Genomic DNA, 143,703 nt, shown 5'->3' with positions numbered 1-143,703 from the left:
TAAAATGACAATATACGATTACAAAGCATTAAACCTTTACCCATAAAATTGTACAACCTCATTGTACAACCACTTGAGAAATGATCCCATATGGAATTTTATAATTGCTTCCCTATTTCCGTTAACTTCCTATAGAGATTCATATATCTTATCATAGTTTTGGCAGTAAATTGAAGTCGTAGTAGTAACTTCTCATTTACCTGGAAACTTTTACTTTTATTAGGGGTCCCGGTGTTTGCCTGTGATGGTGTGAGTTCTCTGGGCTAAGGTGCAGCCCTTGAATGCAACCCGCTTCCACAGAGACAGTGGGTATGTTGATCAACAATGTGATGATATTGTGAGCCAGTGACCGTAATCATGTCGAGAATGTTTGCATGTCAAGAATGATTATATGTCAAGAATGTTGGTATGTCTGTTGGCTGTTTAAAAAAAAAAAAACGACAGTAGGTATGTTGAAAGTAAAAGCTCAGAGTATTGTGCTTCTTTCCCCATAAAAAAGAAAGGATTTTTAAATTTGTACACTTAATTCATCCACATACCTGATTAGTCTGAGGGCTTTCCTGGGTAAAATTTGATTGAAGCTTCTGAACCCCAGATTTTCACTGTAAGAATGTAAATTCTTCTGAGCCATGAGAGTCACATACTGTCAATGTTCTCAAAATAGGCAATTCTGACAAAGGTACTCTTCTATTTCACTGCGGCATGGATTTCTCAAAACTAGTGCCAGGACATTGGGAAAAATGTCCTGTTTATTTGCATTTTGCTCATTTGCTTCTTTTACAATGGTGTGGGTACTTTGAGCCTCCTTATTGGGTGTTTGACACGTTTCATTGCAAAGTAAAAGATGAATCAAATACAGGCAGACCTCGTGTTATGGCGTTTCGCTTCACTGCCCTTCGCAGACGCTGCGATTTTTACAAATTGAAGGTTTGTGGCAACTGTGTGCCCAGCAAGTTTATTGGGGTCATTTTTCCAACAGCGTGTGCCCACTTCGAGCCTCTGTGCTACATTTTGGTAATTCTTGCAAAAGTTCAAACTTTGTCGTTAGTATTATAACTGTTACAGTGACCTGTGATCGGTGATGTTACTGTTGTAATTGTTTGGGGCACTGTATTAGTTAGGGTTCTCTAGAGAAACAGAATCAACAGGGAACACTTGCAAATATAAAATTCTCTGCATCCTCACAAACACTTGTTATTTTCCTTTTTTTTTTTTAAATAATAGCCATCCTACTGGGTGTGAAGTGATATCTCATAGTGGTTTTGATTTGCATTTCCCTAAAGACTACTGATATTGACCATCTTTTCATAAGCTTATTGGCTATTTGTATATTGTCTTTGGAGAAATGTCTAGTTAATACTTTCCCACTTTTCAAATTGAGTTGTCCTTTTGTTCTTGAGTTGCAGGCGTTCTTTATTCTGAATATGAAATTTTTATCATATTTATGATTCCCAAATATTCTCTCCCATTCCATAGGTTGTCTTTTCACTTTTGTGATATTGTCTTTTGATGCACAAAAGCTTTTTTTTTATTTTGATGAAGTCCAATTTATCATCTTTTTCTTTTACACAAGGTTCTGAAGATTTCCCCCTGCTTTCTTCTAAGAATCTTATAATTTATTTATTTTGAGTCCATTTTTGTATGTGGTATGAGATAGGGGTCCAACTTCATTCTTTTGCATGTAGATGTCCAATTTTCCCAGCACCATTTGATAAAGAGACTATTTTCCCATTGATTGGACTTGTCCTCCCTGTAGAAAATCAATTGGCCACAGATGTGAAGATTTACCTCTGGACTCTCAATTCTAGTAGCTATAGGTCTGTCTTTATACCAGTACCACACTGTTTTGATTTCTGTAGCTTTGTATTAATTTTGAAATTGAGACGTGTGAGTCCTTCAACTTGTTATTGCTTTGGCTACTCAGGACCCCTTGTTATTCCATACGAATTTGAAGATTGACTTTTCCATTTCTGCAAAAACAAAAACTCTGGTAATTTTTATCGAGATTGCATTGAATCTGTTTAGATCATTGTGGGTTGTACTGATATATCAATAGTATAAGTCTTCCAATCCATGAACAAGAGATGTCTTTCCAATTATTTAGGTCTTCTTTAATTTCTTTCAATGATAGATTTCCATATCCAATGTACAAGTCTTTCACATTCTTGGCTAAATTTATTCCTAGAGGGTAAAATAAATTGGATAGATGGAAATACTAGTGGTCAATGGGGGGAGGTGGGCAGGATATTAAATGTACGAGTTCTTTCTTTTTTCTTCTTATTTCTTCTTCTGGAGTGATGCAAATGCCCAAAAAATGATTGTGGTGATGAATATACAACTATGTGATGATATTGTGAGCCATTGATTGTATGGACTGTATGTGTGCAAAGATGTGTCAATAAAAACATTAAAAGAAAAAAATTATTCCCAGATATTTTATTTTTGATGCTGTTGTAAATGGAATTTTTTTCTTGATTTCCATTTCAGATTCTTCATTTTTGGTGTATCAAAACACAACTGATTTTTTGTATTGATCTTGTACCCCACAAATTTGCTGAATTCTTTTATTAGCTTTAGTAGTTTTCTTGTGGATATTTGGGATTTACTCTCTTAAGATTCTGTCATCTGCAAAGAAAGATTATTTTACTTCCTTTCCAATTTGGCTGCCTTTTATTTCTTTTTCTTGCCTACTTTCTCTGGTTAGAACTTCCAGGACGATGCTGAATAGCAGTGGTGACAGTAGACACACTGGTTTTCTTCCTCGCCTTCAGGGGATAGCTTTCAGCCTTTCACCACTGGATATGATGTTCACTGTGGGTTTTTCATAGATGTCCTTTACCATGTTGAGGAAGTTCCCTTCTACTCCTAGTTTTCTATGTCTTTTTTATCAAGAAAGTGTGCTAGAATATTCTAAAACTCATTATATAGTGAAGAATACACAACTATGTGATGATATTGTGAGCCATTGATTGTATAATATGGTTGGACTGTACGTGCGTGGATATTTCTCAATAAAATTTTTTTTAAAAAAAGAAAGGGTGTTGGCCATAATGACGTGGAGTCTTGAATAGGCAGTGAGATCTTGTTGGTTTGTACAGGTCAGTGTGATGCCCTGATACATCCCCGAGTAATTTGAGCAGAGTAAAAAAGTACTTGCAAAGTCCCTTGGGGGATCTGGGGATAAAGGAGGGAATATACTTCCCCATCTGGGGAATTCCTGGTATTTCCACAAGCACTGGGGACAATCAATTCAATAGGTTGAGCCCTCAATTTTGGGGCTTGGCCCTAGGAAACTTATTCCTACAAAAGAAAAGCTAAGCCTACTTATAACTATGTCTAAGAGTCATCCCCAGATAACCTCTCTTGTTGCTCAAATGTGACCTCTCTCTCTAAGCCAACTCAGTAGGTGAACTCACTGCCCTCCCCACTACATGGGACATGACTCCCAGGGGTGTAAATCTCCCTGACAATGTGGGACATGACTCCTGGGGATAACCTGGGACCTGGCATCATGAGATTGAGAAAGCCTTCTTGAGCAACAGGGGGAAGGGAGAAATGAGGCAAAATAAGGTTTCAGTGGTTGAGAGATTTAAAACAGAATCAAGAGTTTATCCCGAAGGTTATTCTTATGCATTATATAGATATCTCTTTTTAGTTTATGATGTATTGGATTGGCTGGAGGGAAGTACCTGAAGCAGTTAAACTATGTTCCAGTAGCCTTGACTCGTGAAGACAATTCTATCACTATATAGCTTTTACAATGTGACCAAGAGATTATGAAAACTTTGTGGCTGATGCTCCCTTTATCAAGGATATGCACAGATGAGTTAAAGTAAGGACAAAACTACAAATAAATAATAGAAGGGGATAAGGGATTTTAAAAAATGGGTAGGTTGCAATACTAGTGGTCAATGAGAGGGGTAAGGAGAATGAGATTATGGTTTTTTTTCTTTTCTCTCGTTTCTTTTTCTGGAGTGACGCAAATGTTCTAAAAATGATCATTGTGATGAATACACACCTATGTGATGATATTGGGAGCCATTGATTGTATACTTTGGATGGACTGTATATACATGAAGACATCTGAATAAAAATATTTTTTGTAAAAAAGGGTGATGGAGTTTTTCAAATGCCTTTTCTGCCTCAATTGAGATGATCGATCATGTGGTTTCCCTTTGTTTTATTAATGTAGTGTATTGCATTGATTGATTTTCCCATGTTGAACCATCCTTGTGCTGCTGAGATGAATCCCACTTGGTGGTGGTGTATAATACATTTAAAAAATTATTATTATTATTATTATTATTGTTTTGTTTTTAATTTAATTTTTGTAATACTTTGAATATGCTATTGGACTCGATTTGCTAGTACTTCATTGAAGTTTTTTTTACACCTATAAAGCATATTGGTCTGTAATTTCCTTTGTTTCTGATGTCTTTATCTGGCTTTGATATCTGATTGCTGTTGGCTTCATAGATTGAGTTGGGAAGTATTCTCTTCTTTTAGATTACTTTGGAAGAAGTTTGAGGATTGGTGTTAACTCTTCTTTGAATGTGTTAGTAGAATTCACCCAGTGAAGCCATCTGTACCAGGACTTTTCTTTGTTGGGAGTTTTTCTTTCAACTTATTTTGAAATAATTTCAAACTTACAGGACAGTCGCAAAAATAGTAAAACTCCATACAGAGAACTCCAGCATACCCCCCACCTCCCCAAATACCCAGATCCACCAATTTTAACATTTTACCACCATTGCCATATCATTCTATCTACCTACCTACCTATCATCTCTGTGTCTGTCTATCTGTCTCTCTATCCATTTATCCATCTATATACTTGCTGAACATTTGAGAGGAGGTTGCACATATCTTATACCTTGAGCATATTCTTCTGTATAAATTTCTTATGAACTAGAGTATTCACTTATTTATAAGTGCAGTTACCAAGTTTTAAGAAATTTAACATTAATATGTTTTATAGTCTATATTCCAGTTATTTTCCTATATTCCAATAATATCCTTTTGAGCCTCTTCTCCTTTCTTAAATCCTATCCAATTTCATGTATTGCATTTAATTGTCATTATCTCTTTAGTTTCTTTTTCTTTCTTCTTTTTTTTTAAATTGTGAACACCTAAATATAATATAAATCTTCCCATCCCAACCCCTCCCAAGCATAGCATTCAGTGGAATTAATCACCTTCACAGTCTTGTGGCGCCCTGCCCACCGTCTGTTACTAGAACTTCCCTTCACCTTAACCAGAAACCCTACACTCATTTTGCATTAACTCCCCATTGCCCATACCCCCCACCCCCTGATAAACCTGAACTCTATTTTCTGTCTCTATGAATTTGCATATTTTCTGATATTTTCTTTATGGTTACCACATGGCTTAAATTTAACATCCTAAATCTAGAACAGTCTCTTTTACTCTGATACCAACTTAACTGCAATAAAATAAACTATATTCCTATACCTCTCATCCCCCCCTTTATGTAGTTCTTGTCACAAATTACATATTTATATGTCATGAATCACAAACTACTGATTTATCATTACCTTTTATGCATTTGCCTTTTAGATCCGTAGGAAGTAAAAAGTAGAGTTACAAAAAAAAAATACAATAATACTGGTATTTATATTTACCCAGGTCATTATCTTTACTGGAGATCTTTATTTCTTCATGTGGCACAGTCAATTGTCTAGTGTCTTTTCCTTTCAACCTATAAGACTCTCTACAGGAATTCTTGTAGGACTGATCTGGTGGTGACGGACTCCCTCCGCTTTTGCTTATCTCAGAAGGTCTTAATCCCTTCTTCATTTCTGAAAGACAGTTCTTCTGAATATAGAATTTCTGGTTGGCAATTTCTGCTCTCAGCACTTTAAATGTATCTTCCCACTGCCTTCTTGCCTCCATGGCTTTGGGTGAGAAATCAGCGCTTAAGTTTATTGAGGTGCCTTTGCAAGTGGCACAATGCTTCTCTCTTGCAGCTTTCAGAATTCTCTCTATATTTGGCATTTAAGAGTTTGAGTATAAAATGGCACAGTGTGGGTCTATTTGGATTTATCCCATGCGGAGTTATTTAAGCAGCTTGAATGTATTATTCATGCCTTCCATTAAATTTGGGAATTTTTCAGCCATTATTTCTTTGAATATTCTCTCTGCCCCTTTCTTTCTTTCTTCTTCTGGGCCTCCCACAATGTATATTTTGGTATACTTGAGAATGTCCCACACATTCCTCAGGTTCTGTTCACTTTTCTTCATTCTTTCTTCTTTCTGCAGCTCAGACTGCATGAATTCAATTGTCTTATCATTTGTCTTATCAAATGTTCTGTTTCTTTCTTCTGCCTGCTCCACTCTGCTGTTGAATCCTTTTAGAAAATTTTCAATTTCTGTTATTGTGGCCTTCAGCATTACTTGATACCTTTTTCTTTTTTTTTTTTTTTGTAAACAACAAGCAAACATACAAACATTCTTGACATGGTTACGAGCAATGACTCACAATATTGTCACAGTGTTGATCCCTTTTCTTAATTTCCATTTCTCTATTGATATTCTCTTTGTGTTTATCTATCATTTTCTTGATTTTTAGCTCTTTGTCCATGTTTTCCTTTAGCTGTTTGAGTATGTTTAGGACCATTTTTTGGAAAGTCTTTATCTGTAATGTCCCATCTGAGCCTCCTCATTGATGGTTTCTAATGCTTTAATCTTTTCTTTTGCCTGGGCCATCATTTCCTGTTTCTTTATAGGATTTATAGTCTTTCACTGACACCTAAACATTTTGATATTTAAGTATTATCACTGGAATTTAAACTCTGAGGCATCTGGTTCCTTAACATTTGTGTCCATTTAGTGTCTGACAGTGTTTTTGATTACTGATTCAATCTCTTGCAATTGGTCTGTTGAGATTTTCTGTTTCTTTTTAACTCGGTCATTTGTGTGTTTTTAGGACTTTTTCCATTTCTTTAGATTATCTGATCTGTTGGTGTACAATTGTTAATAGTATTCTCTTATGACTCTTTTTATTTCTGTAAGGTTGGTAACAATGTCCTCATTTTCATCTCTGATTTTTGTTATTTGTGTCTCTTTTTTTTTCTTTGTCAGTCTGGTTCCACTTTCTTCTAGAGTCTCTGGAGACCTGTCCCCAGGGCCATCCTTCCAAGTGCGCATGGAACCTTGTGACTAGTGGGCAGTTATTTGTGGTTCAGGGTGTGGATGGAATATGGATGTGTGGGCTGGGGTTTCTACACACATGTTGGTGGGTTCCCTTGCAGTATGGGACTAAGCCAAGGAAAAGGAGAAAGAGAAGGTGCTTGGCCAGGAGTTTCAGTTTGCTTTTGTAACTTGACCCCATATATGTCAGAGAAGGGAATCATTCAAAACCTTTGAGAACCAAGTTAAGGATTAGGGACATTATTCTGAGAGCAATGGGCAGTCTGTTGAAGGACTTTTTGATAAGGGGCATCACATGAATAAACATGTTTTTAATAAGATCCCTCTGGCAATAGCGTGATGAATGGATTGGGGTGGATGGGCTACAAAGAAAGAATGGGAAATATTTGGCAGGGTGCTGCAGAGTTCAAAACCAAGAGGATTCTGATATGTATTAGGCCATAAAAATGGGGAAAAGTTAAGAGGCAAAATAAACATTGCAATGGACCAATATGCAGGTTAAACTGAGAGGGAGGTCTTGAGGGTCAATTTTAGGCTTTGAGCTCTCGTGACTAGGCCAGGGGGACAGGGAAGAGGACCAGCTTTGGTGGTGGGGCATGGAGGAGAGCATAGACAAGTTGAGTTCATTGCCTTTGAGCAATCCAAATAGAAATGCCAAGTAAGCAATTGGATGACAGCATCTAGGGCTCCCAGGGAACGCTGGATTGAATATACATATGGATTTGTGAATGTATTTTATCTCTCTAAGACAACATTGATTAGAATATGCACCATTATTTTACATACCACCAAGAAAGAGAAAAAAAAAGCACTGCCAACTAAATGATGACATGCCATTAATTGAGCAACAATTCTGATTTCAGATCAATTTAAAAGTGAAAAATAATGCACGTTAGAATTGTTGAAATATGGTAGAGGGTATACATTTGGCTGCTTGAGATAAACCAAAGCAGCAGTGGCACGGTAGGATAGACATTTGTTTCTCCTACATGTAGAAGCCTGAGAAGGGGCCCAAGGGCCCAGGCCACCTCTACATTTTCACCATCCTTAGGGTGTTGCTTCTTTGCGCAGGGACCAAGATGGCTCACCCACTGATGGTGCTCCAGCAGCAAGAGGGGTGAGGGGAAGGGTTTCTGTTGAGGAACCACACAAGGTGGCACAGGTCATTTCCTTCTCCCGAGGACCAGAACTTAGATACATGGTACCCCTAGATGCAAGAGCAGCCAGGAATTAGGGATTTTATTTCAGAAGTCTGATGCCCAGCTAAAAGTGAAGCTCCTGTAGTGGAAAGGGAGGGTAGATAGTGGCAGCATCTGGTGCAGTCACCTGCGCATGGATGGCAATTGACGTGAAGGGCGGGGGTCACACCAGGCAAGGGAAAGAAAGATCAAGTCAAGCACTGAGGTCCTCTAACATTTAGAGGTTTCATAGAGGAGCATGGTAAATAGAAAGAAAAGCCTGAAAGAAGGAAAATCATGAGATATCTGTGCCCTGAAAGCCATGGGCAGCCAGTGTTTCAGGAGGAAGGGAGCTGTCACTTATGTCAAGTAAGATGAGATTTTCTACAAAATTATCTAAAGTCAGGGGAGGCTCAATGAAAGTAGATTACCATATATTGTTAGTTGTCGAATCTGGATGGTGGGGGTTCCTTATCTTATTGTCTCTACTTTTGGATATGTTTGGACACTACCATGTTAAACATAAATCAAGACAAAACAACTTGACTTATCAAATGGAAATCATTTCTGACTTTAACAAGAGCCATTTAAAATCAAAACCCAGATTGGAGAGAAATGGGAAATTTGTGTTGAGGAAAGAGACATGTGGAAGCAGATGTGGAGGAATATATTTTTCACAAATGGCCACAGCAATACTTCTCTCTTCCAGGCCCTGGCTTCTTCCCATCAGGAGTTGATTCCCATACCCTCAGATCTGAGCATCCGTGTGATTGCTCTGACCTCCAGAGAACAGTCAAAGAGAGGCTGCCTGACTTTTGAGGTTGGGTCACAAAAAGGATAAAAGGGACAGTTTTCCTGGTCCTCTCTTAGTACACTCATCCTTGGAATCTACCTACCGTGCTGTGAGTAACCCCAAATCAGTCCATGGAGAGAATGCTAGGAGAGGCCCACACAGAGGGAAACCGAGGCCCCAGCTGACGGCTGTTGTTCATACGAGTGAACAGCTTGCAGGTGACCCCAGCTCCAGACATTGGGGGTCAGAGACAAGCTGTGCCCCAGGGAAACCATTAACATAATAAACACCACTGCGTTGGGGAATGATTGGTGATGCAGCTGTAGTAATTGGAACAGTAGAGGACTCTTTCAAGAAGTCTGTCTCACTGCCCTCACCCTCTCTTCATGTGACATGACTCCCAGGGGTGTGGACCTCCCTGGCAATGTGGGACAGAAATCCTAGAACGAGCTAGGACTCAGCATCAAGGGATTGAGAAAACCTTCTTGACCGATAGGGGGAAGAGAGAAATGAAACAAAATTCAGTGTCAGTGGCTGAGAGATTCCAAACAAAGTCGAGAGGTTATCCTGGAGATTATTCTTATGCATTATATAGATATCCCCTTTTTAGTTTGGTGTAGTAGAGAGGCTGGAGGGAAGTGCCTGAAACTGTAGATCTGTGTTCCAGTAGCCATGTTTCTTGAAGATGATTGTATAATGATATAGCTTTTGCAATGTGACTATGTGATTGTGAAAACCTTGTGTCTGATGCTCCTTTTATCTATAGTATGGACAGATGAGTAAAACAAATATGGATAAAAATTAAAAATAATAGAGAGAACAAATGTGAAAATAAATTGAGTACATTGAAATACTAGTGATCAATGAAAGGAAGTGGTAAGGGGTAATGGAAAAAAAATTGGGGGAACAAAGGTTAAAACGTATTGGGTAGATGGAAATACTAGTGGTCAATGAAAGGGAGGGGTAAGGGGTATGGCATGTATGAGGTTTTTTTTTCTTTTTCTGGAGTGATACAAATGTTCTAAGAAATGATCATGTGATGAATATGCAACTATGTGATAATATTGTGAGCCATTGATTGTTCGCCCAGTATGGAATGTTCATATGTTAAGAATGTTTGTGTTTGTATGTTGTTTTGTCAATAAAAATATTTTAAAAAAATAAAAAGAAGTTTGTTTGTGAAAGAAGGTGGGCTGGTGACCAGAGGATGTGAAGTCAAGCAAAGCTGATTTTTGTTTTGTTTTGCTTGATAAGATGGAAGCTATGTGAATATATTTAAATGGTGAGGGGAAAGAGCCATTTGAGGGGAACAGATGAAAGAAGGATCACGGGTGTGAGGTACCTGAGGACACAGCGAGGAGGCTCACAGGGTTGGCCCAGACATAAGGAGGGGTCACTTCTCTGTCATAACATGGAGGACGAGGCTGTGGGAGAGGCAGCCAGATGCCAACAAGGATAGGCCGTAAGTGGTGGGAAAAGGACGGGGACTTGGAGATCCTGTTTTCTCTCTGTAGGGGGAGGGAAGGTGGAAGTGGTGAAGAGGTTTGAGGAAGAACTAGAAGGTATGAAACATCTTTTCAGAGAGTGGGAGAACGGGTTGTTCCAACCCAGGTCTTGAAGGGCTCAGGTCGGCGCAGCCCCCAAGACCATGGAACTTGCTAGGCAGAGAGTTGGGCATGGGTTTACTGGGATTTAGGAACAGGAGATCTTTCCCGGTGATGACCACCCAGAAAATGGAAGTCAGTGCTCTGCAAAGGGACAGGGAGTACAAGGGTTTAGGGCAAAGACATTCCACAGGGTGTGAGAACAGTTTCAGAAGGGTCTCATGGACACAGAGGTCTGGAGGTTTGTTATCAACAGTGATCAAGGGAGAGGAGTTTGCAATACCATCCATACATTCTTTTCCCCTCTGAGGAGGTCTGATGATCTTTAACTTCTGTCCCAGTCACTGTAGGTGGCTAAGTGCAGTAATTTATTCTGAATGTGGAAAGGAGCCCAGGCCCTGGTTTCCACACTGGGTTGACAGAGGAAAGAAGCAGGGCTTGCTGGTAGATTTGGTTGGGACTGGTGATCAGGAATTTGTAAGAAATCAGGTTACCATGAATGTGCCTTTCCCTACAGGACCTAACTGCCTGGGTATAGGCACAATATGTGGTCAGATTCATCCAGGACTGAGGTTCTGCAGACACACACTAGAAGGATAGAGGGGCATTAGCAAGAGAGTGATTGACGTGACCGATCTTGAAAGTTAAGCTGGAGAAGGAGAGAAACTGGGGAGATTAATGTATGGTGTTTGACTTCGTTTTTCACTTCTAGGACTTTGTTCAAAAAAAAGGGTATTTTGTGCTACTGCACAGCACCACATTTGCAAGACTTGTCATCACAGAATCACATAAAATATTGAAAGACTGGAAACAAGGGACTACTATGTAGCCACCTGAATGACTTGGCATGATGGGGAATGCAGGGCCTGGGCCGCCCTCTTCTCTGACACAATGGGAAATTTCTCGCAAGTGGTGAGAACGAGGTCAAAACAGCAAGAAAAGACACAAGAGATGTAGGTAGACTTTCGATGACCTTTGGTCCCTGGGATCAGTTATGTGTGAAATGAGCTCCTGGATCTCCAGTTATGTGTGACAATTAATCCTCTGTTTTGACTAATCTAGCTTGAATTAGGTTTCTAAAGCTTGCAATTCAAAGAATCCCGATTAAAATAGAAGTCAGTATCAGGAAACGGGCATTGAAAGTAGCAGAATCTTAAAATGTGGAACTAACTGAAGTGAGAGAAGATAGATTACAATTTTGTTATGCAATAGATAAGAAGGTGCTTCTCAAACAAAACGTGGCTAGTTGCATTATGACAATTAGATCATTTGAGCCCTGAAGCAGGATCTTTAAGAAAATTGTTAGGAAATATCAGGATTTTGGAGTGCTGGCTGCTTCAGATGATTTCCCACCTTTCCTTGAGAGATTCTTCTTTCTCCTAGTGGAAATATCAACCCCAATGTCTTAAGGCCATCAAAAGGTGGGCTTATCAGTCACCCCCAAGAAAACCTCTTTCGTTGCTCAGATGTGGCCTCTCTCTCCAGCCAACACAACAAGCAAACTCACTGCCCTCCCTCTCTCTACGTGGGACATGACTCCCAGGGGTGTGGACCTTCCTGGCAATATGGGACAGAAATCCTAGAATGAGCTAAGACTTAGCATCAAGGGATTGAGAAAACCTTCTCGACCAAAAGCAAAGTAAAGTGTCAATGGCTGAGAGATTCCAAACAGAGTCGAGAGGTTATCCTGGAGGTTATTCTTATGTGTTAAATAGACATCACCTTGTTACTCAAGGTGTAATGGAGGGGCTAGAGAGAACTGCCTGAAAATGTAGAGCTGTGTTCCAGTAGCCATGTTTCTTGAAGATGATTGTATAATGATATAGCTTTCGCAGTGTGATTGTGCGATTGTGAAAACCTTGTGTCTGATGCTTCTTTTATCTACCTTATCAATGGATGAGTAAAACATATGGAATAAAAATAAATAATAGGGGGAACAAATGTTAAAATAAATTTAGTAGATTGAAATGCTAGTGATCAATGAAAGGGAGGGGTAAGGGGTATGGTATGTATGAATTTTTTTCTGTTGTTTTTTTTATTTCTTTTTCTGAATTGATGCAAATGTTCTAAGAAATGATCATGATGATGAATATGCAACTATGTGATGATATTATGAATTACTGATTATATATGTAGAATGGAATGATCATATGTTAAGAACGTTTTTGTTTGTTATATCTTAAAAAAAATTAATAAAAAGAAAAAAAAAGGTGGGCTTATCAGACTATATGTTCTGGGAATTTTTCATTCTCTCTAGAAGATTAGGGCTCTTAAAAATCACAATATCATCACTACACCTAAAAATACTAACAACATTTCCTTAAAATCGTCAAATAACCAGTCAAAATTTTTTAAGTTTTGAATCGTCTCATAATTTTTATGACAAAAAAAAATAATGATCCAAGTAAAATTCCTTAACATGCCTTTCAAGCCTCTTTGACTTTGTAGGTCCCCATTCAATCTCTCTTTTTTCCTCTCTTATGCCAATTTATTTTCTAACAGTCTATATTTTGCTGATTGAACTCCTGAGAGGTAGTTTAACATGTTCTTCTGTCCTTTGCATTTCTTGTAAATTGGGAGTTGGACACAGAAGCTTGATAAGAGTCAGGTTTGATTTCCTTCACAAGACTGCATCATAGGGAGACTGTGATGTACCAGCAGGAGAAACATGATGTCTTGTTAGCTTTCTCATGTCGTTAGCTGTCATGGGTGCTCAATGCCTATATCCATTAATTCATCAGGAGCTTTAAAAATGCCCTGCTTCTAATTTTAGTATCTCTTCTTATTTATTAATTAGGATGCCTTTTGATAAAAACTACCCACTGGTACAGGTGGCAAAGGAAAAGCAGATAAATGCTTGATTTCTCCTTCATTATTTACAAGTTTTCAAAATAATATGTTGATCCTTTAGCACCCTTCAACTGTGACAAATTAGTTTCTGTTAGTATCATTATCATCATTATTAATTCCAATCTATTTAGTATATTAACATATTTGATGTGCTTCAATCCATTGCAGTTTTATTAATATTAATATATATTTTTATTTTTTTATTTATGAAAACAAGCAATATACTTAGAACCACCAAAATTGGATATCTTAGTTAGCTTAACCATAGGCAGATTTAAATAAAATATTGTAAAGCCTGTGTTTGCACTGTAAGTTTCATAAACCAATTTAAAATTCAGGCAATAAGGAAAAATCTGCATATTCAAATAGCGCAGTTCTTAACTTCTAAGTATTAAACGCTAACTTAGATACTATTTGATCAGCTGTCAAAACTGTGAATGTTCTCAAAATATCAAGTAGAAAGTTCTTATAAATATCTGCATTGCTATAATAATGACCTATGTTTATTAATATTAATATTTAAAGAGTCTCATCTTGGGTCATTTCTTTCCTGGGTATTTGAGCCTGAAATGAGGCCACACAGGCAAGAACTGTTGTACTTGAGACATCTCTGTCTGGAGGTCCCTGCTCCTGAGCCCACCGGAACTCCCTGGTGTCTGTCCTCTCGTTGGCCTAGGCATCCACTTCCTCCATCTCAGAGCAGTACTCCCCAGAATCCCTCTACCTCTCCAGGAATTCTTCCTCTTCTTTTTTTTTCTCTCTGTTGAAGGTGACTACATTTGGTTTCTATTGCTGATATTCAGCCTAGCAGTTGATAGCAATTGACACTAGAGAATAAAATTCAGGAACTAGACATTTAGGGAAAAGTGGACTATTTGAAATTGGCAATCAAGTAATGACAGGGGAAAAAAGAGTGGATACTCACTCACTCATACTTGGGAATGGGAAACCCGAAGAACATAACGCACAGTGGTTAAAACTAAGTTTTTTTTTAATTCTTTTTTTTATTTATTAATTTAAAAAATTAACAAATAGACAAAAATATTAACATATCATTCCATTCTACATATACAATCTGCAATTCTCAATATCATCACATATTGCATATTCATCATTTCTAGAACATTTGCATCGATTTAGAAAAAGAAATAAAAAGACAACGGAAAAAGAAATAAAACGATAATGGAAAAAAAAAGATTATACATACCATACCCATTACCCCTCGCTTTCATTTATTACTAGCATTTCAAACTAAATTTATTTTAACATTTGTTCCCCCTATTATTTATTTTTATTCCATATGTTCTACTCGTCTGTTGATATGGTAGGTAAAAGGAGCATCAGACACAAGGTTTTCACAATCACACAGTCACATTGTGAAAGCTATATCATTGTTCAATCATCATCAAGAAACATGGCTATTGGAACACAGCTCTACATTTTCAGGCAGTTCCCTCCAGCCTCTCTACTACATCTTGAACAACAAGATGATATCTACTTAACGGGTAAGAATAACCTCCAGGATAACCTCTCGACTCTGTTTGGAATCTCTCAGCCATTGACACTTTGTCTCATTTCGCTCTTCCCCCTTTTGGTCCAGAAGGTTCTCTCAATCCCTTGATGTTAATTCTCAGCTCATTCTAGGGTTTTTCTCAGTCCCTTGATGCTGAGTCTCAGCTCATTTCAGGATCTCTGTCCCACATTGCCAGGAAGGTCCACACCCCTGGGAGTCATGTCCCACACAGAGAGGGGGAGGGTGGTGAGACTGCTCATCGTGTTGACTGGAGAGAGAGGCCACATCTGAGCAACAAAAGAGGCTCTCTTGGGGGTGACTCTTAGGCCTAGATTTTAAGTAGACTTGACCTACCCTTTGTGGGGTTAAGTTTCATATGAACAAACCCCAAGACTGGGGGCTTAAAACTAAGTTTTATCATCTGAGGTCACCTGGGACCAACTAGAGAGAAGCACTGACTGATCTGGAGCAGCTCCTAATCATCGGGGGTTGGTAAACAGCCTTTCGATTGAAATATAATTCACGTATGACACACTTCACCCTTGAAAGTGTACAATCCAGTGTTTTTTCATTTATTCACAAAGGTGTTCAACCATCACCACTGCTGCATACGAGAACATTTTCATCAAATGCAAAAGAAACCCTGTTGCTATTAGCAATCTCTTTCCAATTTCCTCACTGTCCCCCAACCAACCTAGGAGACCACTAATCTACTTTCTGTCTCTATGAGTTTGCCCCTTCTAGGCAATTCACAGAAATGGAAACATACTTTATGTGGTCTTTTGTGATGGGCTTCTTTCACTTTCAGCATAACGTTTTCAGGGTTCACTTATGCTGTAACATGTGTCAATACTCCATTCCTCTCTCTGGCTGAATAATATTCTGTTGTAAGGATATACCCGTTTTGTTTACCCATTCATCAGTTGCTGGGCATTTGGATTGTGCATACTTTGTGGCTATTAGGACGAATGCCGTTGATAGCATTCTTGTGCAAGCTTCTGTATGAACACATCTCTTCAATTCTCTTGGAAATATTCCTACAAACAGAGTTGCTGGGTCATATGCTGACTTTGTGCTTGTTTTTGAGGAACTGCTAAATGTTTTCCACAGTGCCTGCACCATTTCACATTGCTACCAGCAAGGTATGAGGGTTCCAGTTTCTTTACATCCTTGCCCACACGAGTTTTTGCCCATCATCTTGATTACTGCCATTCTAGTGAGTGCAAAGCAGTAACACCCTGTGGTTTTCATTTGCATTTCCCTGATGACTAGTGAGATTAAGCATCTTTACATGTGCTTATTGGCATTTCTTCAAAGAAATTTCTCTTGTTGGGTTGTAAGAGTTCTTTATGTATTCTGGATAGTAGACCCTTATCAGATATAACACTTGTAAATATTTTGTCCCATTCTGTGGTTCATCTCTTATTTTTTAAAAATAGATAGCATCCATTTGAAGCACCTGTTTTTTTAAAAAATTTTTTTATATTGGGAAAAATCTTCATACACATACTTTCTATACATGGTGTACAATCACTGGCTCACAATGTCATCACATAGTTGTGTATTCATCATCATGATCCTTTTCAGAACATTTGCATCACTTTAGAAAAAGAAATAAAAAGAAAAAAGAAAAAACTCATGTGTACCAGACCCATTCCCTCTCCCTCTCATTGACTACTATTATTTCCATCTACCCAATTTATTTTAACCTTTGTTCCCCTATTATTTATTTTTTAATCCATATGTTTTACTTATCTGTCCATACCCTAGATAAAAGAAGCACCAGTCACAAGGTTTTTACAGTCACACAGTCACATTGTAAAAGCTATATCGTTATACAATCTTCAAGAATCAAGGCTATAGAACATTGCTCTTCAGTTTCAGGTACTTCCCTCTAGCCACTCAAATACACCATAAACTGAAAAGGGATGTCTATATAATGCATAAAAATAACCTCCAGGATAACCTCTCGATTCTATTTGAAAGTTCCCAGCCACTGAAACTTTATTTTGTCTCATTTTTCTTTTCCCCCTTTTGGTCAAGAAGGTTTTCTCAATCTCTTGATGCCAGGTCCTGACTCATTCCAGGATTTCTGTCCCAGGTTGCCAGGGAGATTAATACCCCTGGGAGTCATGTCCCAAGTAGCAGGGGAGGGCCATGAGTTCACTTGCTATGTAGGCTTAGAGAGAGAGAGAGAGAGGCCACATCCGAGCAACAAAAAGGTTCTCTGGGGGTGACTGTTCAGCCTAATCTTAAGTAGGCTTAGCCTATCTTTTGCAGGGATAAATTTCATAGGGGCAAAAATAAATTTTATTTCTTTTTATTAATTTATCAATTGAGGGCTTGCCCTATTGATTTGGTTATCTCCACTGCCTGTGAGAATATCAGAAATTCTCCAAATGGGGAAGTTGAATATTTCCTTCTTTCTCCCCAGTACTCCAAGGGGACCTTGTGAATACTTCTTTATTCACTGCCCATATTACTCTGGGATATATTGGGGCATCATACTAAGCTGGTGTTCTAGTTTGCTAGCTGCCAGAATGCATGATACCAGAAATGGAATGGCTTTTAAAGGGGGGAAGTTTATTAAGTTGCAAGTTTACAGTTCTAATGCAATGAAAATGTCCCAATTAAAGCAAGACTATAAAAGTGTCAAAATTAAGACATCAACAAGAGGGTACCTTCACTTGAGAAAGGCCAATGAACTTCAGGGTTTCTCTCCCAACTGGAAAGACACATAGTGGGCAAGGAAATGTCTGCTAGAGGCTTCGCATTTCATGAAGGTCCCCCAGGGGGGCATTTTCCTTCTTCATCTCTAAAGGTCTCTGGTTGCATGGGCTGCTTGCTTCATGGTTCTGTTGTGGCTCTCTCCCAAATGTTTCCTCTTTTAAAGGATTCCAGTAAAGTAATCAAGATCTACCTGGAATGGGTAGAATCTCGTCTCCCTCTAATTAAAGGTTAATACCCATAATTTGGGCGAGTCACATCTCCATGGAGATAATCTAATCAAATTCTCACCATCCCGTACTGAATAGGTATTAAAAGAAATGACAAACTGACAAACTCTCACTCCCTATTCAAGATTCCATTTACTTTATGGTGTTCAACTAAACTGACCAAACAAGTTAATTTAAGAAATGCACTACCCAAAATATAAATTTTGCACCAAATGAACATCTCTCCCTTTGGTCTCACACAGAAGTTTTAAAATATGGACTATATCATCCACCCTGTATTCTGATTTACCTTAGTCTTATCCGAATCAGCTTCATTCATATCTCTACTCAAGCTCAGATCCTTTTCTCAACTTTTTGAACAGTTCTGTATGGGTTATTGCCGACTTTCATAGCTTTCAGAGCTCCAATTCTAAGTCTCAGGTGTCACATAAATACCTGAAGCTTTTGGAAACAACCAGGTTATAAATAAACAGCTCAGCATCTCAGAATTGAGAAATAACAGTTACACCTCCTGAATATATGGGACTGCTGTAAGAGCTCACAGTCTAGGACCCTTTACAATAGGCCTCAATCTGATAATCCATGCTCTTGACTTCAGTCGAGAATTTTTATATACATTTTATACATTTTTATATTATAGTTAGTCCATGAAATATGAGTGAGGCATGAAATTTTTGTATTTTTGTTTCTTCCATTTCATTCAACATACAGTCCTTAAGGTTCATTCCCCTAGCTGCATGTCTCAACTTCACTCCACCCTGGGGCCGCCCGGTAGCATATTGTGCGTATATACTATTATTCCCCCTTCCATTCCTCAGTCGTTGACCCTTAGGCCGCCTCCATCCATTGTGGATTGTGAACGCTGATGTGGTTAAATTCTTTCTGATACTATTATAAACGGAATTGTTTTCTTAATTTTATTTTTATACTCTTCAAGCTACTGTGCAGAAACACATTTGATTTGGTATATTGATCTCGTATCCTGCAATATTGCTGAGCTTTTTTGTAGCTCTAAAAGGTTTTGTGTGCGTGTGTGTATGTGTGTGTGTGGATTTCTTAGAATTTTCGATATTCTATGCAATATAAATTTTGTTACCTACAAAGAGCGATAGTTTTACCTCTTCTTTTTCAATCCGGATACTTTTTGCTGTTTTTTTTTTTTTGTTTGTTTGTTTTTTTCTTTTCTGGTCTAATTGTCCTGGCTAGAACTTCTAGTACAACATTGAATAGAAGTGGCTAGAATAAGCACCCTTATAGAGTTCCTAAGCATTGGGCAGTGGGGGGCGGGGTGGGGGGGGGGGGCGGGGTGGGGGGGCTGCTTATGCCATTAACTATGATGTTAGCTGCAGGTTTTGCTTAGATGATCTTTTTCAAGATCAGGAAGTTCCCTAGTTTTTGAGTGTTTTTTTATCCTCTGAGGGTGTTGGATTTTATCAAATGCTTTTCTGCATCTGTTGAAATGATCATGTGTTTTTTGGTCCTTTTTCTATTAACACGGTTTTATTACATTGATTAATTTTGCATGTTGAACAATCCTTGCATTCTTGGGATAAATATTGCTTCATCATGGTGTGATGACTTGGTCTGGTTTTGGTATCAGGGTAATACACACCACAAAGAACAAGTTGGGAAGTTTCCCCTCTTTTCTATTTTTGGAAGAGTTTGAGAAGAATTTATGTTAATTTAGAGTAATCACTGATCGACAATACAATGAATTACCAAAGGCTTTAACCAATCTCACATTTTCAAAACTTTTGCAAATTTGTCTAACCAAGCCTTTTGTTGCTCCACAAAGACAACCATCAGTTGTAATATATCTTAGTAGATTCCACTTCAGATGTATTGATTTTAGTTTTTTCTCGACTTCTTTGAATGTATTCCCATGTATAGTGTTCCATGCAGACTTTTCATAGAGGCTAATTCTTCAGTCACTTCAAACTTGCGTTAAACTTGTACTAACTCATCAAATAAAAAACAAATAAGTAGTAACATCTGCATTGTTTCTTTCTTTTGGGGGTGAGGGTACCTGAGCAGGGAATCGAACCTGGGTCTCCCGCATGGAAGGCGAGCATCCTACCACTGCACTACCCATGCACCCCTTCTGTGTTGTTTTTTAATTGACTATTGAAGTGGCTCCCAATGTCCTAAACTCTTCAGGCAACTATTCTTAGTGCAACTATTCTTAGTGCAATATTCTCAAACAAGTTTATTTTTTCTGGACACATTCTTCAGCTGTTGCAATCAAATATGATTTAATTAACTTAACATTTGTAAACAGCATTCTTGCTTGACTAACAAATGAGCCACTTGAAGACTTACTTTAGTTGCAGGGTTTTTTTGTTTTTTTTTTTTAATTTTTCTAAAGACATTCCCTCATGATGAGATATCCTGTTTAAAATTTCCTAATTTTTCTGACCATTACTTTCCTGTGAGTGGGAATATTGTGGTGAGGGCTTAGTCTGCTAATGTTGATGTGTGTTGTAATCTTTTAGTACAGCTATAGTGTCATTATAAAATAAGCATGATGCTTTACCATGTAATTTTTTTTACCATGTAATTTGATAAAATAATCCACACTGTATTGTGTCTTACAAGAATGATATTCAAAGTCCACTTTTTTTTTCTTGTTGTGACATAAGGTAATAAAACAGAAGTTGCAGTATAGTGATATGGGTGCCACTCAGAATGCTGTTGGGTTGTAATTGTCTCACTGCAATTTGTGGTGTCCAAACAGCAGATACAAAAGTGAGAGCTCCATACCACATCTGACACAAATACTCAGTTCTACCTACCAATGTAGCAGGTAGAAAGCACCCGTAGGTGAGATGTAAACGAAGAAGATGGCTGTGTCCCAAAAAAAGTTTAGTTATGAACACTGAAAAATTTCACATAATTTTCATGTGTCAGGGAGAATACTGGTTGATTTTTTTTTAACCACTTACACATGTAAAAACTTTGCTCAGCTCATGGGCCATAGAAAAGCAGGTGACAGCCAGATTTGGCTCATGGCTTGTGGTTTGCCTGCTCCAGCTATACATCAGTAAATGTAATTTTTATTTTAAACCCAAATTAATTGATCTGCTTGTACGGATACTATTGGGTCATAGTCTGAAATTTAATACCTTAGAGAAGGGTAAATATTATAAAATCTCTCTCCCACTCCGCCCACCAGGTATCAGTTCCTCTCCCTCTAGTGTTGCCAGCTTCTCATATAATCTTCTAGGGCCAGTCTGTGTACATGTAAGCAATCACATACAGATCTTTTCTTCTTTCCTCTTCATGTCTACATAAAATGCCACATACTCCTGATGAGTCCAGCTTCTGGCAAAAATCCTGGGTGTGATTTTCCGGACCTAATCTCGGACAATTACAAAAGCTTTACCTGACAGTCCTTATCGGGGGAGAGCAGCCCCCCACTCACCCCCTAAACGGACCCAGTATATGGCCCAGGCATTGCGTATGGGAGGAGAGTGGTAGTCCCGGTCTCAGCCCCCTGGCAGGCTATGCATGTATACATATCGTCATTTTTAGCCCAGATGCCTCCTTTTTTTGGTGGGGATGGGGAGACTCAAAACCATGGTCTTCCTCAGGAAATTCTACTGAGACCTCCTTACGAGGGAGGGGAAGGAGAGACCTTGAAGACACTTTGCTCTGCTCTGATTCAGATTTCAGTACTTTTCCGTGTTCAGCCCGTCCTCCTCCTTCCATACCCCTGGTCCATCGAACTGCAGGAGATTTTTGTATGGGGTTTTCTCAGTGATGAGATGACCCCACGTCCACAGTGGTCTGTTGGACTCTTGCCCAGTGTTGCTGTTCCATGGCGGGAATGGAAAAGGGAAACCGGAGCTTTCTCTCTGGGTTAGCCATTTGCTTATATCATTGCAGTAAGTGATTAACAGCTTAACTGCTATTTTCATTTTGGCCTAATTGTCTTAATCAGCTACTTTTGAGACCTGGAAAGTTAGCTCAAGTCTCTCAGCTCACTTCTTGAGGACACCACCTCACACCCACTAGGACAGCTATAACCAAAAAGATGGACAATAACAAGCATAGGCAAGATGTGGAGAAATGGGAACCCTCATACGTTGCAGATGGGAAAGGAAAATGGTACAACTGCTTTGGAAAACTGTTTGGTAGTTCCTCAAAAAGTTAGATACAAAGTTACCAGATGACGCAGAAATTCTACACCTAGCTATATACCCAAGAGAATTGAAAGCTATGTTCACACAGAAACGTATACACAAATGTTCGTAGTAGTATTCATAATAGCCAAAAAGTGCAAACAACCCAAATGCCCATTAAGGGGTAGACAAAATGAGGAATACCCATATTATGGAATATTATTCAGCCATGGAAAGCAATGAAGTACTGACATGTGACAATATGGATGAAGCCTGAAAATATTAGGCTAAATGAAAGAAGCCAGTCACAAAAGATCACATAGTGTATGATTCCATTTTATTAATTGCCTAGACTGGGCAAACCCACAGATTCAGAAAGTAGATTAGTGGTTTCCTAGGATGGGGGGAATTAAGGGAAGTGGGGAATGCCTGCTAATGAAACCGGGTTTCTTTCAGGAGTGATGAAAATGCTCTGGAACTAGATAGTAGTAATGACTTTAACTTTGTGAATATCCTACAAACTACTGATTCGTACACCTTAAAAAGGCAAATTGTATGGTTGTGCATTATGTCTCAGAAAAGAAGAATTACATACTATGCATGCACCTCATCTTTTTTCCTTAACAGTGTCCAGAAGCCAAATGAAAGGGGATGAGAAATGCAGAGACAACGAAATAGAGTGTCCGCTTCTGTCAGCATCAACTAACTTTAAAATACCAATAGCCCAAATCTATATCAAAATGCTTGCCTCGGGGAAGGGAATAAAATCTCAAGGCCTTTCTGCCATAAGATAGAACTAAAGGATTCCATAACTGGTTAAAAGTAGGCCTAAGAAAACCAAACCTATCGGAATCTATTCCTGCTAAATTTACAAGGTGAAATTTACCATCTATAGAATTTTTAACTCAAAGTTAAGACAGTGGTTGAGACAGAGAAAAAACCTGGCAAGTTGGAACTGGATTGGCAATGTTCAAAATCAGTCTGAGAATCCCCCAGCCCCCTCCACTCTGAAATACTCCTTTTTATGCCCCTCCTCCCTTTCTCACGAGGAAAGATAACCATTTCTCCTGTGCCTTTCGACTCCAAATGTTGGCTTAGCTGGTAACCAGAATCCAAATTCAATGTGGCATAGGAGCGAAATGCAGAACCAGGGGAGAAAAAAGAAGAGTTACTCCTTGAAGGAGGAGCAGGGACATTTATGGTTGCATAGCTTGGGTATATCTGTGAGAATGGACTTATGGGTACTCGGGAATGGAAGGCGGGCTTTGCATCTCTTTTGGGACAAAGCTCCAATATGGAGACATCCTTTTGGGAGGTGCAGGCGGCTACTTGGCGGTTTGCTGGATTGGCTAATGTTCTGGATTCTATTCTGTGCAAAATGATGGGGAAAGGCTAGGAACACTTTGGCATAGCATAGAGGAAAGAATTCAAAGACTTCAGGAGACAGGAATGCTGAATTGGAACCATCCTAGACTTCCAACTCACCCAACTTGGCCTTGGTGAGTGTCCCACTGGGCCCTGGAAGGCTTTTCATTTACCTTTGCCTTGAGGAATAGATTGATGAGAAAGATGTCAGTCTTTTAAATGGGCTTTTATTGGCTCTTTTCCTTGGCAGGGGATGCTGGTGGGCGAGGGGTCAACTGAAAAGGCATCACTGGGCTCAGAGGGGATGGGAAGGACCAGGGTAGCTTAGTCCAGGTGGCCACAATTGCCTGCCAAACGCAAAGTGAACCTAGTTAGCAAAATAGATAGCTGAGCAGGCATGATCGTTGGATTTCACAAAATAGGGCGATACTTGGGGTTCTTTAGATGTGGTAGATTTTAATTATAGGGTTCCAAAGGATTAAAGTGACAGGTAACTCGACTTTTTGTAGGTGACCATAAAATATAAAATAAAATAAATTAAGACGAGTCCAGGGGTAATGAAAATAGACCCAACTTAAGAAAATTAAAACACGAGAAAGTCAATGTCTTTGATATAATTCCCAGAGCTGGATTCTAGTTCTCAGAGCTGGATCCTAATTCCCAGAGCTGATCCAGATTCTCTAGTCTAGAACAAAATAGATGTCAGGTAGTGTCGGAATGCAATATACCAGAAACGGAATAGCTTTTAGAAAGGGGGAATTTAATGAGTTGCTAGCTTACAGTTCTAAGGCCAAGAAAATGTCCCAAGTAAAACAAGTCTACAGAAATGTCCAATCAAAGGCATCCAGGGAAAGATACCTTGGTTCAAGAAGGCCGATGAAGTTCAGGGTTTCTCTCTCAAGTGAGAAGGCACATGGTGAACACAGTTAGGGCTTCTCTCTTAGCTGGAAGGGCACATGGCGAGCAAGGCATCATCTGCTAGCTTCTTCTCCTGGCTTCCTGTTTCATGAAGCTCCCCAGGAGAAGTTTTCCTTCTTCATCCCCAAAGGTCGCTGGCTGGTGGACTCTCTGCTTCTTGTGGCTTCTCGTTCTGCTCTGCTCTCTCTGAATCTCCCATTCTCCAAAATATTTCCTCTTTTATTGGACTCCAATGAACCAATCAAGACTCATCCAAATGGGTGGAGACATGTCATCACCTAATCCCGTTTCACAACCACTCTTGACTAAATCACATCATCCAGGGAGATGATCTGATTACAGTTTCAAACATACAGTATTGAATAGGGATTATTCTACCTTTATGAAATGGGATTTATATTAAAACATGGCTTTTCTTAGGGGGTATACTTCCTTTTAAACCAGCACAGTTAGCCTTGAGACTTATGTTAGCATCAAACCAAACTAAAGATAAATGTACCCTGGCAGAAAGGACACACCCAAACCTTTGGTCTACTGGATGCTGGATCCACGTTAGTGCTAATTACGGGGACCTTAGGAGGCTGACCATCACCATGGTCTGCCATTTGGAGTGAGGGCTTGGTGGCCCCAGAGGGGATGGATTTCCAGGGAGGTCCATCTATGACAAGCCTGGCCTGTTGAGGTGTGAGCAGCTGGATGGGGTCTCTGGTCAGGTAGAGGTCCCTCAGTGGCTTGCTGAGGCATAAGCAAGTGCTACTACGGTGTGTGTGTGCTTGCGCAAAAGGAGGGTACCAGAACTTTCCTTGCCCTCAGAAACAGCACTGAAAAGCAATAGTGTGTCTCTGAGGAAAATACAAAGGTCACCACCATCAAACACGTGGAAGGATATTTTGGTGATTCTTGCTGCATCCCTCTGAATACATAGTTTGATCACTATGCAAGTTGGTCATGAACGAGGAGCAGCTTGGCTGGGCACTTTCTCTAGTTGTGGTGCCTCTTCCAACAGTGTTTTCCTGCCTGAAGAATATTATGCAGAGCCAAGGAAGCTGGTATGTACTCAACGATTTAACAAATGCATTTTTCTCTGCCAATAAAGAGAAACTACCAGAGGCTGTTTTCTTTTACTCCTTTACAGTCCTCCCTCAGAGTCCACTCCCAACTTGGGATACGAATTGGCCCAAACACCTCCCAAACGGATCACAGGTCAACATCATTGAAAGCATCAGGCTGACAACCAGGAAGACAACAAGTAACAGCTGCCCTAGGGCTTTTTTTTTTCCTAATGGCTTTTCTGCACCAGGGTGTCCTGGAGGGGTAGGGTGGTGTCTTAGTTTGCTAAAGTTAACAAAATGCAATATACCAGAAATAGGTTGACTCTTACAATGGAGATTTATGAATTTATAAGCTTATCATTATTAGGCTATAAAAATGTTCTAATCAAGGCATCAACAAGATGCTAACTTCTCCCCAGAGACTGGCTGCGGTGATTCTCAGCTCCTCTGTCACACGGCCTGGCACAAGGCGATGTATGCTGGTCTCTCCCTGTCCTCCTGGGTTTTGTTGCTTTCAGCTTCTGGCTCCAGTGGTTTCCACTCTGAGCTTCTGTGTGTGGCCTGGCCTCTCAGTTTCTCTGTTTTTTCTCTCTTTTAGCTTCTCTGAATTTCATCTCTTAGCTTCTTTGGGACTTTTTTCTGGTCTTCTCCCTGTCTTTCATCCTCTTATAAAGGACTCCAGTCCTTTAGATACACCTCGGGCACACCTCAACTGAAATAACCTCATCAAAAGGTCCCACCTACAACAGGTCCATACCCACAGAAATGGATTAAAAGAACAGAATCTGTTCTGGGCACATACAACTTCAAACTCTCATAAGTGGCTTCATTTATCATCTAGCACAGAGGTCTCCAAAGCACGACTAGTAAAATTTGGACATGATTGAAAGGAATAGTGCACCCAGAGAATCTGGGCTCAGAACTGTGTGTTAATCGTATGTAACTTTACATTACTGCATTTGGAGGAGTGAGATTTTTTTAGTTACTTAGGAGATGCATAGAGGGATTATTAATTTTGGACAGATTGGGATTATGAGTGTGCACGTATGTACACTTACGTAGGTGCATGCACCCATGAAAACCAGTGGGTGATCTGCAGTGAATATTAACTGGCTTTGTGTGTCCAGTATCCACAATGCTTTTTGGGTACAGCTACCCCCAACTCCAGTAATGGATGCTGAACTGGACATCAAAGTGCCTGTACTTGTGGCCACATGTGTGAGCAAATGACCCCAAAGAGGCTAATATAATTGCCATCCTAAATGAAAGGACATAGAAAATCCAACTAAAATGGCTTTTAAATGAAGAAACCGAATTGGCATTTATAAAATACAACATACCACAAAAGCAGATTAGACGTTTTTTTCAGGTACACCTGGAACATTCACCAAGTTAGACAGCACACTCTGGGAAACAAATTTTAAAGAATTGAAATAATACTAAGTATATTCTCTGATGACAAAGGAATTAAACCAGAAACCAATGATAAAAAGGTATGTGGAATATCTTCATATATTTGGAAATTAAATAACCCTCCTCTATATAACCTATGGGTCAAAGAGAATGTCACAAGGGCAATTAGAAGATATTTTGAATGAAAACACAACTTATCAAGTAGGATGCAGAGCTTAGAGGAACATTGATAGCAGTATAATATAGTATAAATACTTATATTAAAAAGAAGTTATCAAATAAATGATCTAAGCTACTGCCTTAGGGAACTAGAAAAAGACCAGTAAATTAAACCCAATGTAAGCATAAGGAAGGAAATAGAGAGATGAAGTAGAAAACAGAAAACTAAGAAAATCAATCAAATAAAAAATCGATTCTTCAGAAAGATCAATAACATTTATAAACTCCTGGCTTGACTGATCAAGAATAAAAGAGAGAAGACACAGATTATGTCAGGAATGAAATATCTTATAATGCAGATCTTAGTCAGAAAAAGGATAAGGAAATATGTTGGACAACATTATTCCCATTTGACACATTAGATGAAATGAAAAAAACTTCTTGAAAGATACAAACTTCCTAAACCCTCTAAAGGAGGAAAGAGATCATTGAAATATTCCTATATATATTCCAGGCCTATATGGCTTTACTGGTGAAGTCCACCAAATATTTAAGGAAGAAACAAAACATTCTCACAATTTCTTCCAAAAAATGGAAGAGAAGAAACATTTACTTACTCCTTCTATGAGATTTTTACCCTGATTCCAAAACCAGAAAAAAATTTTACAAGAAAAACTCTTCAGTCTACTATCTTTCATGAACACAGATGCACAAATACTCAACGAAATGTTGTCAAACTGAATCCAGCCCAAAATAAAAAGCATTATACATCTTAAATATCATGACAAAGGGAGGATAGTTGACAAAGGGAATTGCAAAGTTGATTCAACATTCAAGAATCAAAACATGTGGTTCAACAGACCAGAGAAGAAAAACGATGATCATTTCAATAGATGGAGGGAAAAAAAACAGGCAAAATTCAACATCAATTCATGATAAACAAAATAAACTCTCAACAAATGAGGAATAGAAGGGAACTTCCTCAACCTGATAAAGGGCAATTACAAAAAGCCTACAGCTAATATCTTACTGAATGGTGAACAACTGAAAGCTTTCCCCTAAAATTAGAACAATGCAACGATGGCTTCTCTCACTACATCTGTTCATCGTTATCTTAGAGGGCCTAATAATTGGAATAAAGTAAGATCAAGAAATAAAATATAGATTGGAGAGAAAGAAATATAACTGTTTCTATTCACAAATGACATGATTGTCTATAGAGAAAATACAAATGATGCTACAAAAAAGCTTCTAGAATGAGTAAATGCATTCAGCAAGGTCATAGGATACAAGGTCAATTCAATCAATTAAATTCCCATATACTAGCAATGAACAATTAGAAAATGAAAATTTTAACATACCATTTAAAAAGCACCAAAACATTGTATCATTTGAGAGTAAAAGCCTAACTACGTGTAAGATCTACAGGCTGAAAACTACCAAGCACCAATGAAAGAAATCAAACATGATCAAATTCATGGACAGAGAATCTGTATTCATGAATTGGAAAACTCGATATGGTCAAGATGTAAATTCTACAAAATTGGCCTATAAATTCAAAGCAATCAAAATCAAAATCCTAGACAGAGTTTCATAGATATAGACAAGCTGATTCTAAAATTTATGTGGAAAAGCAAAGGAAGGCAAAATAATTTTGAAAAAGAACAAAATTGGAGGTGTCAAACTACCTGATTTCAAGATTTACTATATAGCCACAATAATCAGTTCAGTGTGATATCATTTCAAGGATGGATACACTGATCAATGGAATGGAATAAAGAGTCCAGAAAAAAGACTCACTCATATAGGGCTAATTGTTTTGTTTTATTTTTTTAAAGGAAAGCAGTTGGAGATTTACAGAAAGATCATGCAGAAAATAAATTCTCCACACACAATTTTCCCTATTATTAACACTTTGCATTAGTGCTACAAATGATTAGACAATATTTTTAGAGTTAAACTATTAACTACAGTCCATAGTTTATATTAGGGGTTCACTATTTGTGTTGTACAGGCCTATAGTTCTTTAAAAATTTTTATTCTAGTATCTAAAATTTCCCCCTTTTAACTTCATTCAAATACATAATTCAGTGGTGTTAATTATACTCATAATGCTGTGCTACTATCACTACAATCTGCTACTAAAACCTTTCCTTCACCCCAGCAGAACTCTATACCAGTTCAGTACTAACTCCCTAATACCAATTGATTTCTTTTGTCCTGATGGTTGGAGGGATTAGTTCTTTATTTCATAAAGAACCTTGTCGGGTGGGCCATGGTGGCTCAGTGGCAGAGTTTTCACCTGCCATGCCAGAGACCCAGGTTCGATTCCTGGTGCCTGCCCATGCCACACCACCCCCCTCCAAAAAAAAAACCATGTCAATTTTCAGTATCAAAGCAGTTGCATTATTGCTTTCTCTTTCTGCCAATCAGCCCCCCAAACAGTCCCCACTAAAGGAGGGTACAGTTCAAGCCAATAAGCTGCAGGATGCACACTCAACAGACCTCCCAGAAGCCTCCCCCAAAGGGGCACTAGGGGGGAAGGAATTGTAAAAGGTCAGTACCCACAGCCAGCTGGGGTGGCCAGTGCTCCCCAACTCCAATGAAGCAAAGTTTCAAAATAACATAAAATTTTAAAAAAGTGTTGTGCATAAGCTGTTCAAGATTTCTCCAGCACTGGCTGATGTAGAGCATGAGGTGGCATTTTTTAGAGATGGCAGCTTCAGACACAGAAAAGGGTGATGAGATGTTTCATGTGGCTAAGGCAAGGACAAAAACGTAATTTTCTTTTCTTAAAGGAGGCAGGAGAGGAAGCCAGTGGTCACCCAACATAAGGGGCCCATGATCCATTCTGTGAGCAGTTGGGAAGCGGGTAGAGAAAGGGCAGGACGCAGATTTGGTCTCAGACAGAGGCCTCACAGCATGAATTTGACCACTTAGGTTAAGAAAAATAAAAATAATAAACTTGCCCCACGATGCTGTAAAGCTGAAAACCTGAATGACACTTTTTTTTTTTTTTTGTCGTTGCTAACTCCTGAAATCCCTTTTCCGGGCTGGCCGGTGCTCTCTAAGCAGTGAGGTTTCCCACAGCCGAGTCTCCCTGGGCTCTGTTGGCTCCCACTGAGGCAGGCCGGGACCTCTTTCCCTCCTCTAAGGAGAGGGCAGCACGCATTAAGCTGACAATTTACCTTCCAAAAGTGAAAAAGGGAGCAGAATGCTGCTTCAGAGCTGTAAAATGAAAAAGTTTAAAGTACCATTTAAAAAGCACCATTTAAACGTGCTTTTAAAGACACTTGCGTTGTGCCCACGTTCCTTTAAATCTCGTTCCCAAAGGTGCCCAGCCCCTGGCTCCGCTGCGATCCCTGCAGTCCCCGGAAGAGGCAGAGACAGGCTGGGTGGGCGAGCGGGGAGCCGGCAGCAGGCGACAGCAGCCTCCCAGCTAAGGCTCTGCCCTCAGTTTAAAGGTCGGCTTGGGGCAGGCGGGCCTTGGCAGGGTGGGGGTCAAAGGGGAGAGAGAGGCAGCGCGGCCTGGGGGTGGGGGGGGCTTCCTTTGGGTCAAGCAGGCGCTGGTCCCCAGCTTTTGGGTGCAGCGACTCCTCATTGGTGGGTTTCAGTTTATCTCCCCAATCCTGAATAGTCTTTTCCAACTTGGCCACGGATCTCTCAGCAAATTCAGCAGGGTCTCTGCCTCCTTGGGTCTACCCGTGAGATCCTTTCCCTCTTTTTCGCAGCACTCAGGCACTCCGGGGTCCGGTCGGTCAGTCTGACCTGCTCATCCGTCTGGGCAACGGGGCTCTGCCAGCTCCGCTCCTCCCTCGGTGTGTCCCAAGGCCTCTTCACCGTCACCAATTTAGAGCCGTGCTCGCGACCCGCCTCTTCTGCAACGGGCTGAGCTTCGCTGAGTTGGATTTCCTGGGCTCCCATCTTTTCTTCATCTTTGAAGAAAACCAAGCCTGGTTTTCAATAACCTTCGTACCTCTCCGGCTCTCAGCAGCGCTTTCTCTGCTCCCTCCAGCGTCTGCAGGGCAGCAGCCAGGAACTCCAGCGTTAGATCCAGCTGCTCTTCCACCCGCTGGGTCACAAGGTTCTAGGCCCGCTCGACCTCAGCCGGTCCCCGGGCGCCTCTCTCCCTCCACCTCCGGCTGGAGACGCTCGGCTCCCTCCTCCTTCTTCTCGGCTGAAGCTGCAGAGCCCACAATCTTGGGCTTCCCGCCTCCATGATGGCGGTGCCAGCAGGCGTCCTGTCTCCACCACCGGCTTTGCAGCCACTCTCCTCCCAGCTGATTTCTAAGCGGGTTTCAAAGGCAATTCAAGGCAGAAATAGCAGTCTTTCCAACAGACAGTGCTCGGACAAACTGGACACCCATGTGAAGAAATATGGAGCTTGAACCATACCTTATGCCATATTCAAAAATTAACTCAAAATGGATCCTGGATCTAAAGGTAAAACCCCAAACTATAAAACCCCTTGAAGAAAACATACAAGAAAATCTTTGTGACCTTGGGTTAGCCAGAGATCTCTTCGATACAACACCAAAACCAAATGCCATAGAAGAAAAATTTGATAAATTGGACTTCATCAAAATTTCAGATCGCTGCCCTTTGAAAGATATCATTAAGACAATGAAAAGAGAAACCACGGTCTTTGGGGATGTATTTTTAAAACTTGTCCCTGATAAAGGACTTGCATCAGAGACCCCAATTCACAGAGTTGGACTGGAAGCTAGGATATTGCAATTCTAACCTGAGCGATTGTTTGAAGGGTGGAAATCTACATTTAGGAGCTGTTGAGGACCGTCCTTTCTGCCATGAAGACTAGAAATGCATAGGAAGTTAATCTGCCAAGAGAGGGGATCACCCAGATGCAGAGAACAACAATTATGAGAAACAGAGAGTCCTGCCTGGTTCCAGTCCTTCCCTGCCTAGCTGACTTTGCTTCCTGGAGCCTTCTCATAGCTTCATGATAAAATCCCTTTTTCTCCTTAAGCTGTCTTCTAGTCCTTGCGCTACGTGCCCTTACCAATTCAGTACGAGAGTGATAAGCTGAAAATTTCATCTAAAGGAGTCATTAAGCCACTTAGTGATATTTATCAATAGGATTAGGTAAATGTAAAGTAGTGTGGAATTATTAATAATTCCCATCAACAAATGTGAATGCGAAGGTAATCTACATGGAATTGATACTAGTGCAAAGAGGGAACTTACTGTGAAAATGACATAAGTGGGCTTGTATGTGTAGAAGTTTCTTAGAATCTTAGGACATGTTTGATAGGAAACATTCATTCAAACCAGCATAGCACAAAAAGGGGGTGGGGGGACTAACTAGGACACCAGAGTGGCACCTCATGGTGCCTATGGTAAAAAATAAGCCAGTCTTTTCAGTCAAGAACCTGGAAGTCAGGAATGGCACTTGCTGTCGCTGGGGAGCCATGTGATCCTTCTCTCCGGCCCAGCCCCACACTGCCTATTGGTGGCAGCACCAACAACTCTGAAATAGAGTTTCTGGTCCCAAGTCCAAAACCTAGGAAAGAAAAATTAATCACCTGGCTTGGGACAGATGCTGACCCCAAGCCAATCTGCCAAGACTAGGTGAGACTGGAATACTAACACAGGAGCTAGCACTGTCCCTTCAGAAGGGGGGTTGGCGGACAGGAAGTTCTCAGGGAGGGCAGGAGCTGACAGGCCCCTCGAGAGGTCTCCTCTGTACTCAGTCTCCAAAGCTGAATTCTAGGAGAATGCTTTGTTGACTGTCTCCCTCAGAGCAAAGCATCTGTGGCAGCTAAGCCTGGAGCAGCGGCCTTATCCTTGTTGCATGGCCCTGACTCCCAGGACACAACTGATTGTAGCAAAGGGTGGGTCCTGCAGGATTTTTTCAATAGCTATTCCCAGAAATCCAACTTGATCTGAAACCAAAAATATGAGATGGGAGGAAATTAACTGATTCACCTGTTCAGGATAATGGTGGCCTGAAGGATAGCTGGACCCAGAGTCTCAGATGCCACGGTCAGGATCCTCTGTCGGACACTCTGTCTCTCCATTCCTTGCCTTTGCTTCTCCCAGGGCTGTTCTCATATTCTCCATCACCTGTGGCTGGATCAGGGAGCATGGCAGCAGAGTTCCCCAGATTTTCACATTACTAGCTATACAACAAGCAGGCAGCCTTTCTCTAACTTGAGTTTGGAAAAATCTTCCATGAAGATTTTTATGGGGGGAATAAAACTTTGAAATGTAAACAAAAGTAGAAAGAGAAGTGGTATTTTTTTTTTAATCCACGTATCTACCACTCATCTTCAACAGTCCTCAGTACATGGCCAATCTTGTTTCATCTGCACCCTCTCCCTGCATTGGATTATTTTAAAGCAAGTCCCAAATATCATATCACTTTATCTGAAATACTTCTGGATGCATCACAAGGATTTTTTAAAAATTTATTTATTAATTAAAAGAAATTTAACAAACCAAATAAAACATTAAAACATATAATCAGTAATTCGCAACATCATAAGGATTTTTAAAAGCATAATTACAATACTCATTTGCTAAAAATAAGCAAACATTAACCATTAACTATTCCATTGGTGTTCACATTTTTCCAGTTGCCTCGAAATTTTTAAAAATTGGGTTCAAGTCAAGATCCTCACAAAGTCCCCTCATTGCATTTGGTTGATGTGTCTCTTAAAGCTCTTTTAATCCACAAATGTCCCTTCAGTTCTTTTTTTCCTCTTATGGTTAATTGTTGAAGAACCTGGGCCATCTCTACTCTAGAATTTCCCACATTCTAGAATTTGCTGTTGCATTTTCTGCAGGTTCCTCTGTCTGTCCCTGTAAGCTGATAGAGTTAGAGGTTTAATCAGATTTGGGTTAAAAGTTTAGGAAGCCTACCTTAGACAGTGTTTGTGCTTCCTACAGTATCACACCAGGAGCTACATAAAGTCTGGTCATTCTTAGGGAGCAGGTGGAACAAAAGCAAACACAGATTGGATTTGGTCCACGGGTCATAGCTTGCCAACTCCCATTTTAAAAAGAAGAAAACTTTTCCACTTCCACTATTTGGCTGCCTTATAGTATAGAGTAGATGGAACAGGAGAGGCAGCATTCTTTCCTTTTATTTCTCAGTTTCAGAATAACAGTTAGGGCCATAATACCCTCTGCAAGGGGTGGGGTGGGGGTCTGGGCACCTCAAGGGTGCCACCTTTCATTCCCTCAGCCCATCTTTTACTCCAGCCACCTCTGCGGGGTGAAATGGGGCAGCTCCCGCCTCAGCTGTTCCTCCTAATTTCCTCTTCTTATCCCAGGGCTCCTGTGGCACTGTGGCATGGGAGAATTGCCAAAACCTGCGAGACATATCTGGGCAACCGGGGAGTGCAAGGAACCTAATGCCTCACAGGCAACCCTTGGCCAACAAGGCATGAAGGCAGGGGCTAGATAAATGCTTCCTTTTTCTTCCTTCATTGAGCAATGGTGAGGCACATTCTAGAAGCTCCAGTGAGGATAAAGTGCCTGTGGCCTATGTGAGCAACCAACTCAGCACTGGACCCTTGTTATGGCTTCCCTCCCTTTCTATTCCATGCCCCCTTCTCTCCCTCTGTTCCCTGGTACCTGCTCGAAATTAAACTCCCTGATGTTCCACCCAGCCCTGCTGCTCCCAGCTGGCAGTGAAGTGTTCCCTTTGCATGCCACGCCCCAAGGAAGTTCACAGTCAGGGACGGCTTCCTTCCAATGCTTGCCAAGCTGTACTGCAAGTTAGTCTTTGAAGAGCTTAAGCTCAAATATGTGATGCTTTTCCTCCAGATAGGCAGAAACTCCAGGGGCCAGTTTGTCTTTTCTTGAATAAAGTAGGTTTTAAATAATTAAAAATGTGGCTATGCCATCAACACTGCCGCCTCCCACAGCAATCGGTGGGGTGCTGGGCCAGCACCTGGCACCGCACTTGTCCCAGGACCAGTGCAAGATAGAGCCCCAAGCCATCAACAGCCCCTCCATGGTCCGCAGGCCACGGCTCAGTCCCTCAGCTTACAGGACTCTGCGGTCACAGGATTTCAGAGGATTTTCTACCCAGAACCAAATCAGTGCAGGGCGGCCAGGGCCATCTCCAGGGAGGTGGGGCAGGGGAGAAGACAGTGGAACAGAGACCCCAAACCTTTCCACACAGTGACACACGTCAACAATGATAATACCATGCAATCTGTGGCCCATTCAGGGGTCACCGATTGGGTAGCTCGGTGGTGGCCTGGCCTCCCCAACTCAGATCCATGCTCCTTCTCATTCTGTGGCCCTGGAAGCTTCATCTTCACCCAAAAAGTTCATGCACAGCTCCCTACTCTCAGCTATCTCCTTGGAAAGGGGGAGTAATGCTTAATTGGTGCATCATTTTTTGTTTGGGGTGAAGGAAAAGTTTTGATAATGCATGATGGTGATAGTTGTGAATGGAATCTACACTACTGAATTATATATCTGAATGAAGTGAAGAAGGGATAGTTTAGGTTGTATACAAGTTACTAAAATGAAAATTCTTTTCAAAGAAAAAGACGACAACAATTAAATGCAATACATAGTCCTGAACTGGAGCTAATAATGGAGGAGAAAAAGCCCAAAAGGACATTATTGGGGCATAAGAAAAAATTGGAATATAGGCTGTAAGTTTTGTATCAATGTTAAATTGCTTGAACTTGATAACTGTGCATAAGGGATTATCTTTGTTCTAAGGAAATGTACATAGAAGTATTAGGTGTTTAAGGAACATGGTTATATGACCTACTCTCAAATCTTTAGAAAATAGGTAGAAAGATAGATAGACAGATAGAAAGACGGATGGATGGATGATGGCTAGAGGGATGGATGAAAGGATAGAATGATATAGCAAAATGTGACAAGACTTTAAAAGTTGGTGGATCTGGGTATCTGAGTGAGGGTATGTTGAAGTTCTCTATGTGGATTTTGTATTAGCTTTGCAAGTGTCCTCTAACTTCAAAATACATTCAAAGTGAAAAATTAAATGGGGGCAGAAATAGATGGTTTTAGAAAGGGACTGAAAGAGGAAATATCTCAATGTTTAGAAGTTGAACTGATGGCTGATGTTACAAGAAAGTTCCGGTCTTTAGACAGTGCATCAGAACACATCCAATTTCAAGTAGCTGCAACCAAAGCCTTCAATATCCATCAGAAGAAAGAGCACCTTCAGACAGTGCTAAAAGATATTTTTGGAAGCACAAAGCTGCTCTCGCAAGAAGCCAAAGGATGGAAAAGGAAAGTGAATGGACTTATTATATATATATATAAAAAAAAAAAAAAAAGAAAACTCTACAGAGAATCAGATGGAGTCTCTGGGCTGACATTTGCTAAAGATGAGAGATTAAGCTCTTTGCTTTCCTGGAGAAAACAACATAGATGGTGGGAACTTGGAATTGGACATACTGAATGCATCAGAACATGGAGATCTCCTAGAAGATGAATCAAAAGGAATTTTGAAAAAGCTGATCGCTGGGCCTCAGATAAATATTTTTCTTTAACTCTCAGAGTAGAAAGAATCCAAATGTACACTAAATTAACTAATGAAGATACAAGAATGAATGCCCTCAAAGGGAATGTTGAAAGTCTCCAAGTTGATAAGTGCCACCACAGTCAGAAAAAACACAATTCGAAAGGGGAGGCAAAAGCTCTGATGGAAACTTGAAAGCCCTTCCTCAGCTGCATCAAGAAAATGAAGCCAATTTTAACCAAATATCCAAGTTAGAGTGAATTTACCCTATAAAGATACCTGAGACTTTTTTTTCCCCACAGCAGATGACAAGATCAGTCATATATATGAAGAGCTGGACACCAACACACAAAAGCCAAGATTCTTTCAGAAAAATTAGAAAGAATCATGGCTAGATTTGAAACCAGCTTATTACTCTGAGAGAGGCACTCATCACAACAGCTGGGTTGGCTGCAAAATACCTTGATAACTTAAGAAGAGAAAACACATACATGATATAAAAAATATATATATTGAGGAACCATTTAGATGTTTCAGAGAGTATCCTTATACCCTGGCCTTCAATTTCCAAATTTGGTTTTTGGAACTTGGTATTTGGCAGAGGACCTAGAAGATGAATCTCTCTAGGTGTCCTCCACATAGTGGAGTCTTCTGGCCCAGTATATTCTCCACTGGCCTTTAGAATTGTCTTTACATCCAGTACTGGGTTCCATCTTGGTCCATACAACCTTTGAGTCAGTTCCACCTTCCAGTGAATCTACTTCAGATACACAACCAATTCAAAACACCTTTGTTCTCTCTACTCAAGTCATGTGGAGTTTTTGCTCTCTTACCTTTATTGTTGAAGTAGCATTCAAGGGCTCAGTGGAAGATTGGTAGGATTGTAATTCTTAAGAAAATATTTTACATCTATACATGAGTTAGTAATTGATAAGTTAATTGCTCCATTTTACTCTATTTGTAGGTAGGATATTTTTGTTATTGTTAACACATCTGCTAAAATAATCTAGAACTACCACAAGAATGTTTTTGTCTTCAGTAATTTTGAATGTTTTTCTTTCTTGGATTTGTTGAATTTTTAAGTGATTATACAACAACTCAAATGGAAGTCTGAAAGGATTGTAATTCTTAGGGCAGTGTTTTATAAATTTACACTATATAAATTTGACTCTTACTTGTAAATTGTATTCATCTTATTCACTCTCTAGATAGTGTGCATTTCTTCTATTGATCCAAAAACACAGCAAATATTTTGTTTCTCTCCTATGGTAAATTTTAATTTTCTCTTATTTCATGTTAGTGCTGTGTTTAAGTGATTATATGTTCTAGTCTGCTATCTGCCGGAATGCAATATACCAGAAACGGAATGGCTTTTGAAAAGGGGAATTCAATAAGTTGCCAGTTTACAGCTGTAAGGCCGAGAAAATGTCCCAATTACAGCAAGTCTATAGAAATGTCCAATCTAGGGCATCCAGGTAAAGATACCTTGGTTCAAGAAGGCTGATAAAGTTCAGGGTCTCTCTCTAGTGAGAAGGCACATAGTGAACATGGTCAGGGTTCCTCTCTCAGCTGGAAGGGCACATGGCGAACATGGTATCATCTGCTAGCTTCTTCTCCTGGCTCCCTGTTTCATGAAGCTCCCTGGGAGGAATTTTCCTTCTTCATCTCCAAAGGTCGCTGGCTGGTGGACTCTGCTTCTTGTGACTATGTCATTCTGCTCTGCTCTCTCTGAATCTCTTTCATTCTCCAAAATGTTTCCTCTTTTATATGACTCCAGAAACTTATCAAGACCCACCCAAACGGGTGGAGACATGTCATCACCTAACCCAGTTTAACAAATCACATCTTCAAGGAGATGATCTGATTATAGTTTCAGACATACAGTATTGAATGGGGATTATTCTGCCTTTACAAAATGGGATTTTGATTAAAACATGGCTTTTCTAGGGGACATACATTCTTTCAAACTGGCACACTATACAACTGCTTAAATGGAAGCTCAATAAAGTTATAGCTCTTAGGATGGTGCTTTATAAATGTAATTTAAGTAATAGTAAATTTCATGAGCAAATGGTCTCTCTTTTTTTTTTTTTCAGTTTCTAGCTAGTATAAGACTAGTATGTGGTTTGTTGCCATTTAACAAGCACCCATAACATGAATGTCAGAGTTTTACATGAGAAGTCTCACAGTTAGAGATACATGGAACTCAGTATTTCTGTATTTCAAGGGTTCAATTTACTCTGTGTATATTAATATATTCAACTAAATAAATTTTGGATTAAAAAATATTGAACTACTTGGACATGTATACTCTTTTTCATTAGGTGCATGGTCCAAGAATCGAAACTGCATGGAAGGCAAGCATTTTCCCTCTGTACCCTGGACATGTCTACTCTTAACTCAGTCTCTGCATTTTTTTTTTTATCTTTTATTTTAGAGCCTAGGTGGGGAACCCAAGTAAGAGAATTATCAACTATTTTCAGTATCATTGTGAATTTATGGATTTTACTATATTTGATGACTCTTAATTCATGGAAAACATTCTTTCTTTTTTAAAAATATTTTTATTGAGATATCTTCACGCACATACCATCTATCCAAATGTACAATCAATGGCCTACAAAATCATCACATAATTGTGTATTCAGCACCATGATCATTTTTAGAACATTTGCATAGCTTCAGTAAAAAAAAAAGAAAAAAGAAAAAAAACGTAAATCTTATACCCCTTACCCTTCTCTCTTTGACTACTAGTATTGCAATCTACCCAATTTTTTTTATCCTTATCCGCCCTTATTTATCTACTTTTTGTCCTAATTTTACTCATCTGTCCATATCCTGGGTAAAGGGAGCATCAGTCACTAGATTTTCATACTCACATGGTCACATTGTTAAAAACTATATAGTTATACAATTGTCTTCATGAGTCAAGGCTACTGGAAAACAGTTCAACCACTTCAAGTACTTCCCACTGGCCAATCCAATATGCCACAAACTGAAAAGAGATATCTATATAATGTATAAGAATAACCTCCAGGATAACCTCTTGACGCTGAAGTCTCTCAGCCATTGAAAACTTATTTTGTCTCATTTCTCTTTCTCCTTTTGGTCAAGAAGGCTTTCTCAATCCCATGATGCCAGGTCTCAGATCATCCCCAGGAGTCATGTCTCATGTTGCCAGGGAGATTTACATCCCTGGGAGTCATATACCATGTAGGGGGGAAGGCAGTGAGTTCACCTGCTGAGTTGGCTTAGAGAGAGAGGCCACATCTGAGCTACAAAAGTAGTTTTCTGGGGATGAATCTTAGCCATAATTATAGGTAGGCTTAGCTTCTTCTTTGCAGGAATAAGTTTTAGGGGTGAGCTTCAAGATTGAGCCTATTGAATTGGTTGTCCCCACTGCTTGCAAGAATATCAGGAATTTCCTAGATGGAGAAGTTTAATATTTCCTCCTTTATCCCCAGTACCCCAAAGGGACTTTGCAAATACTTTTTCATTCTCTAACCAAATTACTCTGGGATATATCAGGGCATCGCACTAACCTGTGCAAACCAACAAGATCTCACTCCCTATTCAACATTCCATGTACTTACAGTGTTTGAATAAACTGACCATACAATTTAAATTAGATAATGTGCTACTCAAAATATAAATTTTGCACCAAGTAAGCATCTCTTCCTTTGGTCTCACATTGGAAGTTGAAATTTTTAAATGTAGACCATCTCATCCTTTACCCCTATATTCTGATTTACCTTAGTTCTATCCAGGTAAGCTTTACTCATATTTCTAGTCAAAGTCTGATCACTTTTTCAGCTTTTTTAACAGTTGCTGTATGGGATAATGCTGACTTTCATAGCTTCATAGCTCCAACTCTGAGTCTCAGGTGACACACAAATACCTGAAGTTTTAAGGAAAGACCAAGATATACACAAATAGCTCAGTATCTCAGAATTTAGAAATAAGTTACCACTCCAGAATAGATGTGACTGCTGTGAGAGCTTACAACCTAGGACCCTTTACAATAGGCCTAAACCTGATAACCCACACTCTCGACTTCAATTCTCAAGTTTATATATTATAGTTAGTCCATACGAGTGAGGCATGATATTTGTCTTTTTGTTTCTGACATCTAATTCAACATACTATCCTCAAAGTTCATTCCCCTAGTTGCATGCCTCACAACTTCATTCCTTTTTGCAACTGCTCAGTAGTCCATTGTATGTATACACCACAGTTTCCCCTTTCATTCCTCAGTTATTGTACCCTAAGATATTGTTTGTTGATGCTCATATTGAACCATCTTAGGCTGTTGGATGTCCTGTAAGTTCGGTCCTGAGTTCTTCCTATATAAGTCCAATGGTCTTAGATAGATTTCCTGGAAGATTTAAACAAGCCAAGTGCTTACCTTGGGCCCTTCAGCTATGCCTATGCCCAAGAGTTGGGTGCTGTATCAGTCAGCGTCCTGGAAGAGATAGATGGTGTCCTTAAAGTGTTTATTGAATGCACTATATACAGAGGTGTGGGCAGGACAAGGGAGAGTAAAGCACTCAGAGTCCAGAGACTAGCAGTTGCAGGAAGCTGCTACCACTTATAGACATGAAGGGCCAAGGGCGGGAGATGGATTACCACGGCCCAGCCAAGAGCGGTGGCTATAAGATGTGCCATCCAACGTGAGTGGCAGGTAGAAAAATGCAGCTACTGCTAAAGCTGTGGCCTATTAAAAAGGAAGCCAAGCCAATAAATACCCTGTCTTCTCTTTCCTCCCACCTTCTCATCTCCTCCTGGTTCCTTCCATTGGCCAGAGGAGTGGGAACTTGAGTGATGTAGTCCACAGAGGTCAACTTCCTGGGTCAAAAAGCAAAGCAGAGAGGAGAGTTTCCAAGAAAATAGGAAGTGTGAACAGGGAGTGGCAGAGCCATGATCCCTGGAGGGGATCTTGAGTTAACCAAACGTTCCAATCTGTGTCCACTATACTTTCCCTCTTAGCTGCTCTGCACTTGTATATGCACAACACATATACTCATGCACATGTGCACACGAACATCCTTCTTCCCACGTACATTGGGACGTTGCTTAAATTCAGTGTGTCTTTGTTTTCTCATTGGTGAATGGAGATAACATTAGGGCCCATCTTGTAGGAATGTTGTGAAGGGTACATACTTTAACATATTTTAAAACACTTAGACTATACCTGGCACATAGTAAATACTTGATAAATGAGAATGATGATGATGACGATGATGATGGTCCAGCCATCCTCATTTCCCTCTTGCAACTGTATTCCTGGGGACTCCTCGGCCTACCATCCTTTTGTCCAAAAAGACAAATATACATACATTTTCTATATATCGGGTTCTGTCCTTGCTATTTCTGTCTCAAAGTCCTTGTTCTCAATTTTACTGCTTCCTTCTGAGGCCCCATATCAGGGCAATGCTATCAACAGCCTGGGATGGGAAACTGGGATGCAGCATTCATCTACCCTCTACTCTGTGACGTAACTGTGAGAATGGGGCTTCACAACGGAAGGCATTATTAACTCAACTGGGGGGAAGTGGATGGGCAGGTAGGAAGAGGTTGAGGTCTTCGGGAAGCAGACTCTGAGGTGGACATTTATTAAGGAGTGCCCTTGGGAATAACACCTGCTGAAGGAAGGAAAAGGAAGTGGGATGGGATATAGAGAGAAGTCCAAATGCCCACAACAGCCTTAGACTGTCAAGCAGTCAAGCATTTCCAAAGCAGCAGTGCAGTGGCTAAAGGGAACATGAATGGTTCGACTTGTGTTAGGCTGGATCACCACATGTCCACAAATTTGGCCCATAAGCAGACAGCTAGCCCGTGTGGATTCAGACCATTTATAACACTTACAAACAGCAAAAGCAAGACTAGCCTGGGGTCAGCTCCCCATTCCCTATGTCCAGACAGGTCAGAGAACATATGGTGCAAATTGTGGGTTGTGCTGCCCTGAGGAGTTGAAATTAAACTACTGCCAAGCAGTTTCATATCCTTACAGAAGAGCCTGCAGCTGTGCCCTAAAGTATCTTTGATTCAACTGAAACTTGGGAGATGGATGATAAATGGCCTTGAGGCTATTGCCCACAAGATGGGGATTCAAAACTGCCTCCCAGTGGCTACTGGCGGATCTCCCTTGCTGTAGGAGGAATCACAGGTCATGCCCCCAGGGCTCAGGTTGGACTGAGGTCAAGTTTTGTCTATGTGGTGCCCAAGGTCACTAGGGCACCATGGCATAGTTGTTCTCCTACAAAGTCAACCCTCCACAGATCTGTGGAATGTATACTGCTCATCAGGGTTATCCCGTGGAGGGTCATAGGGGCTGGGATTTTATACTCTCATTGTGATCAGTCACTGAATGTTCCCTGAGAAGACTGTGCTCTTGAGCTAGGCTGCTCTTGCAACTGGGCAGATGGAGGCCAACTAATGATAGCATTCCTAGCAGCAGAGGCACAGGTCCTTAAAGAAGGATCAGTGTGGCCCATTTCTGAGTTTGCCTCAGTCCACCCTTGTGTCAGTCAACTCCACTTCTTCATACATGTTCAAGGAGCAGGATTCTTGTAAATCCCTCTTCCTGAAGGAATATAGAAGAGGAATGTAGTGGTATGGACTCAGCTCTTACTGCTGCAGCCAGCCTTAGAACCACAACTGATACTCACTGTCTCCTTTCTCCATTAGCCATTATTTCCCCACACACTCAACTAGCACCTCTACTGGTCTCAGTGGCATGATCCTGAATCTTATCTCTGAGGGATCTAAGCTTCTGGTCACCGTGCCTTTCTAATGCTAGGGTTGCTGTACTTGCCCATCCACTGTCGCTATTGGGCAAGGAAGTACCAAAAGATACTCAAGTGAATTACTATGTACTGAAACATATGCTACCCTGCTCCCTGGTGGCAGCTATAACATAATTCCATGGAATTCTTGCTGTGTCCTGGTAAAAAGGACACTGCAGAATCCATAGCTGCAGAAATGGAAAGCACAAATTCCCTAAAGTAGGTCATTGGGAACTGCTCCTACATCTACTTCTTGGTTTCTGGACCCATGTTTTCTTCCTACTGGAAATACACATCCTATAAAGGCTTTTGATTCAATGTGTATAGTACACCCTCAAAGCTGGTGCCCCATCCTCGTTAAGCATTCCCTTTGGCCTAGTGCTTCAGCTATGCCTTAAGCAGCTGTTCCAATACTCTATTAGGTAGTTGGCCTATGGGTGGGACAAATTGTGATATGACCATTGGATCCCAGGAATAGATGTTAGATTTTGCCAAATGGTTTCTCTGCATCTATTCAGACGTTCGTTTGGTTTTTGTCCTTTATTTCATTAATGCATTGTATTACATTACTTTATTTTTGGATGTTAAACCAGCCTTACATTTTTTGACTTTCTGCCACTTAGTCCTGGTTTATATTTCCTTCTATATGTTGCTAGATTTGGCTTAGTTTGCTCTTTTTCTAATTTCTTCAAGTGAGAGGTTAGGGTGTTGATTTGAGACCTTTATTTTGTGATATAGACATGTAAAAGAAATGTATTTTACTATTTCTTCTCTGATTCATAAGTTATTTAGAAGTGAACTGCTAAATTTTGAAATATTTTGGGTTGTCCCAGCTTTTCTCATTTGTGGATCTCTAGTATAATTCTTTTGTGCCGATAGAACATACTTTACATGATTTCAATCTTTTAAAATTTCTTAAAAATAATCTATTTTTTGTAGTCTTTGGGTGGACTTTCCCATAAATGTCAGTTAGGGTAATAGTATTTTTCAATCTTCTATATCCTTGCTGAATTTTGTCCAATTGTCTAGCAATTGTAAAAAGTGGGGCATTGAAATCGCCAACTATTCTAGTTGAATTGTCTGTTTTTTCTTTCAATTTGGTAAGTTTTTGCTGCATGTATTTTGGGACTCTGCTGATAGGTGCATAAGCACTTGTAATTATTATATTTACATAATATCCATCTACCATAAGCACTTGTAATTATTATATTTACATAATATTCATCTACCATTATGACTTGTCTCTAAGGTCTTTAACTCTATTTTGTCTGTTATTGATATCAAACTCCAGTACTCTATTTTCAAAGTCCCCTTGGGGAAATGGCGAGAAAGTCGGAAAATTTAACTTCCCCATGTGGAGAATTCCTGATATTCTCACAAGCAGTGGGGACAACCAAAGCAATAGGCTGAGCCCTCAATCTTGGGGGTTGTTTATAAGAAACTGAAAGGATAGGCTAAGCCTACTTAAAATTAGGCCTAAGAGTCACCCCCAGAGAACCTCTTTTATTGCTCAGATGTGGCCTCTCTCTCTCAGCCAACATGGCAAGCAAACTCACTGCCCTCCCCCTCCTTACATGGGACATGACTCCCAGGGGTGAGGACATTCCTGGCAACGTGGGACAGAAATCCTAGAATGAGCTGGGACTCAGCATCAAGGGATTGAGAAAACTTTCTCGTCCCAAAGGGGGAAGAGCGAAATGAGACAAAATAAAATGTCAATGGCTGAGAGATTCCAGAGTCAAAAGGTTTTCCTGGTGGTTATTCTTACACATTATATAGATATCACCTTTTTAGTTAAGGTATAAGGGAGAGGCTGGAGGGAACTGCCTGAAAATGTAGAGCTGTGTTCCAGTAGCCATGTTTCTTGAAGATGATTGTATAACAATAGAGCTTTCGCAATGTGACTGTGTGATTGTGAAAACCTCGTGTCTGATGCTCCTTTTATCTACCTTATTGACAGATGAGTAAAATAAATAAATAATAGGGGGAACAAATGTTAAAATAAATTTAGTGGATTGAAATGCTAGTGATCAATGAAAGGGAGGGGTGGGGGTATGGTACGTATGATTTTTTTTCTGTTTTCTTTTTATTTTTCGGAATTGATGCAAATGTTCTAAGAAATGATCATGATGATGAATATACAACTATGAGATAATATTGTGAATTACTGATTATATATCAAGCATGGAATCATCATATGATAAAAATGTCTATGTTTGTATGTTGTTATGTTTAATAAACAAATACATAAAATAAAAATTGAAAAAAAAACCCTCCAGTACTCTTTGGTTACTACATTTATCCTCATTCCATCCTTTTATTCACAACTTACGTATGTCTTTGAATCAAAGGTGTTTCTGTGGTACATGGCATATAGTTGAGTCTTCCTTTTTTGTCCAGTCTGATAATCTCTGCCTTTTGAAGCAGCCTAGTCAAATTTAATGAAATTTCTAAAATGGTTGGATTTATGCCTGAAATTTTTGTTCTGTTTTGTTTTTATTCTGGGAACATATACAATCTAAACTTTCCCATCTTCTCCACTCTCAAATACACATTTCAGTGGTGTTAATTACATTTACAAAGTTGTGCCACCATCCCCACCACCTACCACCCAAACTTTTCAATTGCCCCAAACAGAAAGTCTGTACCAAGGAAGCATTGACAGCCCTTCCCACCCCACCTGACCTCTGGTAACCTCTATTCTAGCCTCTGACTCTGTGAATTTGCATATTATAATATTTCATATACATGGGATCATACAATATTTAACCAATTGTGTCTGATTTATTTCACTCAATTTCTTCAAGGTTTGTCCATGTTGTAGCATACAACAGAATGTCATTTATTTTTATGTATGCCTGACATTTTGGTATTTGTCTTTTATCGGTCTTGTCTCTTGTTCTTTATTGCCTTCTTTCGTGTTAAATATTTTTTGTGAAGTACATTTATTTATCTGTTGATTTTTTTACTATTTTAGAATTATTTTATTAGTGACTGTGTCAGGGAGTAGAATGTGCACCTTACTTTTGCACAATATACTTCAGAATAATATTAACTTAATTTCAGTAAAATATAGAAACTTTGCTCCCTTATATCTCCTTCTTCTTCCCTATACTTTGTGCTATTATAAATCCAACAATACAGTTACAATTATTGCTTTCTGTAATCATATATAATTTTTAAACGGAAGGGTAGAAATGAGAAAAAAATGTATTTATAGAGTCTATTTATGTTTATGAATACTAGTTTGGTGGTTTGAAGCTGTTATGTACCCAAAAAGGTCACATTCTTTTCATTCATTCCTGTGGGTAGAGAGAGATCTATTGTGGGGTGGATCTTTTGAACAGGTTATTTCAATTGAGATGTGACCCACCTCATTCAGAGTGGGTCTTAATCCTCTCACTGGAGTCCTTTATGAGAGAATAAAGGTCACACAGAAGCAAAGAGATGAAATTAAGAGAAGCTCGTTGAGAAAAGCCCCAGAGAAGCTAAGAAGGGACCCACAAAAACTCAGAGAAGAAGCCAATGGAACCAGAAGCTGAAAGCAATGAAATCAGGGAGCAAAGGACCAGCAGACCCCGGCCATGTTCCTTCCCATGTGACACAGGTGTTCTGGATGCCAGCAGCCTGTCTTCTGAGTGCAGTTATCATCCTGTTGATGCCTTGAGCTGGACATTTTCATGACTTAAGAACATTAAATTATATAGTAATAAATCCCCATTGTAAAAGCCAACCCATTTCTACAACTCAATGACAAAAGAACAAGCAACTCAAGTATAAAGTGGGCTAAAGATATGAATAGACATTTTTCTGAAGAGCAAAAACAGATGGCTCAAAAGCACATTAAGAGATGCTCATTTTCATTAGCTATAAGGGAAATGCAGATTAAGACTACAATGAGATACCACCTCACACCTATAAGCATAGCTGCTATTAAACAAACAGGAAACTACAAATGTTGGAGAGGATGTGGAAAATTGGAACACTTATGCACTGCTGGTAGAAATGTATAATGGTAAGAAGCTATGGAAGACAGTTTGTTGGTTCCTCAGAAAACTAAATATTGAGTTGCCTCATGACTTGGCAATACCACTACTGGGTATAAACCCAGAAGAGGTGAAAGAAGTGAAACAAACAGGGATTTGCACACTGATGTTCATAGCAGCACTAAATTCACAAACACTAAAAGATGAAAATAATCCAAGTGCCCATCAATAGACAAGTGGATTAACAAAATGTGGCATAGACATAAAATGGAATGTTATGCAGCAGTAAGATGAAATGACAGCCTGAACCACATGACAAGATGGATGAGCCTTGAGGACATAATGCTGAGAGAAATAAAGTAAGATATGGTATGATTCCACTTTTATGACCATGGTAAAGGTAAAATCAGAGGCTTATAATACAGAATATAGGGGACCTAGAGATACACAGAAGCTTGAGTTGAATGAATAGTTCGCTAATGAGGTTGAACTTAACTGTAAGGGAATAGACAGAAGTGAAGGTGGTTCACTAGTGGGTCTATAAGTAATATCATATTGAAGGTGAACATGATTGAAAGGGGTTGTACAGACTCATATGTCCCACCAATTAACACTACAAATATAAATAAATTCTTGCATGAACTACTGCAAAGGTATGAATCTTGTACAAAGAGTGTATAATTTCAGGGTATAGTGGAAAAAATGATATTGCATGCTATGTCTAACAGGAAAACATCAACAGTACCACAACAATATCAGGGGTATATAATGAGGGGAGGGACAAAAGTTAGGGGGAGGTTTGGATTTTCTATCTGGTGAAGGTGTGTTGATTGGCTATCATTCTCTTGGGAACAATGAAATCATCTAAATGTGAGCAAGCTGATGGACTGTTGACTTTGGACATTGCACATGAGGCCCAGCAGATGGAGGTGGCTGAAAGATGCTCTGACTGAGAAGTGGATTGGGGAACAATGGTGTAAACATATGATCAAACACAGTGCTGCTACAAAAAGGAACGAAGTTGTGAGGCATGCAACAATGTGACTGAACCAGTGGGACACATGATGAGGCAAAGTAGAAACAAAAGAGCGAATAGTGTATAATCTCATTAAGAAAATACTTATAGGAAAACTGAGGCCTAGATTGTAAACGCTTACAGCAGTCACATTTAGACCGGAGTGCTAGTTGTTATCTTTGGAGTTTGAGGGACTGTTTTATATGTGTGTAACCTGGTATTTAGAGATAAGAATGAAGCAAATCAGGTCGGGATTAAGGTAATTCAGAATACAGGGGTAAGGAAAAGATTAACTTCACCTACTCTTTGAGACCAAAGGAAGAAATATTTATTAGGTCCAGAACCTTTTTTTTTTTTTTTTTTTTTTTGTAGCACATAATCTAACTCGACCTGTCTGGATAGATCATTTAAACAATCCAAATACAGGGAGACCAGAATAAGAATGAAAGCCTTTAATCCCGTGTGGCTTAATATAATACCTGATACATCCCAGAGTATATGAAGCAGATAATTAAAAAAGTATTGGCAAAGTCCCTTGAAGGATGGGAGGAAAATTAGGAAACTATTAAACTTTACCACCGGGGAAACCCCAGATACTGTGCCAAACATTAGGGACACCCAAATCAATAGGTCATGCCCTTGATCTTGAGGCTTGCTCTTGTGAAGCTTATGTATGTAGTGGAGAAGCTTAGCCTACCTATAGGTATGCCTAAGATTCACCTTCAGAGGACCTCTTTTGTTACTCAAATGTGATCTTTCTCTCTTTAAGCCCAACTCTGCAAGTGAAACCATTGCCCTCCCAATGACATGGGATGTGACATCCAGGGTTGAAAGTCTCCCTAGCTGTGTGGGAGATGATCGATCCCCAGGGATGAACCTGGCCCTGACACTGTGGGATCAACAATGCCATCCTGAACAAAAGGGGGAAAGGAAGTGGGACAATTAAGGTATCAGTGGCTGAGAGAGTTCAAAGAGAGTTGAGCAGCTACCCTGGGGGTCACTCTTAACGCATGCTTCAGTTAGACATTGCTACCTATCATAACTTGCCAAGCCCCAACCAAAATCATACCTGCCAATCCTAAAGAATACATAGGGCATTATATTAGATTCTATGAAAGTTCTATGCGCTAGGGTAACTCTCCAAAACTTACAACTTCCAGATGGATCCCTGGACCAGATAAGTCCTGAAATGCAGAGGGGCCAGCCCTTCCAGAATATCAACTAGCTCCATCCCCCTATCCCATATTATTGACAGTCCCTTTTAACATGAAAAAGTTAAAGTGGGAATAGCCCAAATACCCCTAAAGAGTGGGAGAATGATCAAAGGTGACAGAGGAGGTATAAAAAGAGAAGGTAGGATTTAAAAAGTGAGTATGAGTGCTGAATCATTATACTGATATTTCTTTTAGCCTCCAGTATCTTAGAACAGCTGGAAATAAAAACCTAAAATTGTGGAATTGTAACTCATATCAAACTCTGAAATCTGTTCTACAACTAATTGCTGCCATGCACTTTGAAATTTATTGCTTTTATGTATATATGTTATTTAAAAAGAAGGAGTGTAACAGAGAAGATAAGATTTAACAAATGAGGATGACTGCTGAATCATTATATCGATATTCTATTGGTCTTCAGTGTCTTGGAGCAGCTAGAAGAAAAAATGAAAAATCATGAAACTGGAATCCACCAAATTTTAAAATCTATTCTATAACTACTTGTTAAAATGTACTTGGAAATTTATTGCTTTTTGTATATATATGTCATATTTTGGAAATTTATTGCTTTTTTGTATATATGTTATATTTCACAATAAAAAAAGTTAAAAAATAAAACCCACCTATTTTAGCACCTTTAGAAAACTAAAACCACTGATATTAGTCATTTATTACTGTGAATTCAAGTCACTGTCTGGTGTTACTTTCAGCCTGATGAACTATCCATTAGCATTTCTTGTAAGCAGGTCTGCTAAAGGAACAGATTCTTTAGTTCTTGTTTATCTAGGAATGTCTTTATTTCACCATCATTTTTGAAGGATAGTTTTGCTGGGCATAGAATCTTTGGTTGCAGTTTGTTTTATTTCAGTACTTTGAATACATCATCCCACTGCCTCTGGCATCCATTTTTTTCTGATGAGAAGTCAGTCACTAATCATGCTGTTGTAGGTAAGGAGTAATTTTGCCCTATCTGCTTTCAAGCATAGGAACATTCACAGGCAAAATGTCACAGATTCACTGTTCTTACCTGAGGTTTAGTAATTGTCATTACTAAATGCATCCCAGTTTGTTGTACAAGTTGGTCAATTTCCAGAGGACTGCCGTCGTTATTCTTATTTTGTCAAACTTTGGAGTTGCTGCTGGGGGTGGGGGGCAAGATTTGTTGACCTCACTCAGTCACATGCCAGCCATGAGAAAATGGACTGGGTTTCTCTAGATGAAATGGGATGATGTTGAGGAGTATTGAACAGAGGAGGGGCACAATCTGATGGCATTTTTAAAAGATGCTTGTCTTAGTTCCTTATTGTCACATAACAAATTACACCAAACTTGGCTTTCGACAACAAACATTTATCTCTTTCATAGTTTCCGAAGGTCAGAAATTTGGAAGCAGCTTAGCTGTGAGGGTCCAATTCAGGTTTCTTTGAGGGTTGCAATCAAGGGGTTAGCTTGGGCTTGGCAAAGGGCAGAGGATCCACTCCCAAGCTCACTTCCTTGGCTATTTGGTAGGGTGCCTCAGTTCCTCACCACCTGGGTCTCTCTATAGGGTTGCTCACAATAGGCATCTGTCTTCCTTCAAAGTTAGCGATCCGAGAGTGGGAATGTGCTGGTTTGAAATTGTTATGTACCCCAGAAAAGCCCTGTTTCTCTCCTATTCCAATATTGTGGGGCCAGACATATTGTTCAGGGTGGAAACTGTGAATGGATTGTTTCCATGGAGACATGATATGCCCAATTGTGGGTGGAGACTTTTGATTAGATGGAGATGTGACTCTGCCCATTCAAGGTGGGTCTTGATTAGTTTACTAGAGTCCTTTAAAAGGGGAAACATTTTGGAAAAACCTCAGATGCAGACGCTTGGAGAACAAAAGTGACAGAACCAATAGGAGACCCAGATGTTTGGAGATGCCGAAAGAAAATGCCCCCGGGGAAGCTGTTTGAAACCAGAAGCCAAAGACTCCAGCAGAGGCCAGCCACATGCCTTCCCAGCTGAACCCACTGGCGTTTCTTGAGTCAAGGTATCTTATTCTGGATGCCTTAGTTTGGACATTTCTATGGTGTTAGAACTGTAAATTTGCAACTTAATAAATTCCCTTTTTAAAAGGGAATTTCTGTTCTGTTGTATTGCATTCTGGCAGCTTTAATAAACCAATATAGGGAGCAACCAAAACAGAAGTCATAAGGTGTTTTTATGATTTAGTCTGTGAAGTCTCACACAGTCACTACCTGCTTTATTTTATTCATTAGAGTAACTCACTAAGTACCACCTACCCTCAAGAATCGGGAAATGAAGCTCTATGTCTCGAAGGGAAGAATATCAAAGAGTGTGTAAATATGTTTCTATAACCACCTCATTCCTATTTGGAGAATGGATGGTAATCGAGCAAGAATAGAGGTAGACAGATTAGTTTGAGGCCGCTGCTGTCATCCAGGTGAGTGATGGTAGAAGCGCAGACTAAGAAGGTGGTAGCAGAGATGGAGATAAGTGGATAGACTTGAAATAGAATTGACGTAGGATCTGCCTTTGGCTGGGGGTGGGGGTGGGGAGTGGGGAGGGCAAGGGAACAGAAGTTAAGACTGACCTCCTGGTGTCTGGCATTGCTAACTGTGGAGCTGGTGGTTCGAGATTCCCCAGGAGGGGATGATGGCAGAAGGACCATGTTTAGGTGCTCACAGAGAATGTCAAGATGCCCATGGGAAAACTTAACGGTAAAGAGGCAATTATGACAATTAGATACATAAGTCTGGATAAGAAGACTGGAGATAAAAATTTGCGAGTTCCCAGTCTAAACGGATTTGAATATGTGGGGTTCTGTACTTGAAGTAATAGTATTGTACCAATGTTAACTTCCTAGTTTTAATAAGTATACGAAGATTATGTAAGATGTCTACTTTAGGGAAACTGAATTAAGATTATATGGGAACTTTCTCTACTATCCTTGCAATTCTTCTGTAAATCTAAAATTATTTCAAAATAAAAGATTTTTTAATTAAAAAAAAAAAAAGACATGAGACAGAAGAGATGCCCCATGGGATGAAAGAGATCATCTAGTGAAAGAATGGAAGTAGAGAAGTGATCTAGGCCTGAGTCCAGAGATCCTGCAATATCTGGAGTCCAGGAAGAGAACAGGAGAGAAGGCTTAGAAGGAATAATGGCTGAGGCCAAAGGAAAGCCATGAGAGTGAGCTGGTGTGGATGCAGGAGAAGGGCAGTGTTTCAAGGAAGACAGAGCCATCATCTGTGTCAATAACTGCTGAGAGATCAAATAGAATGAAGGCAGAGAAGTGTTCTTTGGATATGAAAAAAATGGTGCCATTTGTAAGTGTGGTTCAGTGGTGTGGAGAGGACAGAAAGCAGATGTGAGTGAGTATAAGTGTGAAAGGAAAATGAAGAAGTTAAATCTGAAGGTGGTTCTCATACACCCAAAGGGTAAGATTCTTCAAACTCTACCTCTCCAGCTTCCTGACCTCTCAAAAGTGTTCACTTCCTCCTCAGGCCACTGCCTTAATCTCAGTCATAGTCACTTCTCACCTACTCCTGGGTCCCCTTGGATCCTTCTTCTCCATGGCAGCCAGAAAGGAAACCCTATATCTGATCATGACACTCTCGTGTAGTAAAGCCTTCAATGGCTCCCCCCAATCCCCTGGGGATAACCTAAAGCCCTTGTGAGTTCCTCAGCCATCTGGCCCCTGTCTACCTCTGGTGTCTCGCTTTCTCTCTCTCAATCTCTCTCTTCTCTTGTTATTTACACTCCAGCCATTTTCTTGTACTGTCTTCTTTTATTTTCTCCCTGGGCCCTCATCTCTTTGTCCTCCAGGTTTTTGCAAGTCTCAGCTGACATATCATTTCCTAGAATGGTCTTCTTCGACTTCTCCTTTAGGTCAAGCCCTATTCCTTGCTCCTTCCACTTCATTGGAAGTGGCCTTTTTTCCCCTTCCTCACATAAGCAATAGAGAGACTGTTTCTCTGTTCACCTCTGCATCCCAGCACATGACACCTAATAGGCAGTTAGTAAATACCTGCATTCAATGAAACCAACTTCTCATTTGCATGGGAATTCTGAACCAGAATTTTTCTTAAATAGGCAAATATTCTAAGTGGTTTTAGAATGTTTAAGTAATGCAAGCTACTTTGGACATTCCATATAAGGATTTTTAAAAAATGACAGGTCAATAATTTCTCAGGACACAAGACCTACAGACTCAATTATTCTAAACTATTGCGACTTATCAACTGAATACAATGTACTCATCATGTGTTGTTTGTTAATCCATTTAATAAGTAACCTTTTGTTGAGGGAGAGATGAGTTAAATAATTCCTAATTCTATAGGAGCAATTAGTTATACACATATTAATTTGACTGCTTTCAATTCAGGCACAATTTCTTTTTTTTAAATCTGAGAGGAGAGGTGTTAGGAGTTTAACAACCATCCATTCTTTCCAACATTTTCAGGAAGTAAATGAACCCTGAAACAAGCCAACAGCAGGGGCACTCATTAACTTAATACTCTTTAATCTTGTGAATAGAATAGAAGCTGGAGCTCAATTCATTGAATCCCTGAGCTGCAGGCTTCCATCTCCAACCACCTGCAAAAGATCTCCACATGGGTGTTCTGTCTATGCCTCTAATTTAGAGATTTCCAGTTTGAACTCATTATCTTCCCCTGCAGAAACCTGCCCTCCTTGGGGGTTCACCATCTTGGCAGTGCACTGAACCCAGCCACACAGGCTGGAAGTCTCAGCAGTATCTTCCTGGCCCCTGCTCCCTGGGACCCCAAAGCTACCACATTTTCAGGCCTTTGCCCCAATCTCACAGCAGCTCCCCGACCCATTGCAGCCTCCATGAACTCTTTGATTCCTCAAGTCTCATTCCCACCTCCCAAAGCTCCCCTCTGTAATGTCTCCTGCCTGCACAATGGGAGGTGGATTAGAAAAACCCAGATATGGTCCTTCACCTTCTCAAAGCAAGAAAAACCCAAAAACCAAGCATTTCATTCACACCACAATAACTGTATTAGTTTGTTAAGCTGTCAGAATGCAATGTACCAGAAATGGAATGGCTTTTAAAAAAGGAATTTAATAAGTTACAAGTTTACGATTCTAAGGCCATAAATATGTCCTAATTAAGGCATACAGAGAAGGATATCTTGGCTCAAGGAAGGATGATCTAGATAGGTAAGTGGCTGGCATATGCTGGTCCTTATTCCCAGTTTCCTTGCTTCCAGCTTCTAATGAAAATGGTTTCCTTGCTAAGCGGCTGTGGGCATTCATTTAGGTGAATCAGTATTAAACTCTGAGTTTCATCTCTTAGCTTAACATCTGCCGGGGCTGGAGATATCTTCTCTCCAGCATCTGGCTATTTCTGAGTTCTTGTTTAGAGCCCAGGCTATTTCTGGCTCTATCTCCAAACGTTTAAATCCACTCTGAACTCTCTCCAAAATGTTTCCCTTTCTAAAGGTCTCAAGTAAACTAATCAAGATATACCTTGAATGGGTGGTGCCATATCTCCATCTAATCAAAATGTCACACCCACAATTGGATGTATCACATCTCCGTGGAGATAATCTAACAAAAAACTTCCGCCTTACAATATTGAATTGGGATTTAAAAATCCACGGCCCCCCACAAGATTGGATCAGTATTAAAACATGGCTTTTCTGGGGTGCATAATGTTTTCAAACCACAATAACCGATGATTACTGACCACCAGCCATGTGCAGATTCCATGCTCAGTGCTTTTCACACATTATTGCATTAAAGCCTTCCAAATAGCCTTCGGTCAAAGACCTAACTCCTTACCAAGATCTGGCCCTATCTACCTCTCTCACCTCATCCAAGCTTCTCCTTGGACTCCCAGGTGCCATTCTCAGTAGGCTTTCTGTTCCCAGGACACATGCCAAGCCTTTGCCCTGGCAGTTTCACTCTCCTAAAATGTTCTGTCCTTGGTCCTAGCTTGCTTGACTCTTTTTCATCATGTGAATCTGAGCAAATAGTTGATCAGAGGTTTTTACTTCTGCTATGGGTTGAATTGTATCCCTCTAGAAGACATGGTCAAGTCCTAACCCCACAGTGCCCTAATCCCGTATGACTGGTGTCCTTATAAGAAGAGGAGAAAAGAAGGCCACGTGAAGACGGAGGAGCGGAAACTGGAGTGATGGAGCCCCAGCCAAGGAATACCAAGGATAGTTGGTAAACAGGAGCTGGAAGAGGGGAGGAAGGACCCTCCCTTACAGGTTTCAAATGGAACAATGAGCCCTGCCAACACCTTGATCTGGACTTCTGGCCTCAAGAACTGAGAGACAATAAACTTCTGTTGTTTAAGCCATGTTTTCCTGGTACTTTGTTACAGCAGCTGAAGGAAACTAAGATGCCTTCCCTGATTGCCCTAAATAGGCCTCTCCTACAGTCACAGTATATTCACATTTAACCACCATTCATCATCATTTTGTTTCCTCTTCATCTCTCTCAAGAGAATGTAGGTGCCACTGGAACAAAGGCCACATGCAATTTATCCAGCACTGAGTTCCAGAGAACCACACAGCACCAGGCACTGAGCAGACCCTCAGGAAATATTTGTTAAAGAAAGAAAGGAATGTATTAAAGCCTGGGGCTACATGAGCAGCATCCCAGGGCTCTTCCCTCTAGTGCCTTTTCCTTGCAGCCACGGGCATTACCTTTCAAAGCATCCAGATCTGACAGTGCTAACCTCCCTGCCCAAGGCTTCCAGTGGTCATCATCAGAACTGGCATTTTTTGATGCCCCCTACTCTGTGCCGGGAACTGTGCTAAGGGCTTTAAAGTCATCATCTCATCCATGCTTCCCAACTACCCCACTAGGCTGCTCTGGAGGACTGCATTCTGACTTTTGTGGCCCCTAGTGACTTTCGTCTTCATAAAAACATACTGAAAATGTTATTTTACAACTGCCTTGGTAACTTTATGTGAATTATATCTATACAAATATAATCCAGACTGGAGTCATTATTGCAATACTTTTTTTTGTATGCTCTATGGTGGGGGTCACATTTCATTCTTTTTCCATGTGACTATTCCATTATTGCAGCACCATTTGTTTAATTTTTTTTTGGGGGGGGGGGAGGTTGGGTGGAAAGACCGGAACCCGGTCTTCTGCATGGCAGGCGGGAATTCTACCACTGAACTACCCTTGCTCCCACACCACAATATCCACTTTTCCTCCGATTTTAAAAGAAATTAAAATTAAAACATTTTTGTGGACCTAGACACTAAGACCGATGGATGTCAGCCCTGCTCTTGTGCCCAGTGTCAGCTAGGGAATCCCGCCCAAAGGCGAAGCCACGCCAGTCTGAGCCTAACGTAAAACTACCCAGAGGTAAAGTTCCGGCCAGGCCAAGCTCCCTGTTCAAAACTCGGATCTTTCCTTGGGCCCAGAAACGCCCTAAGCCGGCTATGGGAGGACGGAGCCAGCAGTGACCCTCAGCCCTTTGTCCCGGGGGCGGAAGCCCGCCGACTCCGCCTCCCTCTCCGGCCACACCCCCTCTTTCGACCACGCCTCCAGCCCGAGGCGAGGCGCGCGGCCGGGGGGGCGGGGCCGCGCGAGTGCCCGCCCGCTGGCCTGTCTCCGCCGCGCGCATGCGCCCTGCTTGAGCGCGCGCTCGCTGGAGACGATGGCGGGAGCCGCGTCAGGCGCCATCATGGATGAGGACTACTTCGGGAGCGCGGCCGAGTGGGGTGACGAGGCGGACGGTGGCCAGGTGAGGGGGGGCGCCGCGCGCCTCCCACGACGACTCTTGGTCTCCGTCGCCGGCGGTCCGGCTCCGCTGCCGCCGAGTGTGAGGCGCCAGGCCGCGCGTGCTCATCCCGTGGTTTAAGCACTGCCCGCCCCGCCCGCCACTTCGCCCCGTGCCCCGGGCTGGCGGGCGGGGCCTCCACGCTGCGCCGCGCCCCCCACTGGACCCCCCACTCAGCGGAGGGTTCGGCGGCGCGTCCTTTCTAGGCCTCCGTTTCCTCACTTTTAAAAAGATGGGGATGGGGGACCGAAGGGGCGGAACCTCCTCACGCTTCGTCCTGACTCACCGAGGGCGTCCCGGAACTCCTGCACTGTGGGCAGCCGGCTCCGAGCGAGGACCCTGGTCTCGGGCCCAGCGCTGCTGCTGCCAAGCGGGCGCCTCAGTTTCCCCAGAAGCCCAGTGAAGGGCTCTGGCTGGACAGGAACCGCTTACTTTCTTGTACCACGAGATGACCCGCTTAGTAGTCACTCTGAGCCAGGCCCAGTGCCAGGCCCTGTTATTTCCTAGACCCCCAAGGCGAGTAGGACACAAACTCAGGTGGAGGAATTAACATTGCAAAAAGCCAAGTCAGCAACATGGGAAAAAGGTAGAACTTTGGGCATATGTATAACCGTTCTGTAAACCACCATCATCTTTCCAGTGCTTTGAGTTCATTCTTGATCAGGGACTGATTGGCGTGGGAGCCAGGGAAGGACCATTTTTACCTCTCTGAGGGGGTATTGGAAAGCCCGAGCAAGGGGCTCTAGCTCAGCCAGTGTACCCCTACCGTATTCTAATATTAAGACCCACTGAGGTGCATGTTTGCTTCTTGGACCCCACCTCTGGAGACTGATACAGTCGATGTGGAGTGGAGCCTGGGAATTTGTCTTTTTGAACAAGAGTTAAGATTAGGTACGTTTGGGAAATACCGAACCAATGTTTTGAAGATAGAAATGGGGTTGCAAGGTGATGAGAGAAAGGTGTTGGAACCAAGGCACATAGATGTAAAGACGTAGGCCGTGTTCTTGGGACTGAAAGAAGTCCTGTGTGGTTGGTTGCCTCCTAGAGGGAGTGTCATGAGGTACAGTACAATAGAGAGCAGGTTCTGAAGGGCCTTTGAAAGTTTCTGAAAAGTGTGACTTGGTCACAAGTTTGGGCAGGGAGTGACTTGAGTGGATTTGTATGTGGGGTCATTCCACTAGTATTGGAGGATTATAGAGGTTGGTAGTCATGTTTAGCTAATTGAGAGCCTGTGCTAGGTACTTTCATGTGTTCACTCATTCCCCCCTCAAGGGTTTGAGTTGGGTATTACTCTACTCATTTTGTAAGTGAAGAAAGACTGTCCAACCTCACAAAACTGGTAAATGGAGGAACGGGGATCCAAACCCAGGTAGGTCTTTTGTCTCCTGACCACTTTATCAGACAGCTGACCACTGAAGTGGTCCAGATGAGAGAAATTTAGGGGTTTAATTGGTTTAATGGTGGGTTGGTAAGGGGCATCCTGTTCAAAATGTAGTACTTATCACATTGAGCCTACTAGTCATAGAGTGGGACCTATCTTAAGGGCCATCCAATCCAATGCTCTCATTTTATAAACTAGGTGCATGAGTTACCTGCCTTAGTTTACAGGTAGAAATAGTAGAAAAGCCAGGCCTGGACCCACTAGTGGGAGGTTGGGGAAGCTCATGCTTGGAAAACATTTATTGTGGTCCCAAACGTTTATTTGTGTCCCAAATATTGATCCTAGTGAACTTTTATTAATAAAGGTTGGGCCAGATACTCATTTCACATGCATTTCTAATTATGGTATGCTAGGAGGGGGGGGTGGGGGGAAGCCAGGGAGGTGGCAGAAGAGGTTTTGTAAGCAGATCTTTAAAGATAGTGCTAAAATTCTGTGTATTTTATGCCATACTTGGTGGCTTTGTGGCAGCAGCTGGATGTGTAAGGAAACTATATGAGGATATGTAAGGTAGAAGTAAGAATTATTTAGTGCAGATTGTTCATTCTGGCTGCAGGTTGCAAATGGGGATGAGACTAGACAGATGAGCAAGTGGAAAGGGCAAGGCCATGTTAAAGAGTTTGAATTTTTTTTTTCCCCTGAGAGGGAGATAGAAAACTTTAAGCTCGAGAGCAACAGCACATTTGTGGCTTAGGAAGATCACTGTGGTATCAACATAAAAGATGACCAAAAGAAGGAAATGAAACTTGAGGCATTAGGGGAATATTTGCTATTGCAGACATGCAAAACAAAGAAACCAAAAAGGTGAATAAGGGAAGAAGGGGCCAAATTGAATGCATTATGTTTGAGAGAGAATGGGTCCCTGTGTCAGGATGTGAGAATGGGGTGAGGAAAAAATTGAGGATGACTCCCAGGTTTCTGGCTTTTAGGTAACATTTACTAAGACATGGATTGTAGGAAGATGTGTTTTTAGAGAAAAGATGAAGTCAGTTTTGTCCTAATGAGTTTGGGTTACTCATTACATCCAAACAGAAATGAGAATAAATGGTTGAATGCTTGAGTCTGGAGCTCAAGAGAGAGGTCCAGGCTAAACTGTAGACTTTTGAGCAGGCCGGTGGCATGACCCTGGAGAAGATGTGGTAATAGAAGAAGAGGTCCAAGGTAGAGGCAGACCCATAAGGCCAACACTCTTGGTGAAGCTCTGGCTTTCACAGCCTGCCTCCAGGCCACTCACACAAATAGGATCTAGGAGGAGACTCCCCAGTCTCCACAGGGAAAGTATCATGCTCCATCTGCTCCCAAACGCCTCTTTCAGAAAGATCACTGACTTGCCTCAAATTAGCAGTCCTGTTAGTCTAGAGCAGGGGTGGGCAAACTTCTCTATAAAGGGCCAGATAGTAAATACTTTAGGCGGTGCTGGTCTTTTGCACCTATTCAGTCCTGCCGTGGTAATGGGAGTGTAGCCACAGACCATATGTGATAGAATGGACATGGTTCTATTCCAATAAAACTTTTTTATAAAAACAGGAGGGCTGAATTTGGCTGTGGGCTGACGTTTGCCAATCTGTTGCCCAACTTTTACCCCTATTATATTAGACAAGTTCTGTAGAAGTTTGGTCTCTGCTACTAATTTGTTAGCTCCTTAGATGGAAAAAGCCATGTGTTGGCTTATATAATCTTAGGTTCCATGGGGTGGTGAGCACAGTGCTTTATACAGAGTAAGTGTTCAAAAACCATCTGCTTGTTAATTAGAATGACAGGATCAAAATTGGACAGAACCATGGAATCATTTCATTCATTATTGTTTTTTACAGATGACGAATCCTGCTTTGCCCTTAAATTCAGTGATTTACTTAAGATTATTCAGTTGCTTACAAGCAGAATTGGGACTAGAATCCAGCTAATTCGAGACAAGTCAGTGATCTTTATTTTCTAATAGTAAATCGATGGTTTAAGCCTTCAAGAATCACTGTTCGTCTTTGATTGAAAAAAGTTAAATGACATATCTGAAATAATAATAATGAAGTAATAATGAAAACAGTAATAATAGCTAATAACAGAGCTCTTACTAAATGTCAGGCACTATCTTAAGACCTCCAAAAATTAGCTCTTGGAATCCTCAGAACAGCCCAGTGGGAAGAGATGCTATTGTTATTTTTGTTTACTGGAGAAGGAAACGGATACTCAGAGGTTTAATAACTCGTGACTGCAGTGCACAACTCACAAGTGATGGAGTGGCAACGCTCCCACTCCATGTGACTTCAGGGTCCAGCTTCTGGCCACTCTGTACTTGTCCAGCCTTCTTCATGAGATTGTCATGAAAGTCAAATGAAATAATGTGTGGGAAATATTTTAGAAATGGACACACTGTACAGATTTAAGGTGAGATTATTATAGGATATTTATATTAATGAAAAAATAGCATGGCTCATGGCATTTACCAACAGCAAGAGGATGATTATGGAGAGGGAGAAGATGACGCAGAGGTCCAGCAAGAATGCCTACATAAATTTTCTACCCGGGATTATATAATGGAACCCTCCATCTTTAACACTTTGAAGAGGTATGTGAGAAAGGTTATTTGTATTGGAAGGAGGGTGGGGGATAATTTAGGGCAAGCTTTATAATAGACCCAGAAGATGATATGTCAGAGTAAAGACACGATGATATTGGGAAGGCTTCTAGGGGTTCCTACCCCCCCCCCAAAAAAAATCTTAATAACCTAGCTCTCTTCCTCCTTCCCTCATTATTGTCATCAATCCCCACACCTAGTCTCCTCTCATTTGAATGTACTAACCATTTTGTTGCTTTTTCTAGGTATTTTCAGGCAGGAGGGTCTCCGGAGAATGTTATCCAGCTTTTATCCGAGAACTACACTGCTGTGGCCCAGACTGTGAACCTGCTGGCTGAGTGGCTCATTCAGACAGGTGCTTCATGGGTGACCCCATCCTCCTATGCCCGCACCCCATTTTTAATAAACCTTTGATCATTATTATGCCAATAAATTGGAAAGATCTTCTATGTTTTCCTGTTTTTGTAAGATTTGTGTAAGTAATAACTGAATTTCTTAACCATCTTTGTCTGCTTGATTCTTATCTTTGATTCAATAATTAAGATTTGCAGAGAGCCTGCAAACATGATTTTCATTGAGTTGTTTTCCCTGCCATGTTGTAGAATTATAAGATTATGCATCGTATTTTCAGTGTGTCAGTTTGAAGAGATATTATAGCATGCAGTAAATGATGGATAATTTAGGGCTGGGTATGATTATGGCTTTTAGCTAATATGATCAAAGTAGAGCCTTACTGTAAATCCACTGAACTGGGAACAGATGACATCATTGAGGAAAGTACTGTTTGGAAACTAGTCAGTTCACTGCTTTGCAGTGCTATCACGGTGATTAGATACAAGCATGTCTCTCTTGGCTGCCATCTGTTTTCTTCTACTTTGTGAGGTATGTTTTTTCATCTTCCCACCTGTCTATTTTGACAGTGTTATTAGCAAGGTTTTGAAGATGTTACTGCCATTTCTAGGTAGAAGAGGGTAGAACATCCTGTATGTTCTGCTCTGCTGCTCCTTTTCGGTCTCACTGTTAAATATAAGTAATAAATACTCAGTTTTGAAAGCGGTCCAAAGTTTTAAATGGTCAGAAGCCATTTTGTGATATTTGATTCATATATAGCATTTTGGCCCTTTTATTTTTTCTAAAGTAATATAAGAAATTGAGAGATTTACCATTCTCTATCTAGTTTCTTTTCTTTTGTTTCAGGTGTTGAGCCAGTACAGGTTCAAGAAACTGTGGAAAATCACTTGAAGAGTTTATTGATCAAACATTTTGACCCCCGCAAAGCAGATTCTATTTTTACTGAAGAAGGAGAGGTGAGGAATATGTTTGCTTTTCTAGTACCAGTCCCTAGGGTCTTTTACTAATCCTATGTGTGCATATTATGTAGGTAATGTAAGAGGTCATAAAATTAGGGTGTGAAATGGAAATTTCAGTCAGATCTGCCCTTTAAATTCCATATCCAGTGCAGTAAGATGCCTGAGAGCTGAGAGGCATATAGGAGCTGAGGTGATAGAAGGCACCACAGATTTATACTTCCTATACTCTGCTAACTCTTGGACATGGACTCTTAGAGTGGTGTGATACATTTGTTCAGGTCCTCCAAGAAGCAGATGCCAAAGCAGGATTAGACCTTTAAGAGTTGATTGAAGAAACACTAGGGAGGGAAAACAGGAGAGGCTGGGAGAGCTACCAAACCATTGACGCAGGTCTGATCACAGGCTGAGGAGAGAGGGCAGGAAGAAAGCTTGGGTAGGAAGAGTCTTAGACTACAGTGGCCTGTAACAGAAGCCCCACATCTCCAAGGAACAGGCTTGCCTTAGTACCCTGTTGCCCATGGTCAGTGACTGGAAGCCATCCAGGGAAGCCTGGCACAAGCAGGATGGTGGATTCAGAGTGCAGCACTGGGGCTGTTGGTCACATAGTAGGAGTAAAAGAGACACATTTTCATGTTCACCAAACATAGTGATGGACAAATCCACCTGTGCTATTTAAATTACCTCTGTCTCTGGTAACAGAGACATCAGGAGATAGAAATAGCGTAAGGTATTGGAGCTGAAGGGATACAGATTGTACAACAGGACTGAATCTAAAAACTCAGAAATGGATAGCACAACACTACCTAACTGTAATACAATTATGTTAAGACACAGAATGAAGCTGAATGTGAGAATGATAGAGGGAGGAGGGCTGGGGGCACAAATGAAATCAGAAAAAAAGACGATAAAGACTGAGTTGGTATAATCTAGGAATGCCTAGAGTGTATAATGATAGTAACTAAATGTACAAATTTAAAAAAATGTTTTTGCATGAGGAAGAACAAAGAAATGTCATTATTGCAGAGTGCTGAAAATAGATGGTAGTTAATATTTTAAAATTTTACCTTATATGTGAGACTAAAGCAAAAAATGTTTATTTGGTACAAAATTTATATTTTGACTAGTGCATTTCCTAATATAACTTATGTAGACAGCTTAATTGAACACCATAAGTACATGGAACCTTGAGTAGGACATGAGATTTTGTTGGTTTGTCCAGAGTGATGCTCTAATAAATCCAGAGTGATTTGAACAGTGAATAAAAAAGTATTTGCAAAGTCCCCTTTGGGGAATGGTGTGAAAGGGGGGAAAATTCAACTTCCCCAAGTTGAATTCTTGATATTCTCACAAGCAGTATGGACAATCAAAGCTGTAGGCTGAGTCTCCAATCTTGGGGTTTGTTCATATGAAACTTAAACCCACAAAGGATAGGTCAAGTCTACTTAAAATTAGGCCTTAGAGTCACCCCCAAGAAAACCTCTTTTGTTGCTCAGATGTAGCCTCTCTCTCCAGCCAACACAACAAGCAAACCCACTACCCTCCCCCATCTATGTGGGACATGACTCCCAGAGGTGTGGACCTTCCTGGCAACGTGGGACAGAAATCCTGGAATGAGCGAGACTCAGCATCAAGGGATTGAGAAAACCCCTAGAATGAACTGAGACTTAGCATCAGGGGATTGAGAAAACCTTCTCGGCCAAAAGGGAAGAGTGAAATGAAACAAAATAAAGTGTCAATGGCTGAGAGATTCCAAACAGAGTTGAGAGGTTATCCTGGAGGTTATTCTTATGCATTAAATAGATATCGCCTTGTTAGTCAAGATATAGTGGAGAGGCTGGAGGGAACTGCCTGAAAATGTGGAGCTGTATTCCAGTAGCCATGTTTCTTGAAGATGATTGTATAATGATATAGCTTTCACGATGTGACCGTGTGATTGTGAAAACCTTGTGTCTGATGCTTTTATCTACCTTATCAACAAATGACTAAAACATTTGGAATAGAGATGAATAATAGGGGGAACAAATGTTAAAATAAATTTAGAGTGAAATGCTGGTGATCGGTGAGGGGTAGGGGTGGGGAGTATGGTTTGTATGAATTTTTTTCTGTTTTCTTTTTATTTCTTTTTCTGAATAATTGCAGATCTTCCAAGAAATGATCATGATGATGAATAAAATTAAAAAAAATTACCTTTGTCTCTTTGGCCCAGGGCATACAGTGATTGTGCATGAGTTAACTGTGTATGATCCCAGTCCATTGTGCACTGGGAGCACCCTTTAGTGCCCTTGTGTCAGATCTTCCATAAGTGCGAGCAGGCATTTGGGGGCTCCAGTTCTGCCATTTAGCTAACCTTGTGACCCTGACTGGCTCAAGTCTGTGTCTTCCTCTGGGGATGGTTGGGACAGAGCTAGTTGTTCATGGGGGCTCTTCCAGCTGAAATAACCTGTGATTGTTTATACATCATCATCTTCATTTAAGCTAAAGCTAGGCCTTTTAGCCTGCTATTTGTTTGTTGGTTATTTTTGTTTTTTTGACAGACCCCAGCTTGGCTTGAACAAATGATTGCACATACCACATGGCGAGATCTTTTTTATAAGCTGGCTGAAGCTCATCCAGATTGTCTGATGCTCAACTTCACTGTTAAGGTAGGAAGAGCACTAGAGTTGGAGAAAAGATAAAAAGGGTTTTAGGAAACGTCTTCATCTTTTCTCTTTGAAAAGCCTTACATTGAGAAAGGAAAAACACAGAATTTGTAACTGTATTTTTGGGTCATGGTTGACTACATTTTAGGATTTGGCAAGAATGTAATTAATACACTCAGTTGTGTTCTGAGAAGAGATACATTTTAAGAATGCCCTGTCTATCCCCTCCATCTTCCATGTGGAGAAACCGAGTACAGAAATGATTAGTCTGGGTCACAAATCGAGTTAGTTGTGAAGCTGGGATCAGAGGAAAGGTTTTAAGACCTCTGCCAATGCCTCCTTGTTTACTTTACCAAAAATAGGACAAGCCAGTTCTCTATGAAATGTGTGGGTGCTACATGTTGCTACTTTGTTTGACTTCTTATTTTTTGTGTCATAGCTTATCTCTGATGCAGGATATCAAGGGGAGATTACCAGTGTCTCCACAGCTTGTCAGCAATTAGAAGTATTTTCTAGAGTACTCCGAACTTCTCTAGCTACAATTTTAGATGGAGGAGAAGAAAACCTTGAAAAAAATCTCCCTGAGTTTGCTGTAAGTTCTTTACTTTTATGTATCTCAAATTCCTAGGAGGCTGTTTCAGGTCATGTGTTTTCAAACCACCTGAAACACTTCCTCTAGAGAATCTCCAGGTCAGAAGGAGCCTTCCAAGACAGTGATGACCTCCATGCAGGAGAACTGTTGAAATTTAACTTCTGTCTTCACTTATCATTGCTGCAATAGTGAAACCCCAAATCCTCTCTCCCTGCAATTTTTCAGAAAATGGTTTGCCATGGGGAGCACACATACCTGTTTGCCCAAGCGATGATGTCCGTGCTGGCCCAGGAAGAGCAAGGGGGTTCCGCCGTGCGCAGGATTGCTCAGGAAGTTCAGCGCTTTGCTCAGGAGAAGTGAGGGGCAGTATTTCTGCTTAGCCTATCCCTTCCTTGCTCAGTGCTTCCCCACAGAGTCCCTCCCACTGCCCTTATTTCCACAACCCAAACTTCTAATTCTTCTCATTGACATAGAGGTGAGCTTTTTCCAGTAGATCTGGAAGAGTTAGGATAATTTTATATACATGTAGAGAACTTACTTTCTAAGATGTTGTTTTGATGAATCTTTTGTAAATTTTTTATGAATCCTTATTTCCATATATTGGAATTCATCAATAGCAAATAATAATAGTTCTGAAATAGTTATTCAATAATCTAATTGTTATATTGTGGTTCATATCTTACAGAACAAAATTAGCCCTTATTAGTTTCATTTTCTAATATTAATAGAGTCTTAATAAGGTATTTTAAAAGTGCATAGTTTTTTTTATAAAGTCTGTACCTATTTGAATCATTTCCCATTTTACTCTACATATTGTTTCATGGATCAGTTAGTATACCACCAAATAAATGACAGAAATATGAGAAAACAAAGGGATCTCAACAATTCAAAGCATTAAGTGCAAAAGAAAAGAGAAAAAGAAAAAGCTACTTTATTAATGACAGGGTATATGATTTTTTTTTTTCATCAAGAGGTCATGATGCAAGTCAGATCACTCTAGCATTAGGCACAGCTGCTTCCTACCCCAGGGCTTGTCAGGCCCTTGGGGCCATGCTGTCCAAGGGGGCGCTGAATCCTGCTGACATCACAGTCCTGTTCAAGATGTTCACAAGCATGGACCCTCCTCCTGTTGAATTAGTAAGTTACTTCTCATTTTACTAATAAGATGGGATATCCCCAATTCTGTTTGGAAGGATTGTTTTAGAATGTCCATGGTTTTCTTCTCTCTTAAGTCACAGAGTGCAAATTCCTATTGAAATACTACTGTAGTTTTCCTGGTACTTCCTTGTCACATCATCAGCCCTCAGACATGTTTGAGCCCCCACTGTGCACAGAGCCCTGCTGGGTGGGGCTAGTGTGAGTGAGTTCTTCATTACTGCCTGATTGTTGGGAATCAGTGGGGCATCCCACTCTGTCATCTGTGAGTTCATATGGACTCACCTACCATCTCTTTCCTTTTTCTTATTTAGTAGCTTTATTGAGGTATAATTCACATACCAAACAATTCACCCATTTATACAATTCAGTGTTTTTTTGTATATTCACAGATGTATACAACCATCATTACAATCAGTTTTAGAACACTTTCATCACCTCAGAAAGAAACCCAGCACACCTTCTATCCCCAGATGCCTTCCAGCCCTAAGAAACCACTAATCTACTTTCTGTCTGTAGATTTCCCTATTCTGAATTTTTGTACGAATGGAAGCATGTAGTATATAGTCTTTTGTGACTGGTTTCTTTCACTTAGAAACCTTGAATGTTTTCAAGGTTCATCCCTGTTCTAGCATGTATCAGTACTTCATTTTATGGCCCAATACACCATTGTCTGGATAGACCGGAGTTTGTGTATCCATTCATCAGTTGATTGACATTTGGTTTGTTTCCATGTTTTGGCTGTTGTGAATGATGTTGCTTGAACATTTGTGTATGGACATATGCTTTTATGTCTCATGGATATATATCTAGGGGTAGAATTGTTACTCTTCTGATAACTATGTTTAATTGTTTGAGGAATTGCCAAGCTGTTTTCCAAAGCAGCTGCACCATTTTAAATTCCTACTGGCAATATGTGAGGGTTCCAGGTTCTCTACATGCTCGCCAACATTTGTTATAATCTGATGTTTTTTTAAAAATTTATTTATTAATTAAAAAATAAACAAAATAAAGCAACATAATCAGTAATTCACAGTATCATCACTTAGTTGCATATTCATGATATTTTGATTCTAGCCATCCTAGTGGGTGTGAAGTGGTATCTTATGGTTATGATTTGCATTTCCCTGATGACTAATGATGGTGAGCATCTTTTTATGTGCTTCTTGGTCACTGGTACATCTTCTTTGGAGAAAGATCTCATTGGGTCCTTTGCTAACTCTTTATGTGGGTTATTTGTCTGTTTATTATTGATTTGGAGAGTTTTTTGTATAGTCTAGATATAGTTCATTATCAGATATATGATTTGCCAATATTTTCTCTCATACTGTGGATATTCTTAGTTCTTTCTAAATGGGTTGTATGTTTCTCCTCAGATTCGGGTGCCAGCCTTCTTGGACCTGTTTATGCAGTCCCTCTTTAAACCAGGGGCCAGGATCAACCAGGACCACAAACACAAGTACATCCACATTTTGGCATATGCAGCAAGTGTGGTTGAGACCTGGAAGAAGGTATTATCAGTACTGAGAATTCTTGGACTTGTAGGGAGATATATATCCTGCTCTGCTTTAGTATTATTTAGGAATCTTGGCTACAAGAAATCTTGAGCCTGTCTAGTGCCATAAATGTCTTTTCTTCTGTTTGTGCATAAAATTGTCCAGGTATTCAGTATCTCAAGTGTGTGTAGCATCTGTAATACTTCTGCAAACTGTAATTGGAAATGACTAAACAAATGAAACTGATTTCTGTAAGCTAAACAAACACCCATCTCATTAGTTTTCAGTTTCTATACACTGTGTGACTGTGAAGTTTGACAATTAAATTGACTCCTCACTTCAGAGATAGGGAGGTTGATTTGCCAAAAGAAGTGGCCAATCCCAGATTACCCTGACTATAAGAATATATGCTCAGTGAAGATTCATCAATGTTTTTGTGTGTTTTCAGAACAAGCGAGTGAGCATCAATAAAGATGAGCTGAAGTCAACATCAAAAGCCATTGAAACTGTTCACAATTTGTGTTGCAATGAGAACAAAGGGGCCTCTGAACTAGTGGCAGAATTGAGTACACTTTATCAGTGTATCAGGTAAGCAAACTGAACCTTCTTTCCAAAGTAATCCATTTGGGAGTAGATGGTTTGAATTTTGATATTAAGAGATTGAAAAAAAAATAATAAAAGCTTCAGATATACTTATCTTTAAAAAAAAAACTTAGCTAGAAAACCTTAAAAAGATTTAGTAGCATGAGTAATTTCAGGTGCCTACTTGCTGGGAATATATACAGTAAATCCTCCCAAATTAAGACTTTGTGAAAGGAGACCAGCCAGGATTACAAATATTGATGGGAAGAAAGGGTTTATTTATAGTAAAAGTTAGACCAACAGAGTATTGATTAGATGAGAATGATTTGCAATTACACCAATTATATAAATAGATCTTCCCCAGAAAAGCGTAGAAATGGTATCCTCTTAGGTTACTGGAAACTTTTCCCTATTTCTTTGAACTAGGGTTGAAGAAAGAGTTTAATAAAGGAAGGTGAACATCCAGTCCACTACTGAGTGCTTTACATTAATCAGCTTTTCCTTCTAAACTAGTAATGCAGTTTAAAGTGAACTGAGAATTGAATTCTGTTTCTTGCTCTACACGTTTGACATGCTAATCTAATTAGAATATTCACTAATAAGCTTCTCCACTGGAAGAGCATATTGAAGAGTGAACTGATGGAATAGTGAGGTGGTTTTTTGTTGTTAAAAATTTTCCTAACCCTTTCATGCCCTTCTAGCATGCTTTTGTGTGTGTGTTTTTAAAAAGCACTGCTTGTTTAAAGGAAACATTCTGCCTCGTTTACCTATAGGTTCCCAGTGGTGGCAATGGGTGTATTGAAGTGGGTAGATTGGACTGTATCAGAACCCAGGTACTTTCAACTGCAGACTGACCACACCCCAGTACACCTGGCGTTGCTGGATGAGGTGAGACACATTTATAGCATACACAGTGTCTGTACATGACACCATTTATCCAAGACCTGCCATTGTATCTCTTCAGTGAGTTCAGAAGATACTAATTTCAAAGGCAGTTATTTTTATCCTAAATGAAGATTTTCTGTTTAAGGAACTAGTTTCATTGCCTCTGTAGTTTTATAAAGTGTCACTGAGAGAATGAGGAATGGCAAAGAAGCTAACAGGCCCTGGGTCAAGGGTGTCAGGACCATCCTTGTCAGTGATATGCTGTCTCTGGTGGCTTTACAATGACAGTGGTTCCTTTGTGCCCTGAGAGTGACCCCAAGGAACTGACCCCACTGCTCAGAGAGGCTTTCTCTGGCCTGTTTTTAGATCAGCACCTGCCACCAGCTCCTGCATCCCCAGGTTCTGCAGCTGCTTGTTAAACTTTTTGAGACTGAGCATTCACAGCTAGATGTGATGGAGCAGGTGAGTGGGTGCCCCACAGGGGTTTGTGGTGGGGCTTGGGGACTCGATCCCATTCTGATAGGATTTCTGCTCCCACTCTTTTATAGCTTGAATTGAAGAAGACCCTGCTGGATAGGATGGTTCACCTGCTGAGTAGAGGTTATGTACTTCCTGTTGTCAGTTACATCCGAAAGTGTCTGGAGAAGCTGGACACTGACATTTCACTCATTCGCTATTTTGTAACTGAGGTCAGCAATACACCATTTATTTTCATGTTTCATTCTCCTTTACACTAGCAGTGCCACTTTTAGCTTAATTTAGTTCGTTTTATACCTGAGAATTGTGCTTTCTCATAGTCATGGGATGGCAGTGACAGATCATAGTTTACCAAGTACCTTCCTTCTGTCAGGAGCTGAATTATGTGCTTTACCTGTATAACCACACTGGGTGCATTCATGTTTGAGTTGGGTATTGTCTCCAGGGAAGCAAGAAAAAAGGGAGGACTCTTTTGGTGGCCATCTCATCAGTATGTTGTGTGATGCCTGTCATGTTCTATGAGGAAGAGGAGTAACCCAGTGTTTGCCCCATAGGTGCTAGATGTTATCGCACCACCATACACCTCGGATTTTGTGCAGCTTTTCCTCCCAATCTTGGAAAATGATAGCATTGCAGGCACCATTAAAACAGAAGGTGAACATGACCCTGTGACAGAATTTATAGGTAAGGTTGACATGAATGTCCCTTTGCTATAATTTTAAGTGTCGTTTTTTGTTAAATATCATTTCTAACCCAGTGACTATTTCTCTTCTCTTAAAGCTCACTGTAAATCTAACTTCATCATGGTAAACTAATTTAGAGCATCCTCCAAAGCAAACGCAAAATATTCCAGAACAGATGTGGAAAAACCCTTTCAGGAAGCTGTTTGAAGAGGTTCAGTCAGCACCTTGGAAGGGGACTCTGGGGGGAGGAGGTAGATGACATTTTTTAAAAAAAGAAAAATGTTAGCAGTGTAAGCGAAAAGCTGGTATTATGAATGGTCCCTTTTCTTTGTTGTAAATCCAGTGCTGCCCCTAAATCCTGTTTACAGTATTCATTTCCCTCAATATAGGAACTAGGCTCATGTTACCTCTCAGGACAGACCCAATTTTCAGCCCTAGGGGTTATAGGAATTCAGAAATGGAGACCTTTCTTGCTTAGCTTAGAAGAATGGGTGTCAAAATGAACTTCTTTCAAAGTTGACTCAAGTATTCTCAAAAGAGCCAAATTGGCTAATTGATATTGTAACTTTTAATTTACCAACAGCGCATTAAAAAGGCCTTTTTGCTGAGTTTTAAGGTATTGATTCTGGTGTTACATTGGTATCGTGTAAATAAAGCACATTCAGGTTCACTTCTTATGTGAAGTCTTATATTTTATTCATCACTCAGGCAATTTGAAATTGCCGTCCCCTCCCATTGATTCCAAGGTGATATAGAATTGGTCATAAATTTAATCTGTTTAACCTCTTAAATGTCACATTATAGACCATGGTCACCAAAAAGAAAATACAAAGCCATCTATCTATTGAAGAAAACTGAGGTCACACCATATGATGACCCATATTTGCTGGGTGGTTTCAGTGTAGCCACTGTAAAAGGGGAGCCTTCCTGTGCAGGTGGTTAAGTCATTCCAGTTCAGATTCTTCTCAAGAAAGCTCTGCTGGCCAGTACCACACTGGTCTTCTCATTGGTAGGCACCCCTTCTAGGTACTTGGTATGTTGACCAGCTGCCAGCTGGTACCAACCTGGTGCCTGTATTGTTAGGAGCCCTCTGGTTAGGGTTCCTAATAGTGTTTTTTTAAAAACTGCTCTTCCAGAGACATCCGCTTTAAACAATGGGATCCCCAAATGTGCATCCCTCCTCAATGGCGAGGTTGTAATATGCGCCCTTCCCGTCTTTATAGGTGCTAGTGACGATCCTCATCCAGCCTCTTTCACCCTGTGAGAAAATGTAGACTCAGTGTGTCATCTCATTGCTACTCAGTCTCCTAACTTTCCTTTCTGCTCTCCATCTATAGATGTATTTTTCTCCCTCCATCATCCTCAGTCTTGCAGAACATCGACCTACTCAGCTGCCTCTTCACCTTTTCCCATGACCCCTATTCAGAAATATCTTTGGTTAACTATTTCACTTGGTTTAATATTTAGCATAAGGGGTGGCCCTGAACATCCAAAAGTCATTACTGTACCAACCAAAATGTGTTGGCTTTTTAGACCAGATGACTTCTCTGCCAATTAACAACCCCATTTTTAAGCACTTCATTAAAAATACTGACTTTTCATCACTCTCCCTCCACATCAGTCAGCTTCCCCCAAACTCACAGTATGAGTTTCTGTGCCTCAACTGTTAATGGGTAATAACAGGCCTTTGAAATTAAACTCTTACAATTAATTTATCTCCCTTGGATCTTTTACCCAACTCAAAAGTACTTTTGGAAAAAAAACAAAAAACACAGCATTACTTTTGAGAGTCTGAGATCATGATAGAAAAAAGAATAAGGTAGCTGTAGAGGAATAAGCTAGCTAAACCGAAACCTCTAAAGGGATAGTTTTCAATCTGGGGTCATTCTGCCCCTGAAGGCATTTGGCAAACGCTGGGAGACCTTTCAGATGTTACAACTGGGGGAGGAAGGGACCACTGGACTCTAGTGGGTTGAGGCCAGAGATGCTGCTCAGTACCCCACAGTGCCCAGGACAGCCCCAGGGATCCCTAGTCCATGGTTGAGACCCTGAGCCAGAGCCAGAATCTCTCTGCTTAGGGCTGCAGTCCTTGGCCCCCAAGCTAACAGAACCCTTGAGGCCAGAGGGGTATCAGAAGCCTTTCTCTAGATGTGTACTTAAGAAAGTGAAAAGTCTTACCCATGGTTCGCCCCATGAATTCCGTACAATCCAGTACTCGGTCCCATTGCTGACACCCCACCCAGCCACAGAGATGATATGGTTTATGAAGGACCTCTCTTTGTATTCAGAATAGATGCCGCCAGTGTATTTATCCATTTTTTCTGTTGCCATTATACCACAGCTGAGAGCAAACAGGTACAGAATTACCACTTTAAAGAATTTACCATTGTTAGAAATAGTCTGATTACTATCATTTGTAAATCTAACTCAGATACTGCATTACCAGATGATTCTTGATCAATTTTCTGTTGGTCTTCCCTATTGAAACACAACATCAAACTCTTCCCATAGCACTCTATGGTTTTGAAAGCTTTTTTGCATATTTATATCACTCCCAATAATCTTTATGAGGGAGCAGAGTAGTCAGTGGTTCAGTTTTACTTTTGAGAAAATTGAAGTTCTGTGAGGTGAAGTTATGTGGCAGTTGTATCAGGATGAGAGCGAATAAAATCTGCTGGGAGGGAAAGGGGTGAAAATGACTTGGGATCCACTCCCCAACCACAAAAGAGAAAATCGTACACACACCATGGGCTTGTCTACCTGATAGGGCTCCTTACCTGATAGGGCCGTTTGCGTAGATTTCTGCCATCATCTTCTCCCTCCCGGAGAGGGAGCCATAGTCGCCCACTTTCCAGAGGGTGTAATTCTGAATGACGTGGCACACTTTGAATTCGGTGCATGTCCCACACTGGTTGAACTTGTCACACGCTGTGGGAGCGCACAAAAGTCAGTATGAGACTCTCTTCGTAAACCCACTAACAAAGGATCACGCCAAAACCCACTCTTGCCAGTTTCCTAATTCAGCCTGCCATTCATTAGCTAATAACGGAAATAATCTTGGTATTAGGTGTGGTTCTTTCAGCTACAAAGAAGTTACAAAAATGCCCTTTCCTGGCCTTGGCAGAAAAGAAAGACAAATGTTAATTAGCGCGTAGTAGGCATTCAAAAGACAGCCTTTTTTTCTTTTCCTTTAGAGCCTGGGAGAAGGGCCTTTTCACAGTACTTTATATTACAGTTGAAAATTGAGTATGATCAGATTATTAGCACTGAATCAGATGAATCAATAGCCAGCCAGTGAATAAATCAACCAGTACCTTTGGGGGAAAAATAAGCTTTTTGTTATTTTGATTTGAGGAGATATCACAAATTTGGTTTAAGAAAAAAGTGCAGCTCTCAGTTTTGTAAGACTCCAGAGTCACCAGCATTTCTGTACCCGCCACCCCCAACCCCTGCCATCATTCTCAGCTCTCCCCTCTGTCCTGCCTGCCTCTGATCCACAGTGTGCTGTCTTACTGCTGTGCTGTTATGTACTTGTGTAGTGGTTATACACTGGTCCAGATTCTTTCCCTGGGACATTAAACTCTTTGAGCCTTAAATTGCTAGTTTAATTTGTCCCTCAGACCCTAAATGTCCATTGCCCAGCACAACCGGGTCTGTGGCCTCAGTTGCTAAGACAAATATGGATCTATTTATTACAAACAGTCAGGATCCTCATGAGTTCCACCCACCTGCCAGGCCATTGGGATTAGAGGGGCCTGGCCCAGGTGGGACATGGGCAGATCACAGCAGGGTGGGCAAAGATACCCCATCCCCACAGAGCAGTCAGCTGGCTTTCCCCACCCCGTGCTGGGTTTATCCCTTCAACACAGGGCTCACCCAGAGAATTCTTTATGGCTGGGCAATAAAGCCTAGAAGGAACCCGCTTCTAGAGGGACAGAGCCACTGGAGCAAACTCTCTCAAATGGCTTTTCCCAAGTTTCCCCCAGCTCGTTACTCCACCATTGCGGGGATATCTGACAGGGTCAGATGACTTAAAACTGCCATTTATGGATTTGGGGCCTGGATGTTCTTACCTTTGGTTTCTAAGGGGAGCAGCCTGGAGGAATGTGCCAACCACAGCTTCCAGGGCAGCTGGGATCTGCTCTCCCCATGTGGAGGCCCCTTGACTCCACACACACCTGCTGTCCCCAGCCTGGGCCTGGGCCTGGGCCTCACAGGACTGGAACCAGGCTGCTGCTTGCCCCTGGGCCCACTTCCTGCTCTGCACCCAACTCCTAGGAAACTGATTCTTCCCTTGGCCCCACCCATGTGCTTGCTCTCCATTTTCAGGGCTCCACAAGGCCTGTGTATGGGACCTCCAAGTCCCCACAAAACCACCCAAAGGCCAAAACACAGCAGGTTCCGAGTACCATGCACAGGCCCGCCTCCACCCTTGTGAGGTCACAGGGTACAACAAGGAGGACACAGTGTGGCTCCTAGGAACAGAAAGGTGCCCTTCAGCCCCCTCCCTAGGATAGACTTTTTAATTGGTCTCAACAAAGACCAAGGGTCCCAGCATTCTGCCCCCACCCCCAGCCTTGGTTTGTACTGGGTTCAAGGTGACTCGTGCAGGGCGGCCTGCTGTGGAGCTGGCCCTGGAACACCAGATGCAGGGGCTGGGGTGCAGGTGTGCAGCATGGGAAACACAGCCTGGGTTTACCGCACACACTTTGCCTAGGACGAGGTGGTGGGAGGGGTGGGTGGCCAGCAGGGCCAGTCTTTGGGCAGCAGGGCCTACCCTGGTCCTTGGCCTGGTAGTTGTTGCAGGTCTCATCGGGAATGCCATAGCGATGGGCATATTCCCACACCTCCAGGTCGTTGCCTCCCTCACAGGAGCCGGCGTTGCCACAGTCGATGACATTCTGTACGGACAACAGGACGGAAGGCCATGCCCCCTTCCTCTTGATGTTGATCCGATCTATAAAGGGCAGGGGGATGGCAGCCATCAGCACCCACTCCCACCCTCCAATAGCCTCCTGCCCTGCTGGGAGCACAGCCTGGACATGGCCTGGTGGCCAGGGGTGGGTGGGGGGATGCTGCTCCCATTGTTGGGAGCTCCTGGGCCATGTCACACGGGCACAGGGGTCACTGTGTGTGGTGGGGGTATGGGTCCCACAGAGCCATTTCCCCAGGGCTGTGGAGAACACGTGTGAGCACACCCATCCTAGCCCTGTCTGGGGTAGCGGGAGGTAAGGGGCATCAGTGGTAGTGAATGAGTCACTACTGATGGTGATCATGGCTCTCAAACTGCTGACCTACCTGCGTCCCTCTCCAAGCACAACAGAATCCTAGAAGTGGGTCCTCAGACAGTCTCACCTCCTCACACTTCCTGCCAGCCCTCCCCCATCACCCTGCACCCTCACCTGCCCTAGCCCTCAGCCCACCAGCACCTCCTGGTGTTCCTTCTCCCCTCTCCCACACTCCCACTCACCTCCCCTCCTCCTTGCCCCATCCCCGGCCCTACAGTTCCCCTTCACCCAGAGGTGCTCAGTCACCAGCAAAAGCCCGCTGTCCTCAGCCCCTTGTTGCCCCCTGGTCTGGAATCTTCCTTGTGGCCCTGGCTTTCTGCAGGGTTTCCCCAACCCCTGCTCAGCATGGCCTCCCCTGGCCTGCGTCTGCCCCCTGCCCTCATTCCCCTGCTTTATTTCATTCTCCTAAGCAGCTCTTACTACAGGCCACCCCCATCAGTATTTGGTTTGTAGTTTTGTTCACAGCTCTAGCTCCAGTGTCTAATAAATATGTGGACTCCGTAAATATCTGCACAAGAGAACAAGTGCATTTTCTTACACTCTGTGGCCTGCAGGTCCCTTCCCAGCAGTCCCCCAGAGTAGAGGTGTTTCCCCCACACCTTGTGTACTCCAAGGCCTAGAGGTGGACTCCATGTGACCTTTCCCTCTACCGCTGTTTTCAAAACACAAAATCTCCAGCATTTTGATTTTCTGTAGTGTCGTAGTTATGCAGGAGAATGCCCCATTCTCCAGAGGTGCAGGCCAAAGGGTCAAGGGGCTGCAACTTACTTTCAGAAGGTTTAACAAAAGGAAAGTGCCTGTAGGTGGGGGGTAGGTTGTATATGCATGTGCAAGTGTGTGTGTACATGCAGGTGTGGGTGGCGAGAGGAGCCAAGCCTCTGGATTCCTGGACCTCCTCCTTGCCCCCCTCCCCTCCCCGCTCCCACAAAACACACGCCACAAAGATGGTCTCTGAGCACACCACCTACCTCCAGGGCTCCGGTCTCAGCACCCAGCCTTTCTCCTATGGGTTCCCCACCCAATCCACTGACACCACTGCTGTCTCCCTGCCCAGCCTTCCCCTCATGGCCTCGTGCCCCCCATACCCCACTGCGATCACATGGTCCTGAGTTCCCAGTGCCCCCTCCTGTCTCAGTTCCTGGCTAGCCCCTCACTTCCTCATAGCCTGCATCCCAGCAACTGAACATCGATTGACAAAACCCCATGGGACCAAGGGGACCTCTTTGAGCCAAGACCGTGAGTCACAGGGGCACTGAGCCCTGCAGTCGAGTCCAGCACCACTCCTCAGTCTTCTCCCCCAGCTCGCCGCCTACCCCTCGGTCCATCTGACGGCCTCACTGAAAATGCACTCACAGTTTCCTCCTCCATCCCAAGCACACCAGCAACCCCACCCCCATCCAAGAAAAGCAGGTAACCATCCTTGCCCACTTGAGACCCAGGGCAATTCCAGGACTGTTCTTTCTTCCTTCTCAAGGCCTTGGCTGCCTCTTCCTTCTCCCTCTGAGAGGACCATTACATCAGCACCTGCACACAAGTCCCAAAGTCACGTGTCCTACACCTAGAGCAGCACGGAGCCCATCAATCCCACAGTCACGGCCATTTTCTGCCGCGGGAAAAACTGCTGGGCATAGGTGCCCCTCGCCTCTACTCTCGCTTCAGCCCACCTCAAGCAGCTTCCCTTGGCCTCTTCTACATCTGCTCCACAAGGACTGTGAGCCTCCCACTGCCAGTCCTCATGGTTCCCGATTTTCCGTCCCCACGTGGTCTGAGACCACCCCCAGCCCCTCCTCCCTTTCTGCCCCCACCTGTCCCTCTAGGCTATGGGGACACACCCAGCAACCAGCTTGGGCTTCACTCTCCAATACCTTCACTGACCCACTAAGACTAGCCCAGGAACGCTCCAACACGTGGCCCAGACAGGACGCTGCTTTTACGTCCCCTCCCTGCCCACGTCATCCTGGTCTCCCCATTCCAAAACAGGTATTTGGGCCCATCTTCTGTGTGCCTGGCCTTGGGTCCAGCAGTGAGGAAAATATGTGCCAACTTCTCCCATCACGAAGCTCCCACTACAGCGGGGAGACAAGATGGCAAACAAAATAAATATACCATGTACACAGCACACGGTGCCACAGAGAGTGCAAGATGGGGGGGCTGATCCCGTGAACCCTCCCCCACCACCTCGAGGTGACATTGCACCAGGGAAGAGGGAGCCTAGAGGGGCCGTCCCAGAAGTGTCCCTGGCACAGAAAGCCGGCACTACCTGATTTGCATTGCGTGGGGAGAGCATGCATCAGGTGAGGACGGGGCCAGATGGCCTGGATCTGCCCGGCCAAGGAGGAACGCTGTCTTTTGTCTGAGTGAAGTCACTGGGGGCTTTCAGTAGACACACGACAGGACCTGACAGGACAACAGGCTCTCCAGGTGCTGGAGACTGGGCGGGAGGGAGGCCAGGGCAGTGGCAGGGGCCAGGGGAAGCCTCCAGAGGTCTGAGAGACACAGTGCTGGCTCGGACCAGGGTGTGGCAGGAAGGAAGGGAGTTCTGGGTGCATTCTGAAGGTAGAGCCAACAAGATTTACCAGCAGTTGTAAGAGGGACACCAAACAAAGAGGCTCCAGGTCTGACTCCTGGGTAAGAGTCAGGATGGGGAGAGCCGCCGCAAGAAGGGGCTCAAGGGGAGGGGTAGGGGAAGGAGAAGCTGGAATTGAGCAGCTGTCATGACGTAAAGGTCAAGTTCAGGTGAAGGGTCCTGGCCCAAGGCATCCAAGGCCCAAGGCCTGGGCTCCGGGTTCAGGTTCAGCAGTCAGGAAGGAGAAGAGGAGCCAGTCAAGGGGCTGGGCAGGAGTGGCCAGGGAGGTGGGTGAAGAGGCGCGTACAGGGACAGCGCAGAAGGCACTCCCTGGAGACAGGAACCGCTCAACCAAGGAGCACACGGCCTGGGAACCAGACGCCGCTCTGGTCGGCATGGCGGGCCGGGACCCCCAGCACCGTCCACTGCAATGGGAGGGGAAGATGAGGCTGGCAGGGGTTCACAAAGGGAGAAGAGGCAGTGGAGGGGCACAGAAAGGGCTTCCGAGGGACTGAGAGAGGGGGTGGTAGCTGGAGGTGGCAGAAGGGCCCCCAGAGCTCACACTGCGGGGGCGGGAGGGGCACCGCTGACAGCTCTGCCATGAGTTGGCGAGAGGATGGCACCTCCTGCACATGTGGAGGGGGCCCGCGAGGGCAGGGATGGGTGACCTGCAGGGACAGCGGGAAGGTGGCAGCTGGGCTGGGTGCCGGGGAAAGACCCTCTGATGGCTTCTACTTTCCCAGGGAAATGTGCAGCGATGGGAAAGATGTCAAAGGTTTAAGGAGAAGGGGTGAAGTGGCCTTCTACTAGGAGAGGTATTCCATTCCAGAAAGGTCTGTGCGTAGCTGACCCACTGCGCCCCATTGGGCCCCGGGCCACCACCATCCAGAGCCACTTCCACCCAGCTCCTGTCTCTGCTGCAATCTTCTCCAAATGCAAATCTTGCCGGTGCCTACAATCCTTCAAGATCACCACCGGGCCCTGAGGGATAAGGGGCCCCATGGCTTTTCCAGTTGACCCTGTTCTCAGCCCCACCATTACCCTCCGGCCACAAAGGTCCCTTTCAGTTCCTCAACTCGCCCTTTGCCTTCTCCCTCATAGCCTCCTGGGCCTCAAGGCTGCCACCCCCTGCCCAAGGATGGGGTGGCTCAGTGGGCGCACACCTTGAAATGGAACTTCTGCCCACCGGCCTCCTTCCTTCTCTGTCCTGAGGTCTCCCTGGGGACTCTGCTTGGTGCTGGCTCCGGTTCAGAGACAGCTCGTGTGGCCCTGGCCCCAGCCCAGAAGCCCCTTGGCCCGACAGAAGTCCTGGCCAAAGTCCAGCCCCTGCGGCCACTCACACATGGCCAAGTCTTCTGAACACACTGCCTCAGTTTCTTTGCCTGCTCTGGGAGGCTTAAATGAGAGGGTACACAAACCAGTGCTTGTCATCCTGAAGTCAACAATGCCCCATTGAGCTCAATGCCACACCTACAATGGACTGCTTGACATGGTTCCAAAGCCAGGGGAGGAGGCAACAGAACCCCAGCCCGAAGGTCTCCTCCCCAGCCATGAGTCATAGCAGGGTTCAGTTGCCAGGCAGGCCTGGGGCTGAACAGGGGCCCAAGGCTGCTTTTATAGAAAATGCTAGCACCACCCTTGTCTCTCAGAGCAGGGCACAGCAGGCAGGCTGGCCAGCTTGTGGACTGGTGAGATCTCAGCTTCCCCTCCCCTCCATGCTTCTAGACTCTTGTCTCCACTGTAATCAGACCAAGGAATGGATTAGGAAAACAGCTGGACTGTGTGCAAACAAGGGCAAGTCGGGGCTGCAGCCTGCCAGCCCTCACTCAACATCCCAAGCCCTGAGCTGGACACCATTTCAAATAATAACCACAGCTGCAAAGCAGTTTCACTTCTGTGCCCCAAATTACAGAAGATGGGGGCTTTACACTTCTGCTTTGACCTGAAATGGCTGGTGGCTGGGGAAGGGGGCGTGCGGGATGTGGTAACCGGCTCCAGGGAGTGAGAAACGGCACCTGGGGGCTGCTTCTCACCTGGCCCGAAGCCCCCACAGGTCCCAGGCTTGCCTACCCCGCCCCACAGAGACCCTCCAGAACAGTCTAGCTCCAGCAAAGGCCAGCTCCCGAGGCCCCGGAGGCCCCAGCGCTTCACCAGCGGGGGCTGAGTCCTGCCTGGAGTCACGGCCTGTGGCCCGGGGCTGTGCCCACCTACCCGCCATGGCACTGGTGCTGCCGTGGGCCCAGCAGGAGCCGCAGTACTGGGGGATGTGCTGGTTCCTGGTGATGCTGGCGTAGTTGACGCCCTTCACGTTGCGCCAGTCCCAGCTCTCGGGCAGCTCTGACGGGGACAGGTACTCATGGGGTCGGGGATACGTCCTGGGAAGAGACCCCCCCCCAAGATCAGCGCTGGGGCTCGGGGAGTGGGGGGTAGGTACCCCACCCCTCACCCCGACCACAAGCCCAGGCAGCCCTCCCCCTCCTCAAAAAATCAAGGAGTGGGAGCAGCACCTCAACCACCAGGTGACCCCAATAACTCCAGGAGACCAGAGCAGCCTCAGAATGTGAAGGGGCCAGGAGGCTCCCAAAATGAGGGGGCCCTAAAGGCCCGGGGGTGTAGGGCTGACCCCAGGGACCTCTGCCCAGGGGCCTGGCTTTCTGCAGAGGGGTGGCTTGTCCAACGCTGTGTGTGAAAGAGAAGGAATTCCCCCCAAAATGAAGAGGCTGTGTCTGACCTCCCCAAAGTCAAGTTCAGCAAGCATCTTGGTTCCTCCCACCCGGAGGAGGCAGGCCCCCAAAAGGGTGGGAACACAAGGGCTCCGGGATGCGGCCCTCCCACCCGCCGGCGCCCACCTGCGCCCCAGCCGGGCCAGCCGGTCCCCACGCAGGGGATGGTAGCAGCTCTGGCCCAGACGGAAGTAGAGGCCGGCCCGGGCCGTGGCCACCAGCAGCACGAGCAGCAGCAGCGGCCGCCCCGCCCCGGCCCGCGCCATGGCTCCCTCGGCTCCCGCTGCGCCCCGTCGACCTCCCGCGCTGGGGCCCCGCCGCCCGCCGGGCCTTTAAGGCCGTGGCGCCTGGGTCCGGGACCCTCCCCTGGGCGGGGCCGCCCCCGCCGCCCGCCCGGGTGACCCGATCCCGCCCGCCCCGCGCGGCCCGACTGCCCCCGCCTCCGCCCTCTGGGCCGTGTAGATGCAGCTCGCAGGGCCTTAGCGCGGGGCCCCAGTCCCCACCCGCGCCACGGTCCAGGGGAACGCCCAGCGGGGGCGGCGGCGGGGGCGGCTGTCACCCTACACGGTGGAGCAGCGGGACCTGAAGAAGCCACCGGCTCGGAGCCTTGGGACCCTTAGCCCTGGGAAGGGCCGCCTGTCCCGACAACCCCAGCAGAAGGGGTTAGGGTTGGCCCCAAATCCCGGGAGGAAGCCCTGGTCCCAGCAGAATGACAGCTGGTCTGGCCTTCTGAGCCCTGTTTCCCAAAGGTCCAGGCCCTTTGTGGAGAGCTGTTCACCCTTAGTGGAGATGAAGGGCAGGACCTTCCCTCCAGAAAATACCAACAAGGGAAAAACTTATTTTCCATATAAACCATTAGTTCAACATTCGGACTTCCAAAATGCTTGTTTCCTACTAACAAAACTCAAATGGGGAATCAAAAGCAGAAGTGGGACCATGGGGCTTGGTTTCACAACGTCAGGGAGAATGCCCCTCGGGGGAAATCATGGGGAGGGGACTGGAAAATGGCCTCTGTCTCATAAGAAAAGATGGAAAATGGCCTCTGTCTCGTAAGAAAAGAGTACGGCTTCTGCTCCCCAGAAATCCCCCCAGACTTTGGGGTCTGGTCCTCAGCGAAGCTTCCACGGCTCCTCCCGGATCCTAGGGTCCCTCCTCTCAACCAAGGCAGCAGCCAGAAATCAAGGGGGCGTCCCCCGGCCTTACACCTGCAACGTAACCCTCTCAGATGTGTTGAGGTGGCTGCAGGTTCCCCAGGAAGGCGTCTGTCAGCAGAGCGAGGCCCGAGAGGCCAAGCCAGGCACAGCTTGAACTGCCTCAAAGTTTCTGTCCTTGTTCCTGGAAAGCTGCTGCTGAGGCAAAGCAAGGGGTGTGCTCCAGCTGGTGTGGGTCTTATCTTCTTGGAAAGCCAGTTCAGGGTCACCTCTGGCCAGTCAGATCATCTCTCCCCTCTGAGCTGCAGAGGCAAGGGAGACAGGATTGGGCTGGACTAGAACATTGGCCCTGGGGCCAGCCCTCCACCCCCACCCCCACCCCCACTTACCCCCTGGCCCATTTCTCTCTGCGGTGGGAAAGGTGGGGAAGGGTGCAGCCCCGAGGCCTCCCTCCTCCCGCCTCCAGGGATACAGCAGCCCCTGCAAGGCACGTTCCATCAGCCCAGGCTTTCCAAAATGTGGACTTCTGGTCTTCCATAGAGAAAAAGCCAAAAGCGCATCACTGCTGAAGAATCAACAGTGGCTACGACCATGGGGAACCCTAAACACCCAAAGACCACCAGTGTCCCCATGGTGGCAAAGGGCAGCGGCGCATCTCATGATACGGGGAGACAGAAGCCCCGAGTGGCCTCCGGGCCGGAGGGCTGCTCTCTGGGGCTTCTGTCCCCAGTCCTGGGTGAAATGCACCGAGGTGCCAGTGTTTACACTCAAAGCAGGGTTGAGAGACCTGGGGTGCTCTGAAGATGCCTGGGAAGCCTCAGGATGGTCATACGTTTAGAAGGTTCTGAAGCCGCAGGGTGGCCTCAGGGCCTGTGGCCCCTGATCAGAGAGGCCCCACGGTCAGAAGTCCCCATGCTTGGCGTAAGGCTCTTGTCATGGATTGAATCGTATCCCGCAAAGAGACAGGGTGGAGTCCTGAGCCCCAGACCCGCAGAATGTGACTTATTTGGAAATCGGGTGGTTGCAGGTGGAATAGGCTAAGATGAGGTCACACTGAAGCAGGGTGGGCCCTAATCCAAGATGCCTGGGGTCCTTATAAGAAGGGGAGACAGACAGACACAGGGAAGAGGGCCAGGGGAAGACAGAGGCAGAGGCTGGAGTGATGACCTCATAGGTCAAAGATCCCTGAGATTTGCCGGGAACCGCTGGGCATTGGAGGGACGTGACCCTGCCCTGCCTTGATTTGGGACTTCCAGCGTCCAGGACTGGGAGGCAATAACTCTGTGTCTGGGACCCTGGCCAGGGCCCTTTGCTCTGGCAGCCCCAGAAGAGCTCAGTTCTGTGGGGAGGGGACTTCGCCATTAAGGCCTTTGGGCAGGGCCCCTCTCTGTCAGCCCCAGGCCTCCAGGTGATCAGACTTGACAGGCAGGGCTCAGCCCGAGTGGTAGGACAGAAAGTGCCCACAGTCCCTGCTCTCTCAGGCAGAGCCCGCTCATTTCTCAGAGACCTCAGGTTCACCCTCTCAAATGCAGGGCCAAGGGAGGACAGGCCATCTTGGGGCTGGTGACTGGAGGAGCCAAAGTTGACAAATTGTGGTAGCAACTAAAGATCAGGAAATGGTGGGGAAATGGGGTAGGGTGGGGAAGTACAGAATGTGAAACTGCATTTATTAGGCCAAGAAGAAGTAAGTGAGGCTGACGTGATTTAGCACGTGTCCTTCAGCCACTCATGACAGTCACATGGCAGAGCAAAGCAGGACGGGGCTGCTTCCCTCCAGCCTTGGCTCTGGTCTGCCAGGTGGATGTCCACTGGGCTGAATGCTTCACTGTGAAGCTGGCTGGCTATGGGTTCCCTTGAAAGGGACAGGGACCCTTTCAGCAGGGGTAGGAGGGAGCCAGGGACCTGCCTCCACTGTGCAGTTCGAGGTCGCATCTCATAGGTATTTGAGAACTAGCCATTGCCCCTGATACCCCTGGAAAGTTCTTTACCTGGAAGGCTTACCGTGTGCCTAAGGTTTCTCTTCCAGGAGTTAATGGAGTCATTCCTGCTCCCAGGCAGGGGGCTGGAGCTATGCTGTTCTAGGGGGTTCTCCACTCCGGGGCACGATTTTCCTTGTTTGATCCTGGGGACAGCATGGAAGGTGGGGGCAGATACTATCAGCCCCTGTGGCAGGTGCGGAGCCCGAGCCCCAGCCAGGGAGGAGATCTGTGCTGGCGAGAGGCTCATGGGAGGCAAGTTCGAATCTAGTGTCGCCCCGACCCCCTCACCCTAGCCCTTCATTTTTACTCCATTCAGTCTCCTGGCAAACACGTGATCCAGGCCGTGGACACAAAAGCCTATTCATTTCTAAAAATATGACTGATTTTCCCCCCTTGTCCCAGTAAAGAGCAACGCATTCATTTTATAGTTAGGCCAGGGACAGCCAACTTTGCCAACCCAAAGGAGAACAAGGTGTGCGGAGTGAAGCTTTAGTTTCCTGTGACTCTCTTCAGAATCCTCTTTCTTTCCTTCCTCCCCCATGCCATATCGTCTGGCTCCCACCGCAGCGAGAAGCAGACATTTCCTATCCTTCCACATTCCTGAGTGCAGCCACATCCTGGAGACCAGCGCTTGTTTGGTTGGATGCTGACAGTGCCCGGGGGGCAAGGCTGGCTTTGTAGTGCACGGGCCAGGTTGTGAGGGAGGGTCCCCACCCAGCGGCAGGGACCCCGTCTCCCCACCATATGGGAGTGCAGGCCGACTCCCAGGCACCTTTGCTGTGTAGACCGCTGATTGGGGATCCGGGCTGTCACTGGAGTCACTTTTATGACCCCACCACCTTCCCCAAATGCCGTCTCACCCCTCCAGGCCGCAGAGGGGCTGCATGGTCCACCCGTGAACCAGCCCATGGACTCTTCCAAAACAGCCCAGGGAGGCGGGTCTAATCTAAGTGGAGGGCCCCCGAAAGCCAAGCACCCAGCAAGGATCTGTTGAGTACCTCGCATGTACCAGAGCCGGTTCTCAGCCCTGGGAACACAGCTGGTTACCCAATTCCCGTTTTCACAGAGCTCCATTTGGGACAATAACGATGTGGAAAAAGACAATCTCAGGCAGTAGAACATGCTGGGAGAGGATGAAGTGGTAATGTGTTGGAGCCCGGGGCACTTTGGACTGTTTGGGTCTTGGACAGTGGTCTTAGCTGTCAAATGGGTGGGGGTTGGATGATGGAGACTCAGCCTTGGAAAGAGCTGGAGGAGGAAGTTATGCAAAAGCCTTCAAGAAAGAAAACACTTTGTGGATACACCAGCACAAGGAGCCCGAGGTGGCTGGCAAAGGGGTGGGCAGGGGCTGGTTGTGGAAATAGTTGTGAGCCAGGGTTGCCCTGAAGCACTTCTCTCAGGCTTCCAGGCTGCAGGGAACCAAACAGATGGAGAGCCCCAAGGCTGCTCCGAAATCCCCCACCACGTGGCACCCAGGCCACACAGACGCAGGTCTGCTTTGCTCTACAGTGGAAGACTCCGACCCAGGCCTGCCTCCTTCCCTCTCCCTCCACGGGGTAGGCGTGCACCGCCGTCTTTGCCGTCTCATCTCACGTCTGCATTTTGGACAGAGACATCAGCTGTGGCAGGAGGCTTGGATCCACCCTGATCCCTGTGGCAGCTGTGGGAACGGGGCGAGGCGACAGGGGCCGAGCTGCATGGGAGGGAGAGCTGATGGCATCTGGGTTAGGGCTACAGCCAGGCAGCTGGTGGGTCTGGATGCCTGGGGGCGGACCCATCTGGGAATGGGGCTGGCAGGACCCAGTATGGACTAGAGGAGAGTTTTGAGGTGCTGTGGGCAATCAGGGAAGGCTCACAGGACACCCTGCAGGTGCCTGTCTGGCCCACCTGCCTCTTGACACCCCAGATTGTACCCCTGGACCCATTCCAGTTCTGGTTCGACCTCATTATCCTGAGACGTAAGTGTGTCGACTCCTTCCCTTAGCTTCAGTATCTTCCCCTGCAAAGTGGCGAGAACCATCCCTTAACTCCACCGTGGCGTGTGGGGTCCCAGTGAGGTTGCGTGTAAGGACGCTGGCAGAGAGGTTGGTAAAGACCAGCAAGAAGGGTCTTGGGTGCTGTCATCACCCTTGAAGCCCCTGCAGGGCAGAGCCCACGCACTCTCCCCCTCCCTGGAAAAGCATTCGGCCAGTATTTGTTGGATAAATGAATGGATTTCTGAGACTTGTACAACAGAGATTTGTTGGACAAACAGCTGGCTGGAAGAAATATATATTTTTGTTTGATTTCAGCCCTAGGTGCTGCCCCATCATTGCTCTTCGGTAGCTGCACACGCCAGGGACAGGAGGAAGCAACTGAGAAGACAAAGGTGGCCAGCTCAGGGAAGTGGGGGTGCTGGTGGTGGGCTGTGTGCACGTTTCCTCCTGCAAGTCACAGACGCCACAGCCGGGGGTGCTGATGACCAGTGTACTCAGTGAGGTGGTGAGACGTTTGCATTCTCTGAGCTGGGGTCTGGAGAGCCATGGGGGCACCCCAGAGAGGCCAGCTTGGCACAGACACGGTCAGGCGTTTCGGGTTGGGGAGAAGAAGGTACAAAGCTCCTCCGGGTGCTGGGCAACCTAACTTACTGAAAGATTGCAAGGTCCCCCTGGTCCCTTGCCTCTTTACTTATTCATCCTCCCAGAGCTTACTTTTACAGTAACAGAGCGAACATGGAAGGGAAGTACAGAAAGTGGAGCTCAGTGCATCTGCTGATCTGCCCACACCCAGCTGAGTCACTCATAATGGCCCCTCAGATGTCATTTTCTTGCTAAGACATTTGGAAAAAAAAAATTGTGCTTCTGAATCACAGGCAAACACTATAATTCAACAATCTTCCCTGAGTTATTCAAGGAACTTCAATGCACTCAGAAGTGGAAGAAGAGGGGCGGATGAAATCAATGAATTCTCTGAGTACTCTGTTTTTCTCCTAATTATTTTTCATTTGCCAAATGGAGAAGGGGAGGGAGCTCCATCTGACCACAGAAGGACTTCTCCTGGGGGAAGTCTGGAAACGGCTGATTTGGGTTTTCTGCATGACTCTTGGTTTTCCTTATCTTCTTAGTTCTGTTCCCATAATAGAGCCAAGTATCATCTGGAAAAAGGCTTGCCTCCCCTGTCTCCTGGTGGGCTGCTAGCCACATCCTCCTGCAGGACAGGAGGGGGTTTCAGGCCCACTGCCCGCCTATAGTTAATAAAGTCAGTGTCCTTAGGCAGCGTTCTAAGGGAAAACCCGCTGTGCAGCCCAGAGGACACTCGTGTGCTGGGCTCTGCCCTCTGGGCCGAGCTTGCCGAAGCTCTGCTCTCCAAAGTGGTCTCTGCTCACCTGTCTTTGTCTAGGGCTCCTTGGAGATGTGAGCCGCAGCACTTCTCCATGTGGAGAAACGACTTCATCTTTCATCTCAGATGGTCACTGCTCATCCCTTGCTGCAGTTCAGGTGGGGGTGGGAGGGTCATCTTCAGAGAGAAAAGGCCACTGAGTGATGCCGGCCCCTGCAGGGACCCCGTTCGCTGTGTCCCAGAAAGGGACATCACTTGGCTCTTACCAAGTTGGCAGGCAGAGCGGAGCTATTGCCCTCTGGGAACAGATACCTTCATAAATGAGGACCAGAGTGGAGGCCAGAGAGGTGCTTTTCAGACCCACTTCACTCGCTACCACTATGTTCTACCCCGATACAGGTGTATTTTATTTTATGGTGTTTTGCATTATTGTGCCTCACAGGTCTTGCATCTTTTACAAATTGAAGGTTTGTGGCAACTCTGTGTCGAGCAAGTCCATCGGTGCCATTTTTCCAACAGCATGTGCTTATTTCAGCTCTGGGTTCTATTTTAATTAAGGGCTGTACTTTTTTTAAATACAATTTTATTGAGATATATTCATACACCATATAACCCATCCAAAGTATATAATCAATGGCTCACAGCATCATTATATAGTTGTACACTCATCACCACAATTTTAGAATGTTTTCATTACTCCAAAAAGAGAAATAAAAGGAAACCCCCCCACAAGACACATACCTCTTATCTCCCCCATTATTATTGTTTTTATTTTATTATTAATATTTTTTTTAAAGAGAGAGTTTATTACTTTTACAGTAAGGTGCATAGTAGGAGAGCAGATGGCCTATCGGCTCAAAATCTCTCTCTCTGAATGACAAGAATTCAGATAGTTTTATTAGAGAAAAGGATGGGCAGGGTTTAGGTAATAAGCACAGTGGCCCCAGATGGTGTAATTAGAGGTGATCTAATCATTGCACATGTGCAGATTTATTACATGCTTCGTCACAGAACGTATGTAAGAAAATGGCAGGATGGGCATGATTTTCAGTATTGTATAGAGGTATAGGTGAGCTGTAGGTTACAATCTAAGTTACTGTGCATGTTAGGTGGGCCCGCTTTGGTTAGTCTCTATCAAGATAACTTTGGACTTGGGGCGGGTTAGTTCTGGGCTGACCCAAGACCCTTCATTGATAAATATTAGAGGCTGCCTTTAGTGATTACAAGACTCTGAAGTCGAAAAACTCGATAAATGGATACAGATCAAGGTTAGTCACAAGGTTTTTACAATCACAAGGACAGATGATAAGGGCTATACAGTCATTAGCGATCAAGGCAGTGGGATAACAATGAAGAGATTTCAGGAATTTCCTTTGTGTACTCCACTACACCAAAAAGCAAGAAGGAATATCTATATAATGATTCAACAATTAAACTCATCCCTTAAATCCTGATTTCTAGGTTACAATTCCTCCCTCTTCTTTGATAATTATCTCTCGATCTTGAGGGATATCTGGGTGACGACTCTTCTAACTATTTCAACGTTAAAAAAGGGCATTATTATTAAGGGGCAGAGGGATGAAACCAGTTGCTGTTCTTGGAGAGTCCAGTATTTCTAGGTTTCAGGGCTTCTCTGGCATTGGAACAATCTGGAGGTTTTAAGTCTCTGGAAAACAAATTCACTAAGTGTAAAGTTTCATAGAGATCAGGGTATCTTTCAGGTTTCCAGCACTATGGTTGGTTGGGATTTGCCATACTGGGGCAGTTTGCAAAATCTTGCTGGAACTTGCATAAGCGTAACGTCCAGAATGACCTCTCCACTTAATGTGAAATCTCTTAGTCACTGAAACTCTATTTCTTTCCCCCCTTTTGGTCAACTAATCCACAATGCCAGGGCCAGGATCATCCTTGGGACTTACATCTCTTGATACCACAGCCAGTTATGTCCCACGATTCCAGGACCAGGCTTTATACCCCTGGAAATTACGTCCTACCTACATAGGGGGAAAGGTCAGAGTTTGGCTTAGAGAGAGACCACATTTGAGCAACAGCAGAGGCTTTCTAGAGAGGATTCTTAAGCACTAATCATAAGTAGGTTCAGTTTGCTATCATAGAAATAACTTTCATAAGGGCAAGCCTCAAAATTGAGCCTTTGGCTTATCAAATTTGGAGCCCCTCTTGCTTAAGAAAATGTCAGGAATTCCCCAGGTGGGGAAGTTTAATAGTTCTATTTTTCCTAGTCTGTCAAGGGGCTTTACAAATACTTTTTCATTTTCTGCCCAAAATACAGTGAAATGCATCGTGGCATAACATTAACTTGTATAGAATATTAAGATTTTATTTTATTCTAGATTTTATATCAAATAAAGCTGAATTAGGTTGTTTAAATAAACTGACAAGACAGAGTAGATAGTGTGCTACAGAAATTTTAAAATTTGGACACAATAAATTTTTCTTTTTGTCTTATACAAAAATCAAAGCTTTAAGATATAGATTTTTTTTTACCTTGCATATTGAGTTACTTTAGTTTTTTTATAACAGATTTATTGAGATATAATTCAAAGCCACAAAATCCACCATTTAAAAGGTACAATTCAGTAGTGTTTAGTGTAATCACAAAGGAGTTACCTTAGTTTTAACTAGATCAGTTTCAGTCACATCTTTTTTTTTTCACCTTGTATATTGAGTTATCTTAGTTTTAAACATATCAGTTTCAGTTACATCTTTAACAGGAGTTTGGTTTTTTCCAGTTTTTTTTTTAACAGTTGCTATATGGAGTTATGGTGACTTTCAGAGCTGGAGAACTAAATCTGAGTCTCAAGTGTCACATAGATACTTAAAGTTCCAGGGAACTACTAAGTTATACAAAAAGCAAAGAATTTCAGAATGTAAAGATAACAGTTAGAGCTTACAATCTAAGCTTTAATTTTTATAAAGATTTTTAAATGAAGTTACTTTAGAAATAAAAACATTTGACAATTGTGTAATATTAACACACCATAGCAGAGATTTTGTACTGCTTCACTTTGTTGTTTTTATTTTATTATTCATCTGCCCATACGCTGGGTAAAGGAAGTGTGTTGGTCACAAGGTTTTTGCAATCACACGGTCACACGATGAAAGCTATATAATTATACAATCATTATCAAAGGCCAAACCTACTGGGTTAGAGTCCAACAATTTCAGGTATTTCCTTCTGGCTATTCTAATACACTAGGAACTGAAAAAAAAATCTATATAATGATTCAGTAGACATAATCATTTGTTAAATCCCAGCTTCCCAGTTACACTCCTCCTTCTCATTTGATCGTTCTCTCAATCTTTTTTTTTTTAATACAGTGTTATTGATATACACTCACACACCATACAGACCATCTGAAGTATACAATCACTGGCTCACAGTATTATCATGTTGTTGTGCATACATTCCCATGATCAATTTTGGAACATTTTCTCTCAATCTTCAGGGATATCTGGGCAATGACCTTTTTAACATCTTCGTGCTAGAAAGGGGTGTTGACCTTATTAGGTAGAGGAATGAAACTGGCTGATGTTCTAAGAGAGACTGATACCTCTGGTTTTAGGGACTTACTGACATAGGGACAACTGGAGGCCTTAAGTTTCTGAAAACATAAACTTACTAAGTAAAACATTTACAGAGACTTAGGTAGAGCCCAGGGTATTCTTTAGGGTTTTCAGGAACACTGTTGGTTGGGGCATGGCTGCTATTTGCAATATCTAGCTGAAGCCTGCAAAAGAGTAACCTCCAGAATACACTCTTGACTCTAAAATCTCTTAGCCATTGAAACCTTATCTCATTACATTTCTTTCCCCCTTTTAGTCAAGAAGGCATTGTCAATCCCTTGATGCTAGAGCTATGTTCATCCCTGGGAGTCATACCCTATGGGGTGAAGGTGTGGGTAGGGGTTCATCTGCCAAGTTGGCCAAGAGAGAGAAGCCACATTTGAGCAACAAAAGAGGTTCTTCAGAGGTGACTCTTAGGCATATTATAAGCAGGCTTCGCCTCACCATTGCAGAAATAAGTTTCATAAGGGCAAACCTCAAGATCAAGGGCTTGGCTTATTATACTGAGAGTCCCTAATGCTTGGGAGAATATCAGGAAGTCCCCAGGTGGGGGATGTACATTGTTTTCTTAGACATAATGCTATTGCATACTTAACAGACTACACTATAGTGAGACCATAACTTTTATATGCACTGGGAAACAAATTTGTGTGACTCACTTTTTTTTTATGATATTCACTTTGCTGTGGTGGTCTGGAGCCAGGCCTGCAGTGTCTCCGAGGTGTGCCTATATTCATGATTCAAAACAGCATCACGGCAGGCCACGTTGGCGGTGGCCAACTCGAGATGCAGTAGACATGTAGGCACAGAGCAAACGCGCCCATCCGTGTGGAAACATACACCTTGTCCTTCTGTCCCAAGAACCAGACTTGAAAAATGCTGCCCATCAGTGTGGGCAGGGGCCAACCACATCTCCATCGCTCCTCTTGGCACACTTGCAACTCGGCACTGGTCACCCCATTTTAATATGAGAAAGGCCAGGCTGAGGGAGGATAAGGGCTCCGGGTAGGGTCTGAGCCCAGTTTGGGCCTCCAGGGACCTGCAAACTTCCCCTTGCCCAGTATCTGCCCCTACCTCTCACCCTCTCCAAAGTCCAGTGTCCAAAACTCAGCCCTGGCAGAGCCTGAATAAACACAGCTGCCATACCCGAATGCAAGCAAACAGGGTTTCTCTTTTCTCCCCCTTTTTGACAGCCCTATTAACAGAAAAACCTTTTAAGCATTCATCTGAAAATGCAGGCTTTTTTTCTCTCCCTAAGCAAACTGTTGGGACCAAGAGGTGTGTGTGCATCAGGGTGGCAGCTGTGGCAGTGGGGGATGCGGTGGGGCGAACACACTGGCTCCTGCTCCTGCAGCCGGGAGTAGACACAGGAAGACCAAAAATGACCCGGGCCCAGCCCGGCAGGAGGCCCCTCTCAGGCTTCCCTTGGTAGCTCCCATAAGGGTTCCTCATCCACGACCTGCTTGTGGGCAGCCAGGTTGCTAGGGAGACTTTATAGCTTCAGCCCAGACCCCCTTCTGGGGGCTGGAGGAATCTTCACACACTGGGGAAAGGCCTTGCCACCTGGGGCTGGGCCCAGCCATCAGGACAACTTGTGAATAAACACGGTCATGACTTTGAGAAAACCAGCCATTCGGAGGTCACAACTGCACAGCTGTTTGTGTTCACTTAACAAACATTGACCGAGGCCCTGTTATGTGCCGGCCACTTTGGGGATTGGAAGGCGAAGTGCCATGGGCAGCAACCAGGTGGAGAGGGAGATGAGACCTGTGCAAAAGTTATCAGCAAACAGGGCCCCAGGTGCCAGCTGCAGACTGAAGTGCCCAGGCTCGGGGCCAGAGGCGTCCTTTGGCCAACAGGAAGAGCAGGGGGTCCTGGTGGACAGTGAGGCTGCCTTTGAGCTCTGGAGAAGTTGGATGAGCTGGGGGAGTTGGGGTAAGGTGGTATGCAGTGCAGAGAGAAGAGGTAAAGAGACCAAGGCACCCCGGCAGAGGGAGGGAAGATGGGGTAATGTCGAAGAAAGCTGAATGGTCCATCCTGTGTATTTTCTAATTTGTGAAAAGACCACTGTGCACTTGTGAATTTCTTCCTTTTGAATTTGCACATTCTTCTCTTTACCCTTTGCGGGGTGGACCAGAAGCATCTGTGAATCATGTGGCCATGCAGAATTGAGTAGAAAAATTTCCAACTTAGAGAAACCTTGCAAGAGCACTAATCTTGCAAGGTTTCCCTAAGTTTGAAAAGGTTCACCAGTTGCTAACATTTTCCCACATTTGCTTCATTGCTCCCTCCACACTTATCCTAGTATTACTGTTGCTGAGAACTGGTGGAGAGTACGTTGTAGATCAAGACTCATCACAGTATCTCCTGAAAGCCAGGCCTTGTGCTGACACAGCACTGGGCAGTAGTCAAGCTCAGGAAATGTAACATGGAGACAATAATATTCTCATGTGTACTCCAAATTTTGACAATTGTTCTGCATCTTTTCCTTGCATTCAGGATCCAATCCAGGATCAGGTAGGGACAGATCAGTCCTGGAAACTGCACCACTGACAGGTGCTGAGGGATGAACTGTCCTGTTCCTGGCAGGCCAGTCAGAGCCCCTCTCTGCCCATACGTGGGTGTCTTTTCTTGTGCTCAGCCAAGCCCTCTTCTTTGTGGTCCAGCTCCTTTGGGAGTAAGTAGAGGCGATTTCACCCCACTCTCCACCCTAACTGGTCCTGCTCCTATCACTGACCTCCCCCCCCAGGCCTCATGGGATTAGGATTCAGTGGCCAGGAAAGGATCTAGGCCCAGCAGGGACAGATCCCTCGTGAACAAGTTGAGGGCAACGTCCCATGTCCCAGCAGAGACAGATGTCTGAATCCACAGTTCAGTGCTCCCGCCTTTGGTTCTGCATTCTGTGGGCTGGTGTCCCTGAGCTGTGCCAGGGCTTGGTGCACACAAGGTCTGCTGACACCTGTCTCTCCATTCCTATTTTGTGTGCTCCCAGCAGGGTCTATGACATGTGGTCTTCAAGTTGGGGGAGCTACTGGGTGATGGGGCACCAGCCTTGGGGAGCCCAATGAACCCTGAGGAGAAGTCTCGAGTGGCCCTGTCCACCTGCCCCTCCAGAGGGCCACGAGCAGCGGGTGGGTCTTGCCAGTTTTCCCATCATCAACCCAGCATTCTGGCTCCTTCTCAGGGGGCTCCACTTCCTCCTTTTTGTCTGCAGAAGCCATTGCTCCTGGGCAGGATTTTTAAGCTGGTGCCTGCTGGCCACCCTGCTGAGGCCCCTGGGTGATGGAGGGAGGCAGTTTTGTAAGGTATTTTGCTGGAAGCACAGGGAGGCTTGCCAAGGACCTGGGGCAGAAAAGCCAGTTCCAGTGACCTGTGGCTGCCTCTGCCAGGTGTTGGGGAAACGGGAGGAGTCCAGCCCGGCTCTCCCTGGAGAAATTTAGGGTCTGGTGAAGGGATTAGGTGGCAACAATCACCCCCCAGTCAACATGAGGAGGGCAAGGAGGTCGATGGGGCAAGGAGCTAGGGAGGGGGTGGCACAGCCAGGCTCTGACAGCGCCGATAGGGTCCCCTCTGAGGAAGGCTTGGCAGGAAGGACCAGAAGGAGTGCTTCAGGGAAGGAGAGCGCGATTAGAGGGGTGAATGTGTGGGATGGGAGCCGGTGGGATGGCCTGCAAATGGAGACACCCTCCAGGCCAGTCCCAGCACAGGGTTTCTGAGGACAGGACTTTGGAAAAGGGGCTGGGAAGTAGTTGGGGGGCAGATTGGGAAAGCCCTTGATTGTGGTAAATGGGTTTGGATTTTGCTTCTTTACCATGGATACCCAAATGCCAAAGAATCCCACATCACCTTCCTGACTTTGACCAAATTCAAAATGGAAACTTCTAACATTATCCTGTTACAGAAAACAGGATATATAGCTACTTTTTTCTGTTAACATTAATGTATATAGCTTAAAGTGTCCACTCATATCCCACCCAAAGCCACCTCAGTGCCACCAGGGGCTTTTATACCACCTTTGGAAACAGGCTGAACAGAGTGAGGTCTGTGGCTAGGTTTAAAAGGTGACACATCTTTCTGGTTGTGTGACTTCACTCTCTGGGATGCCATGGCTTCATATGTCAATGATGGGTTTAGATAGCACAACTGGTTCTGGCTGGAAAAGGCCTTCATCCATCGACTGGATGAGATGAGCCAGGATACCCTCTCCTATCACCACCCAGAGCCCACAGCCAGTGCTGCTGCCCAGAGGCCACTGTGGCCAGGCCTGCTGATATCCCGAGCTTCCATGAACTGGGCACACAGGCAGCCTTTGGTCCTAGGAAATGACTGGGCGATATTCTGTACTGAGAAAGGAAAGAACTGCCCCCCTCCTCCGAAAGGACAATAGGCAGGGAGCAGAGAGGGGGTGGGGTTGGCCTCTGGGCTGGACACACCCTCAGGGTGCTCTAGTTGGGTGGCTTGGTCAGCTGCCCTTCATTGCCATGCTGGAGTGGTGTTGGCTTGCAGGGTGAACGACGCTTTCCCCGAATCTGAGAATTCTGTGAAGACCAAATACTTGAGTGTGAAGCAAGAATGCGTGAAATTGTGCACATTCAGATCGGCCAGTGTGGAAACCAGATTGGAGCCAAGGTAGGAAAGGTTGAATTACTAGGTGAATTACACTGCCATCCTTTGGTGTAGCTAGCTGACAAAATGCCATGGTTTAAGTGGGGAAGGCAAAGTAGAGCAGCCTGTGTGCACTTGCCAAATATTTGATTTATTAAGTGACATCTTTTAAAAAGACACAGGACAAATTAAAGGCTGAAAGTGTTGATTTAATTAATGTTAATTTTGTCAGTAGTTACATTTGTAACACAAGCCTACTAGTTTTTTAAAAACCTTTTTACTGTAAAATATAACATATACAAAGCAAAAAAAGAAAAGCAGTAATTTTCAAAGCACACTTCAATAAGTAGTTATTGAACAGATCCCAGAGTTTGTCATGGGCTACCATTCCACCACCTCGGATTTCTCCTTTTAGCTACTTCTAAACATTGGAAGCTAGAAGGAATATTAACAGTGATTCAGCAGTCATACTTGTTTGCCAAATCCTATTCTCTGTTATAAGTCCTCCTTCTTTGATCCTTCTCCCAATCTATAAGGATCTTTGGGCAATGCCCGTTCTGACTTTTTCATGTTGAGAAGGGGTGGACACACTAAAGAATAGGGGGCTATAAGTGATTACTAATTTTGGAGAGGCTGGTCCGTCTGAGTTTCATGATCTGACCTAGGAACCCTCCAGGAATTATAGGTACCAGGAAGGCAAACTTAGTGCATAAAACCTCTTTACAGAGTCTCAGTTCCAGCCCTAAGTGTCCTTAAGAGTTAACAGGAGTGATGTTGACTAGAGTCCAGCGAACCATGGCAATTAGCACTATCTAACTGAAGCTTGCATAAGAAAAGACTCCAGAATAGCCTCTTAACTTCATTTGATCTCTCTTGGCCACTGATGCCTTATTTTATTACACTTCTTTCCCCCTCTTTGGTGTGGAAGGCATCGTCAATCCCGTAGCTCCAGGGCCAAAATCATATCCTGGAATTACATCCCATGGTATCAGGGAGATCTTCACCCCCGAAACTGCTTGCCCCACATAGGGGAAAGACCAACCAGTTTTACTTATATCATCTCAACAATGAACTTTTCAGATCTAAAAACAGTAATTCGTCTCAAAACCATTTTCCAAGGTTTGTCTTTTCCTCCTTTCCCAAGTTTATGTCATTGGGTAAAATCAATCAACTACTATTCTACTTAGTATGCGATAAAAAATTAAAAAGGTAAACCTAAGTTAAGGTTTTCTTGTATGGTGGCAGAAATGATTAAGTACACCCTCTGGAATATAAATGAGTTTTTCTGCCCCTACCCCTTAAATTTTTTCTACAACAGACCTAATTCCTTTAGCTGATGCAAAGAAACCAGGTATCGGGGTCCTGGTCTCCAGCCCTGATTTTAAGATGACAACCCTCCTAGTAACATCCATCTGGGTTGTTCTCTTTGCTGTTTAAAATTAGTCTAACTGATATGGATTGAAAAGTTTTACTACTAAGGTGCCTGAATGCAGTTGTTTAAAACCTGGGGCAAAGATATTACAGCTCGAGAAGGAGTTGTCCTTCTTCTAGGGCACAGCGACAGCACGATTTTCACAACTAACACGGAGTGGGGGATGGGGGGAGAAGCAGGAGCCACACTGTTCTGAAGTGGAAAGACAATGTAAGAGGGCCAGAGAGAGGGTGCAGAGCCCACATTAGGGTCTCCACTCTCACTCTAGGTCCTGGGGGTCTAGTGGTGAGGGCCCCAGTGGCTCCTTACTATTTGGGGACATATAAACTTTAAGACACTTTTTATTTGTGGTTCATAGAACTTGTCTTTATTTATTCTTCTGCTCTTTGAACAGTGCTGGCAATTTCCTCTATGTGCTTGATATTTGACCTAAGGAGTTCAGGTGTTATAAAATGCAGGTGACACATTCCTGTTTTATTAGTCCAGGCAAATAGTGAATTGCAGCTTGGAGTGGTTTATGAAATTGGCCGACAAAAACTGTTCTGCGCAGGGATAGGGCCATCCCAAGACCCCCGGTGGGGAGTACTCGCACCCTCCCCAGCTGCCCAGGCTGCTGACCTCCCCACCTTCTGCTTTCAGTTCTGGGAGGTGATTGGTGAGGAGCACGGGATTGACCTGGTGGGCAGCTACCATGGCGACTCGGCCTTGCAGCTGGAGCGCATCAGTGTCTACTACAACGAGGCCTATGGTAGGTCTTCCATGGGGGTCTCCCAACAGAAAACCCGAAAGCCCAGCAGATAGAAGGCAGAGCAGGAGAATTCCAGGGGTGAGGGGTGCTCACCCACAGGTGAAGGGTGAACTCGAGGGGGGCGTACTTCCTAATAGAAAGTTTAAGCACCTTCTTCCTTTTTTTGTTTTTAATGGAAGACAGAATCATCTCCAGTAGGAACAGAATCTCCCTCACCGGCCATACAACAAAGCAAAATAAACGATGGAAAAAGTATTTGTTAGGTCTTTTATAGATTCTTGTAATTGTTGGGGTCAACAATAGGATGAGAAGTATTACTGTCTCTACCAAAGACCCCTTTTTTAGAGTACCCTTTTTTTTTTTGGTGGGGAGAGGGAGTCCAGTATCACAGGTTCTATTTTGATGAAAAATAAACTTTTTAGAAAAAAAACAGCGTGTTGACTTCTTCCAACCTTCCGGAGCAGGTAAGAAGTACGTGCCCAGAGCAGTCTTGGTGGACCTAGAACCTGGGACCATGGACAGCATCAGATCAGGCAAATTAGGAGCCCTCTTTCAACCAGACAGTTTTGTCCATGGTAAGTTTTTCTGGAACGACCCATGAGATTATGTGCAGGCCTCCCGGTGGTGCCCCTCTCTCTCTTCATCTTCCTGGCCCCCATCCTTACCCTGGGCAAGGTTACCTTACAAGTCCTTTTTACTGCAGGGAACTCTGGTGCTGGCAACAACTGGGCCAAGGGGCACTACACGGAGGGTGCAGAGCTGATCGAGAGTGTGATGGATGTGGTGAGGGGTGAGAGTGAGAGCTGTGACTGTCTCCAGGGCTTCCAGATTGTTCACTCCCTTGGTGGGGGCACAGGCTCCGGGATGGGCACACTGCTCATGAGCAAGATCCGGGAGGAGTACCCCGACCGCATCCTGAACTCCTTCAGCATCATGCCTTCCCCCAAGGTCTCCGACACGGTGGTGGAGCCTTACAACGCTGTCCTGTCCATCCACCAGCTCATCGAAAACGCCGATGCCTGCTTCTGCATTGACAATGAGGCCCTCTATGACATCTGCTTCCGTACCCTGAGGCTGACCACACCCACCTATGGGGACCTCAACCACCTAGTGTCCTTGACCATGAGTGGGGTCACCACTTCCCTGCGCTTCCCGGGCCAGCTCAATGCCGACCTGCGGAAGCTAGCAGTGAACATGGTGCCCTTCCCCCGCCTGCACTTCTTCATGCCTGGCTTTGCCCCACTCACAGCCCAGGGCAGCCAGCAGTACCGGGCCCTCTCAGTGGCTGAGCTCACCCAGCAGATGTTTGACGCTCGCAACACCATGGCTGCCTGTGACCCTCGCCAGGGCCGCTACCTGACGGTGGCCTGTATCTTTCGGGGCAAGATGTCCATGAAGGAAGTGGACGAGCAGCTGCTTGCCGTGCAGACCAGGAATAGCAGCTGTTTTGTGGAGTGGATTCCCAACAACGTCAAGGTCGCCGTCTGTGACATCCCTCCCCGTGGGCTGAACATGGCTGCCACCTTCATAGGCAACAGCACAGCCATCCAGGAGCTCTTCACCAGGGTATCTGAGCAGTTCTCTGCTATGTTCAAAAGGAAGGCTTTTGTGCACTGGTACACTGGTGAGGGAATGGATGTAAGTGAGTTTGGAGAAGCGGAAAGTAACATCCACGATTTGGTATCTGAATACCAACAATTTCAAGACGCCAAGGCATTTCTGGATGAGAATGAAGAGGTCATGGAAGAGGCGGAAGCTGAACCAGAAGATAAGGGACACTATGAGTGAAGCTGCATGCACGCAAGTGATCAGCAGTCACAGAACTGTTTCCCTCAAGATTAGTGTTTTTTTTCCAGCCATCCAAAGCCTATTCTGCCCTACAGCACAATAACTGATTCCTAGTCATTATTAGCTTTGCTACTAGGAGGCCTGGAGGGAGGACGTGAGGGTCTTCTGCTGTTTGATATTCAATGCACAATCTAGTAACTTTCTTTTTATTAGTAATATGAATGTATGGTAAAGTGCTCCCTTTATTTAGAAGTATATGAGTATCTGCTGTGTGCCCAGTTGGGCACTCAGTGCACCTGTGGATCTGCCAACACTCTCTGTCATTGACTCTAATTTTTAAATGCTTTGGCATGCTAGTACTGATAGGCCCTCTGGAATCCCTACTTGGCCTCATGAGGCTAAGACCCCTGGCTCAGGTGCTCTCTTCACCAACACCAGCCAGCATCCTGTCCCCTTGTGCTTGCTGCCCCCACCATAGCCTGGGGAGAGTTAATGTGTGGGGAGGTAAGGAGTCAGGGTGATCAGCATTCATTAGGAAATTGTGCAGGCCTTGTGTAGACCTCATCCCACTAAATGGAAAAAGAAAACAAGAGGGAAAAAGCCCCAGTAGTTTTCTCTATAAAAATATCTGATGAAAAAAACCCAAGTAAACCCCAAAATGACCAGCAAAACTAAAGAACTTCAATCCCCTGATCTTTATTTCTGAATAGTTAGCTTTTGGCATACACATATTGATATAGTTTTAAGTTTCTTATTAGTGCTAGGTTCTAGGAATTCATTAATGATCATCTTTGATTTTCTTTTTTAAAGGCTATTTTGAAATGCCCTTTTCACTTTCATTCAGCAATCACCCCCCGAAAATGCTATGCAGCCTCTTTGCTCTTTGAGAAAGGGCACAGCATACACACGGCAACCATTCAAATGGAGGAATTAAGCAGCAACAGCAGCAATGTCCTTCCCGGGTACAGAGGACATCATCTCATTAGGGAACTTTTACAGTTCAAATTAATTTGCAGAAGTTGCCATAAATGTCTGCGGGATGACACAGCTTTTAACCATTACACGATTTTAATCTGCTCACATTACAAAAGGACCAAATACACGAGAGCCTAATCAAATCATCTATAACGTCTTAATTACAGTTTACCTATTTCTGACATACAGCACTGCCATCCCTTCCAGTACCATAAGGGTTTTTAACAGCCTTCTTGAATTACCACTGAGCTATGCTAGTTCACCGACAGCCAAGAATGGGAAGATGTTGTAACCCTCATTGTAGGAAATATTTACTTGCAGGCAACTAGAGATTTTCATCTCCTGACTTGTTTTTGCAATCTGCAATAATAAAGCAGCGAGGGAATGGATAACAGTAGGTCATTTGGAGAAATTTCACTCTTTCCACAGAAACATTCAAAGAAACAACTAAAATACATACCAAGAGAAAATTAAGCCTTGCCGTCAGAATCACCAAGTCTATTTACGAAATTACAAAAAAAGCCCCCTAATGTTTTAAACACTTGCTACTTGTGGTTCAAGAAGTGCCAAAAACAAAGCCAGATTTACAAAGGAATTGAAACTAAATACGCTTAGTCTCCTAGTTTGGAGTTAATAACTTCCTAAGATGTTAAAAACACTTACAACCTGTGATTACCTAAGAATTTATACACATGCTTCCTTCAGTACTTTCCTCCTCTCATCTAAAAAGGAAATTAAATAGATGCCTGGAAATATACAGATTTATATCTTGAAACAAAAAGTTTCTGATTTATATCACTGTAAGGATTTTTGCTTGCTCAATAGTAATCAATAATGTACTGAGAAATTTAATTTTAAATGGCTAAATTGCTTTATTTCAGACTAAATAAATTCCCTTTCTTGGAGTCTAATTGCCCAGACTGATTAATTCGACTACTTAAAAATATTTCAAAATGTTATCTCACCATCCTACTCTTTCATATGGTAGAAACAGATTAAAAAAACAAAACTGGAAACCAAGAGAAATCTGTCCCCTCTGATTCTGAGCTTATTCCTTTAGTGGTGTGGTTGCTACGGTGACACTGGTCTCTTGGAGAAAGCAACAGCAGAGTTTTAGTTTGTCTGATGTCTTTGCTTTACACACATGGACATAAGATTAATCAACTTCCTCAAAAAATTACCCAATTGGTGAAAGGCCCACAACTTGGGCCCAGCATTCCTGACAGGTACCCAGCAGGGCTGGATGCGAGAAATTTATTTCATCACAGTTTTTTTTTGAATCAGTGATACAGTCCCAAAGAACCTCTGCTGGCAGTAAACTTGTCTTTTATTCAGTTACTTTAATTCCTTCCATATCCTTAGCCCTGTCTCTAAGCCTCACCTCTAATTATCCCACCTGCTTCTCTAATAAATGACTTAATTACTTGGCTGGAAATAATTTAGCCCTCTGCCGATTAGTTATTTTATTCATCTGGCATCAAAAAGGTCCTATAGCCTTGTGATTCATTTATTCCCATCCTCTGTAATGAAGGATGCTTCCTAATACCTTACTCTTGGGACTGTAGCACTGACACTGAGCTGCCTTGACTTCAAAACAGCAGGACAATAGCACTGAGGCATAGTCCAGAGGCTCTTAACCTGCTCCTGTCCAGCAGCTCCCTGCTATCCCACCTCACTTGGGTATACTTCTTTGCATGCCCTGTGCATAGAATGAAATAAAAACTAAGTTTCCTGTGGCAAGCTGTCATCTCTAGAAGCCAGGGCCAAAGACTATTTTCTTTGGATCACCCTCATTATTGCCTGGAGTTGCCCCTGATAAATTATTGTTAGTTGAAGTACTGTGAGAACCAGTCCTGGTGCAGAAATTGAGCAATGCTTCAAAATTTCCTGTTAAAATTAATTTCTCCATTCTTCAAAAACTATTAAAATCAAGCAGGTAACTTCATAATGGTGTCTGATTTGGTCAAGTGCTTCCAAGTATCAAAGAAAGACAAAAAGCATTTGCTACAGTTCTTCATCACTCAGTACTTTCCTTTATATTGAATGAACGAATAACTCCCTATGCAAATACCACTGGAAGGCTGTAGTCATCATGGCCGGACCTCGCAACTAGAATCTTAGATTTTAATTTCAGCTTAGCCATCAATTCAATAAGCAAATTACAGAACAGCTTTGCCTCATTTCTTACAAGAATTGCTACCAGAATATAAAGATTCATTTATAAAACAACATGAAAAAGCATTTTGTATTTATATAAATCTAGTATTAACAGTTCTCTATAGATTTTAAGTTCATGATAAAAAAAATCAGTACTACAATTTTGTATCTGTTCTTCTAATTTATGTTTTTAGTCATTTTCATTGAGGCTCCCAGCTAAGCAGCACTACCTTGATACTGCTACCTCCACAAAAGGATGAGGACAGCAGATAATGAGCCAGTTGCTCTGACAGATTTTTGCAACTCAAAGTTAAGGGACGAGAGAGCTTCAATAACAGGGTACAAATCTGACCACCAATTAATGCTACAAAAAAGAGCAAACCCTCTCTGGAGACATTTTCAACATGTTTCTGCAGCCCTTTGGTGGGTAGATATTAAATCCCCTCCTCCTTTCTAGAAGCCCCTGTTCACATGGCCATAACCCTCCAACTGTGCAGACAGTGTCAGGAAAAGTCCGGTGGAAACCAAAAAATAACAGAAGAGTGACTCACACTTCATTTTATTGTTACTGTCAATCTATGAACAAGTGCATTTTCCCCCATGAAGCCAGATCACTTTCAATCAGCCATAAATGTGCCCACACATCTTCACCTTGGAAATGTAGCATTTCAAGCTTTAGCCAGGGTCTAGGAAGAAAAGAAAAAACACAAAAGTTGCTGGCTCTGTGTTTTCTGAAAAAATTCAACATGAACATGGGAAATAACTTCCATAGTGAACTGAATAATATTAAGTGTGGCTTCAATGCACTGGGGTGGGACTGAGTCTTGGTTTTCTGTTGTAAAAAGTGATGGCTCACATGCTTGGCCTTAGCTGAACAGGCTTTACCCTGCTAAGTAAAATTAAACATTCTCCTAGCAATAAAGAAATTGCTTTGCCTTCAAAAGATGCAAAAATCCTGCTGGGCTAATGGAGTGGGAACCTTCATCTCCTGCAGGATATAACGGAGAAGGCTTGTCATTTTCTTTATAGGAGCTGGGCACTATTTTGTGATGCCAAAGACATCACAAAGTCAGGAGAGTTAGATTGCAGTCTGACTCAGCTATGCTGCAGAAAGAGGCTAAATGATTTTCTCAGCTCATTGTTAAAACACAACAACCCAAATAAAACCAGGTCTCATTACTTGGAATTATGAGATTAGATAGAGAGCCCCTAGAAAAAGAGCTAAATCCAAAACACTCATCGCCAAGCTTGTAATAAAATATTTACTAATTCAAAATGAAAATAAAAAGTGCTTAGGGGAGATAGTTCCAATAAGTAAAATTGCTCATAACCATAAGCTGCCAAAAGATCAATATTTATCACATTTCCTTGCTACTGTGAATCTGAAGCTTTTTAAAAGCAAACACAAGAAAATCATACCTGAAAAACATCTTTCCCATAATTTGCCTTGCACAACGTCAAGAAAGTAGTTTAGATACCAAATCACCTTAGTAGTTTGGAGTACAAATCTGAATTTTAAAAAAAAACTGTATAAAACTATCTTTCTCTTGCCTGAGAATGTAACTTTATATCACCAACATTCTCTGGAGAAGTTTAACCAAACCTTCTGAAAGCATAAATTTGGTAAAACAATATTCCCTGCAGGGTCTTGCAGATTTTTTTGCCTGATAAAACAGAAGGACCCTTGCCTGTACTTTAGCCTTTATGTTCAGGAAGCAGTGATTTGTGAGAATGGTAGCAGATGTGGGGGAAATAGAAATGCAAAGAGCTATAATTTTTCATGTTACTTGCTATTATATAACTCCAGTTGCAATTACAAACGTGGGGAGTTTATCCTCCAAATTATTTGATTTTGTGCAGACAACTGAAATAGGTTTAATTAAGATGGCTCTGTAATAAGGCATTGCTAAATGAACTGAAAATCAATGTGCCAAGGCCTGAAATGACTTTCTTTTATTATGCCACAGGACTTTTGTAACTTGTATGCTTTAAGTTATGATTCTACTAACTAATTTCTAATGTATTTATTGATCAAAAATCGGAGAGAATGCAACTAAAAGTACTTTTACTTTTTTCAAGTGACCTGAAACAAAATTTAAGATGCAATCTTCTTCCAAACAAGTCAGTAACTTACAGATTATTCTTTTTTCACTTTCACAATTTTTATGCTGCTGCCTGAAGTCTTCTCGGCATTTGCTTTGAATTCAGTCTTTAGTGCATCTCTTACTGCTTTTGCACAGATCTGGGAGTATCGGATGTAGCTGGGAAAAAATAAAGACAGTTGTATCAAGGCTCTCACCAATCTGATGTGTTTTGTTTTCCTTCCTATACTTTTAAATTTTGGTTTGTTTGTGCATGACTAGAGAACTAGATTTAAAACCGAATAATATCAGAAGAAATCTATATGAACAAAAAGAAGACGACTAAAAAGAAATGTACCAAAGTGTTAACTGGTCTTTAGAGAAGCGAATTTCTTTTCTTCTTTGTGCTGTTTTCTTTCTTTAATGCATAAGTATTAATTTAAAATAAAGAGCATAAACATTTTTAAAAATCCTACAATAAAGAAAATATACAAAAATGCTAAGAGGCTATATCATGAAAATTTTTCTCTAGTTAACTTTTTTCTATAATTATCTTATTCTTACAAGGTATATATAATTAAAAGAGAAAAAATTTATTTTGCATTAAAACCATTCTTCCTTTGACAGAGGCTTTCTCGAGACTACTGGATTCAGTTTCACTCGACTGATGTTTAAAATACCTACTAATTAAGGTTTCTAAATTAAACTGAAAAATTCTCAGAAAGCATCATCAATTTTAGCATAACACCTAGAAGCTTGTTTCTGTTTGGTGATGGACTCTCATGAACATCTCAAGAACACTTCCCAAAAGATGACAAGCCCCTTTTCATACTTTTTGAAACAGGAAGGGGGGACTTTTTTGCTGTCGTTTTAATCAGAGAAGTTGTAGATTTACATAAAAATCATGCAGAAAAGAGAGTTCCCATATAACCCTACCTCGATTAACAGCTTGCATTAGTGTGGTATCTGGTGATTAAAGCATATTATTATAATTGTACTATTAACGATAGTCCATTATTTACATTAGGGTTCACTGTTATATGTACAGTCCCATGCTTTATTTTGTTCTTTTAAATTGTTATTCTAGTAACATATACCCTATATTTCAATTGTATATATGGTACTATTTCTCATGTTCTAAAATTGGTTTTGGGGGCTAGAGGTAAGAGTTCCAATGCCTACTTTCACTCCTACTGAAAAGGTGATCTATGAGCTGTTCAATCTTTCTGGCTTGTTTATTCACCTGTAAAATGAGAATAAAAAAGATAATACCTGCCTTGCTGGTGGTTGGGAAAATGAGAAATGAAGTGTGAAAAAGCATGGAATGCCATGCTTTCCATGCTTAAGGGGGCTATCACCTTCTAACTCTATAAAACTTTGCTGGACTTCAGCCAAATCAGGAAACTCTTGGGTTTCTCCATTATATCATAATCACATACCCACATAATTTTACCTTTGGAAGGTACTACTACTCTAATTAATCGAAATGATTAAGTTGTGTTACCTAGAACAAGGTACTTCTGCTCAACTAGATGCACAGGCCAAGAAATTAAGTGTGATCTAAGACCACTGGTTCTCCCATTACAGCAGGGGCCATCTCCTCTAAAGGGTTCCATACTTCAAACACCACTCACTCACCTTTGTGCAAAGCAGACTACAGCTTAACAAGGGTTTTCACCCGTTTGACCAATAAAACCTGTGATTAATAGTAGTTACTTAAAAATATATATATGTACACATGTATATGTAATATCATAGAAGATTTCACCTCAATGCTGGAAAAAGACCAAACATGCTAGCAGTGGTTATATCAAGAGAAATCTTCCCACTTCTGCTTTCCAAATTTTATGAACTATATCGCCTTTACAGTGCACACCATGTATAAATAAAAAAGAAAAAGTCTCCTTTAAAAAAGGAAGGCTTTTTCTTTGCCAAATCTATCACATTTCACCAGGAGTTTTCATTGTTATCTTGTTTGGTACTCATCTCCACCCGATCCATTTTACAGATGAAGTCCACAAAGAATTATGGACTTTGCCTCCACTTTCGACTGACATGAGTATCTGGGACGGGGTCTGGAGCCGAGCCTCAAGTTGTAAACTAGGGCTGTGCAGTCTGGACCTCCCGGGATAGGGCTTCAGGCCTGTGGCGTGCTTGTCCACAGAGACGCCATCTTGATGGGCAGCAGTAGCAACTGAGGTGCTGGTCCCGCAACCGGGTGGGCCACACTGGGCCCGCGATCCCGCGTGGGCCACCGAGCCCGCCTGCTCGACATGACCTCCTGACCCCAGGATGGGCCATGCCGCGGCTCCCTGCGTCCTTCCCTCCGGAGGCCCGGGCCTACCTGAGCCCAGCCTGTCGCCAATACGCCACCATGATGTCACAACAATGGAGCGCGTCGGCCGAGCAGCGAGGGGAGCGTCAATGTCGCCTCAACCCGGCGCGGCCCAGCGGCAGGAAGGTCAGGCCTGAGAAGCGGAAGGGGCGGGACCCTGCGGACCTGCCAATCCCACTGCCTCCTGTTTCTTCCCGCCTTCTCACAAAAGCCCCTGTTGTCCCGCCGCGGGAGCCAATGGGGGCGCGCGGCCTGAGCCGCGAGTGCCAATCCTCAGGCGGGCCAGCCGCCTGCGCCTGCCTATTGGTTCCACGGGGCATGGAGCGGGCCGGACGGCGGCCGGTTTGTCCCCTTCCGGCTTCCGTAGTACCCGCAACGCGGGTGGCGGGGACATCCCATATGGCCGGCGTTAACCTTCTTCCCCCGGAGTGAGAAGTCGCGTGCCTTGGCGAGGACCGGTCGCTGCTGGCCTTTGGCCAGGGAAGCGAAACTGGGATGCTTCTGCCATTAGAGCGAGGTCTGAGTTCTAGATTGCTTCTACATTTAAAGGGCCCCTCGTGTCGGCAAGACAACCGTGTCCCGATAATTGAAATTTAAAAACACACTTAAGTATCTCTACTTTCCCGGAGTTACATTAAAAAAAAAAAAAAAAATTGGAAACAAGTGTAGCTTCATCCAAAGTGTGCCAATCCCACTAGACATTTTATAGTTTAAAATATAACCTATGATCATGGGGCAGGACAGGGGGCGGGGGCAGTAGCCAGGGATGAAGTGGGAATAAAAATCTGAGAGGAAAAAACTGGAGCAACAGGATACCACAGTGGCCATGAAAAGCCCTCACCTTCCATGTTTCGAATTTAAGAGAACGAAACCCCAACCTTGCAATACAGCAATGTTTTATAGCCTTAAATAAAGGGTGTTTTCTAATAAGGAGAAAAAAATTGCTTTTCCTCGAAACCTTTAATTACGAAAGAAATTATAATCAGGAGGTTTTAAAAGCACAGGTTTTCCTTAATTCGCATAAGTTCCATTTTTGATAATACTAGGATAAGGTACTCAATAGTCAAAGAGCTTAATTGACACTTTATTCCAGTCTAGTCCTCTTAAATTCATTTCCTTGCTGTGTATTTATATTTTCACAGGTAAAAGTAAAAAATCATTTTCACTAAAAGAGGCAACTGTATTAGAAAGTGAAAATTTACACAATTTTATCATTAGCTCAGAGTAAAAAAAAAAAATCAAAGGATAAAGAATTTGCTTAGAAATCTTTTATCATTAGGGTATTACACTTTTCTCAAAACAAGTATAATTTACAGGAATTATACAAGGCAAATTTTTTACCAAATATTTAAAAATTAGCAATGTTATTGAGCAGAAATGTTTTTTCAGTTGTAAAAACCATCTTTGGTTACAAAAAATAATCAGAAACCTACCTGGATTTAATGTGCTTTTATAAATGTCCTAAAAAGTCTTGTTTAACGATATTCTAAGTAGAAAAAACACTAATTTTTAAAGTAATTTGATATACTATTTCTGTAGTTCATGTACTAAAATTAACTGGTCTACTTAATAAGAAACCTGATCGAATTTTATTACTTGTACATAAAGCATTGTAAAATAAAGGCAAGAGCTAATCACCTTAACAAAAATACTCTGTATGCAACAAATAAGTATTAAAGATATTAGTGGTTGATAGTAATCTGCTATAAAATATAAAACATTTACTAGATTGTTTTTCAGTTGCAGCTGTCCACTGGCATCCCAAATAAGGGTTTCCCATAGACAAAAGCTGCAGTGAAATTTACTTAATGATTAGTTTAGGTCAATCCATTCTTTTTTCTTTTATTCTTTTTTCTTCCCCACCACCCCCTACGCCCTACAGTGACACCATATTATTAAAAACATTAAGTACCTGGGATTAATGCTTCAGATCAAGACATCATTTGAGTAATTTCAAATGATGTACAGCTCTTCATGTAAAAAAGATGTTTTGTGGTCACAATTACTTCAAAAAGTAATTATATTCAAATAACCTGACATATCATGCTTTAGCAATTACAGAACCATGATTTTGACACATGGCAATTTATAAGGTAGGCAAATGTGAAATGCTAAAAGATGTGAACAGCTATTCTGTTTAAGTTTAGAGTGCTGCAAAATTCAGGTAATGACTTTTATTTTTTCAGTTAACATAACCAGCCCACGGTACAGCATACTAAATCATAAAGACTTTTAGAAGTACAAATCCAAGGAAAGTAATACCTTTACTAAGTTACAAACTTTGGCAAATCAATACAGTACTCTCTTAATACAATAAAATCATTTTTTTTTGTTGGAGCCATGTATTATTTTAGTGATAGTTTTTATTCCAAAAATATCACTTAAGTACCAAATCTAAACACTGTGGTTTTTAATTGTGGTTTAGAGCAGAGCAAATTTTGTTTCTTTTTTAATACAAATTAACACGCTTTTAACAGAATTTTTCCTTTTAAAGTGAGTTCCTTCATGTAAGCAGGGCAATCATGTTTGTATATAGAAAGGTGGCTCTGCTTTGTTCTGGGATTGGTCCAAAGCCAGGTAGAGTTTCAATGCATGAAAAGCTCTAAAATTCTACCTTAAGAAGATTCAATATGCCAATATCAATTTCAAAGTACTTTTTCAAAAATTGTAAAATTTTAACATAAATGCTGGAGCCCTTAAAATTAGATGGTCATTTCAAATAACATAAATTTCAGATTGTCTCTTTTATTTAGAAGCCCTGCATCTCTTTGTTTTTATCAAGTCACATATGTTTTCTCCAGCTTATTACAAAAAAAGTCTACCTAAAATACAGTTGTGTTTTTTTTTAAATAGCAAATAAATATATCACTAGCTTGGAAAGACCTGGGGGATCCAATGTTGTACACCGATTTTCATTATCATTTCTCTACAAATGCTGCTGCCGCCATTGGTGTCCTTATGCTTCCTCTTGCTGAAGCTGTCAATTCTTCAATCTCAGCATTCAATTTATGTATTACCCATTCCATCGCTTCTCGGCCCTTTTAAAAGACCAAGGGAGGGCAAAGGCACGTATTAAATAAATGGCACATCAGGAAGTAACAAGGAACATTACAAGCATAACCAAACTTCCCAGGATAGATTGTTTTTGTCCTTGCTTTTTCTTCCCTAATGTTATTTAACAAATAGCAACTGCCTTGAGCAACTGGCTTGATCTGTAAACTGATTTTTATTTTGTATTGAAAAGGTGTTTGGAAAAGGATATATAATTAAATGACAGTGATATCTTACTTATTTCATGATTAGAGTGATCATCTTTGTGGGGGTAAGAAGGTCAAACACTTTGTCCACCCATTGCCTCATTAACATTCTCATAGCTTTTTGTACTTTTCATTTCCTAAGGACAGGCATGCTTATTGATTAATGTCACCTTCCTTAGTTCCATGAGGGCAGGGACAGCACTTGTTTTGCTCCTCACTTACCAGCCTAGGCTAGCACTCTGCCTGGCACAGAGAAGGCATCCAATGAATATCTTTTGACTGCTGAATGATACCATATTAAACATGTGTTATAAAATAGTGCATAAAGCATCTCTCTCTCTCAACTTACTTTGTTTTAAATCAAGCATTTTCAATGGATGAAAACACCTTACTCTTTTAACGTACAAAAGTACAAATATGCTTATCCGAGGGATTAAATTTTCATGGGGGTGTTTAGGAAAAAATGTCTAAAATGGATTTGGGGATCAGGGTGGAATAATGAAAAAAGGTTGAGAAACGGTGCTTTAAACAATGATGACCCAGTTACACGTGGTCAAACAATTCCTGGGTGCTGGGCTACACACTTTCCTTGTACCTCATTTACTCTCCATGCTGACTCTGTAAAATGGGTAGTTAATCCCCACTTCACAGACGGAAATGATAAAAATGTTGACTTGCCTAAGGCTGAGAGGCTGGCCAGGGTCAAAGCTTGGATATGAACCTAGGTGTGGTGGACCCTACAGCCTATGCAAATCACTTCCTCAAGCTGTATGGCTTCTTGTCCACAGGGACACAGGCACTTGGAAGCAAGTTTTCTTTTCCAAGAAAGGAAAACAGGGAATAATGACAAGCCTCACTTACTTTATTAGCATTTGAAGAAATTGTACTTGCCATCAGTCCTTCCAGGTAACTGCTGAGGCTGACTCCTTTCACAGTGATTATGGCTTCTTGAGTCAAAACAGTTCTGGAACAAAACACATTCACACAGCTTCAGAATGACCCCATTTCCATTTTTTAAAGAACTATTTGATTTAAAAAAAAAAATAAAAATTAAACCACTCTGTAAAAGTAAGTTTGTTACAGTATGGACAACCAAAGCTATAGGCAGAGCCCCCAGTCTTGGGGGTTGTTCATATGAAACTTAACCCCGCAAAGGATAGGTCAAGTCAACCAAGAAAGCCTCTTCTGTTGCTCAGATGTGGCCCCTCTCTCCAGCCAACACAACGAGCAGTCTTACCACCTTATCTCTCTCTACGTGGGACATGACTCCCAGGGGTGTGTTGCCAGGGACATGACTCTGGCAACATGGGACAGAGATCTTGGAATGAGCGGAGACTCAGCATCAAGGGATTGAGAAAACCTTCTCGACCAAAAGGGGGAAGAGGGAAATGAGACAAAGTGTCAATGGCTGAGATTCCAAACAGAGTGAAGAAGTTATCCTGGAGGTTATTCTTATGCATCAAGTAGATATCATCTTGTCATTCAAGAGGTAATGGAGAGGCTGGAGGGAACTGCCTGAAAATGTAGAGCTGGGTTCCAGTAGCCATGTTTCTTGAGGATGATTGAATAATGATACAGCTGTCACAGTGTGACTGTGTGATTATGAAAACCTTGTGTCTGATGCTCCTTTTATCTACCTTATCAACAAAGGAGTAGAACATATGGAATAAAAATAAATAATAGGGGGAACAAATGTTAAATTTAGTTTGAAATGCTAGTGATCAATGAAGGCAAGGGATAAGGGTATAATCTTTTTTTTTTCTTTCCTGTGTTCATTTTATTTCTTTTTCTATTGTCTTTTTGTTTCTTTTTCTGAATTAATGCAAATGTTCTAAGAAATGATGAATATGCAACTAGGTGATGATATTGTGAATTACTGATTATGTATGTTGTTTTATTTTGTTTCTTATTTGTTAATTAATAAATAAATTTAAAAAAAAGAGGACAGCAAAAAAAAGAAATACTAGTGAACAATGAAAGGGAGTGGTAAGGGATATAGAAAAAAACAGGGGAACAAAGGTTAAAATCTATAGAGTAGATGGAAATACTAGTGGTCAATGAGAGGGAGGGGTAAGGGGTATATTATGCATGAGTTTTTTCTTTTTATTTCTTTTTCTGGAGTGATGCAAATCTTCTAAAAAAATGATCATGGTGATGAATATACTACTATGTGATGATATTGTGAGCCACTGATTGTACACCATGCACAGAATGTTTGTATTTTAAGAATGTTCATGTTTGTGTGTTGGTTTGGTTTGATAATAAAAAACAAATTAAAAAAAAAAAAGCAAGTTTGTTAAAACGCTTTTTACTTACTTTCCTGGGTCTTGAGAATGTGGTTTGTATATAAGTCTCTCATCTACTGAAACCATGTTTGTAAATGAAATCTACAGAATGAAAAAGCCAAAAACAAACAAACAAAAAACCAGAGTCAAACCATTTTGGAAACTGAAGAGTAAAAATATTTCCAAAATTAATCCCCAAACCAAAACCTTACTAGCGAAACATACAAGGAAAAAACCAGAAACAAAAATAAACAATCTACTCTGATATTACTATGTAAATAGCATCTAAATTTCACTATTCATTGTCTACTTGTTTAAATCAATAAATTTGAGGAAATATAATAACAATAACAATAATAATATAGATAGATTTCCAAATTCATCTTATTGTGAACTCTATCCCCTAGAAATAGCCAGGATCACTTGAGCAGTGAGGTTAAGGAAGCTGCAAACATGCAAAGAAAATGCAGCCAGTAAAAGTTGATTTTTCTAAACCACATCGAAGTACACATATTCACTACATATCAACTACAACAGAGACAAAAAATTAAGCCAAACAGTTCAAAATTGGAACAAAAAGGGGCAAAAACTTACATTGGTAGATTTAAGTTCCATTGTTCTCTCTACAGGATCAACTACTGAATGTTCCTGCACATATGTTTTGGTTCTTGCTGCACCAATAAGCTAAGTAAAACATTCAAAATTAGTAATCAGGAGAGGAAGGATTTCTTACCAAGTGTATCAATATTTTATTTTGATACATTTGCTGAACAAAAATCTGTTTCATAAAATATAGGGGAACAAAGAAAGGTCAGAAAGGCGGCCCATGTGAAAGGAAGAAAAATTCACGAGTCATGGATGAGGTAAGACTGCCAGCTACAAACAGGAACTAGCCCACTGAAAACCTAAGAAATATAAAGCAGGATGCAGAAACTACCAAGGTGCAATGGTGGAACACTGAAGCTGAAACATGGAAATCAGATTTGGGGAACCATAACTCTGAGAAAAAAGGAGCACTCAAGAGTATCTATCAATATTTTCTTAGAGCAGTCCGGGGAAAGGGTGCTGTGACTTCATTCTTCAGATTTAAAAAACAGCCACAATCAGCATCGAATGTCACTCCCTGTGCTCTGACCCTAAGCCAATCCCCGATCTCACTCATTTCTGCATCACCATGACCTAATACAGTAGTTTGTACAAAATAAGCAACCAGTAAATTCCTATTGAAAAAATGTTTACTTTTCTGAGTGGAACCACCTTCTAGAAAGAGAACCTCTGAAGAAAATTGGATCCATTTATCACACCAGTTTTCTCACATTATGGTAAACTAGCATTCTAGTTCCTTACCATAGCCTGCAAGCTTGTAACTGAACAGAATTATTCTAAGGTCTTGGTACTACCTACAAGAGAAGAACCAGACCTTAGAACAAACGTGGCCATGGCCAGGTCCAAGAATATGCTCTTTAGTTAATGTGTACAACCCATCACTGACCACAAGGACTTTCACCTACCAACCACAATCAGACCATTACTTGTGAATCTTATTATTCGTCTCAAGTTACTGGTGAAAGCAGGAAGAGCAGAATGTAACTCTTTTTAGATTATACAGCATTAGCTGGCTTCCTTCAGAAGGTTTTATCAGGTGCCTTCATGAAGACTGTAATAATATTTCCAATTCATTATACACTCATAACTCAAGTTTATTATAATACAATTTGAACTGATGCAAAAATGACATTCAGAATTGGCGCCCACAACCTATTTGAAATTATAATGTGGTTTAGAAAACTTCTCTACAGCAGTCACATTTCTACAGGTCTAAAGACACACTCACAGATTTCACAATAGAAGGCAGTCCCCACTCTGTGCTGAGAAGTCTGTGGCTGTGCAACTTTCCAGAGGGATCTATATGTCTGTCCAATACATCAACTCCAACCACACTGGGGTTCATAGGATTTGGGTATTTCTGCATTGCAGCTGTCGTAACAGTTTCCCATGGGTGGCTGTCAACAAGAATAAAAAGTCAAATATTTAAAAATATGCATATGAAATACACAATAAACCTACCAAATTATTCTTTACAATTAAACTCTAATTAGCTTACCTTAGGAAAATCATTTTTATGTAATTTTATTAGGAACTATAGATTTATAAAAAATCATGCAGAAAATTCAGAGTTCCAATATTCTGTCCCCCCACTCTACATTATTAACACCATGCATATAGTGTGGTGCTTTTGTCATACTGATAAAAGAATGGGAAAACTGCTTTATGAAGCACTGATTGAATGATTCTGGGGGATCGATCTGCATTTTATAATTTCTCTAGCACACAGGGTATTCAGTAAAACCAATGTCTATAAAATATCAAAATGGTTTATACTATAGTATAATCTTTCCTATTTACCATCATCCACTTTCACATGTAAATTTTGTTTCTATGAAAAGTCATTGATACGTAGAAATGTAGACATAGAAATGTATTAAAAAATTATATTCTACAGAAACAAGCACAATCTGTGAATATTATACCATTTATTCTTTCGTCTGACCCCCATTCTATGAAGCTATAAAGTAACAACAGAAAAATAACTTACAGGCACTGTATATTTTTATAGATAATGACAAAAAGACCTAAAGCATCATTGATGTATATACCACAATATTAAAAAGGTATTTTTCTCTACATTAAGGTAATAAACAACAGTGACCTAAGTTGAGCTTTATCCATTGTTTCTCTTAAAGTTGTGATTCTGACTTGTTTTTAAAAAATCCACTCAATACAATATTATTTCTTAAGCCATCCTAAAATGCTATTTTCTAACATCCCCTCTTAATATAGTAAGTATTGCTTATTGCCTAGGACGGAAATAATATCACATCAACTGAGAACTTGCATCTTTACTTTCTTGGAAAAGCACATGTGCTTGGATGATTTAAAATGTGCTGTACATTTCTTCACTTCACATCATATGTGAATAAGACACCAATACAAAAGCTATCTTTTAAAAAGAGCCCTTTATTAACTACGTTGAGTATTAGAAGTGACAGTCCACCTCAAGTCTGATTCTAACCCCTTCTATACCACTTACTTGTGCTCATGCCTTCATTTAAAGGAAAAAGACAAGATCTGGATATGCTGTTTTAAGCTATACTGATTTATAAAACCAAATAGCATTACTTTTTATTTTTCTAACGGCAAAACACATAGACATTAATCTATTTCAACTTTCAGAGAACTCAGACCGACAACTACACTTTGTTCAGAGAAGGAAAATCTTAACACTCTCCATTTCCCAGAACTTTGGACAACTAGTGACATCATTTTTAATGTTTTCATTTTCTCTATAATGTTACAGAAATGAACCTCATTCTGTTTTTAATCTCAAGCCTTTTTCAGCAATCAATGCAGGTATACAAAGGGAGCTACTTCATAAATCTAAACAGTCCCCACAAATAAAGTGACACAGGATGAGCACTCTGATTGTTACCATGGCAACTATCTCAAACGAAAATCAGATGAACCTTTTTCCCCTCTTCATCTAGCCATACACCATGGTTAGCTGGCTTCCGTGCACTTATCTCTTTCCCTCAACCCCACTAAAAAATTAATAATTGCATGGCTTCAGGGTGGTTTCGCATTATTTGTAATTTAGTCCCTCTTCTCTCTGAGCTAACAAGAAAACACCAATGTTGACCTAGCTTGGACTAAGACTGCTTTATGAAATCCATAACTAACTCAAACATTACAGAGGGTGCATATTATGATTAACAGTCTTCCAGCAATTAATTTTAACCCTATGAACATAATTATGATTAAAAAATGTCGCAATGGAAGACATCCAGTACTGTGGCCACAGCACTAAAGTGCAGTCAGGAGCAAGTGGCTGTGGTTTACTGACCTGCTCAATTTCTTCACCTATAAAATAAGGGTGGTAGCACTGTTAACACCTCTTATGTGGCAACATCTTTTACATTTACCAAAATGTAACCAATCCGCAGCACAGTGCCTGGCACATATTTGGCATCCATATGTATTTACAGCATCAATGAATGAATTCAACTAAGTGCCAACTATATGCTAGGCTTCCTTTTAAGTGTTGGAAAAGACACAGTGTTAGGTAAGACACAGAATGATTACCTAGATGTCATCGTTGGATAGTGATGTCCTTGAGATGGGAAACACAGGGAAACGGTAAGATTTGTGATGGGCAGTTACGATTTGAATTTCAGGTACGCTGAGTTTGAAGTGCTTTGGGTTGTGTGGGTACAGATGTTTGGTTACCACTTGAAAACAAGGATTTGAAGTTCAAGAAAGGCTGGAGTCAAAGGTACAAATTTGGTGTCATGAGTATGCGTCAGCTTGCACCTTGACTGAATGCCGAGCTCATCTGGGGAGGAAGCATGGATCAGGGCTTCTCCCAGAACATGTAGAATCCTTATTTGAATGTGCCTATTTTTCTGGGAGGAGAGTCCCAGAGCCTTCATCAAATGTCAAATATACAAAGAGGAAGAAAAAAAAAAAGATTAGGAATCACTTATGAAATACAGGAAGGCCAACAACTAAATTTCAATGAACATTTACATTGATGGGGAAAAAGAGGGAAAAGCTGAAGAAAAGGGAAGAAGGAGCTGTGAGAGTGAGGAACAAGTCTGGGAGAAGAGTGTTAGGGAAGACAATGAAAAACTAAGTTCTAAGGAGACACAGCATCAAGACCTCCTGAAGCATTCAAATGCGGAAAAGGACTGCAAGTAAGAAACCATCCGAAATCTCAGGTGGTGAAATGGAATACTGAAGGAAGTCACTGGGCTGAAGAACACCAAAAAGTCTACAAATTCAGGATCTTTTCCTACAGTGTAAACATTAGGGAGGAAAGAAAGGCTCCTTCTGATTCTTATGTTTCATAGTTTCCAAGATACAGTGGACTTTAAAGACACGGCTGAATTACTTCTTTTAAAAAAATTGCCCTCAGAAATACTTTCAAAAAGTCAAGAGGCTAAAACAGAATACACTACAAAATTCTAATAACTAAAACAGTATGGTAAAATACCAAGCTCCCTAGAATGGAATAGACAGAAATGGAATCAAATATAAATTACAAAGATGTCATCTCCAATCAGGAGAGGTAGATGGATTAGTTAATAAAGAGTCGCGGTAAAATGGATTATTTGTATTCTTTTAAATTTAATTCCCAACATCCAGCTGGCTTAAGGCCTAATTTTTGTTATGAAAAGTTTCACACTGACCAAAAGATGTTATTGAAGTGACCCCAAAGATAACCTACACTGGTAGGCCCTGCTGATATGATCGTTTCCAACTGGCAGATGAAAATGAGTAACCCAAGGTCATACAGCTTGTTAGAGACAGAGCTGGACTGGACTCCAAATCCAAGGCTCTCTTCCTTAAGCTACGGAACTATCAGAAAGGTCATATTTTCGTCGCCCGAGCTCCCTAAATTCACATTCAGAGGTAAAAAAACTGCTCAAACTGCTCAAATGCTGGCCAGGGCAACGAGATTCTTGGCAAAACCCATGCCTTCCTCTTAAAAGCCTTCGGTTCACACCCCAGCATGGTCTTGTGAAGCCGGATTTCTCAAACTGTAAGCGCAGTCGAGGACCACATGCTCTGCTCCGCCCCCGCCACTCCGGGAGTCCGGAAGTGGTTCTTCTTTTGCCCCTTATCCAGGCGGTCGCCTGGGCCTGGGAATTCAGGGCTTTCTCCACCGGGGACCGACCCCGCCGCGAAGAGAGTGGCCCGGGAGCCCCTGCGGTTGTGACCTTGAAGTCTTCGCTTCCTCATCACGCTGTGGTGCTCCGGCTCAGCTTTCCTCACCAGGCCGGAAGCCTGTAAGCCCTCTGAGGGGCACCTGTGTGTCACCATGACTCCAGGCCGGGCCGGCCTTCGCGCCGGACAGCTACCCCCCTACATCGCTTACCAGCCTGACGCCCCAAACTTACTCAAAGACGTGCTCTGAAGTCCATATCTTCATGGTGCCAACGACGGGCACGATGTCCGGGCGGCGATAGGGGACAGTGAGGTAAGAGGCAGCACCTGCCCCCGACCCCACCCCCCAGCCACCCCAACAACCCCAACCACCCCAACCACCCCAATCACTCCAACCGGCTAACACTGCGCAGGCGCTGTCGGGCGCGACGCGAGGGACGTCCCGGCTGCCCCACGCCCTATCCTGGTCCGGGTTTTGCCCCAGCCTAGCGCGCGGCGCAACGAAACCACGCCCCCTTAGCGCCGGGCGCAGTGCGCCGGCGCAGTTCCGAGGAGCGCCCGGGGCCGCGGCTGCGGGTGTTCTGTGCGCAGGCGCGGCACGCGGTCTCCAGCCCGCCCCCTGGCGGGCGTCGCGGGTAGCGTTGACCTCTAGGCACAGTTGGATCCCGTCCAACCCGCGGGGTGGGCGGGGCTGGTTACTCGGCGTGGAAGCTCAGCCTCGCGTTGGAAGGACAGTTGACGGGTCTAGTCAACTCGGTGATAGGGAAAATCCCTGTCGCGGAGTTCCTATTCAAATGTTCCTCCCACCTCCTGCGTCAGCCCAGCCTATGGTGGGGCCAAAGTCAGCCAACCAACCCACCCTACCAACCGAGGACAGTCAGCTCTGCCCTCGAAGAGATTCGGATTATTGGTGGGATAACGCATGTACACATAAAAGACCTAACATCGGGCTGAAGAATTTTTACCAGAATGAGAGGTTCATTCCAGAAGTGGAGAAGGGAGTTGTGGAGATAATTCCAGGGCGACGGGCAGATGCGCTGGGTTTAGATAGGGTGGGTCTTAGCTCACATGTCACCCTCTAGGAAGGCCGCCCCTCAACGCTCTTTCTCAGCAGGTCCTCCGGCATTACATCCTGTTGCGTTTTTCTTAGCACTCGTCACTCTCTACCATCTTGTTTATTTTATATAACTTCCACTGGAATGTAAGTCGTTGAAGGCAAGCTTCTTGCTTTACTTGTTCGGTAATGATTCCCAGTGCCTCCTATATATAGTAAAGGCTCTGCAATGATTGGCTGAAAAATGAAATAATAATTATTTGTGGAATGAGTTAATTAATGAAATCTTCTCAATTATTTGTTTAGCTTCCACTAGAATGTGCACCCTTAAGGGTGTGACTTTTGCAGGGTTTGTTCAGTGAACCCCCTGTCCCTACATAATGATTATCTGTTGCATAAATGAATAATGACTAAGAAGGGAGGAGGCAGGATTGGATGGCATGGGAGTTTTCTTCCAAGATGTGAATCTTCTCAAGTGGACAAGCTGCCTGGCCCACCCCCACCCCACCCCACCCCACCCCGGCCCCTGGCCCAGTCATGCTCCATCACTTGTACAGCACAATTTACCATTTGAAGGAATGGCTATGGAGGAAAATCTTTACATCAGGTTACTTAGAAGCTAGTTAGAAGCACCATCTTGGTCTTGTTCTTAGGTGGTTTGATTATTAAAAACAAATAAAAACCCAGGTTAATTTAGGAGGGAGGCTAATTTTTAAAAATAGCTTGTGTCCTTTATATAGAAACACAGAAAAATTACATTAGACAGGAAGGAAATAATATGGTTGGGTAGTTGTTAAGTGCAATTTGTGGTACCTAGAATTTTTTTTTTTTTAACCTACAGTACACAGAGTGAATTCTAGGGGAGATAATGATTTAAGGACTGCTAAGAGTGCCTCAGCGTTGATTAAGATGCTAAGTTAACGTCGCAGGGTGTTAAAAACACTGGTTCAGGAACCATCAGCACAGAACAGCCTGTCCCTGCTATTCCTGGAACTCTGTGAAGCTGTTCACCGTCCAGGATTCCTATTCTATTTATTTTAGAGAATGTTTTTCTGCCCCTTAGTTCAAGATTCTTATTTTTTAAAGCTGTGAAAATTGAATAACACCTCTCCCCTCCCCCTATAGTATATCAGTCTATTGATTTTTACTTTCTACATCTGGAGTATTGGGGAGGGGGCATGGGAGAATGGAGGTCCAGGACCAAGTACCTCTCCTGTGTGTCTCCCTATGGGGGTCATAGGGCCACCTAATACTTGCATTAGGAGAGCAAGACTTTACATATATTGTCTCTGGGAGACTAACTTAGAGTCACACAGAGGAAGCAAATTAATGGCTTGTAGATACCTAAGCATTGTATCACTGACAGAGCCTCTCACAGAAACAGTGAAGTCATTAGCAGGTCATTAACTCTACTTGAAATTAAGGAGGTGACAGTCTCTAATGGCTCTGCGGGAGGAGGGATGAAACAGGTCCCTACGCCCTTCCTGTTGGGTGTCCTGGGGCCCTGCCCTGTGCCTGGATGGGGAAGAATGCAGTTGTGTTTTCTCCACAGCTGACTGGGGAGCCAAAACACAACTCAGGAAATAACTGGAACGTATATACAGGTGAAATGCAGTGGGGTTGGCCTTACTGAGGATTTGATGTTTCAGAACAGAGGGACCAAGGGCTGTGGGCTGCAGCCCTTTGGATAGGCTCGATGGAAGGGGGTGGGGTGGGTGGGATGGGGTAGGGCCTCTTCCTGGAAGGCAGAGGAGGATTTGGGGGGTGCTGAGATCAGGGATTAGTCTGTGAAGAGACCAGAGGCAGATGAAGCAAGGTAGTCCTGTGCTCCGAAGTAGCTAGCCAGGCCCTAGCTACTTTTATTTCCAATCGTCAGTCATTCACACACCATCTTCACAACTTTTGCTTTTTTGTTGTACTGCCTGCTCCATTATTACTTAATTCCTTAACTTTTTAAAAAATCAACTCCTTCACAAATATACTTTAAATGAAACTTTATATAACTGGAATCCGCTTCCCATCCCCACCTACCCTCAGCCCCACACATAAAATACGTATCTGTTCATATAAGACAGTAAGCCCAGTACGCTCCCTAGTGCCTTTTCACCTACTCCAGTAGTGGGTGTGGCTCACTGTGGGGCCAGTTTGCAAGCTTCACACCTGCTCTTTTGACTTTGCCCTTTCTCCTCAATGCCCAAACCTATCTTTTCCTCTAAACTTCTCAGTAATGACCTTTATCTACAAATTCATGGTGAACTCCTACAACGTCTCTCCCTTCCTCCTTAAGATGTCTCTTTTCATCACCTCTCTTAGTATTTCTCCTTGTCTCAAAAAAACATATCCTTTCTCCTTTACAAACCTTTTGCCTTTGATCCCTTCATTTATTCATTTGACAAATAGCCACTCATCACCGATTCTTTTTTAAAATTTATTTATTAATTAAAAAATCAAGAAACAAAATAAAACATCAAGATACATAATCAGTGATTCACAATATCATCACTTAGTTGCATATTCATCATTTCTTAGAACATTTGCATTAATTCAGAAAAAGAAAAAGACAATAGAAAAAGAAATAAAACGAACACAGGAAAGGAAAAAAAAGATTATACCTACCATACCCCTCACCCCTCGCTTTCATTGATCACTAACATTTCAAACTAAATTTATTTTAGCATTTGTTCCCACTATTATTTATTTTTATTCCATATGTTCTACTCCTTTGTTGACAAGGTAGATAAAAGGAGCATCAGACACAAGGTTTTCACAATCACACAGTCACATTGTGACAGCTGTATCATTCAATCATCCTCAAGAAACGTGGCTACTGGAACCCAGCTCTACATTTTCAGGCAGTTCCCTCCAGCCTCTCCATTACAGCTTGAATAATAAGATGATATCTACTTAATGCATAAGAATAACCTCCAGAATAATCTCTCCACTCTGTTTGGAATCTCTCAGCCATTGACACTTTGTCTCATTTCCCTCTTCCCCTTTTTGGTCGAGAAGGTTTTCTCAATCCCTTGATGCTAAGTCTCAGTTCATTCTAGGGTTTTTCTCAATCCCTTGATGCTGAGTCTCAGATCATTCCAAGATCTCTGTCCCATGTTGCCAGGAAGGTCCATACCCCTGGGAGTCATGTCCCACGTAGAGAGGGGTAGGGTGGTCATCACCGATTCTTATCATTGTGGAGCTTATACTGTAGCCAGTGGCTCTCAGCTGGGGGCGATTCTTCCCTCCACAGGAAATCTGGAAAATATCTGGAGACATTTTTTTTTCATCACTGTTGGCATCAAGTGGGTAGAGGCCATGGATGCTGCTAAACATCCAACAATTCATGGGATAATCCCCCACTTTGAAGAATCAGCTGGTCCCACATGTTTATAGTGCTGCAGTGGAGAAACTTAGCTAGAGTTAGCAAGCTCTCATAATCTGATCTAGTCCATGTGTCTGGCCTCAAAATTTTGCCCTTCTATCTCCCAACTCAACAGCTACATCCATCCCATGCTCTTCCTCTATAGACTATACACTTCCAGGCCTTTAACTTTGTACATGGTCTTCTCTTTGCCCAGAATGCACTTTCCCCTTCTTTGCCTTGAAGACCCTTACTTATGTCTGGACAGTGTGCACATATTCCACTCCCACTGAGCTCCTCACTGATATGCTCTCTCCCAGCTCAGCACAAAGCTTTACTTCTGCCCCTGGACTCCCACTGGTATCTAATATAGACACTACACTATAGTGCAACACAGCATGTGTCCATGTGTTCTGCAACTGCAATTTAAAATACAAATTGGTGGCTTCTTTGTTAGAGGCATGGAGCCCTCCTTATCTAACTTTTCATTGCTTGTGTCTTCCCTGTAATATGGCCACATCAGGAAGCAAGAATCATCCTAACAAAAAATATTCAGCTCTGAACAAAATATGTACAAAATTGATGCCTGCAAAGAACAAAGCAATGTCAATAATGCAGGGTGTTGAAAATAGATGGTAATTAATATTCTAAAACTTTAACCTATGTGTGAGACAAGCAAAAAATGTTTATTTGGTACAAAATTATATATTTTGACTAGTGCATTTCCTAATATAACTTATGTGGACAGCTTAATCGAACACCATAGTACTTGGAACCTTGCGTAAGGGAGATTTTGTAGGTTTGTCCAGAGTGATGCCCAGATAAATCCCAGAGTGATTTGAACAGTGAATAGGAAAGTATTTGCAGAGTCCCCTAGGGAGAATAGTGAGAAAGGGGGATAATTTAACTTCCCCAAGTTGAATTCTTGATATTCTCATAAGCAGTGGGGACAACCAAAACAACAGGCTGAGTCCCCAATCTTGGGGTTTGCTTATATGAAACTTAACCCCACAAAGGATAGATCAAGCCTACTTAAAATTTGGCCTAAGAGTCACCCCCAAGAGAACCTCTTTTGTTGCTCAGATGTGGCCTCTCTCTCCAGCCAACACAACAAGCAAACTCACTGCCCTCCCCTTGTCTACATGGGACATGACTCCCAGGGGTGTGGACCTTCCTGGCAACATGGGACAGAAATACTAGAATGAGCTAAGACTCAGCATCAAGGGATTGAGAAAACCTTCTTGACCAAAAGGAGGAAGAGAGAAATGAGACAAAATGAAGTGTCAATGGCTGAGAGATTCCAAACAGAGTGGAGAGGCTATCCTGGAGAGGCTATCCTGGAGGTTATTCTTATGCATTAAATAGATATCACCTTGTTAGTCAAGATGTAATGGAGAGGCTGGAGGGAACTGCCTGATGAGAGTGATGTTTAAGAACTTCTTAGTTATATATGAAGCCACTGGCAGATGACTTTGTGAATTAAGGCAGTTAACACTTGAGAAAAGTGACAAGGGATGGTTCCTAGTGAAAAAGGAGGTCAAAAGACAATGATTTGAATACGAAGGATTGGAAAAGACCCTTGGGTGAACCAATCGAGTCCTTGAATATTTCTGCAAAGATGTCTACCTCTATGATTGGGCTGTGAAATTCAAACATGATGTGTAATTGCTATTTTACAATTTGGTGGGGGAAAATTATGCCAAAAAATAGCACTTGATTAATCCTGTGTAATAAGAATTTGCACAAAGTTCCAATTTTAAACTAAGTTAAATATCTATGCATATATCCAGACACATATACATATGTGTCACTATTTATATAAATTTACCATCATCATCTTACATTTCGTTTTACAGAATCTCAGCCCTACTTTTTTTTTTTTTTTTTTTTTTAAAGAGAGAGGGAGGAAGGGAAGGAAAGACAGAGAAGGAAGGAAGGATGGAAGAAAGGGAAACATTTTCTTGTTTTTTTTTTTATTATATTTTGTTTGTTTGTTTGTTTTTTACATGGGCTGGGGCCGGGAATCGAACCGGGGTCCTCCGGCACGGCAGGCAAGCACGCTTGCCCGCTGAGCCACCGCGGCCCGCCCTCAGCCCTACTTTTTGTTTTCATTATTTGCTATGAAATCTTGGTCTCAGTTTTAAGTAGATCCACTTCAGTGGGTTTTGTTGGGTACCAAATTTACGCTGAAAATGAAAGCTTTCTTAAACATCAAGAGCTAGGACTATGGAGAGGAAAGAGGGACTAATTTCTTGGGGAAGCTTTCTTAGGAAGCATCATAGAAATGATTTAAACTGTGTTTTGAAGGATGAATAGGAATTTATCAAGAAAAGAGGAAAGAGAAAAATGCATTACAGGCAGAACAGCATTAAAAAAAAAAAAAGCCTATGGGCTTGGTAGTAGGCAGGGAGCAGGGACTAGTTTCATTGGATGGTGGATAAGGTGCTTGAACAGTAAACTGCAAAGACAGGCTGGAACCAGATTGGCAAGAGCCTTAGCGGGGTTTGAGCTTTATCCTGTGAGTAGTGAGGAGTCCCAAAGGCTGTTTAAGCAGATGAGTGATGTGGGTGAACCATAGTTGGATTAGACCAGTGTTTTCCAGCATGTAATAGATGGTGGGTCAAAGATGGCTGAAAGTTCTTTGCCACCAGTTGAGCATCCTGATAACTGTGGCCCCCATTGCGGAGCAGAAGCCAACCCACAGAATCACTCGAAATAATAAATTGTTGGATTTGTCACATGTCGATAGATACCCAAAATATGGTATTTGTACTCCTGGTGGGTAAGCAAAATTAATTTCATGGTGAATATTTAAAATTTCCATTATTTAGTTTCATGATCATTCAGAAAACACTGGCATTCCCATTACAGCAATAACATGAAGTGCTCTTTTTCAACAAATTCATTTAAGTGATGGTATTAGTTTCCTATGGCTGCTGTAACAAATGAACACAAATTTAGTGGCTTAAAACAACACAAATTTACCATCATACAGTCCTGGAGGTCAGAGGTATGAAATTAGCTTCAGATGTCAGCAGGGCTGGTTTCTCTGAAAGCTCTGGGGGAGAATCTATTTCCCTGCTTTTTCTGACTTCTTTTTCTATGATTCTTTCTCTCTGAGGCCTAGCCTACTACAATGACCAAAATGAGCCGGTTTTTAAAAAATTCAACTCATTGATAATCAAGTTGCTAGGTGGACATGGCACAGAAAAGAGTGGGCATACTCTGGGAGGAGCTGTTATTTGGGAATGGCTAGTTTCTGTTTTATTTTATTTTAAAAATATTTTTATTGAGTTCTCTTCATGCACCATATAGTCTATCCAAAGTAATTTATCATCAATTTTACAACGTTTGTATCACTTCAGAAAAATAAATCAAAAGACAAAAGAAAACACTCATACATCCCACACTCCTTATCCCTCCCACTCATTGACCACTAGTATTGCAATCTACCCAATTTTTTAAACACTTATTCCCCCCATTATTTATCTATTTTTTGTCATTATTTTACTCATCTGGTCATATTCTGGATAAATGGAGCATCAGACACAAAGTTTTTCACACTTATCTGGTCACTGTATAAAAGCTATATAGTTATACAATCATCTTCAAGAATCAAGGTTACTGGAATACAGTTCAACAGTTTCAGGTACTTCCCTCTAGCCACTCTAATACACCATAAACTAAAAAGGGATAGCTATATAATGCGTAAGAATAACCTCCAGGATAGCCTCTTGGCTGTTTGAAATCTCAGACACTGAAACTTTGTTTCATTCTCTCCCCTCTTTTGGTGAAGAAGGCTTTCTCAATTCCAAAATTCCAGGTCCCGGCCCATCGTGGGAGTTATGTCCCACCGACGCCAGGGAGATTTACACCCCTGGGAGTCATGTCCCACATGGGGTGGGGGTAGGGGTAGTACAGTGAGTTCACCTGCTGAGTTGGCTTAGAGAGAGAGGCCATATCTGAGCAACAAAAGAGGTTCTCTGGGGATGACTCTTGTTTTTTCATTTTTTTTATTCAACATAACAATATGCAAACACAAACATTCTTACCATATGATCATTCCATTCTTGATATATAATCAATAACTCACAATATCATCATAGAATTGTATATTCATCATCATGATCATTTCTTAGAACATTTGCATCAATTCAGAAAAGAAATAAAAAGAAAACAGAAAAAAATTCATACATAACATACCCCTTACCCCTCACTTTCATTGATCACTAGCATTTCAATCTACTAAATTTATTTTAACATTTGCTCCCCCTATTATTTATTTATTTTTAATCGATATTTTTACTTGTCTGTCGATAAGGTAGGTTAAAGGAGCATCAGACACAAAGTTTTCACAATCACACAGTCACACTGCAAAAGCCGTATCATTATACAATCATCTTCAAAAAACATGGCTACTGGAACACAGCTGTACATTTTCAGGTAGCTCCCTCCAGCCTCTCCATTACACCTTAACTAAAAAGGTGGTGTCTATATAATGTGTAAGAATAACCTCCAGGAAAACCTCTCTGTTTGGAATCTCTCAGCCATTGACACTTTATTTTGTCTCATTTCGCTCTTCCCCCTTTTGATCGAGAAGGTTTTCTCAACCCCTTGATGCTGAGTCTCTGGGGATGACTTTTAAGCATAATTATAAGTAGGCTTAACTTCTCCTTTGTAGGAATAAATTTCATGGGGGGCAGGCCTCAAGATCAAGGGCTCAGACTTTGGGATTTGTTGTCCCCAGGGCTTGTGAGAATATTAGGAATTCCCCAGATGTGAAGTTTAATATTTCTTCCTTTCTTCCCAGTCCCCCAAGGGGACTTTGCAAATACTTTTTTTTTCCGCTCTGGGGAATGGCTGGTTTTAATGGTGTTGGCCTGGAGAATCGGCTCAAGAGCAGGAAGGGATGGTTGGAGGTAGGGAGTTTCAGTTTGTGGCAATAGGTACTTGGGATGAGAAAGAGAAGGGCAGAAGTGGAAGGAGGGGATGGAGAAGTTCAAGTGGTTTTAGGAAGCTCTCCTGGCAGATTTCTTGCTCACTCTCACCTTTCCACTTTGTGACTCAAGCGCCTCTCTGTGGTGGAGAGCCCGTGTTGGTGTGTTGGCAGTGGCCTTAGATTTGGCCAGAGCAGAGTGTCCCGCACAGTTCACTCTGGAGACTTCAATATTTCTGTGGTCGCGCCCGCCTGGAGGGCTTAACCAACCATGGAAGGAGAGACCAGAGAGCTGGAGGAGCTCAGAGAGGCCTGCCACTTGGCTCTGCAAAGGGCACCTCTGCATTTCAGGAATCTCACATTACTTATAATTTAACCAGCTCTAGAGTCAAATGCAACTTCGTTCCCATTAGCAACTGAAGATTTCGGGTAATTGTCCAGAACTTCCTATCTGTATGCCCCCACCCCCCACCCCGCCTTCCGCCCCGCTTTTTGTTTACCTAAGTGTTTAACCAAGTTATCTCTAAATTTCTGTCAAACGAAATGCGTCTCTTCTCCTGGGAGAACTTGGACTATTCCAGTAATTCCTCATCCTGAGAAATTAAGGGTAATTTTTTTAAAGCTAAATCAATTTGTCTTATTAGCATTCTTCCCATAGCTGGGCAGTCCATATCGAAATTAGCTTTACTTCTCTTTCTATGCTAAAAGCTTTTACTATGTAAAGAATCTGCCACACATATGCATGTACACGCACGTGCGCACACACACAGAGGCTTTACCGGGAAAATTGAAACGTCACCAGCTTATGTCCTTACCATCCTGCCTTTAACATTCATTTACTTTACTTTGCTTGCTCTCTGTTACTACATCAGGGGATGGAAAAGGTGAGAGGAGGCCCCACAGGCCAACTTCCAGCGCTGAGCTTGAAGATGGAAGGAGGCTCAAAGTCACATTGGTCTGAGCTTAGCTACAAAGTGTGCTGGTCTTCTTTCTTTACCCCTGTAGAGGCCATTTCTTATTTGGAGTCACCCAGATGGTGACCTGCTGTTTAGTGTCCACCATGGCCAACCAGGTGCGTCAACTGCTCACCTTTGTGTAATCAAGAGAGAGGAAGTGACAACCTGTGCATCCCAATTCATCCCCTCTGTGGGAGGCATAGTGAGGGTTAAAAAGGAACCGAATTTGGCCCTTTCATCTGGAGCTTGGCAGGCTCCTCTATGTTGCTGGAGGCAAATTGGACCAATCCAGAAACCTCCTAGGGGATTCTCTTCCAAGTACCCCCATCCACAGGGGACTTGGAAACAGAAAATTAGAAATGCAGCCACACATTGGCCCAGGATGGATTCAGACAGGTCCGTTTTGTATGGCCTATTCTTGCTGGACTTCATCTTGGTGACTTTTTGAACATAACATCTCAGTGGCCAAAAGCATGAACGAGGAGGGAGAGAGCAATTATAGCCACTACCCAGTTCCCCACAGCAGTGGCTGAGCTACAGTTTCAAAGGCTCATACCTGTACCCCTTTCAATCCCCTGGGGCTAGGTTCAGCCAACCTGTCCAATAATGAGTGCCTGGCAGTATCCTGAGCTGAATAAATATCTTGTCTTTCTCCGAAGAGCTCAGCACATCACATATATTCTCTCATTTGCCAGTAAGACATCTTGTAAAGAAAGGAAGTAGGGGCTATTATTCTTGTCTTACAGCTAGAAAGTGGAGGCAGAGGTGTCAGTGCCTTATTCTCTCTTCACTCGATTATGGGGCCAGGAAGAGAGGCGGCACTCCAACAGCATAGAACTTGTCTAATGCGCTTCCCTTGTTTCCCAAGTTCTGGGTAGCACAGTCAGCCACAGCAGGGCACGTCGTTTAAAAGCAGAGGGGTTGACCTGCAGGCTCACCTTCATTCATTCTGTAGGAAGTAGGGAGGGTTACAATGTTCTGAACAGAAGTGAGAGTGCAATAAATACTTGCTGGAGTCTATTCACAGGATGTGGGATAGAGTCAGCTTTTTGCTTTATTATAATCTTCCTAAGATGTCTGTTCTGCAGAAGTGTGACATTTTATGTACGTTTAAAACATTGAATTAAAAACAAATACAAAAAAGTACAAGAGTGGAAGAAAAGTCCATTGTTTGCCATGAACCACTTTTTAAGGACTGATCTGGCCCTTTTAAGAAAATAGTTTATTTCCCCACCTAGCCCCTGAGCCTGTAGTATAGAAGGACTGTGTGAGTCTCTGGAGTACAGCGAGACTATATTGTGGGTAGAAGGTTTGTGAATGTGGCTCCAAGAGGTATATTTGGGGGTTCTTTCCCAAGGCCCTCGGGGTGTGCAGGTACTGGACAACAAGGACCTGCTGGCCTGGCAGGACGTCCTGTCTCCACCCACGTGCACTGTTGTCATGTTTCCCTGATGCTCTACCAGCGGATTCAGTTCGTTCAGTGAAAGAAAAAATAAACTGGATAAAATTGTCATCAAAGATGGAAACTGAAATGGTTTGGTGACCAGCCACACTGGCTCTGTCCACCAGAGTATCATGCTGGCCAACCCTTACGATGGGGCCCCACAGAGGCCAGCTGCCCTTTCCAGCATGTGGACTTGTTTCTTACAAACTTTTCAATTTTAAATAGCTGTATTGAGATATAATTCATATACCAAACAATCCATCCATTTTAAGTGTACAATTCAGTGGTTTTAGCACACCCACAGAGTTGTGCATCCATCACCACAATCAATTTTAGAACATTTTCTTTGCTTCAAAGAGAAACTCTATACTTTTTAGCCATTACTTCACCTCTTCCCACCCAACCCCTGCTTCGAAACAACCACTAAGCTACTTTCTGACTCGATAGATTGCCCTGTTCTGTTCTTTTATATGAATGGAATCCTATAATATGTGGTCTTTTGTATGTAGTTTCTTTCACTTAGCATAGTGTTTTCAAAGTTCGTCCACACTGTAACATGTGTCAGAACTTTCTTCTTTTTGATAGCTGAATAATATCCCATTGTCTGAATAGACCACATTTTAAAAATCCATGCATCAGTTGTTTCAGGGTTGTGTGGACGCGTCCTGTGTGGCCAGCTTGTGGTGTGCTTTGGCATGGCTGGTGTGGGCCATGTGACAGGGAAGCTCAGAAGACCTTATGTAGTTGTCTCTCTCCGCCATAAGAATTTAAGATAAGGGTATTCTGTGTTGGTCATCCTTATTTCCTCCCAAGCCCCTATTAGGTGCTGAATAAGGATCTTTTAGATAATAAATAAATAGATTCCTTTTAGATGTTGAGTGGTTTTGAGTTCCAAAGTTCCAGCAAAGTTTCTCAGGGAGAAAATCGAGAAAGACCATTCCTAAGTAACTCAAATGATTTACATTTATGGCCTGCCCTAAATGGCATTTCAAAACAGCCTGATTTGGACTTCAGTCAGTAGGGGGTGCACTAATGCTGGAGATTCTAATATTAGTAAAGAATAACACTTGTTTACTAATCAGACGGTTCTTCATCCGATATTTTCCGTCTCCTCTGTGCACTTTCCCTGCTCTTCACTCCACCCACACAGGTTTTCATCTCCCACTACCACAGACTTGCTACTAGTAGAAATAATAATGCCTCCAGATGACCTGTTATAAAACTGGTTTTCAAAACGTGTTAATTTAATATTGTTATTTATTATAGTTGTTAAAGGTAAGTGTGACATTTTCGAGAAAGTGGTGGTGTATGACAAAGTTTAAATTATGCTTACCATTTACTCAGGACAAATTTCCCATCGGAATAGGTGAGAAGGTACTAGAAAAAAAAAAGGAGTTGGTATTTCAGTGTTCCGTGTACACACTGATGTTATAATTGGATGAAGAAAAATAGTGACCTTTAGAGAATGATATTTCATAAAGTGTTCATTAAAAAGAAGAAGTTGGCTTTTGGAACATTAGTTTCCCAAAGTTATTCATCAAAGTGAAGTAATAAAATATGATGGTTTATTGAAAGTCTTTTAAAAGGACAGAAAACTGTGGAGTTGTGTAGAGGAATTAAGGAAAAAGGAAAATGAGGTTTGCATATGGTATTTTTTGTCTTAAAAATACTTGAATGGCATAGATTTAAGATTGATGATAATTAATATTGTATCAGAATAATAACTTTGGGATAAAAAATAAGATATCTATCACCATTTGAGGGGAGACAAATGAACACTAACAGAGTTCAAGAGAGCACAATCTGAATAGGAAGTGTTATTTGTGGTGGGGGAAGTTTGGAAACTTGGAGGTGCCTAAACTTCATTAGACAATATGGTGCTCTTTTGAGATAATGACACAGGGAACATCAGGGACCGTCCCTCTTTAATTCTTTTCAAATGCTAATAAATGACTTGAAACAAAGGAGATTTTCAACTATGAAAACAATTACTCATGCAAATAAAATTCAATCAAAAGTATAGTTGATAGAACAATTATAAAAAATGTGCTCTCATCAATTGTAACAAATACACCAACCAAGGCAAGACGTTAATAGGCTGGTATATGGGAACCCTGTATTTTATACATGATTTTTCTGTAAACCTACAACTTCTCTAATAAAAAAAAATCAATCAAAAGTTTTAAAATTGTTGTAAAAGGAAAATAAATGAAACTAAAATAAAAAGAAAGATACCATGTGGAACTCCTATTAAAGGGCAAAGATGCGCAAAAGGGATTCTAAAAGATATTTCAACATTGAACTGTTCATGAATAATACACATTAAAAAAAGTCACACCAATAGTCTATAATTAAAAGCTCCTACAAATACAAAGTGATGCTAATATAGGAAAGCAAAAGTTGCAGTACTAATATGTAATAATTCATGTTAAAGCATTAGGTACAGTAAATGAATGACTATACAAGGATTAATAGAGTATATACTAAAGATATAATAGTTGTGAATTTATATGCTCCAAATAACATGACAGCAAATCATACAAAGTGAAGATGGCAAGAACTTCAAGTAGAAATTGAAAAAATGTTGCTGTAGAAGAGCATTAAATTCTTGAAAATCAAGACTACAACAGGTGAAGTAGGCAAAACACCAAATCTGATGTAGCCATATTCAGTATGGAATGTAGCCATATTCCAGATTCTGTAGCCTATAAACAAGATATACTTTCTTTAGAACTACTCCAATCACTTATCTATATTATCGTTTGCTAGCTCACATAAAATTAAATGGATACATTTTCTGAGAGATTTTTAACATTAGATTCTTATTAAAGTACAATTAAAATCTGAGATGAAAAGCCTTAATAATAAACAATCAAAATCACATATCAGTTTTGATATGTTAAAATAGTATTCCAAAGAACCACTGAGACAAAGAGAAAATTGAGAATTCAATAAAGGACAATTTAGAAAATAATAATAGTATACTACATTTCAAATCTATCAAAATCGATGCTTAGAGAAAAATGCAGTTAAAGGTTTAAATGTTTTTATTGTAAAAACTGAAAACAGAAAATAAATGATTTGATTTTATATTTTAGAGAAAAAAAACGATGAAAGAAATAAAAAAGTCATAAATTGTGAAACAAACAAAACACAAAACTAAGAGCTGATTTGAAATACACACAAAGTTCTAATAAATCCAATCAAGGAAAACATAATAAATTAAAGTCTCTAAACTAAAGAGAGACTAGAAATTCTACAGAAATAAACCTGGTAAGGAAGAAGTATATGCATACCACTATAATTTGTAAGTCTCAAAAATGGGTAATTTCATACAAAATTTAAGTCACTAAAGTTGATGCAAGATGAAGAAAATCTTTATAGACTGATAAGAAAGGAATGAATTCAGGAAGTCATCAAAGAACTATGAAGACTCCAAGAAAAAGTCTTTGAATCTGATGCAAGTTCTTTAATATTTTTAAGAAATAGATAATGGTATATTACAGAGAATGCTCCTGACCAAAACAAGCAACTATTGATAAGGTTAAATGCCCCAAACAGTTGGCCAATGACATGAATATAGGTGAGGAAATCTTAAAGAAAACCTATGAAAACGACACTGGATTATGAAATAAAATGTATTCCTGAAGTGCAAGGATGGTTCAATTATGAAATCTAATAATATCAAACTTATCAATGGATTAAATGAAGAGACATATATTGTCATTTCTCTAGATGCTGAATTCAACACACATCCCAACTACAGATTCTTTTTGAAAGGACTACATGTATACTTTTTTAATACTGTAAAAAATTGTTTTTATAACCAAGAGGGCAGGCTGTATTCAGTGGACAACCCTAGAAACAGTCTTTTAACTGCTTTAATTTAATTTTATTGTTTGCCTGATAAAATAAGACCCAAAATTAAAACATAAGGGAAATACATATTTGGCCTGTGGAGAAAGATATCATTTTCAGGTGATATATTTTTCTTATCAGGTACAGAAGAAGTCTCTAAAGTCAATATAATCACTATGTAACACCAGTCACATTGCACTAATTATAACAAAAAAGAACAAAAATTCTTAGGAAATAAACTTAATATGGAACGGACACATGAAAAATGTACTGGAAAGTATAAAGGAAGAGTTGATGGAATGTAGGGCAATGCTGTGTTCGAGAAGGGAACAGACTTTGTAAAGATTGTAATTCTCCCCAAGTGCAATTAAAATCTCTATAAGGCACTGAACACAGCAAACAAAAAATAACTAAAGCAAGTAATTCTAAAATTCATTAGAAAAGAATGGCAAATAACAAGATAAAAAACTAAGAAGTGGACAGTAGCCCAGCAGGCAGAGATGAGTTTACCAGGAAACTGACACTAATGAAGCTTAAGCTTTTCTATTCTCCTGAGCATGAGCCCCTGGCAACACCTGGGAGCAGGTGTGCAACGTGTTCTTATGGTCGTACGTTTTTGTAAAATTGACAGGTGTTTTCGATTTGGGTTTTTCTTTCCTTAAAGAGGGCCCCTGTGATATATAAGCATAAGTTATCAAAAAACCTGGATCTACCATATTAGATATAAAATTATGTTCTAAATGTACAATAATTGAAAGGTTATCCTATTAGTGTAGAAAAAAGTGATCAGTAGAATAGAAAAGAGCCAGTAATGATACCTAGGATATATAAAATCAAAGTAAATGATGAAGTGGCACAAAAATGTGATGAAAGAGCAAGTTATTTAATATAATTTAATACTGAAGAAGAGCTAGGTGATATTCCAATTTTAACAACAGGTATGGCTTGGGCACCAGAGGCTAAGTGATGAGAGCAGGTGCTATTGCTCCCGTCCCGAGGTGCAAGCCCTGGCGGGAGATAGGAAACTGGAAAACATCCTTTAGATCCGTAGTCTGTACTTCATCAAACTCCTGACGGATTAATATATTAAAGATAAAGTACTCAACTCTAATCAGATATTTGGAAAGGTGATAAACCTTTCCAAGGACTGAAGCAATAAAGGAAACCAAATTTGACTGTATACCAGTTTTACAAAATAAACATGTTAACAATTGAAAAAGAAACAACTATTTGGGAAAAAATATGGGGATCAAATATAACAGATCGTTACTACTTTTAAGAAGTCACTTGAATATATACCAGTAATACGAAGAGTACAGTAAACAAAGAGATGCTTTACACAACAGCAGAGTAAACAAATGCATGAAAAAATGTTGGGTTTCATATTAGTTAAAGAAATGCTAATTGAGGTAACAGTGAGGTACCGTGAAAAGTGTTCATGTCAGCAAAAATGTTTAAAAAGATTATACTTATTGTTAGTAAGGTAATAACTTTCTTTTGAATGGAAATAAAAGGAATACACACATTGGCAAAATAAAATGAAATCATAAAAACGTTTATGGCTTTTTACTCCATAATCTCACATTTGAGAAAAAGCATGGCGCACTGAAGATAATATGAAACTTTGAGTACGAAATACTAGATTTGAATCCTTATTCTAATACTTAGAAGCAAGTTGTTTAATTTCTCTGATCCCATTTCCTCACTCACAAAATAGGAATCATTTAAGTACCTCACAGGGTATGAGCAAGGGTTAAATGAGATACTGTGGTTGTAAACAGAGATGCTGTGGGTTTCCACTGGCACTGTGTACCTTTGTCCACGAGCCTCAGTAGCCTCTGTAGAATGGAGAGAATATTGCTAATCTCACAGGATTGTTGGGGTAATTAAACGAGATAGTAAGTCATGCATCATTCATTCATTCAATTGCTAGAGACAGAATAGTGGCAGGCACTGACCGAGGTACTGGTGCTAAGTGGAAAACATGACAAGCCCCGTCAGCCAAACCTGGTCCTATAGGATCCCAGTCTAGGGACGGGCTTGTCCTTAGGCAAGCATGGGCCTTAACAATCACAGACAAGTATTATTAAGTAGTTGCTATGACTGGTCCATCCAGACCATCCATACTAAGGGCTCCTCAAATGCAGACTCAACATTTGTATTCTTTTTTTTTTTTTTTGGTGTCCTCTGTACAGAACAGGGGTTCAAATAAATAGGGACTGGATGGATGAATGACTGACCGCACATATGAATGTTTCCAAGAGTCTAATTTGTTTCAATGAAGAATCTGAAGTCTCTGAAATGTCCCATGCCAGAGGAGTGGCTAAGCAAATGGAATTATAATCACTCAGTAGCAGAGTTTGCCACCATTAAAATGGAAAATTACAAGCATCAAGAAAGACATAGAAAAATGCTTGATGTAATGTTATATGGAGAACAAAAGCAGAACAGAAAAATGGCACATACTTCACAATTACAACTATAGTCCAATGTGAAAGAGAATTTAATGATTGGAAAGTATTGTGTTAGCAATAAAATTGCCACAACAACAACAAAAGAAAATGGCATCTGTGCAGAGAGAGAAATAGCTGATTTTATTTTATTTTTTTTGTTGAAGTGTAACTTAACAAACAGGAAAGTGCATTTAAGTGCACAGCTCAATGTATTTTTACATATGTAAACACCTGCTTAATCTTGACCCAGATCAGTCTATAGAATATTAAAAATGGGTGCTTTTAAATGGGAAAAATAGTTTTGGTGTATAGTGTGAGAAGAGACTAACATTCTGATAGTGCAGAGAGCTATCACTGTTACTAATGGAAAGATAAAATATAACAGCAGAGCATCAAGAGCCCATTTTTAGATGGAATTCAGAAGTTGATATTTTCCCAAGTAAACAACATGAGCAGACCTTTTTATTCCTTTTTATACTAAAAGGCCTAATGGGAGAAAAACACTTTAGAATGATTACATCTGATATGCATAACTATGACTCTGACCCCAGCCAGGACAGATGCATATCCTGAATTTTGCCTCCAGCAGGACAAACAAAGCAACATGGAAACAGCAGGTTTGAAAATATGACCCTCAAGTGCTGTACCACAGTTTGGGACTTGAACAAGACCGGGATGTCAAGGAAGCAGTTTGGAAACGGGACTATGCCTGTCCTGGTCCCTGTCCTTGTCCTTCCCGGGGCTGTCCCCAGACTACCCAAATGCATTCACATATTCCTCTCAGAGCCACCCTAGCTCCCAAGCCACAAGCTGACACCTGGGGTGATTCCACTCATCTCCTCTGGGGCGGGTGTTTTGCCTGGAGTGCGGGGCACTTGGTAGTTCATCCTCCACGCAGCTCCTCACCTGTCCCAAAACGGGAATAGGGGCAGAGCACAATGCTGACTGAGCTGGCCCATGGGTGTGGGCATCTAAGGAACCTGACCTGATGGTGGGGATGAGTCATTTGGGTCTGGACGACAGCATGGAAGAGTAGGGCATGAATGGAAAAGGGCCTGGGCTCTGCAGAGGACGCACAGGGTGGCATTCATGACGTCAGTCCCGAGGCCAGCCTTTAAAAAGAGTGAAACTCCTCCATGATCAGTGAGTCTATGGGGGAGAAATGACATCTACGGTGGAAGGTTATATTGTAGTGAAATAACTGTTTTACATTTGAAGTCTAATTTATTGGATATTAGTATAACTACTCCTCCTCTTTTCTGATTGTTATTTGCATGAAATATCTTTTTCCAACCTTGCAGTTTCAAACTATGTTTATCCTTGGATCTAAGATGTGTTTCCTGTAGACAGCATATAGATGGGTCCTGTTGTTTAATCCATTCTGCAAGTCTATGTCTTTTGATTGGGGAGTTTATTCCATTAACATTCAGTGTTATTACTGTATAGGTAGTACTTTCTTCCACCATTTTGCCTTTTGGATTTTATATGTCATATCTATTTTTTCTTCTTTTTACCTTTACTGATAGTCCTTCGTTCTACAGTCTTCTCCACACCTTTCTCTTCTGTCTTTTTGTATCTGCCTCTAGGGCTCCCTTTAGTATGTCTTGCAGAGCCAGTCTTTTGGTCACAAATTCTCTCAGTGATTTTTTGTCTGAAAATGTTTTAATTTCTCCCTCATTTTTGAAGGACAATTTTGCTGGAATAGAATTCTTGGTTGGCAGTTTTTCTCTTTTAATAATTTAAATATATCATCCCACTGTCTTCTTGCCTCCATGGTTTCTGCTGAGAAATCTATGCGTAGTCTTATTGGGCTTCCCTTGTATGTGATGGATTGCTTTTCTCTTGCTGCTTTCAAGATTCTCTCTTTCTCTTTGACCTCCGACATTGTGATCAGTAAATGTCTTGGAGTATGTCTGTTTGGATCTATTCTCTTTGGGGTATGCTGCACTTCTTGGATCTGCAATTTTAAATCTTTCATAAGAGTTCGGAAATTTTCAGTGATAATTTCTTCCATTAGTTTTTCTCCTCCTTTTCCCTTCTCTTCTCCTTCTGGGACACCCACAACTCGTATATTCATGCGCTTCATATTGTCATTCAATTCCCTGAGTCCCTGCTCATATTTTTCCATTTTTTCCCTATATTTTCTTTTTCTTGTCAGATTTCAGATGTTCCGTCTTCCAGTTCACTAATCCTATGTTCTGCCTCTCGAAATCTACCATTGTAGGTTTCCATTGTTTTTTTATCTCTTCTACCAAACCTTTCATTCCTATAAGTTCTGTGATTTGTTTTTTCAGACTTTCCATTTCTTCTTTTTGTTCATTCCTTGCCGTCTTTATATCCTCCCTCAATTCATTGATTTGGTTTTTGATGAGGTTTTCCATGTCTGTTCATATATTCTGAATTAATTGTTTCAGCTTCCTGTATGTCATTTGAATCGTTGGTTTGTTCCTTTGACTGGGCCATATCTTCAGTTTTCCTAGTGTGATTTGTCATTTTTTGCTGGTGTCTAGGCATTTAATTACCTTAATTCGTTTATTCTGGAGATTGTTTTCACTTCTTTTACCTAGGGTTTTCTTGCTGGATGAATTTGTTGTCTCTCTGTTCTTTGACATTCAGTTCAGCTTTTGCTGGACCTCTAACTTAGGTTTTGTTTAACAGAGGAGAATTTTTCAGTTCTTGTTTTCTTGTTTCTTGTCTTGCCTTTATGATGCCCTTTTTCCCCCCTGAGGAGGGTCTACATAGGTATTATAGACTCCAGCTGGATTTTCCCGGAGTAAACTGGCCTCCCATCAGGAGGAAAGAGTCACCTGCATCGGTTTTCCCTGAGGGTGAGACCCAGCAGGTTAAAAGACTTTCCTGTGAAGTCTCTGGACTTTGTTTTTCTTATTCTGCCCAGTATGTGGCGCTTGTCTGCCTGCAGGTCCCACCAGCGTAAGATGATGCAGTACCTTTAACTTCTGCAGACTCTCCCTGCTGGGGGTGTGGTGGAGACAGAGGAGAGGTTGTAGGCTGGTTTAAATGGCTTCAAATTACCGAAGCCCTGGGGTCTGAATTCCTTGAGGGAGGGATTCCACCTGAGTTGGGCCTCATCCCTCCCCTGGGGAAGGCACAGTCTCCAGACAAGCTCTCAAAGAAGCTTGTTTCTGCCTATGCCTGGGGCAGTTGCAGCCTGAGAAGTCCTGCTGCTGTATCCAAAGGTAGCCAAGCCTCCATAGAAACACAGCCACAAAAACCTCTGTTTCTTTTTGTTTCTTTGTCTGTCAGCCCTGCCCCCTTAGTGCTGGGGCAAAAATGAGCGACCTCTGTTTGACCAGGTTCACCTGAGCTGGGGGCCTATTTTTATTAGTCAGAATTTGTGAATTAATTCCACACGTGAAGCTTAGTTGCGCTCAGCCCCTGCTGCTGGTAAAGTCTCTTTCCTTTCTCCTCTGGGAAGCAGCCTGTGGGGGAGGGGCGCCAGCCGCTGTGGCTTGGAGAACTCATGGTTCTGGGGGGGGCTCGCAGCCGGTCCAACTGGTCCAGACTGGGGTACGCTGTGTGTCCTGTCACTGACATGGCCCCAGAAGCCATTCTGTACTGTTCCTGGTTATTTAGTACCTGTTCTAGAGTATTGTAGTGAAATAAAAGTAATTTATACTCGACCTCCAGGGAAGCAAAAGTTAACCAAAACAGAACTGGAAGTGCTCTAAGTATTCAGGAAGTCATCAAAACCCTTGGGGCGTGTTTCTACACCATCCATATGAGAGAAAACCACCAGAGAGCATGGGGTAGCAGAGCCATCTGGTTCCTTTCCCCCTTGCAGTGGCCTGAGGCAGGCGAGTTTACCAGAGTCTGCTTTCTAGCACGTGACATATGTTTCTGATGGCCCCTTACTAAAAATAATGGAGGTTTGTGCACGGGAGGGTAGGGCCCACTGAGCCTGCATGGCTGAAGCTGTCAGTCTGCACCAAAGAAAAATGGATATGTGTTGTATGATTACATGATACAGACTGGCATCGTCCAGGCTGTTTGTTCATGTATGCCTCACATGCCAGATTCAACCTGATTTAAGCAGTACCAATTTTAATTAATTTAATTGGTTTTCTTTACTAATTAATATTAGTAAAGATATTAGTAAACTACCCAAAAAGCCTTTATTTAAATTCCATAAGTTAAGATGGCTAAATTCTTTAGTGAATGGCTCTATACAAGCACATGATCACAAAAATAAGATTTAAATAATGCCAGCATGTATAGAACATCTGGATACACAGCTGGCATTTAATAAATACCCAATAACAAATTAGACCACATCTGCCATTGTAACTTGAAATCGATTCCACAACATTAATAATAAAAACAATCACTCATAAGAATTGTTCATTTTAGTGACTCACAAGCTTACGGTAATAAGTGTAAAATAGGATTTATCTATGGAATAAAGATTTTTCTACCTGGAAAAACCAATAACTAGATAGTGGAGCTCTTTAAATTATAGTCTTTAATTTTAGTCTTTTTACAAAATTAGCTTTATGTGCTTTTTAAAATGATAAATACTACAGGAGGCTAGAGATCATATTTTTTTCTTAAATAACCTGAAGCAAATTTGTAATAAAAACAAACAAGTTAATTACAGTTCCTGTTGTTAGTCTTTATATATCATCAAGCTGTTGCCAGAAAATACAGGATGAAGGTGGAAATGCTAGTTTTAATGAGGCACGCTTGTTTTTTCCCAGTTCATTGCATATATGCTTTATCCACATGACAAAACATCAATGTAAAATTAAATATTATACCAGCAAAGAAATGCAAGAAGCAAATATAAGATTTTTTCTTTTTTGCATATTTATTGAGATATAGTCATATAGCATGTACTCTATCCAAATTATACAATCAGTATCTCACAGTATCATCACTTAGTTGTGCCGTCATAATCACACTCATTTTTAGACCAGAGAACACAAATATATTTTACTTACCTTTTATTTTCCCCCATTTCCACTTAGTATTATCAATAAGTTGTAAATGGAGGACAGTTAAAACTATCGATTGATTTTTGCCATTTGGCACAGTGCTAATAATTTTTATCAATAACACACAGTAGCAAGCTGTTATATGGAAAATCCAGCTCCAACTATAGAGACAGTGGCACAAATTCATAAAGGAAACCTGAATTTGAATTACAAAATAAGAGTAGGAAACAAAAAATACATCAGGTTGCATTAATTTTTTTAAAGAAAATTCTTGTGGATATCAAGAAAGGTAAAGAATGACTAGAAGTTTTCCAGTCAAAACTGGAAGTTATTATTCTAATTCTGTAATTACCCCAAGGTAAATTATAATGGACTACTAGGGGATGAGAAAAATAATTGTATCTTCAAATGAAGTCTCCTGACTTTTCAGGGGTGAGCCACATCCCATGCCACAATTATAGAAGAGGCAGCCATTGCTGCTTTCTTCTTAAATGTCTTCGGAAGCATGGAAGACATTTATGATAAATAGGCATCAATTGGATTGAGACAACTTGGCATCTACAATACAATGGGAGACTTTTATTTACTTGATAGGTGAAAAAGAGGATTATAAATTAAGAATGGTCTTACAATGAAATATTCAGAAAAATAAACTTCATTCTTCAGGCTAATCTGAACAATTGATTCTATATATTAGAATATATATATTCTAGTTAGATATGTTAATGTTGAAATGATGTCTTTTTTTGGCTCAGATTAAATTACAAGGTAGTGTCTTGCCTGTAGAGCAGCAGATGGATACTTTTACCTTCATGATTATAAAAAATCAGAAATATTTCAGAAGATATTATTTTAGAAGATAACATAATCCAGTGCTAAAAGAAAAAACTAGACTGGAAAATAACAAATAAAGGTGATATTAGTCACAGATGTTAGGACTGCATGCATAGAATACTCCCAAACAATCTACAAACTGTGAAATAATAATTTAGCAAGGTTTACTAGATACAATGTTAATATATAAAAATCAATCATGTTTCTATATACTGACAATAAACAATTGATGATTGAAATAAAAAAACACAATGTGTTTTATAATGGCATCAAAAAATCAAATGCTTAGGACTAAATGTAAAAGAATATGTGCAAGACCTCTGCACTGAAACTTATAAAGTATTACTGAAATAAATTAAAGAAGACATAACAAATGGAGGGATAGGCCATGTTTGTGGATTGAAACATTCAATATTATTCACGTGTCAATTTTCCCTAGTGGTAGATTCTGTGCAATTTCAGGAAAAAATCTCAGCAGGGGCAAGTGCATGTTTGTGCAGATAAGTGTGTGTGTGTATGTACTGACAAACTAAAATCTAAGGACCTAGGATAGACAATTTTTGCCGAAGAAGAATGAAACTGGAGGGCTTATGTCTACTAGATATCAAGGTCTACTATAAAACTAGGACGAGGTAGTATTGGGAGGAGGATAGCCAAATAAGCTAATGGGATAACTGAAGAGTCTGAAAACAGAC

The 143,703-nt window shown here is 42.1% G+C and overlaps 5 protein-coding genes, 1 long non-coding RNA gene and 1 pseudogene across 9 annotated transcripts; 2 read left to right on the top strand and 5 right to left on the bottom strand.

Annotated features, from left to right (window-relative positions):
• Positions 1 to 30,551: 30,551 nt before the first annotated feature.
• On the bottom strand, positions 30,552 to 33,131 carry LOC143680401 (uncharacterized; annotated as a pseudogene).
• A 24,032-nt stretch (positions 33,132 to 57,163) lies between these two features.
• Positions 57,164 to 71,839, top strand: NELFCD (negative elongation factor complex member C/D). 3 transcript variants are annotated; one of them, XM_077112768.1, is made up of 15 exons: positions 57,164 to 57,304; positions 61,226 to 61,341; positions 61,596 to 61,705; positions 62,548 to 62,657; positions 65,195 to 65,302; positions 65,739 to 65,891; positions 66,117 to 66,247; positions 66,863 to 67,028; positions 68,423 to 68,557; positions 68,991 to 69,130; positions 69,898 to 70,012; positions 70,376 to 70,471; positions 70,558 to 70,698; positions 71,041 to 71,170; positions 71,267 to 71,839. In XM_077112768.1, exons 1-15 carry the CDS (start codon positions 57,218 to 57,220, stop codon positions 71,299 to 71,301), a joined length of 1,773 nt encoding a protein of 590 aa, XP_076968883.1. In that variant the 5' UTR covers positions 57,164 to 57,217; the 3' UTR covers positions 71,302 to 71,839. The 3 variants fall into 3 exon arrangements, with proteins under 3 accessions (XP_076968883.1, XP_076968892.1, XP_076968899.1); XM_077112784.1 differs by lacking the exon at positions 57,164 to 57,304 and adding an exon at positions 57,522 to 58,231; XM_077112777.1 differs by lacking the exon at positions 61,226 to 61,341 and having other exon boundaries at positions 57,171 to 57,304.
• Position 71,840: 1 nt separating this feature from the next.
• On the bottom strand, positions 71,841 to 82,055 carry CTSZ (cathepsin Z). Its single transcript, XM_077112798.1, has 6 exons — positions 81,873 to 82,055; positions 81,235 to 81,398; positions 75,947 to 76,126; positions 73,947 to 74,097; positions 73,348 to 73,510; positions 71,841 to 72,427 (listed from the first exon to the last, which is right to left on the bottom strand). The coding sequence occupies exons 1-6, from the start codon at positions 82,010 to 82,012 to the stop codon at positions 72,317 to 72,319; spliced, it is 909 nt and encodes a 302-aa protein (XP_076968913.1). The 5' UTR covers positions 82,013 to 82,055; the 3' UTR covers positions 71,841 to 72,316.
• Positions 82,056 to 95,881: 13,826 nt separating this feature from the next.
• On the top strand, positions 95,882 to 106,022 carry TUBB1 (tubulin beta 1 class VI). Its single transcript, XM_077112717.1, has 4 exons — positions 95,882 to 96,408; positions 98,456 to 98,564; positions 99,029 to 99,139; positions 99,268 to 106,022. The coding sequence occupies exons 1-4, from the start codon at positions 96,352 to 96,354 to the stop codon at positions 100,350 to 100,352; spliced, it is 1,362 nt and encodes a 453-aa protein (XP_076968832.1). The 5' UTR covers positions 95,882 to 96,351; the 3' UTR covers positions 100,353 to 106,022.
• ATP5F1E (ATP synthase F1 subunit epsilon) lies at positions 104,028 to 108,055 on the bottom strand. Its single transcript, XM_077112745.1, has 3 exons — positions 107,910 to 108,055; positions 105,619 to 105,745; positions 104,028 to 104,170 (listed from the first exon to the last, which is right to left on the bottom strand). The coding sequence occupies exons 1-2, from the start codon at positions 107,939 to 107,941 to the stop codon at positions 105,622 to 105,624; spliced, it is 156 nt and encodes a 51-aa protein (XP_076968860.1). The 5' UTR covers positions 107,942 to 108,055; the 3' UTR covers positions 104,028 to 104,170; positions 105,619 to 105,621.
• Positions 105,754 to 107,903, bottom strand: LOC143644152 (uncharacterized). Of its 2 annotated transcripts, none has more exons than XR_013156534.1 (3): positions 107,334 to 107,903; positions 106,748 to 106,808; positions 105,754 to 106,037 (listed from the first exon to the last, which is right to left on the bottom strand). It is a non-coding gene; the product is annotated as an uncharacterized LOC143644152 (long non-coding RNA). The 2 variants fall into 2 exon arrangements; XR_013156536.1 differs by having other exon boundaries at positions 105,754 to 105,983.
• Positions 108,056 to 110,059: 2,004 nt separating the features above from the next.
• PRELID3B (PRELI domain containing 3B) lies at positions 110,060 to 119,653 on the bottom strand. The gene is made up of 6 exons (XM_077112730.1): positions 119,400 to 119,653; positions 115,277 to 115,445; positions 114,037 to 114,126; positions 113,474 to 113,544; positions 112,019 to 112,121; positions 110,060 to 110,938 (listed from the first exon to the last, which is right to left on the bottom strand). Exons 1-6 carry the CDS (start codon positions 119,429 to 119,431, stop codon positions 110,819 to 110,821), a joined length of 585 nt encoding a protein of 194 aa, XP_076968845.1. The 5' UTR covers positions 119,432 to 119,653; the 3' UTR covers positions 110,060 to 110,818.
• Positions 119,654 to 143,703: the final 24,050 nt, after the last annotated feature.

Source organism: Tamandua tetradactyla, chromosome 1 (assembly GCF_023851605.1).
Source record: "Tamandua tetradactyla isolate mTamTet1 chromosome 1, mTamTet1.pri, whole genome shotgun sequence".
NCBI classification, from domain to species: Eukaryota; Metazoa; Chordata; class Mammalia; order Pilosa; family Myrmecophagidae; genus Tamandua; species Tamandua tetradactyla.
Note: the sequence above shows the minus strand (reverse complement) of the source record. Positions and strands in the feature narration are given on the sequence as shown.

Coding starts and splice junctions, on each gene's coding strand:
- NELFCD (XM_077112768.1), top strand. CDS start 57,218: ATGGCGGGAGCCGCGTCAGGCGCCATCATGGATGAGGACTACTTCGGG. Junction 61,342..61,595: donor ATCTTTAACACTTTGAAGAG/GTATGTGAGAAA, acceptor TGCTTTTTCTAG/GTATTTTCAGGCAGGAGGGT. Junction 66,248..66,862: donor CAGCGCTTTGCTCAGGAGAA/GTGAGGGGCAGT, acceptor TTTTTCATCAAG/AGGTCATGATGCAAGTCAGA.
- CTSZ (XM_077112798.1), bottom strand. CDS start 82,012: ATGGCGCGGGCCGGGGCGGGGCGGCCGCTGCTGCTGCTCGTGCTGCTG. Junction 81,399..81,872: donor CTGGCCCGGCTGGGGCGCAG/GTGGGCGCCGGC, acceptor GTCTCTTCCCAG/GACGTATCCCCGACCCCATG. Junction 73,511..73,946: donor TACGCAAACGGCCCTATCAG/GTAAGGAGCCCT, acceptor GTTTGCTCTCAG/CTGTGGTATAATGGCAACAG.
- TUBB1 (XM_077112717.1), top strand. CDS start 96,352: ATGCGTGAAATTGTGCACATTCAGATCGGCCAGTGTGGAAACCAGATT. Junction 98,565..99,028: donor CTACTACAACGAGGCCTATG/GTAGGTCTTCCA, acceptor CTTCCGGAGCAG/GTAAGAAGTACGTGCCCAGA. Junction 99,140..99,267: donor ACCAGACAGTTTTGTCCATG/GTAAGTTTTTCT, acceptor TTTTTACTGCAG/GGAACTCTGGTGCTGGCAAC.
- ATP5F1E (XM_077112745.1), bottom strand. CDS start 107,941: ATGGTGGCGTATTGGCGACAGGCTGGGCTCAG. Junction 105,746..107,909: donor TGGCGACAGGCTGGGCTCAG/GTAGGCCCGGGC, acceptor ATTTTTTCCCAG/CTACATCCGATACTCCCAGA.
- PRELID3B (XM_077112730.1), bottom strand. CDS start 119,431: ATGAAGATATGGACTTCAGAGCACGTCTTTGA. Junction 114,127..115,276: donor TGCCTTCTATTGTGAAATCT/GTGAGTGTGTCT, acceptor TGTTTTACTTAG/CTTATTGGTGCAGCAAGAAC. Junction 113,545..114,036: donor TGGAACTTAAATCTACCAAT/GTAAGTTTTTGC, acceptor TTCATTCTGTAG/ATTTCATTTACAAACATGGT.